Below are 141,164 nucleotides of genomic sequence, written 5' to 3'. Positions count from 1 at the left end.
TTTTGCTCTGTGATAAGACTAGTGCAGAGATTGTTGTTCTGAAAAATTGTACAAAAAATGAAACAGAATAATCCTGGATCATCAGTTTAACTGTGAACCAGGACTTAAAATTTTGCTGAGGGTGTGAATGAGTAAAAAACCTAGAAAGTTATCATTATCTTAGCTTCTTTTGATCTCAGCTGAAAGGTGTTTAGCATTTTACCAAAAATCCTTCCCGAGTGCATTGTCAGCTCGGAAATCTTCTGACATAACAGAGTCAGGAAGTGGTAAAGGAGGTGTTAAAATATAAAAACGAAAGAGAGATGCACAAGCAACACCAAACTCTTGTCTAGGATACCAACATTTTACTAAACCAAACCTGAGAAAGCTGCTCAACGTCCACCCAGAGGATTTGCATTATTGAGTTGCAACAACATCCGTGACATTATGTAAACATGAATTCGAAGCTCAGCCCAAACAATATTTAATCTGCAACTTATATTTGCTTCATATTACATTTGAAAGCTTAGCGTCTTTTATTAATTTCTCCAACACATCTCCAGTTTCTGCTGACTCTGCTACTTCCTGAACTGGTTCAGAACAACAAAAACAGCTGTTTTTAAACTGCCTAACATCCCGAGGCCTCCTCCGCCAAGTAAACAATGCAGTAAACCGCCGCTCTACAGGCTCAGCAGTCTGGAGGTACAGTCGCCACAGTCTCCTTTCAGACCACAGCTCTGATTAAAAGACCTGTTTTACTGCTAATCACCACGACAACAGTCATTTATCCTCAACGCTATAAAAGCACTCACAATAAATTGCCTGTTTACTTGTTCCAAACAACCAGATCTATTTGCTGCAGAGTAAATCAGCCAATGAACTTGATGATTTGTTTCTGATGCAGAGTTAAAGCGTTTCTAAAAAGCTGAATATAATATACATTACTCAGTACATCCAAGCCACTAGTTATATTACTCAAAGGGAACTGATAATGACCCAAATCCCTTTTTAAACAATGTTGTTTAAATCAGCAAGTATTTTGCTGCAGGAACTTTCAGAAAGTAATTGTTTGAGTGTAACTCCAAAAGATAGGACCCAGTTGATAATGAAAAGATGGCGGTTTAAGGTCAAGAAAAAGTTACTCACATTAGTGACCACAGGTACCCAGGAATTACACCAACTCAAATTTAGACATAGATCTGAAAATCCCTATAACAAAAGCTACAAGAAACATCTTTTTAATGTAATAAAATACTTGCAGCTGTAGGACATATGGGTGGCACACTATCTAACGCCATCTGTATTATAGCACATACTGTACTTCAAGAGGCAACACTTGAACTGTAATGAGAACTCTGTTAAGGCTGCCATGTTGTGTTCAGGGTAGAAAAGGGCTAAATCAACTGGCCTCTAAACACAGAGGCAATGAGGCTCATCAATCAAAACATTGAGAAACTGCAGAACAATTTAAAGTTAATTGCCCATGGTTTAACAACAATCATTTTACAGTTAAAATAATCACAGCCATATGCTGCTCTCAAGTGGATTTACTGATATAAATCCTGATAACAAGCAGGAACCTGAAACCAAGGGTGGCAGATTCATCACTGAAACCTTCCATAAGCGAGGTCAGGTCAATGCCGTTACTCAAAACTGCTAACCACTTTTTTATTCATGCTATAAATAACTGTGACAAAAACACTTTATCATGAATGTATCCTGCATTATAGGATACTAGTATATAATATATTAATAAATGATAGAAGCAGATCTCCTTTAAGCTTGTTTGGTAACAGGAGCCGACATATTACACACTTTTGTGATCATTTTAGCTTTTAAGACAAACTGCACTTAGTGAAATCTTCTTTAATTCATAGTAGAGCCACAGTGGTCGACACAATGTGTCATCACTGCAACAGATATTTGTTACCTGATGATAAAATAGCTTGGTGCCCTTTCTGTTTGAAGGTATTAAAATTACTTTAGTCTAAGAGTATATTGTGTAGTGTAGACCAGGAACTGAAAGTACAACAGACATTGATGCAAGAGTAAGTGGTGCCCTCTGGTGGATAAGAAAGAGAGTTTTACCTGAGATAATAATAGTAAATCCTGTAATGTGGATGGACTCAATATCATAAATAGACTGTCTTTCTAATAAACTTTATATTTTTGATAACATTTTTTGTAGAGTAAATTATATTTTGTTCACTTGTTACTGTTTTTAGGGGAAAACCTTAAGTATTCATAGTAACGTGAATAATTAGCACAAAGATTTGAAAATATAATATCTTTTAATAAAACAACACTGTCCATTGAACCTTAGTGTAAAATGCTCTTCTTCCTATTGTTGATGGTCTCACAGCAGAATACTAGTAAGCACTTAAACGACCAAACTCTGCCTCTTTGTAACACTGGTTTTCAACAAAATATGTTTAAGTAAGTTAATGCATCCTCTACTACGAACAGGGGAGAAAAACTGAGCACATCTTTTAGATAGAGTAATGGTGTCCAGCTTTTCCAGCGCAGCATCAGTGAGCCTTGGTGAGGGCGGCGAGTCTCTGCCTGATAAGCTTGTTCTCCTCCATCATCCTGGCGGTGGTTTTAAGAACTGCCAGCGTGGCCTATCCAGGAAAGGAGTCACATCCCCAGCAGGAGAGAGAGAGGAAGGAATAAAATATATAGTTTAGTTCCTGGGTCCAGTGAACACATTGTACATGAGTTGTTGTGTGGTTTTGAGAAGTAGATCACGCTGGTTCTGGTATTAAAGACCAAATTCAATGAATATTTGCTGATACATTCTCTGCACAAAAATTGTGAGATTAACAAGCAACAAGTAAGCAAACAGTTGGCTTTAGATAATATTTTACTGTTGCTCGACGTGGAAGTGATTGTGGCCCGTTAGTAACTGTTTACATCCAAGATGCTACAAGATAACTAAAAGCCAAACAGGGAGTGGCCACAGTCACAATCATGTTTTTTCCTGAGGAGTGTGACTCACAGCCCACCCTTCTGCTTTTTGTTACCAATGCAGTTACTATTTTCACTGCCATAGAGGATTGGGGGGAAACTAGTCGTATTCAAATGTTATGAAAATGTCAATCATGCATACAGATATGTACATTTCTGGATATGTTTGTGTTCAGTGGTTTCTGCCTACCTCTTTCTTTGCATTTGTGGCTTTGTTAGTGGATCTTTTGGAGAAGAAAATCCCTCCAATGTCAGAGTCAGCATCTGTGATTAAAATAAATGTGAATATTAGGTTTCCTCTGCTAACAGTGCAGTCTACCTTTACAGAGAGCAAGTTTAGCGCTCATTCATGCTTAGTTTTGCCATCTTTCTATAAAGCAGATCCATGTTTGTGGACACCATCGCAATCTTGTCCACAAAAACAAAAACAACATGAAGAGCCTCTCAGGTTAATCAAAATGTATTTTTTTAAAATAGTTGAATATTTGTATGATAATAAACTGTAGTTAGCTGCAACAACAATGTATAGGATTTCTTTATGACAGTGGTTCACAGCATTTTTGCGTGTGACCCCACACAACCTTTTAATAACATAAAAAATCACATAAAAATAAAGTTTGATATTTACTTATTTTTAGGGGCAGTGACAGTGAATGAAAGATTACCATATTTTAAATTTAACATTAAAAACTTTTTTCTGCCCCCCCCCCCACGATAAACAGTCTCAAACTATAGACTGTTATTCTTCTTTTCGAAAACAGGAGCTAAACAACTAGCACCAGCTAGCATTACAAGCTAGCGTCTTAGAAAACAATAGCAGCTTAGAAGGTAGCTAGCAACAGCTTAGGGACTAGCTACTTTCTTAGCTAACATTAGCAGCTAAGGAGCTAGCTAGCAACAGCTAACGAGAATAGCTACTTTCTTAGCTAACATTAGCAGCTAATAAGCTAGCTAGCAACAGCTAACGGGACTAGCTACCTTCTTGGTTAACAACTTCATTACCCTGGCTCCCTCTTGTGGTCACAGAGGTCCTGTTCTCGGCGGGCTTCGACGTCCATCCTTCAGGTGTTTGGTCCTCCTGTGTCACCTTCTTCCTGGCTAACCTGTAACTGCTGAATTCTGGTAATTTGACTATTAAAAGAAACCGAGGTTTTCCATCTCTCTCCCTCTTGTTCCGGCACTTGACCACTTTCTGGCAGGACTTGGGCGGGCCCATGGTAGTGTCAAGCTTTGGTTCTTCTGTTTGACTGGAGCCCAGCTGAGAACCAAACCTGGGGACATACACATCCTCAGCTTGAGACATCTCGCCCTCTACAACTCTAAACTCTGGAGGTTCCATCCTAGAAATGTTGAATGTGTGCGGAGTGCTCTCTGCCGGGTCCAGAGACTGTTTCAGTTTGAGAAAGAGAGACACACACACACACACACTGGCTGGTTTAAGAGACAGAATGAGATACTGAGCAGGAAATCTTTCACCTTTGCAACTGTCTAAGACGGCAAAGATTCCTTTGATCTATGCCAACTGACAAAGTCACTTGTTCCTTTGATGATGGCTCCCATTGACGAAAGTCTTAGAAAAGTCAGATCGCACCATTCCCGACCGAGCCGCACGTTCTGAGGTATTTTTAGTGCATGTGTAGTATATGTGCATGCATTGCATTACTGCACACATCATTATTGTGTACAGCATATAATACAGTAATAATACAGTTACAAAGTATTCTAAAAAATAATAATAAATGAACAGAAATTAAAGCCTAGATAAAATCAAAGAGACTTCCTGGTCTGTGTAAAAATAATAATAGTACATTTTGAGGCATTTCTATCAGTTCCTGGGTGGATAAAATAATTTTTAAAAAGCTAACCATTCAGAGAAAATCAAAAGAGGGTTTTACTGTAGAAGTGTGTTTTAAGAGTTGATTTAAAACATGGTACTACTGCAGCCAGCATCTCTAGACCTTCGAATGGTGTTTATGTTTGGCAGCATTTGTGAGGAGATCAATTCAAGATTGGACAAGCTGTGTGACATGTTGCTCAGGAAAAACAATCTCTATCAAACAGAACTTTAAGCTTCAGTTAGTGTGACAGACAAGCAGTGTGTGGCAGTATTTTTGTAGCGATATGCAGAGGTCCAATAATAAGATTTCAGTTTTATAATCATTCATATATTTCACACATTCAGCTTTTTAAAATCAGACAGGCAGTCGTGTAATGAATCCAGCATGATAAGATCAGTGGACTTAAGAGGAATGTCCAACTGCGTGTCATCTGCATGACAGTGAAAGGAGATACCAGGTCTACTGAGGACCTCACCAGTTTTCTGTACAATATGATCGAATGAGCTTGCATTTCAGAGTTTCTGTTATACAGTAAATAAAATGTTTTTAAGTGTAATCTATAGCCCATCTAATGATCCTTGGGTAAATGTATGCCCTGACAAAACATTATGATACATTCATATTCAAGGAGCATCTTGGAGATCATTATAGTTGTAGGACAATGAGACAAGTTAAATCAGTTGTATGTTGTGGTTTATGTCAAATCTTAATTTGTTGCAACTAGATACATATACTATCTGTAGATTAAGTTGAAATGTTTCTCTCTGCAATTAATCAGTACAAGGTGGAAACATTGCAGTATAGCTTCCAAAATGTAGTTAAGTAAAATGTTTCCTGAGTAGATATACATTCCATCAATGTTAAAAACTAATTCAAATCACGACTGGACAAAAATAAATGCAAAATAACCTCATTCACAACATTTTGCAGCATGCATACATTCATTTCACTTGATACAGGCTTTTATTAGACAAGGAAAGGGTTTGCTGAGACACAGGACAGCAGGTTTAGGTGAGCTAAACAGCACCCACTAAGGCCTGAAATAAGCCTCAGCCTATAAATACCTCTGACCTGATTTAACTTAGCTCACCAGATGTGCATAAAGTGTGCTCTCACACAACAATGGCATCCCATGCAACGCTGTTTTACGCAAAAACCTTTAGGGGGTAAATAGATCAACATAAGGGTTAGGGTTAGGGTTAACTGCAGTGAATCCACATTGAGCAAAGAACTCTTCCTCACAGCTGTTTTATTCATTCAACATCTCACATTACAAATACTTCAAATGTATGCATACAGTTACAAACAGTTGGCAGCAAATTAATATATGACATTAGATCTTTGTTTTACTTCAATACTACAAACCAACTATAAAAACTGACGTCTGTATTGTAGCGTAAATTAATCAGGAAGAAAATATAAAAATTGGAACTTACGTATAAATGTCAAATGACTGAATAAAAATCCAAATATCAGGTAAAAAAAAAAAGTTAATAAATATAACCTTCCCAGCATACAATTAAAAACTTGAAATTTTGCAATCAAGTAATACTAACAGACATAATATTCTTTTCATCTGAAAATGTGGAGCACAATACAGCAATTAGAAAAACTAGACACACAAGTTTTAACACATCACCCCAAAAAATATAACAAAAATCTGATCAAAATGATAGTTAAACATTTCAATTGAAAATATAGCAAATACTAAATACATTATCGACCTAGTATATACAATGTTTTCAATCACAGTAGCATGGTTGTAGCAAAATAAGTAAATAAGCACAAAACTAATGTTTAAAAATAAATTCATGTATAAATTACTTTTTTTTTTATCTTGCAGACATCAGCATGAACAATAGGAAACAAATGATGTGTAAATGACTGCATGGTCTATATGGATTAAATGACTTGCACTGCAGAGACTTGTTTCTGGAAAGAATAAGTATTGCACATAATGGCTCAAAGTTAACTTGCAACATTAAATCACATTCAGGTTATGTCCCAAAGCATGCCACATCACAAGGGGGGGAGGGGGGGCGGCAAGTGATCAACTCTCCTCACCTATGTCCTACTGAGTGTCCTCTACATTACAAAACGCATCCAAAGTGTTGTCACTGTGTAGATTGCATAAACATCACGTCTGTGTAAGGAAGGCAGACTCCACCATGTAAAGAGAGGCTACAAGAGAGGTGATCTCAAAGAGAGAAGGAAAAGAAAGTCAAAAAGAGATCTAGTGCATTACATTAGGTCCTGCATTGACACTAGCCATTGTATTTCTGTATTACATTATGCATGCCAAGAATAAGTAGAACTTACAGGCAGTTCCAGAAAGAGGATCTAAATATTCAAACAGCTGATATCCACTCCGGTGATAGAAGGAAAGAGATCACGTTGACCAAAGCCAAAACATTTACCCTAATGATAATCTTACTGAGTGCACCTAGGAGCGAAATATCAGAATATATTTTCAAGACTATCAAAATCCGTTTAGAAAGGTCTTGTCATGCCTTAGGATCCTGTTATGTTTATTTAGGACAGAGGAGAATCCATATATGAATAGCTAATGAAAGTCTTGTTTTTTTTCTTTTTTATCTACAGAATCACACCAATGCACCAGACAATTTTCAGATTTACCAGCACTTAAATATATAAAAGCTAATTGAAAATTATATTAATATCATTCATTTTCTTTTTAAATTAAGTTTACCATAAATGCAGATCTCTTAGTAACAAAGGTACAAAATTATTTTTCACCAAGTGAAAAAAATGAGGTATTGCAAAAGGAGTTCTCCCATCTGTGAAAAATGTGCCTAAAATGACTATTGAAAAAAATATTTAGAAAAGTAGTGCATAATAAATGTTTATATGTTCATGACAAAATAATCAGCTATAAAACACTGTACAAAAATCAGCAGGCCATGTATAAAATAATATCTTTATCTCTGTGACAGCAAATTCTAGCTACTACCATATCCAACCACAACACTTGTGATAGAAGCTCCAGTCATGGTAGAGCGTGCAGTGGTACACCATGAGGACAGCTCAGGGAGACTGGACTGTGCATTCCCATTAGTTAGTACTACATTAGCATGTTAGCTTCCAGTGCTAATATCCCTGACAATATAAAGTGAGCAAATACTACTGCCAATACCTGAGCCCTGAGGGCTGTGTCTTTATTCGCTGAAACCCAGAAACCAAAACTCCACACAACTCCAGCCTCTCCCCTGTCACTCGACGAGAGGACACAACATTATCCTGAAAACCCTCAGATCAATGTTTGCTTTCGATGATGTGTTTTAGGCCAATCTTTGGTTTGCCCTTTCTGGTTACAAAGCGTCAACTTTTAAACCAAGACCTAAAAACCCATGCCAGCAATCTAAAGAGATTTTCTTATTTATTTTTTTTCCGAAGTGGCCAGATGCTATACGATGAGCTGCTTGAAAAACTCAAGTCGTCCAACCGTTTGAAACGGTGTCATTCCTCGGTTCAACCCAACGTTTTGCATTCAACCTTTGGTAAATGGTACAGTTGTTTTCTAATCCTGTAAGCGCAAAGTAAGAAAATGCACCCTTCTTCAACTCAACTTCCAGTTAGTATACTGATTTAGGTATGATGAACCTCACTTAAATTTTATGTTACTCTTGACAACAAATGTAAGCAGCTTTGCCAGCTAACACGAAAAGAAAGTACAGTCAAGTCAGAAAACGTCTAAATCCAAATCTAATGCATCCATATGCTCATGCACACGTTAAGTCAAAACATAAATGGGATTTCACTCTCTTCTTAGCATTTACTTCTGTTAGAGGGCCCAATTAAAAAAAATAAAAAAAATAAATTATGTTTTGTTTTTTTTAACTTAAAAGAAAAGTGCATTTATTTTTCATATCATAGCCCGTACCCCTTACCCAACTTCCCCGTTCTCAGTCCCTCCCCGAACCTCTGCTTTCGGCCTCCCTTGCCCTCTCGCCTCAGTTCCAGCGGAAAGAGATGTGTCGTGGCCGATCCCCTCCCTCCTTCACCAGCGGCTTGTGGAACTCGCGGCCGGCCCGGGAGTGGATGGCTGCCCAGCAGTACTCACAGTAGTACTGCAGACAGGTCACGTTGGCGCAGAAGAAAGGAGCAAACTTCCCCCCACAGCGGGTGCCCTGGCACTCGTCACACAGCTGGTCGTCCAGGACATATGGCTTCACTTCCACCTGAGAGGCAGAGGGTGGATTAAAGGAAAACTGTTAAAATGGAGGTTGACAGCAGCATGTTAGATTGATGGAAATATTTGATCAACATTGACTTTTCATTTACACCTGAAAGGAAGCTGCTAACCTCATACGGACTTACCCGTTTATCAATCTCCCCGTGCTGCAGTTGAACAAATCGGGCACTAATGGCTGCAATGTAGCTTTGCTGATTGGAGAAGGCCACTCTTCCCGCCCCTTTTGGATACTTGAGTTCAGGGTCTGTGTCGATCCCAGCGTAACACACTCCCCCATACAGACGGTCCATAATCATGGCAAGCTCCACTGAAACAGCAACACAGAATGCAAGTTAATGAAATCCAAATCAGTAAAAGGGAATGAAATACATTTACGGGTCTTCACACATGTACCTGCACGAAGGGGACGAGGGACACCTCCTACAAAGATGGTCTTCCTCGGGTCCAATGGCTGAGAGCCATCCATTACAAAATCACTGTCATTTAGGTTCCAGGGTCGGATCTGGACCTGCAACAATCAATATGACAACAATTTATTTCTTCTAGTCCAGCTCAGCTCCTTTATGAACAAGATAAATTATATATTATTATATAAATGCCCTGATGCCATTTACTGATATTGCAAAATGTTGGTGGTGGTGGTGGCTGTGGCCTTTAACATCAAACTCTTGAGATCACATTCAAATAGTTTAGATGCACTAATTGTCATCAACTCTGCCAAAAAGGTCACGTTTTTGCCAATGTCTGTTTGATTGTTCAAAAGAAAACACAGAAACTACTGGGACATGGGCCAAGAAAGAACTCATTATACTTTGGTGCAGATCCAGGAGTTTTTCACTTTTAGTTTGAGATGGGGTGGTTTACTTGACCGATTTCTCAGGGAATAATTAATAGATCTTTAAATGATCACTTTGGTATCACTGCAAAGCCCTAATTGAACTCAAAGCACAGCTGTACTGAACTTTGCAGTGTTTTGGCATACGAGGATCAGACAATAAAGCAACGGCAATTTGTCTTATGTAAACATTTAATTTTGTTTTGTACTTGTTGGACAAGATTGAGCATTTTAAGATACTCACAGGCTTGTCTTTGATGGTGGGGCTAGAGACACACAGGTACAGTTTACTATCCTCCTGAATGCAGGCATCAATCAGAGCCTGAACAGAGCTCTCGTCTTGGAACAGCAAAAATGCATATCCTGCAAAAGTTTGACAAAACAGAGCAATGAGCGCACAGACACACACAAAATGAGAAAATACTCATGATTGCAATGCTGTTAACTCAAACCAATATACTGTTTAACAGATTTGACTCACCTTTGGGTGGGAAATAGGACTTGCTCTCTGCCTTGTGAGGCCAGTCTACAAACAAATGACCAAACCGACGGAAACTTGCAGTGATCTCATCTAAAAAACAAGAAAGTAAAAAAGGAAATCAGCAATAATATTATCACCATCAAAACCTACTTAAGTAACACTTATTAAATGCAATAAAATCTACACATATACAATACATATTTTTTTTACCGTACTTACATTATGGCCACTAAAGTGAATTAATCAATATTGCCTAAGATCTACTGCAATGTAAATGATAAAAAAACTGAGCTTAGTGACAAACCCATTATGGCCGTAACAAAACTTTACCTTCATCTATGTCTGGGGGCAGACCTCCTACAAACACCTTGCGAGAATATCGTTCCACACGTTCACCATTGAGGTGAGGGAAACAGTGAGCTGAGCCAAGGCCAGGAAGCCCCTGGTCACCTGACTCGTCCTCTCCAAAAGAGCGCTCATCCTCCATGGGGAACAGAGAGGAATGACCTAGTGGAGAGAATGACCTGGATTACACATACGGCCTCCGCTCTGGTTAAGCTGAACCAATGTTCAAATGTAATATTGCAATGAGCAGAGAGTTTGGTTGGTGGTAAACACATGGAATTATTTTAGGAAATACATACAAAAGCAGCCATGATTACCATTTTGTAAAGACAAAGTAAAAGCATGAGCATTATCACTATAAGTCTTGCGTGGGGAAACCTGTACGAATTTGACTCCCAACAGAAAAAAGGGGCTTTGACACTGACAACAATCAAGGCAAAATAATCAATAACAACAACAAGATCAAGCAGACAAAACACAGAAGCAACACAAAAAAACTCAGGGATCATTACAGCTTGACAATGAACAAATTAAGACAAATTCACAAACTTTACCTCGTCTTCTGCCATAACTTCTTGCTGCATGTAAAACAACACAAAACACCATTTGAAATGGCTTTTTTGGAAAAAGGCCCATCATAAAAAGATGTAAAACAGATTGACTGGAAATGACTTTGTTGATCACCAGACAAAATGGCTGCCGTAACAGCCATTCTGAGTTACCATTGGCCAAAATGCTCTTCATAAAAATTCCAGGTTATCCATTTAAAGGCTGAGACAGATATAACCCTGGTATACATTTTGACAGTATAAACTAGACAAATGTAATTCACCAATGGAAAATTGAAATACACCAATTGGTGAGGGGATTTTTAATAACGCTACACATAAATTGAATTCAAGTCTTTGCTTATCATCTTATTTTTGCTCTTTACTATCTCTGTGCAACATAATTTTTCTACTTGAACTCCCTTTAGTCAGCTAATTCCTATGCCTACCACAGCAGCTCAAATAGCAATAAAACAAATCATGTGACAAATAATTTTATGTTTTTACAACTTGTTATCCAGCACATCACAGCGTGATTATGATATACATAAGTTAAACATTTTATTTTATGAGCTTACCAAAAGAAAATCCCTATGACCTACTTTTAAAGAGATAAACTTAGAATTGACTTGCAATAAAATGGCCAGCATTACTTTTGACATACATTGATTTCAAGCGCTGGCCTCTGCTACAGCACTGCATATTTGCATGCATGTCATTTACGTACCATTCATAGGTAGAGGCCCGTCTCCACCCTGGTGAGAGAAGTTGTAACGTCCTAAGTGACAAAAACAGAAGAGACCACAGAATACTGTCATGAAAAGTGAATTATATAAATTTCTTTCTTTTTCATATAAATAGCTTCTGAAACAAAGGATTATGTTGACACACATTTCAGGACAGTATGAAGTTTAGTAGACAGGACAAATCGCAAATATAGTTCAGGTTATTCTCCCATGTTAGAGTGATATCACATTTAATGAGATTACTGAAATAAGTTCAAGGACTATAATAATATAAACCATCACTAGATTATTGAGGAAGCACTCAAAGAAAAAAAAGTGTATGAATGATCAAAGAGAAGTTTCGGAGTATCATCTGGCGAAAATGAGCGTCAGTAGCGTTCGCTGCCGTGATGGGAAAAGACTTCTTTTACATTAGACTGCAACAAAACTGAAGTGCAATGATTTATTCATGAGAGCATTAGCTGACATCATAGAGTCTACATTGCAAAAATGCTGCAGGTGATAGTTGTCATGAGGATGAGACTGAGACGTCATGTAATACTGAGCTCCTGGGATCCTCTGAATTTCTCCGGAGTAGGGTGAATGTGTGAATCCCCCACTGCATGTTCAGCCTAAACTGCTTCTTTCACCACTATCAGTTGCCAGCATTTTGGAATAAAAACCACAATTCTCCTCGCTTTCAAATACATTGCTGCATTGATCTGCAGCGAGCGGTCAGGGAAACGATTCCTTCCTCATCATTGTTGTTTAGTTTGGGAACCAACCTTTCAAGGAATCCTGCTCAGCCCTCATAATGTCAATCAGCGAATTCTCCAGAGAGTGCATACTGAAACCATCAAAAGACCGTGTTCTCTCCTGCTGAAAGAGAGGAAGACAACAATTAGCCAACTCACCTCCCCAATCACATCTAAAGCAGCACAATATGTAACAGCCCCGGCATAGTTTGCTACATTACTCATTGCTAATAAAAAATAAACTGCAGAGAATATCCCAGTCTTGGCCTTCAGAGGAAACAGAAAATGGAACCCAGAGCGTGTCCAAAAACTGATCACCTGCTTATTTATGCTATGAAAATCATATATTATGTTATCATATATTATGATAATATAAGGAATACAGCCTAAGGTGAAAAGATAAATTGGCATTTTAAACGAATCCGGGAACAAAAGAGCCATGATGAGTCATTCATAACGCATTGTATCTAAATGGGCTTGGAGCATGCAAAGCTGCAGTCGAGCACAAGACTTCTCAAATCAGGACAGGAGGAAGGCCATGTGATCCGAGCAGATGATAAGAGAGCTCTCCTTCACCCATATGACCTAGATAAGTGCTCGTACACAAGCACACACAATAAGTTTCTATTCATCCATTTGGTCATGTTTTTCTCAATGGCTCATTTGTTGGAATTTGATACAGATGAGCATGTTTAACGGGTTAATATCATTCGACTGTGCTGGGCAGATAAATATATTTACATACTGTGGCCATGTAAGAACACAGTCCAAGTCCACTTTTGTGTGATATACTCACTTGGAAAGGGTAGATGTTGTCATTGCGGCCCATGCTGTCCTCCACCCAGCCCTTGTGATTGAAGCCAGAACTATTTCTGGGGAACTTCTGAGAGGGAACCTGTGTGGACAGATAGATGAGTTTACTACAAGTTACCAAACCAAATGTATTGCATGGGATCATATACTGTACTAAATCAGTTTTTAAGATGAGTTGTGACAGTCTCATCTACCTGGTTGTTAGGGAAGGACTTCTTCAGCGGGGAGATGGAGTTAAGGCCCGACATACCTCCACCGACCCCCCGCCGATACTCTCGCACCCCCTGTGTGCCTCCCCAGCCACTATACCCACCCGGGCTCCAGGAGGTGGATGTGGGAGTGGAGGGACTCTGGTAGCTTCCCCAAGGAGAGGGGGGTTTATTCTGGGCAGTAGTGAGGTGGGGAAGCTGGGTGAATGGTCCGGTGCGGTGGGGGTGTGGAGGGAAAGACTGCTGGGGTGGATGCGGGCTAGCTGGGGAGCGCCTGTGCTGCTGTGGGACCCCCTGGCCGTGGGGGTGGTAGTGTTGGGGGTGAGGTGTGGGTGCGTGGTGCTGAGAGACCGGCCCGATCTGCGGGGAGAAACTCCCCCCCGCACCGAAGCCGGGACCTGCGTGGTGGGAGAAGTTCTGGAACAGCATGGGAGGTCCGTTGGCGTTGGAGCCAGCCGGGCCAAAGAACCCTCCGACATCTTCTCCCACCACTGGAGACTGGGTGGATGGGACCGCGGGGGACCAGTTGTTGAAGCTGGTCAGCGAAGATGAGGAGGTGGACTGTGCGATGCTCGTACCCATCCCCAGGCTGTCCTGGTAGTCAAACCCACTTAGCACGGGGGACTCCATCCTCAGCTTCTCTTTGCCACTGCTGCTCTCCAGAGAACCCTTCTCCAGCGAGCCGTCGTCAGGCAGCGCCCCCTCGAGCTCTCCTAGGCCTCCCCCGACCTCCTGCTGGCCAGGAGACAAGGCCTGGGGCTGGGACAGGACCTGGGACTTCTCCTGCAGGTCCTGGAGGTCCAAGGCCTTGGACTTGTCTGACTCCAGAATCTCATCTTGCATGTTACTGTGCGGGGCTACGGCGGGGAACAGCCAAGCGCTGCCGCCATTGGTGGAGCAGGTGTTGTTTACGAAGGAAGGGGGGCTGGGGGGGTTGGAGGGGTGGTGTGGGTGCTGGGGTTGGAGGTGAGGAGGGATCCGCAAGGGGAAGGCAGATTTGTTACCACTGCTGTTCTTCACCAGAACTCCAAACCCGTAGTCCCCCATTTAGGACACCCAGTGATCTTCAGTTGACTTTTTGGCTTTCACCGTCTTTTTTTTTTATCCTAAAATGTAGATGAAGGGAGGACAAGAAAGGAATGGGGGGAAGGACACAAAAAAAGCATGAGACAGTTAATCATTAAGTTGATAAGCTCTCTTTAAAAAATAAAAGACAAGCCTGACCAAACGCAGTGAACGTGCTCGGGGCTGCACCCTGCCTTGTCTTGTGATGCAATCAATGAGATTAAGTCATTGACTCTCCTAGCCATTGAGGGCCTACATGAAATATAACACTCGGGTATAGCCCGGGCAGCCTGGAAACCAGCGCAGGCAGCTAACAGGCTTGACGTCTCCAAAGGTCGTTCGGGCAGCTAGCAGCCGAGCTAACAGCTGCTCCGCCACCTTCCATGTGCCCTATTAATCATGCAGGTCGCAGCAGTCATTTTTAAAGCTCGTCTTTGCATCGCAGTGCAGCCGCCGAGGCTCGGCCGCCGCGGAGGGATCCCACCTACCGAGTGATCGTCGTTCGTTTCCAGCGATGACCTCCTCGTACGCGACCATTTAAATACAGGGAAATGTTGATGACGTCTGCTCTGGCTCTGGGGCAGCTCCCCTGCACCGAGCCGGCTAGGCTAAGATAATAGCTTGATCACCGCAGCAGCGACCGTGTAGCATATGTCTCGCTTCGTGCCGGGGGGTGAAAATCAAACGCACCCAGCTGCTACAATGTCCCCCGAAATGTGGCGAACGTTCACGGCCGCGACAACTCACGACAGCACGACGGATCGGATTCCCGGGACGTGACAAGCTGCTCACGGTGCGTGGCTCTTTAAACGACCTCGTCTGTTTCGTGTCCTGTGTGTTCAATGTCACCCAGCCTACCGATCCCTGTCATCGGTTTTCAGGCAGAATGCTGCAGCGCGGCCTCCGTCCAGCGATCGGCGTGCGTGTTTAGTGACACGTCGGGCATAGCTACCTTCAGTTCGGCGACATGACCTAATCGTTACGATGATGCCATATTTTAGCGTTTTTCCTTTTTCAGCATTTCGTATGCGGCCGGTGTAAATGGTCTCCTCTCTTCTGGATGACAGCTGGGCCAGTCCGGAGACACTTCCGTCTACAAGCCCCGCCCCCGCCCTCCGCCAGCAGCCATTGGGCGTCAGGATTTCCCTCAGGAGCCCCGCCTTCGGTAGCTAAAATCGAACAGCTGATTGGATGGTTGAGACGAGGTCACGCCCAGAGCACGCCTCCTCAATGAATGGCACATGCACGCGAGACGTTCTCCTCCCAAATAAGGATGCCTTCAAATCAGGGGTGGAGCTAGTGCAGGGAGAAGAAAATACAATGATCCATGGAAATTTAATCAAAACCTTCTGCCTGTACATATAGTGTACATATATATATATAGGATATATATATCCTATATCAGTGAAAAAGGGCTGAATCTAAGGTGCAGCACTGGCAGCCATTTCCTTCAAATGCAAATAAGTACATTTGTTTAAACAAATGTGTTTTCCCCTCACCTCAGAATTGCGGTGACAGAGAGCTCAACACACTTAAGAAATTAAGAAAACACATACAAAATTCCATCACCACTGACAGGTAGCAGACTTCACTACTTCACAAAGTGTTGACCTACAGCCAGGAACTACATTTCCAGGGTCGTTTGCTCTATTTTCAATGCATTTCTATATTTGAATGCGTTGTGAGCCAATGTTGAGCCTTATCACCTGCTGTCACCACAATCAGTTGCCACCATTATGAAATAATAACCAAACTTTTGCAGCGCATGTGTTGTCAAATTAATGGAAAGAAGATAGATAGATAGATAGATAGATAGATAGATAGATAGATAGATAGATAGATAGATAGATAGATAGATAGATAGATAGATAGATAGATAGATAGATAGATAGATAGATGGACGGACGGACGGACGGACGGACGGACGGACGGACGGACGGACGGACGGACGGACGGACGGACGGACGGACGGACGGACGGACGGACGGACGGACGGACAGACAGACAGACAGACAGACAGACAGACAGACAGATAGATAGATAGATAGATAGATAGATAGATAGATAGATAGATAGATAGATAGATAGATAGATAGATAGATAGATAGATAGATAGATAGATAGATAGATAGATAGATAGATAGATGCAACACACACCCTCAAAAACAAGACCCTCATAGTGATCTCATTAAAATAAGCTGCTGCTATTTTAGGCGCTCAATCGACCCGGAGAGCTTGATTTAATTTCACTTTAGTCAGATCTGTGCTGTGCAATAATAACACCATTATATCACATCTTCACTGAATAGACTACAGATAGTAATATTCCAATGGTAATGTGGTCTCCCTCATCAGATGGCTATAGTTGCAGGCCAGAGCCTCACGTAGGTGTGCATTTCTCTTAACTGAAGCTGACTCATTAAAACTGTAATGATCATTCAGCAAGAGGGGAAAGAGTATCCTGTTCAGATGAAGTACTCCTGCTGGGCCGGCAGTATACATTTACAGAAGTGGGAGTAAGAATACTTGTGCTGAAGCAGCTCAAGCAAAAGTAACATATAAACGATTCTAGCAACAATCCCTCTGTTTGTGGTCACTATATAAGGGCGTGTTAGGTAATCTGACTAGTTCTGTATTGATATCAATACTCCAACAACTAGAATGTCACTCAGAACAAATACCTCTGCCAAGGCTTAAAAGTCCCCTTATAAAACCCTATTTAAATCCAGAGGTTTGTGTAATCTTGCTTACAAACAAACAAACCAACCTGTAAACAATAGGACACGGGTGAAAATAACCTCCCTGTCAGAGGTAACACATTCCTGTGCAGCTCTGCAATGCTGATGTGACCATTAGGTAATCAAGTCTAAGAAAAGGTAAACTAAAATGGAATACATTATTTTATGGTTTTATTTGGTTCTATAAGTAAGTAGAGTCCAACACTCAAATTAACTTGACTGTACTGGTTTAAGAATATACTACAAAAAGCAAAAGTATCTGAGAAGTTAATTTTGTGACTTTCTCTTTCAGTCTTTTTCAAGTATCCCTTATGGCCTGCTTGTTGAGTTGATCTTGTTATACGGTTCCACTTCCCCAAGGCAGACCGAACCTTTGTTTGTCTCCTGTAGTAGTAGCTGCACATACATAACCCCACCCGCTCCCATGTGCTGCAGGGCCTGTTGGGGTGGTTTAACAGCACAGCACTGTTTGGCTTGAGCTTCTGGTTTCTTTTTAGAGACAGAAGAACACTGCTGGTCCAGGTGTTAATGGTTTGAATTGTCAAGTCAGTATTCATCATCTGAGTGAGGCAACTTTGGCACGGGCGTGTTTGAACCCCCGTCTCGTGTATGCTTCTGTCTACTACAGGCCTTTTGAGGCTGGCAGTCATTCAAGCACAGTGAGTTGTGTCAGCATTTTCCTGCCTGAGTGCAACATGCTCTGTATTCCCCAGTGAAACTGAGCTGTGCTGCAGAGGTTCCACTCATTTCTATTTTATTTTTATTCAGGGCAGCGTGAATTAAATAGTTTATCTACCAACTTAAGCCTCATCCATCACCCTGAGACCAACAGGAGACAGAAGTGGGGTGCACCCATCAACCCCTGCTTAAATGATTCATCCATGGAACTCAGGCACCCAGTCATTAATTCATTAGTTCACACTGGATCACAGGACACGTTCACAAAGCACCCAGGGCCGACAGTCTCAGGTTTCTGTGCTTGCAAGCATAGTGTCTCTCTGCTGCTCAGCTTCCTCTCAGATGTGAGCTCTGCTGCCTCGGTATTGATAGAGCTGTGTTGCCATGCCAACCGCACAAGCTGGGAGATTTCTGGTTTGGCCAGTGGCCCTATTGTTTGTCCAGGAGGTCAGCCATTCTCAGGCTCCATGTTCAGGATGAGTGTGACGCAGCATAATTTCCCCCAACACTATGTCGTCTCAGAGAATGCATAACCCCAGGCTCTGTGGCCTTGCTCCTGACTGTAGCGTGACACCAACAGTGTGGAGGTCACAGTGTTCGCATGTGTTTAGTTATTACATGTAGCTCACACTGCCCTTTTTAACTGTGCATGGAGAAAATATAACCAATATATTCATTTGGAAATATTTGCTGACTGTACAATGCAAAGGCTGATTTATTACAGTAATTTGAATGAGTCTCATCTGTCTAAACAAGCAAGTTTTTAGACAGTTTATTAGGGAATCAAGTGACCCTCCAGCAATTTAGAACTGCATTTTAGTAACTAGAAGGATACCTTCGCCCAAGGCCTAACAGTCCCATTGAATTAAATCAAGCTGTCAGTCAACTCAAATAAATATCCCTCATTTTTTTTTTTTTATTAAGAACATGAGTTATTTCATGGGATATTAATGAAAAAAGGAGAAAAATGCTATCATAGTAAACTAAGTCAAATCAATTTTGGATCCTGCCAAAACTGTAATGAGTTTCCGTGGCCCACATCCTTCCCCCAAGTTTAAATAAAATCGGTTGAGTTGTTTTTGCATAATCCATCTAACAAACAGACAGCAGTGAAAACATAATTATCTTGGAGGAGGTACATATAAAGCAGTCCCAAAAGACACAAAACCTTCAAAACTGAAGAAGCAAAGTATGAGATGTCCTAATGAACTGTAAAGGAACTCCCATTATGCAGCGTGACAGCGCCTTTCTTGACAGCACACACCCAGTTTGCAGCACTGACTCGAGTCTCAAACCCAAACTGAGATAACTGATCACACCATGAGGGTATTTTACTCCCCCCCACAACCTCATGTCCCTTTGTAAGCCTGTAAAGCCCTATAAGAAAAGCATCTGTAGATACCTCTGCAAACAAAGTTTCGCTTTCTGTCAGTTTGAATATTGGTTCATTTCTTTGTCAGTGAGTAAGATTGAACATAAACTACTGGATGGCTTACCATGAAACTTACTCAATGGCTTAAGGAAGAACTCATCAGATGTTTGTGCTGATAGGATCTTTTATTATTTACATTGTTAATGATTTACCAGGAAGTAATCCATGGATCGTGATGAAACAAATCAGGAACATTAAGTGGACTAATTTCTATGATTGTAGGTAATTTGGTGCAGCTTGATTGAATTGAAGGAGACTATTTGGCCTTGGTGGAGGTATCCCCTCAACTGAATGCCGTTCTAATTCCTAATCAGCTTGTTCAGAGATGCACTGTTCTTGCATGATTGCTGTAATCAATGAGTAGCGAAGCATACAATAGGAAGTTAATACACTTTAGATTGTCATGTCAAATGAAAATAGAGACGAATGATGATGTACCTAACTCTTAATTATGAAGCTTAATTTAGTAACAGAAACTATCTCTCTTTAACTATCACTTTCTCCTGGGTTTTCAGTGTCCTTAAATTGTTTTTATCCATATAATAGAATATCATTAAATTGTATTCATTTTATAAAATGTTATGCTTATCTGTCATTTTATTATTTTCTTGTATTTCACAATGTGTCTTAATGACACAACTGTATTACTTGCTTTCAAATATGTTTTATAAATAAACTTGATTTGACTTAATACTTGACTTCAATTTTGTCATTCAACCATAGACTGGACTTGAAATGATCACTTTTAAAAACCGATGGGATGTCCCCATCTAGTGGTCACTTAGCATCACTACACACTCTGAGATTATTTGCTCACAGATGATTTGTGGGGCAATGTGCAGAGTTGTGTGTGTGTGTGTGTGTGTGTGTGTGTGTGTGTGTGTGTGTGTGTGTGTGTGTGTATTTGTGTGTGTGTGTGTGTGTGTGTGTGTGTGTGTGTGTGTGTGTGTGATATCTCTCACCCCTGTTGCATCCATCAGTAGTTTTCCATCTTCCCTAACAGAATGCCATGTGCAGCGCCTACTAATGTGCATCAGTCCACTAAACGTGGCTCTATAACTTAAAGCACCAACAAAACAACACCCCAGACATAGCCTATACGATCCAGAGGCTCTGACGTAAACGTTTAGGCTTTTAAATAGGGAGGATATATCCAGTCTTTTAAACTTTAAACATGGCCCGGATTTCACTGTCAAAAAGGAGGTGGCGAGTCAAACGAGAATAGGGTGTCAGTTAACCTGTGGGAACCTGAGACACTTCTCTGCATGAATGTTTCACATCGGAAACTTTTGTCTGTACCATAAGACTATGTATACGTTCAGGATTTAGATAAAGAACACATTGAAAGAAACAAGATGTACAAAATACAGACAAAAATAGTTTAATGATAACAAGATACAGCTGATTTCATGAGTCCAAAGATATTTATCGGATCATATGCCCGTTGTGTTACAGGTGAGTTACAAACTTCTAGACCATGTTCTGTATATTCAACAGTGAAAGCAGAGTCCCTGTGCTTGACTGAAGGAAACACGTGATGTGGCGACTGAGCTCTAACAATACAGGAAACGTAGTTAGTTTTATTTTCCTGTGAACACATGAAGAACAGCCATTCAAGCTACTACATAAAAAAGCGAGCTAAACAGATTGTCACTTTACACACATACAGTACATTCTCAATAGGATTAGCTTATGTCTCGTGCTGGGATGTCACAGGAATCCCAACTTCCACAACAGAAAAAAATAAAAGCCTGAAAGTCTCACTGATGATTCAAATCCTCTGATCTTAAAGGATTGATGGTAAACACATTACCTTACTGTACCTACATCGGGGTACGGGGGGGGGGGGGGTGACCTAACTGAGCCACAAAATCTCTTTTACTGTTTTGTTTGCACCAAGCACTCCCCAGGATGTGGTGTCATGTGCTCACAAACGACACTTCCACAGCTACAGCACTTGACTGGCCTGAAATGGTGAAGTTTTAGTTAAGATGGTGTCACCTCTCGCATAAAAAAAAAAAGTATGTCTCTGTCCTTCTCGCTCCACTCCTCTCTGCCTCGCTGTGTTGCTGGCTCTTGGCTCTGGCCCAGAGGAATTCTCTGGTGGCCTTGGTAAATATAACATTTAGAATAACAGCACCAGAGCCTCCTCGTGTGGACTTAACCCAGTTCCTGGGTCCTCACAGCGTTGCCTGCAGCTCTAACGGGTAGAATAACAGGCCTTCACATCTCTCCTGACCTAGGTAACGGACCAGAGAGGAACAAGGGATAATTTAGAGGAGCCGGAGAGCCGGAGATCCGGAGGATTTTTGTCAAGCCTCTTTCCTGGCCACGGCGACAAAGTGGAAGCATGGCTCTTTTGAAGAATGAGGCTCAATCTGAACCTAAGGAGCATGTGGGGATACAGGGCTCGGTGCTGTAAGTTGATGAGAAAGACCAGGATTGCTCAAGCGCAACTGCCCTGGTCTCATTTGTCAACCTGCAGGAGTCCAACACACACCGACAATCATCCAAAGTGCAATTTCCAAGACTTTTGTGGCTCAAAATCATTGTAAAATATAGCTCCATTCACGTATCACTTATCACTTATCATCCATTCACTTAAATCACAGAGAAGCGGTCACTGTGGACAATAACAAGTTTAGGCACCTTGATGAGTGTGATTTCTACATTTAAAATGTGATCTGACATCCTCTCTTTGCTGCGGTTGATAGCTGAACAGAAAACCAAAGAGAATGTAGAACGTGAGAACAGTTCAGTTGTTATTCGTGAACAGGAACAACGATGTCCTGAAGCTACACTAGTCTGTAACGTCACCGAGTTACCATTTCTGAAACTCCATCAACAGTGAATGGGACACTTTTCGCACTTTCTGCAGCAATACTGAAACAGGGGGTCTCCCATTCATTGCCGCCCAGACAGCCATGCACGAAGTCATCAGAGATCAGTCCTGGCTCTCATTGACTCTATAGCTTTATGATCAATAAGTACAAAGGGTGAAATAACTGTCCATATTCATAGTATTACACTTACATCCTCTTTAGAGTGGATTTTCACTTTAAGAATGCACACGTTTGTTGGCTTCGTGGCCATCATGCACTACAATTCATATGTGCCAGAACTGGACTTTGAAACCTGTACAATTTGTATTTAATCATCAAGTATCTATAATTATAATACACATTCCCACTTTGAAACAAATAAATGGTGTATGTTACATATCTACAGACCAACGTGTGATGGGTGCAATACTGTGGAGAGGACAACAGACAGCACACCATATACTATGTCATCTATAGTAGATCAGTATTGCATATTGTAACTATATTTATACATGTTTATATAAATATAGATAAGTATATTTCTATGTACATTTTGATATTCCAACATTGCATAAAGAATAAAATAAATAATACAAATATATTCAAATCTTACCGGCAGTAGGATTTGAGAAAATGCTATATTAGAGCCAAAATAGACCTAACAGTTGAAACCATCACGATAATAACAATTATTATTCAAATTAGAAATAAAAAACAAATTGTGGCCTACAGTCTGGCATAACATTACAAGCTTCACCACAATTACCCTGCAAGTTTAACACGTGGGACTGCTGGAATGACTGGAGAGAGCGGAATAAGGACAGGGAAGGTCGGGGCTTATTTCCCTTTGCTCAGTCTGTCTGGGAATTTGTATGTGTGCATGTGTGTGTGTGTGGAAGAAAGAGAAAGAGAGTGAGGGAGAGAGAGCGAGAGAGAGACAGAGAGAGAGAGAGAGAGAGAGAGAGAGAGAGAGAGAGAGAGAGAGAGAGAGAGAGAGAGAGAGAGAGAGAGAGAGAGAGAGAGAGTGAGAGAGAGAGAGAGACTTTCTGTGTGTGTGTGTGAGAAAGAGACAGAGGGTGTGTGTGTGGGTGCATAAGTCTGCAAGTATGTGTTTTTAAATGGTCTAGGGGGTCAAAGTCGGGACAGTCCCCCTGCACTTTCACCTCCGGATGTCAGTGGCCTCGGGGTCTTGCTGGTCAGCCATCACTCCAGCTTCCGGACTCTGGCGGCGTGGTCCCTGACTGCGATTGCGTGGGTGAGCGTTGAAGCCCACCTTGCCGGCTTTGTCTTTGTCCCCTTGCCGCGGGGGCCGAGGGTGCTCTGGCTCGGGGTGGGAGGGCAGAGGGCGGCGGTGGTGGTGCTCCACCACGGGGGAGCCAGCGGGAGACGGTGCGAGGGAGGAGCACAGGCTCAGGCTGTCGCACAGAGCCCCCCAGTTCTGCTCGCACTGTAGCCGGACGCTCCGTGTCAGCGCCTCCTTCACCTCCTCGCCGCAGCTCAGGAGGATATTCACCAGCTCCACATATGGACTGGGCAGAGAGAGGCAGATTACTCACATGACGGCTGTGATTTAACGTTTGGTTGCACGGTCCATCATGGTCTAGCAAATGACAGGAATAAATAGGGTTGTACTCTTACTATATATGGAAGAAAAGAAGAGTTCGGGGGAGGTACACAAACCGAGATGAAGCTTGAGAGAAAATCTAGTCCACCATGCAGCCCAATTCCGACCCGGCCACTCACCCTTTAGGGAAGAGATCTTGGAAGTGGATCATCTCCACCATGACGGCCACATTCTCCTTGGCGGCAGAGCACAGGTTGTGTTTGATGTAGCATTCTCTCTGGAGCTGGAACACCATCTCCTTAATGGACACACACTTCCTGCTGATACAGCTGAACTTGTGCCGTAGACCGTGGGCCATACACTTCAGAGCATCCTTGATGAAGGACTTCCCCTGCTCACACACACACACACACACACACACACACACACACACACACACACACACACACACACACACACACACACACACACACACACACACACACACACACACACACACACACACACACACAGACACACACCTGTTGATTGAAGGCTCAAGACAAAGACCCTCGCCGATGCTGTTCAATCTCAAGTTCTACATTAGAGCTTTGGTAGGTGTCGTGCACCTGCTTCAACAGTGTTGGAGTGTATGTGTGGCCATGATGGAGGAAACTTTCTATGATTGTGCAGCTATAGAATCCACACTTTGAATGCAGGGATGAACTCTGCATGAATGACAATAAAAATATCTCTTTCACTGCTGAGATATCCTGGTATTTTCTGCCAAAGATGTAAGTTCCTATTCAGTGACCGTATAGACACATTAAGACCCCAGTCAGGCTTGGCAGGGCTTCAGCCTCTGCTATGTATGAAAAGGGAGCTAACTGGGCAAGTAGCCAGCTGGCTCGTGACCCATGGTTCTAACTGTACATGCATCAGTCCACTGAGAGTGAAGTGAGCCTTCGAAGAGATTATACACTCCTTGAAATACTGACATGTTGAGAGGTAAAGGTGTGTTGAAAAAAAAAATGCTGTTCTGTTCAAATCTGTTCATGGATGAAGAGAGTGAAGCAGTGAACCAGTGAGAAGGCAAAAAGGAATGTTGCCTCAGGTTATACAATTTTTTTTTTTTTTTTGCAGACACACAGAGAGACTGGTTTAGTACCTGAGAGTCAAATTTGCCAGCGTTGTGCAGGAACGTCATGCAGATTTCCTGTAGCCCTCGTATCTCGCAGGAGTTATTCTCAAAGCACTCAAACACACCACAGCCGACATCCCCCGCACTCACCAGGCAGTGCTGGATCTCAGCTGGAAAGAAGAGAACAGGTTAGCGGGAGGGACCTTATCATCCGTTCACAGCGGACACAGTGGCAGATTGTTGCAGGTGCGCTGGCAATGAAAACCATATGGCTCGAATGAAGGCACAACTCCACTCTGAGTGCCGAACCAATCACAAAGCTGATGGGGCGTGTAACCATTTCCGTGGCCAAGAGTCTGTTTCGGATACACTTTGCCTCAGAGGGATGCAGGGCAGGGGCAGTGGGGGAGGGAAGTCTGTCCCACAGCTGAGGGTCTTCCTGCAGAGGGACACTTGGTGACAGAGATATTACTGTGTCATTCTGCACCAGCATCCGTCTGCACTGCTCATGGCATTGAGATGGGATGGTGCATTGCAGATACAGCCTGCCTGCTTGCGGAGGAAACAGAACCGTAGTGATTTCTATTTGGGTGTTGACCAAATGTGCATCAACAAGTCTCTCATGAATGCCTCCATGGATAGATTAAGATTAGAGGTTGCATCACTTGCCACCAAGAGGGGGCACAACAACGGCAATACAGGGAATTTTTTTTTACATATATGGATGTACATGTAATAACAGCTCCTACACAGTGGTGACTGACCCTCAAATGCTGTTTCTCCTCACTATAGTCATTAAAGACAGGAGTAAAACAGATGATTGAGGGAAAGAAAGTTATGTTATCTTATTTTAACCCTGAGAGTGCCTGCATTGTGACATGATGTTTTACCACCAGCAGGGAATATTTCACACAAACTACCACTCAACTCAATGTGACATTATCTGGAGTGTTTTACGTTTGTCAATTTGCAGAATATCTGTCTGCATGCACGGAGCTAAAACAGTTCACTCGGGTCATGAAACCACCTACACTGGTGAGTAAAAACACAATTACACGCATGGCTTATCTTGGAGCTGATATAGGGGCGTGAGAAATTATGTCTTCGGTTGCGCCTTTTGCTTTTGCGCACTGCCTGAGCGCACAAGAAAGGCGCACAAGAAAGGCGCAGCAAATAGAAAGGGTTTAAAGTCAACTTTTTTTTATTAGAAATCAACGCTTGACAACAAAAGAGCCTCTGTTATTTGGGGGGTGGGGGGGGTAGTAGGCACTGAGTTGAACTTTAGTGCGCTTGCAGGAAAAGTGAGCCACTGTCAGCAGCAGCTTGTTTTGGCATCACGGGAATGTGCTTGGATCGACGAGCTTCGGCCGCAGCGTGCATTGAATTACACAGTGGTGTTAGCAGGGTCTCTCCCTGTGTGTGTGTGTGTGTGTGTGTGTGTGTGTGTGTGTGTGTGTGTGTGTGTGTTGTGTAGGGGGGGACCCTTTGTCGGGAGTTGTTAACCACAAAAAATGATACCGTGGCAGCAAGAGAACAGTTACGCACCAATATTCGGCCACTTACGCGTGGTGCGTAAAGTCGGTACATGGTACAAAAGGTGAACTAATAGAGAATGGCACGTTTTATGGTGTAAGTACTTCATATTAATACACAATCAAATTAGATATTTATGTTCTTAACTAAATTTTGTGCTATTTAAATCCCCATTGGATTGGTTTGATAAATTCTGCACTCAACAACAATCATCACTGCTCCACTAACCTGCTTGACCTCATCTCTACAGTGAGTCGAACACCACACATTCCAAAAAAAAGCCTGATTTTATTTCCCCTCAATAGAAAACAGTTACCTATGACGCGCGCACACACGCAGGCAACACCAGCGCGCACGCACGTACACCTAGATGCGCCGCCGTATACATTACCTATTACCTTGTGGCTTCTATTAATAGTTTACTAACATATTGGGTTTCTGTCTGAGCGTATTTACAGGATCTCGTCTTTCTGCGTAATCCCAAAAAGGGTCAATCGTGCAGCAGAGCGCAGGGATTTAAGTTATAATAATAATCATAATGATCATAATAATCATAATATTCATAATAAACAGGAGTTTGATTTATGCAGCCGATTGCGTCACCTGCGTGGTTAAATCTGCAGCCACGGGAAACACGTGTCCGGACAAACCCCGCACGTAGGATGAGTGGAGCAGTTGCGCCAAACCGAGAAATCACACACATTCTTTATTTCCCCACGCTGGCACCTCTTTTCCTTACCTGTGTTCTGCAGGGAGAGTCGTCCTTTCTGGCTCACAGGCTTCTCCGGGAGACTGTCGTGTATATCAGTATTATCCGATCCCACCACTTGCTCCAACACTGACAGAACCAGCAGAGCCACGGCCAGTTTCACCAACATCGCGTCTCCCGGCGGTGCGCTTCGATTCCCCCAGCAGCAACGATCCGGCAGCTTGTGTGAGTGTGTGTGTGTGTGTGTGTGTGTGTGTGTGTGTGTGTGTGTGTGTGTGTGTGTGTGTGCGTGTGTCTGTGTGTGTGTGTCTGCGTATGAGTGTGAGGGCTTCACCTTGGATCAGCTCGGCGCAGCAGCGAGTCGGTGCGTTATGGGGCAGCCTGTGGGAACTGAATGCATGGAAGGGATGCTGCTGCCTATATTTCTCAGAGCCCCGGGTGTCAATTTGGATGAAGGAGTTAAGCAGGTGTTGTCGGTCGGGGCTCCACGACCAATCAGAGGCGCAGACATCAACGTCCAAGGTTTTAGGGGAGTGTCCTGTGAAAGTCCCCTTTTTTGCCATAAAACTGGCGCTGGAAAGCAAATATTCACGAGTGAGTCGTCACATCACCTACAATGTGTCCACAACTCATATCTGCAAAAACAAATCATTTCATATCCAATACAACACACTTGAGCATTATCATAATAACTCTCCAATAGGTCAGAATTTTAGATATGCATGTTGTTGCACTTGCATCAGAGACAAATCAACAGATACGTGTGTGTTTGTGTGTGTGTGTGTGTGTGTGTGTGTGTGTGTGTGTGTGTGTGTGTGTGTGCGTATGTGTGTGTGTGTTGCCATAAAAAAGTGGAGCACTTATTTAGGCTGCGAGGCAATAATGTATGAGGGCAGTGGGAGGAACGAGGAACACCAGGTGCTGCCAACAGGCTGGAGAAAATTGAGGCATATGATGTCCAAGTACTCTACATAAAATAGGCTTAGCTTGTGGGTCTGCAACCTAAGTCATTAATGCAGGGTAGTAATTAAATTAACTGCAGCTTCCAAGATGTCTGCGCGCCTTTCTCTCACAGAAAGTAGGTGAAAAGTGAAAGATACAGTCAATGAAAACTATAATGAGTGTTTTACTAGAGATGATGCAAGAAACATGCAGAATAAGAGCTTCATTGTTTTTTAATTGATCTTCTTGTGCCATAATAAGTGGGCTACAATTGAGATTTCCTATAAATAGCATTGCATTTAAACTTCTATGGGGGAGTGAGCATGAAGAGGTTTGTTACACAATGCCCAGTTTAGTCTGTGACAATGAGGTTTGCTAACCACTACTACAGGGAGTGCCCTAAGAACACAGGGCCCGCGTTGGCAGGGCAGCTGCTGGGAGGAATATTTTTCAAAGAGCAAAAACTTGAGGATGCCATGTGGAATAACTGCAAGCAGACATGCGCTGGCATGGAAGAACATAAAGTCAAAATGTTTCCAGTGACCTAATGCCGTTGCCACGCTCAGGTGCAGGTCTCTATAGGAGCTGCACGTCGCCCATGCCAGTCTTCACATGGAGAGGGGCTGCAGGTGGAGAGGAGATGGTGTAGTCAAGGCAGGAAATGACTCTCAAGATGCAGGCTGGGCGACTGCACTTGTTTCCCAAGCCTCTAGGGGGCCCACTGATACTAATTGTTTCTTCATTTTCTTAATTGCAACCACAGCAACAGAGCAACCTCATCACAATAAAGCAAGAATTACAAGCGTCTCAACCTCCAGACAGTCGTAGACCTAACACACACACACACGGACGAATACGCTCACATTCTACAACTACAGGCATTTTTAATTTACCTCTTCACTTAACCTACGTGCCTGAGGATTGTGGGAGCACCTGGAGGAAACCCAGCGTGGAACAGAGATGACAGGCCAAACTGCCCCTGAACCACAACCAGCAGCTTTCTGTCTTATCGCCGGCGGTTTGCTGTTAAAATCCTCAGGTTGGGTGGCAGATTAATGAGGAACAAGGAGGTGGTCCAGTGTCTGCGTGTGATCAGGCGAGGGGGTAAAAGGGCCCAGCGAAAAACCCAGAGCCTGAGACAAATACATTACGCCACTGCTCAGGCGCCCCATAAACGAACATGGGGAAACGATTGGGGGTTGTGTGTGTGTTTCTGTGTGTGTGAAAGACAGACAGAGGAAGAGACAGACAAACGGGCATCTGATTGTGGCCGGCTGCATTTTCACAGAGCTGTGACTTTGAAATCTTTTCACAAAATCCTTTTTTTCACGAGACGCTCTGGCTCTTTCTGGTGGAAAAAAAAAACTTTACTTTAAAACCCAGGCTATATTTAGACCATCAGTGAAATTAGCCCAGAGCAGAAATTGGAATCCGGCTCTAACCTAACCAAAATGACAATCACTTACAGCTCTAAATATAGATAATTATTATCTTCAGACTGCAGTATCTATCGTTTTAATTGAGGTTTACAGGCAGTGGAATGAATTTTGGAGAAGTCACCACAGCTGAGAAATGGGAGGTATTTTGGCCAGGAGATGGTGCAGCGTAGAAAACCTCAGTATTCCAATATTCCCATTATATTCTCATGGTGGATGTAGTGGACTTTTCTTCTGCCATGGATTTATGATGATCCTATCCTACTTTTGTCTTTTGTGCCTATCTCATGACTCTAATGCAACATTTATATTCAATATTAGTCTGGTATGATCTAAATTTAACAAGCCATCACTACAGACCTTGTTCTCCTCATTTATATAAAACTTCTTCCAGTCAGTGGGCCACAAATTGGCTCAGGAGCACAGAGCGGAAACTGCTATGCAGCAGTATTCTCAAAGTGCTCTGGAAGGCATGTCTAGCTGCGTGCACGCTGTGGCACGCTCCTGGAGCCGTGCTCACTGTGTTTCCAGTTGTACCTATACCACAAACTGGAATCTCCTGCTCAATTCATGTCTGTTTAGAACTACCCATGCTGTGAACACACCCTCGATTTGGCCCAATCAGTGTGCGGCAGTGGTCCGCAGGCTTGTAATAGTATGTGTGTCACTGCTGTCGACTGGTGCTGCATTCAAAGTCATATGGGAAAAATCTGCAGTGAGCCTTCATACCAAGACCAGAAAAATTGAGAAGATTTCAAATACTGTGGTAATTTTGAGTATGTGAACACACTCATCATATATTAAGCAGTTGTAGTATACAGGTTTATGTTATTTAGAACTCAGAAATGGATGCAGACTCGGTATACAACTCGTTATTCAGTATTTTGACCAAAAAGGCTTTATTTATAATTTTTCTGCAGCTTATAACCGCATTTCTTCCAAGCGAAGCCTCATTAACATATCTCAGCCGAACATGTCTATTTACATGACAATGAAGCAATCTCCAACCACCAAAGAAGACCTATATCCAGTGCGACGACCTTGAGATAAAGGGACCAAAAATAAAATTTCACTCATTATCTACTCACCACTATGCAGATGGAGGGGGTGGGGGAAGTGTTTGAGTCCACAAAACACTTTTGGAGTTTCAGGGGTAAACAGTGTTGCAGCCAAATCCAATACAATTGAAGTAAATGGGGACCGATTTGTCCGTTTTGTGGACTCAAACACATCACCCATCCCTCCATCGGCAAAGTGGTGAGCAGATAATGAGGACATTTTCATTTTTGGGTGAACCATCCCTTTAATGTCTTCTTTTTGTCAAAGAACTGTCTCTGTGATCAAGAATGACCAGTCCTGCTCTACAATCAGTGTATTTCACTTTTGTTTACAACATTTGAAATTCAGCCAAGGTCTGGGGAAGAGTGGCTGCAATCCCAAACTATAAACCACCTATTAGGTTTTAGGAGCAGGTGAATGGTGCTTTTAAACCCATTTACCAAGAAGAGAGATATAAATTACCGAAAGGTGAAGAATAGTTTTCAAAGTGCTGCGAGTATTAACTACTTCACTTGAACGCCACACAAAATACCAAGAATTGGCACTTACAACAAGAACATTCAGCGGTTTGACTGACGGTCAAACTGTTTGACCAAGTGAATAAAAATCACAATTCAAACCTTCATTTATGAGGTTAGAATAATCTATGAATTTACGATTTCCAGAGAAGCTTTTGACGGAGGAGCAGGGAGCAGCCAATTACTGCATATTTTAAAACATACGACATATATTTTAAATTTGACCTAACTTTGATCTAAACCTCCATTTAGAGGCTATTCTTGAGCTTTTGATCATATCCCATGAGTGCAGATGTTCACATTTCCATTTCTCATTGTCTGAACGAGTCAGGAAACTCTCAAAGAATCTCATCCAACAGTTGTGTTTGAATAGTGTGTTTTGTATAGACGTGACAGGGATGTTGCCTCCACACACTTGTCATTCACCACTTGTCTGTGTCTGTTTACAGTCATTTGATTGCTTGACAACGGTGCAGAGTGGTCACTGCCTGCTATGCCAAACACGTTGTATCTCAAGTGGGAGGATTGTTGCAGTTAGGCTGCTGCAGTCAGGCTGCCGCAGTTTGCCGCGTTATATCTTTTATGTTTACATATATATCATTTGTAGCGTTTCAACGGGATTTAAGAATCTATTTCAGCTCTGCGTTGTGTAACAGCATTGTCTCCTTTTGGTGACACTGTCCAGAAAATAGACAAGGACGCTTTGACAGCAATAACATTCATTCACTTTGACTGCTGTACTATAAACATACAGAAAGCAGACATGTGTTCTGAGTTGGGACCCCTGGGGCCCTGGCAAGTGATCGACCAATGAAACCATAACAGGGAGGCCCGGCTTGGGTGTGAGTGTGTGTGTCTGTGTGTGTGTGTGTGTGTGTGTAAATGTGGGGGGTGGGGGTTGCTTTGCTGGGAGGGAGGCTTCTGTAACAGCAATTAATGTTCAGTTTACAGACTTCTTATAGTAATTCACTTGAAGCATGTGGGTGTAATTCAGCTATAAATTGAGACTGTGGTGGACAGCATTCCATTTTTTTTATCAATGCATCCTCTCCATATAGCCCTGGTCCTTTTCCTTTTATATGTCACTGAAATCCCCAAAATGTGGTCTGTGCCACTTTATAATCTGTAATCCAATACATATTTCAACATGACCAGAGTCTGCATAGTCATGTGAACATTCCTGCAGGGAGCGAAATTCCAATTTCTACCCAATCAATGAAAGAAATTGAGTCTGAAGGGAATAGTTTGACATTTTTGAGAAACTGGCTGCTTTAGCTTCATATTTATCGTAGAGAAATGACTGTTTAATCAACTTGAATCTAATGAACACAAAACTGTCAAGCTCGGTTTTACCTTGAGCCAAGACTGTGTTCTTTTGCTATAAACATATCTACAAGCAACTGGAGCTGTGTGTTGACACATGGTCTCCAACCTGTCAGGAGTTTATCTTTTACAGCAGTAGTGTTATTTGAGTTAAAAGATCCGTTCGGAATTGGTTTTGGATCTGGCAGCAAAAATATAATGTCAACGGTCTATCTGCAAAAGAAAAAATCGGAGCAGTAAATCAGAGCCGAGTACGAAGTCTTGCAGTGCAAACATTACTTACACAACCCCACGGAGGAGTAGGGAGCAGGAAGAGGGAGCAGCATTTGGCTGTAAGAAGAAGAGGCCATAGAATATCGAATACCAAAAGTCCTCGAGGAACTTGAAGATGATATCCCAGTTACTAAATTTGTCTCAGTTTATGTGTATGCATTTCTGCGTGTGTGATGGTGTCAGGCGATGAGCTTGTATGACAAATTCCATGTCAGTAAGGAGGACTAGTGCAGTGACATGTCTGTTTGCTTGACCTCTGTTGATGCTGGTTGCAGCTTTCCTTCTTACTGTAAAATTAACCTGCAGTAGTGGAGCTGTGCCAAGTGAAAAGTGACAGCAGGACTCAGTCCTTAGAACCCTAAAGCTGTGGGCCCGATGCTTCCCAAAGAGCTGTTCACCTGTTTATTCTGTGACATTTGACTCCGTGCCATTGTGGTGAATGCGCCTTTTGTCATAAACACCCATTGTTGTAAACACGCTGTTGACGTGACCCACAACGTCACTTACGTTAATGAGTCCCAGCCGCCGCCACACAGCACTGGTCGTCTGTTTATTGAAATGTTCTTATTATTCAATGTATCTCGTGTCCAAAAGCCTCCACATTCGACACTGCACTTCCTTGGGCCCTTAACAATGCTTGAGGACAATAAGATGAACGGTTCTCGATATGTGAGACACACACACAGTCACAGTCAGTCAGAGGTTTCTGGCATTCGTAGATAGATGTAAGCTTCACAGTGGGCGTGGATACAAAAAAAGAAAAAACAAACCATTTCTTTTGAAAGTAAGCTGCAAAGCAATTCTCTGTCTTCCCCATTTCAGCACTCTTTGGTGTGTTAACTCACCTGACTCGTGAAAAGAGAGGTTTTACTGGCCCAGCGCAGCAGGCCAGCTCTGGGCTCTGATTCCAACCAGTGTGAGAGCACCACATTTCAAACCCTCATTTTAACTCCCCTCAAACAATGTGCTATTATAGAGTTTTCTCTGTATGGTTTATATTTCTACAGCGCTGGCAGATGACAAAGTGCTCCGTCTCATTACTGTCCATATAAGCCCACAGGCCTCGCAGCACAAAGGCGTGATTGAGTGATAAGGGGAAAAGAGATGGGCCCTAGCTGCCTATGAGAGCCCTCCTCACCTTGGCTGCTACAGCCCCGATGAGGGCAGAGGTGATGTCATCATGGCTAGAGACACAGGGGTCGACCCCTCTGATAGGTGGGCATGCTCGTACAAAAGAGAGCAGCTGGGACACAAAGGCCCCATTTAATGAGGGTGAGACATGAGGCCAGCACAGACTCCGTGGGTGGCACATGGTGTCATAGCTGCTGAAAAGACCGGTGAGCAATTAATCATCCGCTTCAAGCACTGGGCAAAGGGCTTATTATGTAAGGTCAGTTTGGACACCATCATTGAGGCAAATGGAGCCTTTCTGGGCTACACTGATCTCCCAAATTTGCCCCAATCCCATATTATTGGATCATGGGATGCTATATTTATCCTGATGGACAGGTCCAACATTTGCGCAACATAATATGAAACACTTACCCCTCATTAGAGATGAAGGGTCCTTTGTGGCAGCCTGACAATCATTAAAACTTCTCCCCTGGCTTGGCTTGTTTACTCTCTGGTAATTACCAGGTGATTGTGTGGCCTGTGACCCACATTCAGAGTCATGTCAGCCAAGACATAGGGGATAATTGACAACATTCAGAGAAGTGCACGTAGAGAGAGAGTGTTAAGAGTGGATGGTCATTTGTTCCTGCCTCATTAGACTCTGTTAGAAGAGGAGCTGGCTCACAGTATTCGTGCTGCAGAACAATACCTTTTTTCATTGTATGACGAAATGTTAGCCATGGCATGTAAATTTGTTTGAGAATGCATAAGGAAGCCTCATCTGTCGGTTTTCGCTTTTATTTATTCATTTTATCGCTGGAAGTATTATACAAAATTATAAGAAATACGTCAACAAGGTGAGCTCATTGCAACCGAGTGTAGTTTGCAAAGCATTGTTGGACCCGTTAGCTCCTCAATTCCACTTGTTTCACCCATTCACCTGTTGAAGTGAGTACACCACTGCTCCTGGCAGTGCTCCTCCCATGAAACCAGTGACTCACGGCGTCTCACACACACACAAACACGCAACCTTCACCATACATTACAGTTGGCAAGTGACGTCATCTTCCAAAAGATACCCCACATTTCCCAGGGAGTGGCTTCCCTTTAATGAGTTTATGAATATGGTCTTGATTATGCAATTCAGTGTATTTATTATGTGATTACCTCCAAAGAGCAACACTGGCCTAAATGTAGCGAATAAAAGCCAACGTGTGAAAGCGTAATGGGTTGCATGCCTCCAGCATCACTAAGGTTGGCACACCAAAATGAAGTTGGCAGTTCTGTGAAACTTCTGTCGCCCACTTCACTGTGAGGTCTACACTACTGGGTGTTAATCCTAGTCTGTTTGTTTAAAGGCGTCCACACAGGAGGAAGGTAGAACTTGTGAGGTAGGAACAGACAAAACTCTTTATTCCAACAACAGGATGGAGCTTAAAGCTCTAGGCACGAAGGACATGTCATAAAATGCTACACTTTTGGACACATTTTGACCAATTGCAGGTGAGGGCCTGCAGTGGTGAGACACGTTTGAGGGATCACAGCCAAATGTAACTCATGTTAATGTTGCAGGACTAAACTTTGTCCACCTCAGAGCTTTCTTCAATTTTGAGATAATGCCCTACTAGCATATCACAGTTGGAGATTTTCTAATTCATTCATCCATTATCTATACTATATTATTTATTACCTATACATTCAGCTGACGCTAGAAACTGTACCATTACAGGTGCTTATATAGGTTAGGAGTAATAATGTTTACACAAAGAAACACATTTTTATTCGGTTTCCGACCGTTGCACAAACTCCAAATTTCAAAAATGTATGTTTGATGGACTGTGTCAGATCAGAATGAAGGAAGAAATTGAGTTCAACTTGTGTTAACCACACACATAATTTCCGGCTTTTAAACAAAACCCCATTTTAATTTGCAGGGCAGACGCTAAAAATGGCAAAAAAAAAAAGCTGACTCGTGGGTGGGGTTTAGTGCCAATACTAAAGTGACAATATTTAATTATCATTTCACCAACTTGTCAACTTGGTTTCATTTGGCTGTTAAGAGTTATATTATATAAGCAGTCAGATTGTGTAGGAGAAAAGTCAACAATTTTGTTTTGTTAGTGTCTGTATTTCTAGCCAGGGCTCCTTGGACCCTGCAGGTCTATGCATTGGTGAGCAACAATACCTCTGTTGGGTTGCTCATTAGAAAAGTGTTGTTTGACATGGCTGGATTGGAGAGCATTGTTTCTATACTGGCGCCTGTGATTACAGAAAACAGCATTGATCTTTTATGGTAATAACAGAAGAGCTTTATATAAGACGACCTGTATTGTTGAAGAGCGCCACATGCATTTAACATTTTCTTGTTTGGAAGAAATGCCAAGAAATGCCAAGGAAGGAATGATTTTAGGTTAATTTAGCTCATGAATTAGTGGCCGGATCAAGATCAAACCAACATGTCACAGATGCTTGTGAACCTCAGTCCAATGAGGTTAGAATTATAGGATGTTTTGGGATATTTGTTGTTAACGATGTGTGTTGTACAGTTAGCGGTAATTGATTGCTGTGATGGTGTGTGTTGGAACATGTTGTATTTTTCCATAAGGCTGCGCCGCTGCAGCAGATGAAAAGCCCTCTAGGATCGTCCAACCTTCCCTGGAATTCTCAGAATTCCAACTCCTAATTATGACATCTGCGGAGCAGAGGCCCAACATAGCCCCCCCCCCCCCCCGCCCCCATCACCCCAACACCCATTACAAACACACACTTGCGTAAACACAAGCATGCACACGACACACGCACACATTCCAATTACCGCTCTACCAGCATCATCCCAGACCAGAGACTCAAAATGATGGAGAAATGGAGGGAGATCATGCAGAGCCTCAGAGTGGAGAGAGGGACATGAGGGTTATGGGTAAGAAGAAGATATAGGTGGTCATCTGTGTGCCCGAGAAATAGTTAAAGGTCGTAGTTCAGTCATTGTTATTTGCCTTTTTGTCTTTGCAGGCAATTTGAACGTATGGTGAGCTAGGCCATGTCCCCGGAGGTCTTGAGGATCAAGTAACAGGTCTTATTTAAAGTAAGGCAATAGAAAATCTTTGAACGTGTTAGTTTTGCAGCTTCTGCCTTATGATACACATATTTTGGAAATGATATAAGGGTTGGGAGTGTTTTAAAAGGACATAATCTGGTGTTTGAAACCGAAAATAAAATATACAAACACTGATCTGATTGTATGTACTCCCTACCCGAGTAAAGCTACTAACTGTTCTAAATTGAGCTAAACTGGCTTTTCTTACATCGGTAAAACCTGCTACATTTCAGTTTTTTGACCAAAGAATCAAGCTCCGAAAACAACACTGAAATTTCATATCTTCTTTACTTGGTCTATTAACCAAACAGTTGCCTTTATTGAGTGCTACTCTTGCTAAGTATTTCTATCTGAACCCGACTCTTGTCTGAGAGTGTAGTAACGGAGCCTGACCCCTTGCAGTCAGTCTGTATTCATGTCCCAATCCAGCTCAAGCCCTTCACAGTTAATGTAAGCTGTTCGCAAAGAGTTTCCGTTAGCCTATCGTACAGTCGTAACCATGGCCACAGCTTGCTCATTTACCCTGATAACTTATGGTCAATAGGCATCTTTTTATATAAGCTATTGTTAGATTGTTTAAACACAGATTGTGCAGTGTCATCTTCAGTTCGTCACACATCTGTAGGCTAACCAAACATCATAAACTATGAAGTCAGATTTTAAAAAAAATGTAAAAACTAAATACTGGAGAAATTGCTGGAACACTAGACACAAGGTAGGAAAGGGAACACACACAGCAATTGGAGGAAAAATATTACATATACTTCTTTTCCAACTATCAAGCCTCTTGCTTCCACATTTCCCATCCAGATCAAACCGTTTAAAGCTGGTTAACTCTGTTGTCAGTCTGGCTTTATGTACAGCCTATTCATTTAATGTCCTATAAATGTTTTGGGACAAACATTCCGTTGTGAGAGTCGTGGGAGGGATGGACTGAGCATGGATGTTTCTGTTTGCTCTTTGTTCCCTGGGGGAAATCGTACTGATTAAGTGCTACTATTTTGACGATATGTCAACTTACAGGGAGTGAAGATTAATTTATGTGCATGGCGGTTCTGTAAACAGCATTGCTGACCAACATGTTCCCAACCTCATCCCAGTGCTGTCTGAAAAATATTTAACGTAAAGGGGTCAAAAGTCTGCCCATTTTAGTGTCGCTGTCAGCCTGTAAAACTGTTATGAATGATTTTAATCAAAACCCAATAAGTAAACCCTTTTTTTTTTCTTTTAAATTCATCTTTTGAATAAATCTTTGGTCCAGCATCTGCCAGTGTGTATGATTTTTCTGAGGCCAAAATATACAAATACTTAATATGCATATGTGTTTTTATTTTTATGATCGAACCCCTTGCCAGACCACTCTATGGGAATACAAGAGTGCTTTATTAGACATGGCATACGGCAGACCTTCATCAGTCACTTAATAACGTCTGACGTAAGCATTTGTGAGTGTAGCTACCAGTGCTTGTGGTTTCGATCACTAACGCTGCATGGCTGATAGAGACCAGTCTTATGGGGTTGGAAGGCTCACTCTTATTCACTTATTCTCCCTCTCCACTGCCCTCTATCCAAGAGAAAGAACAAGGGAGAAAGAAACAGACAGGAGGAAGGGGTAAGGCAAAATCTAGTGATGCTGGACCAAATATACACAGACGCAGTTGCACAAACACTGAACTTATGAAAGCTCAGAGGGAGTGTTGGCAAAACAAGAAGCTGCTATTGCTAGCCAATATTATATTAGACTGAATCAGAGGTGTTGACCGACTTTATGACTTTTACATAAAACAACTCGCAGATAATTCACATTGGTCGGACGGTCCTCTATCCTTTTTGATAGGATGGAATCAGTCAGCTCTTGTGACCATTGCAAAAATCAATCGTATATCATGATTGTTCTGACCTGACACCTCTATTGTCAAGATTGCAATAGGCTATTGTATTTTGCCTAAATGCCTGCTGTGTTTCACTCGTAAACGCGGCTCCAGAGGAGGAAATCGACGGACATTTAGGCAAACAACTTGGTGTAAATTATTTCGTTTTGAGTCAAATTTGAATGTAGGGGCCGTGTCTTTACTTCCTCCCACTATCCAGAAATGAAACAAAAATACCCGGGATAAAAACACTGCCATCTTGCACATTTGGAGCCAGGCTCCCTGCAGGAGGGATCTAGGATGGAGTGCTGGTAGCGAAGTCCTGTCAATAAACAGGCACAACCGATCACAAGTAAGGAATAATTAACACTTAAACAAACATCAGTCAAAGCACTTAGAAGTCTAAAGTGACAGGAAACATCTTTGAGTAAATTTGAATCGACATATACTTTGACTTTTTAAAGTATACATGCATTAACATAGAGGAGGCAGGATTCGTGACCTGTACTGCAGCCAGCCACCAGGTGGCGATCGAGACACTTTGGCTTCACTTTGGGGGAACAGTCATGACATCCATTATTATACAAAGTCTATGTGGAAAACCAGACATTTTGAAACTAACTGAAACATTGACATAAATGTCTGGAGATCACTTGAGTCACTAAGATTCATTCGATGGGAATCATGAATGAATGAACCAAATTTTGCTCCAGGCCCTCAAATATTTGTAGAGATAAATTATCCTAAACATGACTGACTAAAGGGCTGACATTTCTATCGTTACAGCCCGGCCACTAACATGGCATAATAATGGAGGTTAAAGTAAAAGAAAATGTGGTTTGCATTTAAAAACACAACTGGGGTTAATTTGAGGGGGAGATTATGGCCACGTTTAAATAGAACAAAGTTCACAGCTGTGAATAAATAGGATACAAACAGCCGGCGCTGGTATCAGTGTTACACAAACATCCACTGAGACCAAATTCCCTTGGATGTTTTACAGTACTTTAACAACATCACACTGCTTCCACCTTTGCTTCTGACAAACAACAGTTATAATTCACACAGCCACACGAGATCCTTCTCTATAAACTCCATCATAGGTCATTTAAGGCATTTGAACAAAAAAAGCAGTGCTGTGACTTTTCTGGCAAGCACCCGACTCCAAATTTAGCCAATGTTTTCCAGGTCAGGAATGTTAGATAACCTGCTACCAGTTTTCAGGGCCATGCCTAAGTGTTTGTGTTTGTAACCGTATGTGTGAACATTCCTTGCATGACCAAGCATCGGAGCTGAGTGCACAGAGGGCAGTCAGCGGAGGGCTTTGAGATCAACTCAGTGAACTCTGGTAGGCCGCTTCATCCTTCATTACCTTGTGCTGAAAGATTGCAGTAAGAAAGATGGAGCAGACAACCTTCGGCCGTTTGTGCACACACAGAACACGCTTTTATCCAGCGCACAATCCCTTATCTATACCTCAAACCCTCACTTATCCATTGCCTCTGAGCACCTTTTATTGACTGATGTAATAAATCTGTTCTTTGTTCGGGTGGTTGGATTCCAAGACAAGTTGTTTCTCAACCTCTCTGACCTGGTTTTCAGCTCCTCAAATTGTGTATGTTATGTCTGTTTTCAAGAGCTTAAAATAAATCACATCGCCATTTTGATGGATTTAATGTTGCTTTTTTCATCTGAATATATCCAACGTTCATGTATCAGTTTTACAAATCTCCTATGACCCTGTTTGTGGTGGTATTAAGCAACCACAAATAGCATCTCAACCCCAAGGTTGAAAACTCCGGAGTAAACATTTGAAGCTCCTCTTGTGCAACCAGTTGAAATAAACTGAACCTGGAAGTACTTGATGCAATGTTGATGTCTTCCTCCAGTGGGAACGTCTTGCTTGCTCTGAACTCTCCATCGGGGGGGGACAGCGTATGGCAGAGCGAGACAGTTTCATGGTCCGAGGGGCTCCAGCACAGCGAGGTGCAGCTTAGTTTTCATGACATTGCTATGGTGGGCGCCACTCATCTTCATGGCTGCAGATTCCAACCCCCAATCTGATGATTACGCTGTCTCGGCCATTCCAGCATGCGTGGTCATACCTGTGGGTTGGATGGGAGCTGCAGACAGCTAGTGAATTGAAGTTGAGTGTTTATGGTGTGAGAAGCAGCCCCGGGGTCTGAACGTTGGTCTTAGTGGAGTCGGTCACGGTATGTTTGGTGAGGGAGGCAGACAATGGCTCCTCCGGTGCCTCTGTGGTTTCAGGCTTCTGTGGTAGGAACTGATCCCAGCTGCGGTATCACATGATTTGAGTTAGCTTAAACCTATATGTCTGTGGGTTAATGCTTATGGTTAACAGCTAGACAGTTTGTGTATGTGTGTGTGTGTGTGTGTGTGTGTGTGTGTGTGTGTGTGTGTGTGTGTGTGTGTGTGTGTGCGTGCGTGTGCGTGTACGTGTGTGTGTGCGTGTGAGATTTAGCTGCTAATCCAAAACCAGGCTTGTGAGACCTAAGCTGTGTGGGCTCTTCACTGGTTGAATGTGCGCCGTTGGTTTGGGTTAGAGGGAGTTGGCCTGAGTAGCTGAGGATGTAGCAGACATGCACAGTGGTGGGAAGTATGTGGTAATTATTGTGTTCAAGACTGCCATCTGTCAACTCTCCCCTTCTAGATATTTACTGGACCCGCATTCCTCCTTGGTTACTGGATGAGATGCACTTTGTGCTGTGTATGTGTATGTCTATGTGTATATGTGTGTGTGAGTGTGTGTGTTAGGTAACTGCATGCATACACAAAGTGTTGCATATGGTGTGTACACCAAATTCAATGCCCTGGGCCATCTTCCATAAAAATAGCTTATTCTGTCTCACTCTCTCTTGCTATTGCTGTTTTATTTTCTCATGGATTATATCCACTCAACAAATTCAGTTTGTCTTTCTGTGTTATTTACATTTTTCAGAGACGCAGTTATTCATTGAATATACAAATATAACTCAGTCTGTTTATGTGCTGTGTGTATGTTAGATTCCAAACATTCCCCCTGTAATACTGTGCAAAGCAGTGGGTGCATTAGCTAATCTTGTCTGCGGACAGAGGGGGGGTGAATACTTTTTTATTTGAAAAACTAAATCCTTTATGGTTTACATAGTTAAATGCAGTCGAGCCAAGAAAAGCAAACAATAATTCTGTTGGGTTGGGTTTGTACTCACATTGTTTTTTGTGTACCTGCAATGAACTGGCTTCACCACCACATATACCGTATGACCAGAGCTCTTTGCTTTGCTAATGATTTCTATCAAGAGATTATACAGTGCTCGTGGAATTGAGTTTTGCTGGTTGTGCTTAGTGGCAGGAAGAAATCCATTAAAAGTTTGTGTTTGAACTGATTTGACTATGTAGGGAGTGATGAATTAATGAATGCAGATAAATAAAGACATGTGCTCTGCCTTTCCCACTGAATGAACAGCAGTCCTGATCTCAGGAGGGAGTAGCTTTAGTGGCATCGCCTGATGAGCCAGAGCTGATTTGGGGGATTATTATAATCCAGTCAGTTAACAAAGATATTCCTTTTATCAAAGAAGTCTGTAACAATGTTGCAATAGCAAAGAAATTAATACACGAGAGACACGAGGGACAGAAAGAAAGACAAACAGGGACAGACTGACACAAAAATCAGGCAAGTTTCAAAGAACATCTCTCTCTGGATTTTCTACAACTCTAGAAACTAAAGATGCTGGTGCATGTGGAGCAGCTCTGGTCTGATGAGGGTCTCTTATAGCTTCACATGGCTCTACTGACAGACACACAGACAGACAGGAACGTGTGGTGATGTCAGACGAACAACTTAGGCTTGAGCGCTGCTCTTGGCAAACGGCCACACAGGTTGGTCAGTAAACATGGCACAGGTCTCCTGTAGCGTGTTTGATGTTTGAAGTATGTGCAGCAGGCAGGGCCCGAGGAATAGTCTTGGCTGTCATAGTGGGACCCTCGAAAGAGTCTGTGTTGTTATAGGAAGGGTCCCAAGCCACGGCATCAGCTCTTATTCCCCACAGCCACTCATGACAAACCAGCAGGCCTCAGATGTGGCTTTTCCACACACACAAGAGCCGAGTGGTTCAGACTAATATTTTATAGACCTGTAAAAACAGCACCATAAACAGAGGCTTCACTGAGTAGCACGTGGGGGTCTTGTCCTGTAAACCGACAACTCAATGAGGCAATGATTTTTGTATGTGTGTGCATGTGTGCAGAGACATTATGAAGCTGAGTTGTTTTATATTCCCATCTGTAAAGATAGGTGTGGGATTCTATGTTTGTGAACCCAGCAGTTTATAAGACCTGCAGTAGGTGCTGCACATACATAGCATTCTGTGTGGCCACAGTCTCTTTAGCACCGTTTCAGCCGTGAGTTTACTGACATCTCAGAGTTGCCCCGACGGTCTGTTTCTCATGGCCATAAACTTTATTTGTTGGCTGGATCTCCCACTGGTTTGACTTGTAAAATCACACTTTCCTAAATCATAAACGAAGTGAAATTAATTTTGTCTGAAATGCTGTATGGTGGATTTTTCCCAGAATGCGTTGTTCCTAGAAAACTGGGTGCTAAATTTTAGGAATGCAATTCGACCCCAAAACGTGGGCCAAATGGTTTCTAGGAAAGCCAAACTTGGAAACAGAGTCACCATGACTTTTTTGGCCTATCAATAGACAGCATTATGGTGGGACATGGGACTGAGTGATGCACCAGTGGAGGAGGAGTGGGGTATCTTTTAAAGATCACACCGCTCATAATTTGGAGTCGTAAAATGACTTATTCACTGAGCGAGCAGTCTTCCTGTGCAGCCTGAATGAACTAGATGGTGGGCACTGAAGGCTGCATACTTTTCTGAGTCACACACATGCATGCACACAAACACACTGCAGCACAAGGCCAAGCATGAGTGCCACCACATATGAATGGAGATAAATGCAGTGAGTGTCTGAGGTTTCCAACGTAGCTCTGTTATATGAGTAAATGATTAATCTGCATACTTGGACCCTGTCTCCTGTCCGCAGCAGCATACTCCAAGGCCACACAGCTGGTACCAATTTGCGTGCCCCCGCCACATCGTGATCCAACTGCATGTGTAGGAGTCATGGCTTATCGCAGCAGTAATTCACTCCTTCCTCTCATGCCGAGGCTATTCTTGGCTTTTTTGCCCCTTTATTTTTAGTCACGGCTGCTTGTCTGGGTCATTGATGTGCTTTTGATGTGGTGTGTCAGCTCAAAGCAAAGGACCGTGCCTGGGTACTAAACTGTCATGAATCACCTTCGGGATGCATGCTTTACTCACAAACACAACCTCTCCAACCAGCACAACACAACTGCTTTGCGTTTGTTTGTTCCCCTTAAAAGCTGCAGATGTTACCAGTCACCTGGATGTGGTGGAGGCAAAAATGCCTCTGTGTTTTTTTGACTGTTAATGTGTCAGTGTACGTTTACACGTAAGAGTATGTTCGTGCTTGACTCTGCCCCTCGGTGCATCAGGTTTAAATGGTATCTTGCACAAAATAATCTGGCCCCCATTAAGGCCTTGGCAAATGAAAACACAAATAATAATAGAGCGGACAGTCTCTGATAATCTTCATGTGAGCGTGTCTTCTTTAAAGACATCAAAGTGGCCACTCACAGGACATGTGTTGCATTTCCAGACTGCGACAGACACTGAGTTGACCTCACAGGAGAACGGAAGGTCCCCGGGCTCCTCATGTGATGTCCTCATTCGCTGGTCGGCGGGAAATGAACTCGTCTCCCCGTCCTCTGTGTCTTGGCTCATCTCCGGGTTCAGGGGTAGACTGAAAGCCACAGGGAACATGGAGTACATCCCAGATTAACATAATGGAGTTAATTGATCAACTAAAGTTCAGTTGGGGGACAGTCCTTGAGTACACTCACTACTTTTCAGTGTGTTACTCACTGAGTTCCAAGATTACCTCACTCCATTTGTTGCGTCATATCTGAATCTGAGCTCTCAGGCCACATTGATAGTAATGACAGCTCCCTTTGTCTCTTTCTGTTGGCTTTTCTTTGTTCAGCTCTCTTATTTCTGTTGGGCTCAATCTGGACACAGGGAGCAGATGGACCGTTGGCTCCAGTTCTGGAGATGGAACTTTTCCATGGATAATGAGAGAAAATAGGTTGTATACTTTGAGCCATACTCTTAATTTGCTTTTGTGCTGAAAGTTAGAGAAGAAGATTTATGCTGCTTTCAAGCTACAATCAGCAGACAGTTAGCAATGACTGTATATAAAGACGTGTCTACACTTCATCCCACTGAACAAAACTGAAGCCAAAATACCCAGACCATGGGTACTTGCGCTAATGACATAAGTTGGAAACAAAGTAGGTGCACTGGTGATCGCATGGCAGACTTGTGTTGTTGAATTCCTGGCCATATACCCTTCTGACCAATCATAAACCAATCTCAAAGGGGGTGGGATTCATGGCCTATACTGCAGCCAGCCACCAGAGGGGCATTGAGTTTTGGTTTAATTTTGGGAAGCTCTCATGTTGCCCAACTTAATACGTAGTTGTTGAGGGTTAAGGCCGAATTATAGTCGTTTTTTACGCACGCACGCACGCACGCAGCTTCTACGGACTCGTTTTGGTATATAGTTCCCTCACGGTTGCGGGTGTTGCAACGCAATTCACCGCCAGACCACTAGGCGGAGTAATGTTTTTTGTTGAAGTCGGCTCTTCTTCGTGTGTGGCACCTGTTAAATTACATCGCCACGGCGGCTCCTCAGAGCCTTTTTCTGGCGAACAAATCCGCCGGTTAGTGACGGGTTATACTAGTGTTCATAGTTTCGGATCTTTTCTGCCAAGTGCTCTTCTATTTGGTCCATATTCGTTCTTCTAAATCTTCCGTGGTTTCCGCAGTTTCCGGGATTGAAACCGGAAACTAGACTCCGGACGGGATGTAGTGAGCAGACCAATCACAAGCCTTGCGGGCTGCGTGAGGCTCGCGTCGCTTTGTTGTATAGTCAGAAAAATTGGCTGACGCACGCAAGCCGCAACACGCCCCCCGCAAGTACGCGAGGGGCGTGTTGCGTCTCTCGCGTGCGTGCGTGCGTCCGTAAAAAGCCTAGTATAAATCGGCCTTTAGCCTTGCTAAAGCCACCTTAATGTTAGTAGTTTTACATTTACATCATGTTTTTTGTACTATTAAACAAGTTTTTATTTATGGGAAGTTAACGCGCACCTCTGTGGGCGTAGCCAATGCCACAATATTACAAATCTTGACTAGTTCCGTATCTCCTCTCAGCAAGTATCTCTCCCAACTTACTCTTGCAACTCGAGGGATATTTGGGCTTCATTTCTGGAGAGTGGGAGAAAGTGGAGATGTGTCGTACATCCTTATATATGATCTATGTATAGCTATGATATATGTTTAGTTGGATTATAGTAACTGTAATTTTTATTCTTCTCTGTGGAACTATCCTGAGGCAGGGCTGGACTGGGAGAACAAAACGGCCCGGGCATTTTTTGGCTCAGACCGGCCCACATAATTAGCCGAGCACATCTGCCATTAAATTGACGTAACTTATGTCTTCTAAATGTCTTAAAGTAGCTCATATTAAAAGTACTTAAGTATCAAAAGTATCTGGTGTTGAAATGTACTTAAGTATCAAAAGTACAAGAACTAAAATTAAAAATGCAAAGTGCTTTTTATAGTAGGTCTATACAGACACAAAACAACCCAAAATGTTTCTCCTCAAGATTTATCTCAACTGACTGAAAAATTACAACAACAATATGCATATAATGTATAATTTTACCAATTTTGAACCCTAGATGCTGAGGTTCAAATAGTAATGGACCAGTGCATCTGAACTTCTATTTAACTATAAACAAGTGCCTCTTGTGTCTGCCCAAGAACATTAATAAACCACAGTATAACCACTATACTATAGGCACACAAAATAAGACACTATCTCTTATCCTATTCTAGAGGAAGTAAAAGTCGTAACAAGATTTCTGAAGGTGAACCTGCGGAGGGATAGACCAACCTCTCGCGCTGCCCCCCCCCGACTGCAAACACGCCACCGGGACCTGCACATCTCAGGAGGGAGGGGGCAGCGAGTGAGAGAGAGAGAGAGAGGTGCGCCGTCGGTAGAGGCGTGCGACGCCAACCTCCGCTGCTCAAGTAACGAGCCAGTTTGGAGAATGTATTGAAAATTGAAAATGCGCGCTCACATGTCTGCCTCCACTCGCTCATCATTGTCGAGTCCTCCTCGCTCGTCTCCCGGCGCACCTGCTGCTGCTGGGCTGGTGAACCCGGCACCACATAGGTCCGTCAGTTTGGCACATTTAGCAGCCTCCACCTCCAGAGACTTCTGCTTTTTTTCCCCGATGCGTTTTTTACTCTTATTATCCATTTTAAGTTTCTGTTTCAGCAGCAGCCCGTCCCGCGACTCCCACCGCCAATGCCATGAGGTCCCGCCCCACCCTGGTTTGTGTTGTGATTGACAGCACTGTCGGGGCTCTCTGAGCCTGTCAGCCCATGATTGATTGACAATGACAAACAATAGACCAATAATATGTGTCGATGCTGGCAACACACTGCTAGCCCTCTGTAGCCAATTGGCCGGCCCAATTGGAGGGAATTTAGAGAGGAAGAAGAGAAAAAAACAACAACAACAACATAGCGGACCAGACCGGCCCACATTGGGTCAACGGCCCACCGGGATTATGCCCGGTATGCCAGATGGCCAGTCCACCCCTGTCCTGAGGTGTACTCTATTTTAACATCTTCTAACTCAAAACTATTTCACCGCAGCATTACAGGAGCACTGTATAAAACGTAAGGCGCAGTCAAAAGCTTTCTGTGTTCGAGCTTGGAATGGATTCTGTTCATCCTTGGAGCTGACATCGTGTTTAAAAACCTCAAGTGACAACAGACAGTCAGAGAAACCAAAGTCTTGCTGATTCTTCATGTCTGCTGTCAGAACACTTTTGTTTGAATGGTATTTATGGAGGTGGTGCCAAGATGGTGCAAGATCTCCCCTCTGCGCACACACACACACACACACACACAAATGGATATATGCATATTCACACACACAGACACACATGTTCCACCATTAAACAATATATCATACATCACTACAAATGTACCAGGGGAGTGAATCGCTTCAAAGAGACTGTGACTGTGATGCTGCTGTAAAGTTGGTGGTGAAAATGATGTTACACTCTGGCCAGTCACAAACCATTAGCAGTAAGACTGATGTTGATGCTTGAGCTGACTCCAGAACTGTCATTGGGCTAGTTTTATATGGTCTGACGAAGTGCCCACAGGGGGGATTTAGCCAGCTGCCTCTCACGTGGATGAGCCAAGATGCTGTTCAACCTTCAGTTTGTCTTTCTTCATCATCGAAGCCGCTCTGACAGATGAAAGGTGGAACACAGGTTGAGGAAAGTGATGAAAAGTGAGGGGAATGGATGGCGAACCAACAGCCAAAATCATGACTATAGTTTTGACAGTGCAGCCAAAATGCTTTGACAAAGATTGAGGGAGAGAAAGAGAGTTACACGGTAGAAAAAGTGTATGGGATGAACTGAGGTAATGTCTAATGCCCTCCTGCTTACTGGCTTATGTAGATCAGTGTTCCCTCATTAAAAATCTCCACAGGATGGACCTCATCCTCAGCTGGGGGGAGCAGCGACAATCTCTTTAAAGGCTTGATATTGGCTTCAAATTAGCCAAATAATGTGTGTGCATGCATGCACGAGTGTGTGGTAGTGCAGCTGCGGGATATATGTTGTGAAAATGTGCCCGTGCTAGAGCGAGACAAACTGAGAGAGGGTTATCTGAGGCAGCTCCTGTTGTGGCAGATAAGCTGCCACCGGCTATTCAGGATTTGCCAAGATGCCAATTTTATTATCACAGTTACTGTTAATTGCTCCTGAGGAGAAAAATATTGGAATGTTGGATTAGGAAGGTTGATGCAGGTGACATGCTGACAGACATTTTATGAATGTGCAACCACTTATGAAGGGATATATTTATAGTTATAAATAGGGTTGCAAAATTCCGGGAATATTCAAAGTTGGAAACTTTCCATGGGAATTAACGGGAATATACGGGAATTAATGGGAATTAACTGGAAATGTTGTGGGTAATTTATACTAACTGTATTTACATTGTCATATACAGACATAAATATAAACATTTTGTTGTGTCAAAGGCTGATTTGAGCCCTGATGCATGTGAAACTTTGGGCACTTGACTATATGCTTCTGCATCGTTGTGTCATTCTTAACATAGGTCTTTGCACAGTATTTGCAATTGTACACAGCCTTTCCTTCTACATTGGATGGGGTGAAATGTCTCCACACATGAGATAGAGCACTTGGCATTGTTCTGTAGAATAAGATGAGAAAAAAGTTTGTAAAAAAACGCTAATGCAAAGCCAAAGATATAAATAGTTAGCTAAACAATTGGAATAGTCTGTAAAAATATTTTACAATTGATGGATAAATTAATTGGAAATAGGCTAGATGAACAGAGGAACAATCCTCAATCAGCATGATAATATATTTTCCCCAGTAATATCATCGAAACTTACCTGACTAGTCCTGAACACTACAGCAGGCCTCAATAGCCCTGCTGTAGTGTGCAGGATGCTGGGAGTTATCTGTGCATGTGATGGAAGAATGCACAGTGGAGGGTTGAAAATCAACCTGCAGTATGTGCTGCATTCCATACATCTTTAAAATAGTGTTTTGAATGATGTTTTTATTGCTCAGCGTTTAATTTTCATAGTTTTTGTTTTTTTTCAAAATTCCCAAAATTCCCTAGCTTAATATTCCCGTGGAAAGTTTTCGGAAAGTTTCTGGAAATTTTCCGGAAACTTTCCGCCCCTTTGCAACCCTAGTTATAAATAATGGCTCTGAAAATTATAAATAATATCTGACTATAGATCAGTAATAAGCCATCAGTAAAAATCAATTTTGACAGATCCACCTTCAACATGGTACGGACTAAACTGAATAAGACTATATCAACTATTTTTTATTCAGCAATAACAAACTTTAAGCATTGATACTTTCAGACAGTTTATGATTGTGATGGACTTTATTAGTAACTTATTACCAGCAGACTTTGATAAGTGTCGATGTTCACAGGTCATGTCTTAAAACGACTATAGTTGTGAATTATACTAACTGTGAGCTTTGGAGGTTTGGACCGACAGACAGGATTTCACATTTTTGATAGAACCATGCTAACAGTTTCCCGTCTCCCAACAGTCTTAACGCTAAACTGAGCTAACAGCCTCCTGGCTCAAGGTCCACAGATAGTGTAGAGCTAGTATTACTTAAAACAGTGGTATCGATCTTCTCATGTAATTCCAAGCAGTGATTAAAAGAGAATGATTTTCTTTTTTAATGCCGTACTATTCTTTTAATATATCTAGAACCATGTTGTGACAACATAGCAATTTTTTACTAAGTACGCCTTATTAGAAAGCAAAACCATGGAGGCTTTAAGTGTATGAATCTGTGTGTGTCTGTGTGAGTGTTTTTGAACCAGCCTGGATCCTGGGTGACCGCATCAGTCAGCAAATCATCCTTAAACAAGCTCAAACTGACAGAAGCCAAATTCAAACCTAATTTTGATCTTAAATCATTGTACCTGAGGCTGACAGATTTGGGGCCCCTTAGGGCATTGTGAGTGCAAGTGTGTGTGTATGTGTGTGTGTGCGCGCATGTCTGTGAGTGTGTGTTTGAAGGTTGATGCCAACACCTCAGTTCTTCTAATGTCAGGCCAAGTACAACACTGGCATGATAGCAAAATGGCTGGGGCACCCACTGGGAGAAAGCCAAGCTGAGGCAGCAAGAATCAAGTCTATGCAGAAAAAGGTCACACCCTCACCTCTGCCCTACAATCCAGGCTGCCACGACACAGGCTTAACTGACGGATTGGCAACTCAGCGTATGTAGCCATTAACAAACCTCGATAGCAACTACTCATATCTGAAGGCACCGCAGTTCATGCCCATATTATCCAATATAGTCTCATTCTTCACAAGGAAGCATATGCAGTGGTGGGAGCATCTGTTAAAGGCCCTTGAAATATAAATCAGGAGAAGCAGAGGTATCAGACTGCTGGCTTTGACCTCTTGCTGAGCTCTGGCACAGATATCGAATGATATTGCAGGCTTTTAACATTATTCATACAGAAGCACTCAAGTCCTTCCTGTATGTTATAGTGACATTTATACATTTCTTCGGGTTACGATTTAACTGTTTTCTGGGAAAGAGCACTGATAGATATTATTTGTCAAATCCAGTTTTTCCACCATTCATCACAGGGGTAGGGGTAATGGCGAACGGTACAGCATATGGAACATTCGCCAGAGGCAGCAGCCACTGGGGCGGATGGATTCAGCATCTCTCCAGTACCGGGCCGGACTGGACCATCGAACTGTCCTCCATTAAGGCATGTGTTCTGATGAGGGATTCAGTGTGTCTATATTGGGCAGGAACTCGAAACAGTGACATGAAAACGCTGTTGGCAGCAGCATCACAAATCCCACATCAGGCCCAGCGAAACCATAATCACCACTTTCATTTTTCAGCCTTGTTTATTTCAGAGGCTGGGGTTACAATTAAGACCATTTTCCTTGCAATTACTGTGTTAAAAATAATAAAACAATTTCAGCCTACCTAAAATACCTGCATTCTGTGTAATGATTCAGGGCGTGCAAATTGAAATTGCAATGTTTGGACATTGTCAAGGAGCTGTACAAAGCTGCCTGAGTGATAGAACTATGTTTGTCTGGATGTTTGTCTGCTGCTGGATCGCTAGCACTTTGTCTGAGCGCAGCCAAACCCTGGTCACATTTCTGCCTGACCTTCACAGGATAATTTTAGCTGTGTGGATATATAATGTCATGATTTACTGCAAGGATTAGTTTTTCAACAGCCACAACGTAACTGAGGAACGTCTCCCGAGGGCCAGTAAGTAAATTCTCCTGTCAGTGACCCCTCCCCCTCCGCCCACATACTCCCCACCACAACACTTACCCTAATTTTCCCAATAAAGCCACGCAGCTCAGTCAATCTCTGCCCTCAGGCCGGCATCAAGCCAGCAACGTACACAAACACTCAGAGCGGCAGCGGCACGGTTCAAAAACGGACCCAAAAAAGGACCCAAACACACACACTTCCTCATTGTGCCGTCACCATTCCTCATCCTGCACATTGCTCACTGTTATATGAATATTGTCTATAAAATCATAGACTTCTCGCAAAGTCCGACACGCTGTCACTTTTTTGCAGTTCACATAATCGGGTTGATATTCATACACAATGGGGTTTAGCGGATGTCCCATGAATAGAGGCTGGAGTCCTCCTGCAGCAGCACTCTGCTGCATGTCTTCCATCGCTAATGTTTTCTCCTTCACAACTAAGATTCTGTCCAAAACTATCTAAAAAATATTAAACACAGTTTTTAGAGCTATTTAAAGGATCCAATCTAAGTAATGTGCAATAAGGCAGTCGTAAGGAGGAGGACTGATGTCAACCATAGATTGTATATAAAGATGAATGTCGTGACTGCTCCTTAAAAGAGAAGCCAAAATTTGTCGTTTACCACCTGGTGACTGGCTGCAGTAACGGTCCTGTCTCCTCCATGTTAACATATTGGACATGAGGCAAAGTAAAAAGTCAAAGTACACCTTGATAATTCTCATCAAACGACCTGTGTGTCCAGGTGATAATTTGTCTTGGTAAATAATTCATTAATAATTATTTGATGTTATAATTTCGGGATGACACATCATGATTGACAGCTGCAACCGACTTGTTTGAGCGCATGTATCAGCAGAACATCTCCACCATGGCTTGATCCCTCAAGCAGTACGTGGCAGACTCTGGCTCCCAGATATCAAGATGGCAGCACTTGAATTCAGGATATTTTGTCTTAATTTCTGAATAGTAGGAGGAAGTGGAGAAACGTCGTCCATCTTTACGTACAGTCTTTCATGTCAGCAGACAAGGTCCCTCAACATTTTTCGAAATCTGCTTCGCAAATGCTTCTTTTTAAGTAAAATTAATGATCATGAATATTTTTTTATAGTATTGAGTTTGTTTAGAGACAGACAGACATCATCTGGAGTTTGAGTTTGTGTCCACCTGATGAACATAGGTCTAAGACTCATTCTCCTTTTAACTCTGTTTTGGTCCTCATCTCATTTAGCTGTTCAAAACATCACTGTGTTCTTCAACAAGTTGCTAACGTGGCATAACTTTGGTTTGGTTCTGGCCAGGTAACCACTTTATCAGAGGTTTAGTGCTGGAAACATCTGCCTGCTGCTGCTTCTCACGACATCACGACAGTGGTGTGCGAGTGAACCAAAACTTTAAAGTCTTGAATCATAAAACAAAAATGTATAACAACAATATTACAACAGAGAACTGCAAGATGCTAAACAGACGGGTCATAGTTTCCGGGACCTTTGGCCATATGAGCAGTGCATCCAATTTCCCAGCTCACAGTCATGTTATCCATTACTGATGTGGAAATATTGATTTGTGCAACTTAAAAGATTCTCTTATAGTGCTTAAGAGCAAACTGGTCAAATAACTGTAGTTTAATTAAAATCACCTAAACTTCTGATAAAACCATCTTTATCATGGAAAACTACATCTTGTTTTCTCTAACCCAAAGAAAGACATCTATCACATTTGTTCTCATTAAAGACCTTTTGTAATGTCCCTTCTGCAAGCTCATCATTTTATCACCACACATGCCCTTGAACATTACCCTCAGGCCTCTTGTCATGTTGCGTGATATGAACTTTCCTCTGCATATTTCCTCCCCTCCAGCCCTGTGTTATCTCTTAATGCTTAAATCCAAACCCTCTTGTAGGAGTTGTGAGACATTTGGCACTGGTGAGCACCACGCCGTGTGTGCGGGGGCGATATGGATGTCTGTGTTTCCGATGTTTTTCGATCCAGTTGTTGTGGAATCTTATTCAGACTGTGACACATGTGCTGCTAAGATGAGAAGTTGCAAGAACATAAAAGTTGTGCGTCACATCCCACGCAATGAAAAGCCGTATACGCATTCAGGTCTGGCTGTGCCGTGCCGGGGACAGCTCACTATGCACGAAAAGCTCATGTCTTACACCAAGCTCTGCGCTGCAGGCCCATGTACACTAATTAGACCTGATATACAGTCTGATGTGTGCTGATTGAAAGCAGGCTCATGTAACTCAGGACAGGGTCCTGTTGCACTGATGTGGGACGCCGGAGGGTGTCATTTTGTTTCCAGGCACTGGCCTAAGGTCAGTTTCATGGTCTCCAAACAAACACCTTTGATCGTGATTTAGAGAGGGTAAACTGATGCAGATCTATGGGCATTACGCATAGACTCATTGACGGTGTGAAAGGATGTGGTGGTTTGCACCCCCACAGGCCTCTGGAGCTCGCGAACCAGCTGTCTATGTGGCGACAGCCTCAGCTTCACACAGAAATGAGTGGCATTCACCAGGAAGCACAAACCACGGCACCGTGCCAACCATGCCAGGCACTCCCTCTGTGCCTCATGCAGCATGTGCCCTGGGTTAGATGACTTTAGTGCCTGGTCTGAGAAGGGATAACAGAGAAACAATGAGCGTTCAAATCCTGTTTTCCATCTTCTTCTTTTCGTCTCATTCCCGAATTTGTCTGTTTGGGTCGGATCTGAACGAGACATTCTTTGACGAAGACAGACCAATTTACCTGATTCTTTTTCCAGGCAACACTCTTCTCCTCTCCGCCTCCCTCTTGTGAAATGTATCACTGGGGGGGTAATGAGATGGCAGGACGATTAGTGTTCTCAAGAGTTGTTTTCACTGGAACTGCAATCAAGCATCTGGAACACTCTGACATCCATAATCAGGCTTTTAGCTTAAGCTTTACTATTTTCTATTAGGACAGTTTATGCATTCATTGTTCATTGTTTAGATGTGGACTGCAATGGGAATGTTGGATGCAAAGCCTTTTTCTTCGAAGTCTCGTATTTTCTTAGCAGAAATTCTTATCTAATGGATTTGCAAAGAGAAGGCTCTGAGTGGGTTTAACTTCAGTTTTATTTATAAGAAGAGACCACTGGGACAGTTTTGCAGCTCTAACCAATAGCATGTAAAGAACAGCTTGTGATTTGACAGCTGGTTTGCAATTGCAGAGTAATTGTAGTTTAAGAAAACACAACTTGTGTCAATGAAATAATGGCAGCCCATTGACAAACATGGCTTTATTAGCTGGTGAAAGACCAATTGTTTAAAAACACTTTTCCAACATTTGTGTTAGTAGTTAACTAGACTCTCTCTTTGGGACAGGGACGTGCCATTTGTACGAAGCTTAGTAAAAATATCACATTACATAATCGTCCATAAGGACTGTTTGTACAATCACAGAGTGTCCAGCAGAGCTGTTGACTTGATTAATGGTGGTCACAGCTGAATGACTGTGGTTTTAGTTTCTGCTAACGCTGGCACAACTGATTCTCCAACACCACTTTATTAAAACCGTGTTTACAGGTGGGATGGACGATTGCCATTACAAGGACAGACCTGAGAGCAATTGTTTATCTTTTCTGGAAATGCACTTCTTGTTCTTGATGAGAGTTAGATAAATACATCAATACCAGCATCATGCATATTTACGATTTAAATGTAGCTAGAGTAAGCAGCTAGTTATCTTAGCTTAGCATAAAGACTGGACACGGAGGCATCAGGTACCAGGTACATTTATCACAACTTCCTTCACGTCACCTGTTATCTTACGCTCTTGACTCTGCACTGCCCTCTAGTGGATGCAGTGCTAAACAAATATTGCCAATGTAAAAAGACGCATGGAAGTTATGTTCAACCTGATGTTTCCCTTTTTGTATGTGAAGGCAGCATGCATGAGTCTTAATGCTCACTGGTTATTAAATTATATCTTTATAAATTTAAAACAGTAGGCTCTGGAAACTTTTTGAACAGAACTATTTCTTGACTTGCCGCAGTGTACTCACCTGTGGTTTAGTAGTTGTATGTTTTGTGTGGATTGATGACATTCAAAGTTTCAGTGTGAAGGCGAATCTATCAGCAGAAATGGAATACGACATGATATTTTCATTAGTGTATAATGACCTGGAAATACCTGGCTATATTGTTACATTAGATTGAGCTGTAAAGGCCATGATAAGTTATCCAACAATGTTTGAAAGAGGGAGGTAAAGCAAGGGGTCCTCAGTTGGCTGCAATTTTCAAACTCACCGCTAGAGGCCACTAGAGTAAGGATGGCAAGAAACTATGAAGAAAAAAAAACCTTAAAGGTTCAGTGTGTGGAATTTTGTAACATCAGGTGGTGGAGTTGCATGTTGCAGCTGAATACTCCTCACCTCATCTCACCTTCCAAACATGAAATAACCTGTGGAAGCCTTCAGTTGTCATTCAAACTCAAAAGGTGTTTGGTTTGTCCAGTTTGGGCTACTGTAAAAAACATGGCTGCCTCCTTAGAGAGGACCCGCTCCTCATGTAAATGTTAACTCATATAATATAAAAGGCTAATTCTAAGGTCAAGAAAACACAATAGTAAAAACATCACAAGGAGATGTTTTTACTATTGTGTTTTCTTGACCTTAGAATTAGCACTTCCACTAGATCCCTTTCACCTAAATCTTACAAACTAAATCTTTGAAGGGTTACAGAGCATCAAAGATGCTGGTGGGCAGCTTTTATCACTGCTAGTCACAGCCAGGCTAGCTGTTTTCTACCTTTATGCTAAGCAAAGCTAATTGGCTGCCAGCTGTAGATTCATTTTTAATATACAGGCATGCGAGTCAGGTCTTTTTAGCCAACTCTTAACAAAGAAGTGACTTCACCAAATGTTGTACTAACTACCAAGTCCAGTCTTTTTAACTAAACGTGAACTATGCAATTGAGGTGAGTGTGCACTGTGTGTGTGGTTGGTGGTTAGTATACAAAGAATTTGGAAAGATAGTTGGAAAAATATGTCTGGAATGATTTTTTATTTGAAGGATTTTCTGAGTCGTGGTTTCAGCTTTGCATTGCATTGTGGGACTGTCTATCCACGCTGAGTGTAACGACTTCATGGAGACTGATAGCATGAACGACCCCACCACAAATTCACTTTTCATGTCATTATCGCTGCCATTCAAATTGAAAAGCTCTTTCTCTTTTCAAATACCAGACATCTTACAGAATGACATGCCAGGGAACTTAGAGACACAAGTCTGGCGTGAGAATATGCTGATTCAGCTCTAAGACTTTTACCGTTTTTGAAAAAGAGCAGGCTCTGTCACTGACGGGGGATGAATGCAGGAGAGATGCATGATGGGAGACACTGGCTTGTCTTGTGATTCTAGCTCCCAGTTGGAACGTCTCACAGTGCCACTGATCCACTTATACAAGTCATTTATGTAGCACCGGCTGAGGGCAACAATAATGATGACTTGCAGCGTGCCAACCACATGGCGGACACCGACTCGCCAGCAGCCTCCTCAGACTGTCTGAGCAGAGCTTCACCTTGCTGTTTGAGGGGTTGGCAAGAGAAGAGCGGGCCAGAAAATAGAGGGAAAAGTACCCAGTCGTTTTCATCCCCTAATCCTTGCATGGATATTGTCCATATGGCATATAGGAAGAGATGTGTTCAGACATGTGAAGTGTTACAATTTGTGTCAGGTGATACAGTTTAAAAACGTGTTAGTCAATTCTGTTTGTGTTGTTTTACTTTTTCTCAGTTCTCCCCATCCAAATCTCTTCTTCCCCCTCCTCCACCTCCTCCGCCTCCATCGCTCCTCTGTCTTCCACTTGAAGCTGCTTCTCCTCTCTGTTGACAGCTTTGCTCAGCTGAAAAAAAAGAAGCAGAATTACTGAGTAAAAGGGAAAAAGAGAGCAAATAACAGCTCTTAGAATGTTTGGATTTTGAAACCAGAACATTAGTACAAACCATAATAGCTGGCCCGGAGAGCCCAGCGCCTCTCCAGAACTTCACTCTCACAGGCAATGATGTAACCCCAGCCATTTCACATGAAGCATTCGCTTGTTGCACTCCTTAAAGTCTATTTATACCTTCTTGGTCCACTCAAAATAAAGCGGCCTATGTTCGACTGATGCCCTTTAAATAGCTTGAGATAGTTTGTTCAAGCTGAGGGAATTCAAACACAACTTCACGTTTGGTGCTTAGAATAATTAAGGAAAAGTTTGAATTGCCTAAGGCCTGCAGAGTAGAGAGAGACGTGATCTTTCTCACAGAAACGTGTTCCAAAGAAGAACTTTTTAAAGTCAGTAAATGTTGCCTGTTTGTGATGATGTCCTGCTCTCAGATATCCATAAATGACTCAATTAATGGACATAAAACTCAAGTGACTCATTCAACTGGCAGGTACAACCTGCAGCGCTGTCCAGGATAGATACTTTTACTACTACAAAGCAGAGTGTGTGTGTGTAGATGTGGGTGGTGGTGGTAGAGGGGGGGGACACACGTGTGTTTGTGGTGCCAACCAGGCCTCAGTGTATACTACGCAGCATAATAAACAAGTCTGCCTGTGTTCGCAGTCTGTAATTAAAGCCGTATAAAAGTGCACACGCATGCAGTAACAGCACACGTCATGGCCCTGAATGGCTCCGTTTCCCTCAGCCCTCAGCATGGGCTTGACAACAGCTGACCTAAGCCACCTATGGCTAGCTTCTCTGCACAGACCCATATGAAACCTAAAAACGTAGCATTAAAAAAGAGCTGCACAGGCGTAGGCGTTGTCTCGCTGCAGCGTACAGTAAATGCCGCGTAATGACATGTGGTCGTTCGCACAACCGCCCTTTCGCCAGCCTTGCTCCGTCAGACCTGGACGCACGGAGCAGCTCCCTGCGCCGGCCATCACAGGGAGCCTCGGTTGCGTTGACTTGTTGCGAAGGGTAATCTCACCTCCCAACGGCTCCATCGCCACCACCACCACCACCTCAGCCATAAAAATAACCAAGACATGAGAAACAGCCGCATCATGCTGAAACCTGCCAGAGTTTTTGGCTCGAACCAAAACACACTCCAGCGGCTCGTAATTAAGCATAAGGAGTCAGCGTGAAGACCTCACAGCTAACAGAGGGCAGCTACCTGTGGGTGACACTAAAATGAATTCAGGGGCCAGTTCCTCACTGTTTAGCTGATATTTGATGAAACTCAGATAAGGCTTTAAGGGCCCATCATTGCACTTCAGTTGAGGGAGGTACTCTGCTCAGTCAGCCTGCAATACACCCCGATCTATACGCTCTGCAGAATGTGAAATATAAACTGTTCACGCTGTGAGCTGTGTATACCATATGTTACCACGGGTGAAAGAATTCGAACGCTAACATAGTGGGGCCTGTGTGTGCCAAATAGTGGGGTGCAGGCACATGACTGTGTGTGTTTGTGTGTATGTGTGTACATGCACGTGAGCTTGAGAGGCCCTCCATTATAGTTTCTGACCAGATTTTGCCCTCTGCTGGTGCAATTTAGGCAGCGCTGGTTTTTGCATCACCTCCTCAACAAGTGAAAAGCATCACAGAGAGAATGCGGATGACAATCGACTCATAGGGGGGGTTCCGCTGCAAAAAATTAAGAGATGCACTACAAATTGAAAACCTTGATTTGAGCTCAAGTTTGCAGATTTCACATAAACATTTAGCAGAAATGGTGGGTAGCTCAGATGGTGTGATGCAGCCATGGGGCAAAGCCAAAGGGAATGAATGGCTGTGTGTGCCCGTGCATATGTGTACGTCTGTTCGTGCGTGTCAGTCACCAAACAGATCCCCTTGGAGCCGTGATGGTCCAGAGGTCCCACGCATTTCCCATGCTCACTCACACCAAGCAGCGAGCTCCACCACACTCCTCTCTCCTCTCCCTCTAATTTTCACCCTGCCATGTCCTCTCCTCCTCTCGCCCTCTCGCTCTCTCGCTCTCGTCGTCACCGCTGCCATTATCATCCCACTTTGTTTTCAACTGATTTTCAGCCTGACCTCATCTCTGGAGGAGGATAATTACTAAATGAGGACACTGTGTTTTAACAGTGATTTCGAGGTCAACAGCTCACTCACGTTTGCCGGTCTTTTCTGTTCTCAGCTGTGAAACTTGCCAATGCCCCCCCCCCTCACAACCCTCCAATCATCACCCCCTTTTCCTGACCCCCCGTGCATACATCAGTCCATAGTGAGATTGCTTTAGGAGTAATCACTGTAATCTCTCACTGTCGGAGGAGTTGGCAGGGCACCCCTCCGCGCATTGCGTCTTGGAACATTGTGTCCGCGCAGTGCTAGATGTTAAAGAGTGGTGATTGTGGAGAATGTGGCATGGTTTTGCAGAATGCCAGCCTATTAAGTTCGGCCATGCCAAAGCTATATTTGTGTTCCAAATGCTCTGCTGCATCGCAAAGTGGAACGTACTGTACATTTCCTAAATGTGAAAACACAAGAAAACTCTTTGACTTTCACAGAAAAAGAGTTTATTTAAAAAAAAACAGGCTATATTTGCCCTCATAATCGAGTGCGTTTTTATTAAGTGGCCGCATGCAGGTTTCATTAGTGTGACCTGGTTATGGGACGGCGTTGGAGCAGGTGGTCAGTGGTAGATAGGGCAGAGAAACAGGGACCCTGAGCAAGATGAGCATGGGGCCGTCAGGAGCTGCGCTGGCATTCCACTCACCTTCAGCATGTAAAACACTATCCCTGTGGAAGCAGCATGAGGCTGGGGGAAGGGGTCGAGCTTTGCCTCTCCGCCTTGACACGGATCAGCATGGGACTGAGCTGGCCTCAGCTGCGGAGGAAACCTGCGAGAAACATTCAGATCAGTGTCAACTGGATGATGCAAGGGACTGAAACAAAGTAGAAGTCACTGGACAAGTTCTGTGGCCTGACAGAATTTGCCAAATCAGAATGATCCTCGCAGCTACCGTCCCATTTAAATTAAATCAGACCCATGCCTTAATCCACACCCGTCACTAGACTATTCATTCCCACGCAGCATCCATCACTGCCCCTTCGTGTCAGTTTTGAAGGAGCAGCATTCAGGGAATGTAACTCATGTTGTACGTGCCTCGAGGTTGCCACAGAAATTAAGCACATAGGTGTAAAGAAATGCCAGTCAGCCTCTCCATGGCTCCTTCAGTGCAGCTTCTGGCAGGGCACTGGCGAGGCCCGGGGCCCAGGAATGCTGTGCCCATCTGTCAACACAGAGCTGCCTTCCCTGGCAGATGCCACAGAGAGGATTTTTGTAACCTGGCCCTGGTTGGATTTCATAACCTGGCCTGGTAGTATAGCACACGGCCTGAGGGCTGTAGGAAGAGTATGTGCTGGGATAAGATGGAGCTGCATACCTGTGTGTGTGTGTGGGTGTGTGTATGTGCATGTGTGTGCGCTGAACAAAAGTGGGTTGATCAAGACACTAAAACGTCCTGTGGAATTTAATAAGATGTCACCTTACAAATATCTAACATGTACCTGTGCTGCACTCCTCCACCTTCGCTCTCCGCTCATCTCTCTGTCCTTCCCCCTCCTCGTCCTTCACCTCCTCCTCCCTCTGGAGTATCTCTTCCCACCGCTAGCACTCCACTCCTGTAGCTCTGATATTTATAATGAATGGTGTTCTCTATGTGGGGCCTGAATTTGTGTGGTGGAGCCAAGGGAACACCACCTGAGTGATGATTCTGTCTGCCCAAGTCTCTGCACTCTCTCACTTACACGCACACACATGCACGCGCACAGACACACACAGACACACACACGCCTGACCTGCTGGGAACACAGGGTCTTGCTGTATCAGGCCTCTGTGGCAGGGGCAATTAGAAAGGTCCAGACAGAGCACAAGCTCTCTTCTCATACCGTCCCCATTAGAGAGGGAGAGACAGGCCGTGAGGGAAGACAGGAAGAGGGCACACATTAACATACTGTCTCCCTCTCTCTCTCTCTCTCTCACACACACACACACACACACACACACACACACACACACACACACTCACACACTCACACACTCACACACTCACACACTCACACACTCACACACACACACACACACACACACACACACACACACACACACACACACACACACACACACACACACTTTTTAACCTAAACCTAACCCTTACCCTTCCTTTTAAACTAAACCTAAAGTTAACCTGACCTTGACCTACACCTAACCCTTTGCCTAACTTTAACTTCAACCTAACCCTTAACCTACCATTGAACTAAACCCTAACTTAAACTTACACTTAAACTTAAACGTGAACTTAAACTTAACCTTAACCAAAATTTAACCTAAACCTAACTCAATGGTTTACATGACGGGGACTTGATGTTTGTCCCCAGAGGAAAGACAAGTCCCCATAATGTGACTATGGAAACAGATCACCACAACATGAGTTATACCTGGACCACACACACTGGCCATGCAGTGTACCGTATGCAGCCTTGTGTATGTCTCAGTGATTTGGGGGCTCAGGTTATCACAGAGAGAAGCACTAACAGAGCAGCGTCATAATCAAACTATCAGCTATGTTTTCACCTCCTCAACGGGCTTGGGTGTCCGAGACGTGTGTCAAGCCATCATGATGATGTCCTCAAATCCATTGTCCAGCTAATGGCCTGGAGTTGGATGCAGCAGTGTCCGATCTGCCCAGCCAGGATCTCTATGCCAAGATGAAGACAGAATGATTGATGCTCTAAATGCTGCACAACTCACCACACAATGACAGTTACTGAAAATGGATTTGGAGTAACTGAATTAAGAGTTTGTGTGTTGTCTGTGTGTGTGTGTGTGTGTGTACCAACAGAGTATGTGCACACAAACCACTCATAATGATGCCAAGGGTGTGGTGGGCTCCCTGGCAATATGCATATGTGTACATCACAGCTGACAGTATGAGTGTGTGTGTGTGTGTGTGTGTGTGTGTGTGTGTGTGTGTGTGTGTGTGTGTGTGTGTGTGTGTGTGTGTGTGTGTGTGTGTGTGTGTGTGTGTGTGTTTGTGTGTGTGTGTGTGTGTGTGGCTGTCTGTCCGTCTGTCTGTGTGTGTCTGTTTGCGTGTGTGAGGTCCAGGTATTAATCATGTTGTGGGGACCTATATCTATTTACATTATAGAGACTTGTCTCCAGGACAAAGAAATATTTCCCATTAATGTAAATCATAAAATTTTAAGGTGAGGGAGACAATATAAGGATTAGGTTAAGGTGAGCTTTAAGTTAAGGTTAGTTTTGGTTGAAGTTTTGGTTAAATTTTGGTTTAGGTTATGTTAGGATTAGGTTTAAATTGGTTTAGATTAAGGTTAAGTTAACGTTAGAGTAAAGTTCAAGGTAAGACAGGTAGTAACCAAGGATATGGCTAAAGTAAGTCTAAAGGAAATGCAATGTCCTCTGAAGTGATGGAGACACAACTGTATGTGTGTGTCTGTGTGTGAGGGAGAGAAGGAGGGAGAGAGAGAGAGAACCTGATGGGTGGCAGAGGGCTCATCCTCGAGCGGAGACGTGCAGAGACCAGCGCTCTTTCCACGTCACCTTTGTCTCCACATGAATTATCCATCGGGCCAACTGTGGTAATCAAGCTGCTCCGGCTTTGCCTTATTACAATGTTGGTCATTTAGCCTATTAGCAATGCTCTTACCTCATTTCTTGGTCAACTCCAATTGCATGGAAAACAGAGCAGTCAGCATGTTAAATGGGCTCGGGGAATGGCTGGCTGAATTAAGGGCCATAAAGCGACGGCAGCTGATACAGCACAAGCAGGCTCGCGGAGAGACGCTGCAAACCTCAGGGCACATAGTCGGTGCTCGGTCACTGAAGCACTCTGGTATGATGAGCTCATGATCATGAAAACCGGTATTTAAAGAGGGGACAAAGGAGGACACAGAGTAAGACTACATATTTACAAATAGGCTGAGCATTAGAGAAATTATATATCTCTCAGTGCACCAGTCAAGTATAATTTAGAGCTGAAGAGTTTAAATGAACAGATCAGATAAACACACTTTGAGCCGTTTGGAGATGAGTAGGTTGGTCTCATGTGTTCATGGTGTTCAAGACAACAAGGGTTGAAAGAGAAACAGCAAAAACAATAAAAGCATATCTACAATTTAAATAGGATTTCATGGTTTGACAAAAATATAAAATTATGCTTTATACTTGTACTTTTATCCAAACACATGATTACTTTGGAGGGACAGCTGGTAAAGTATTGTGTGACGCTGCCCCCCTGTGGCTGATTGTAGCTACACCCCAATTGTACAACATACAGAAGTGTACAACAATCAGAACGTTGCAATAAAACCGCAGAAAAGACATCACTGTGTTGTGTTGTACAGTTCTGACTGTTGTACAGTTGTGTTGTAAGGTTGTGTTGTTTTGAACAATGAACATCAGTAAAATGAAACCTGATAAGAGAGGAGCCTTGTGCATGCTGTGCAAACTACTCTTACTACTTCTTGTCCAAACAAATGGTCTCAAAAGACACGGGACTGGTTCATGCAATTGAAAGGGGCATTCCACAGATTTTTCAGATAAAGTTTAGTTACTTATCATGGTTCTTACATCCAGGGGCCCCAGACAAAAGGGACCTAGGGGGTCCTTCACTGAACCACACCAAATACAATCAGCCATTCTCGGCTCAAGTCAATGCCCTGCCCAGGAGCTGTGTCAAAGAGCTCTGCTGGCAAAAGACAATATCTAATGAGGACCTGTACAAGAAGACAGGCTGTAAGAAGTTGACCTTTAGAGATCAAGATGAGAAGGCTCATGTGGCTCAGTCGTGTCTTGAGGATGTCAAGTGATAGGAGAGAAAGAGAGGGGAAGGCAAAGACAACCTGGTGGAGAACGTGATGGCTGAACAAGAGGAGATGGGTCTTTCATGGGGCAACACATCATCATCTTCATCTTCATCATACAAGGCACAAGACCATGACTGAGGTGTGGAAGAAGCTTATTGCAGCCTTTTCTCATCCTTGCTTACACTGCTGCAACGCCTCATAGTACATCACATGTTAGCTGTAAACCAATGTATTTGTATTGTAATGTCTGCGTATTAACCCATGATTTCAACAGTATGTAGAGTTTTCAGTTTGTTTGGTATTTCATGATTCTGTTATTTTACAGTATTAAACAGGAAGGATTCCAGAGCTGACTCTAAGTGCCTGCTAAGACCCCCTGTGGTCACTAGAGGGCGACAAACAGCACTTAACATGTCCAACAAGAACTTCTAAGATAAATTATGTATATATATAATATTTAATAAATTGTGTTTTATTTTAGTTTAATAAACACATATTCATTAAATCTAAAAAGCATACATTAAACGCCAAAACATGTGTGGGAAACCAGTAATGGCTTATATTAAAACCACACCAAAATTTAACAAAAAGATAAAATACAAAAAATACACAAAATTCTCCATAAAGGTTATATATTAGTATAAAAGAGAAAATTTAAAATATATTACTAAAAGAGAAAATGTGAGGGAAGAATATATGCTATAAATAAAGTATGAATGACAGAAATCGAGCTGATTTTCACTGTCAATCAAATTTTTTAAATAGTGGAATCCAATAAGTGTACATTTTCACTCCACAAGAAAACACCACGATATTTGATATAAAACATGATGCTATCGGGCCAGTTAACTAACACAATAATGTATCTATTCCCACTGCCTTTCCCGGAACCAACATGGATGCAATTCTGGGTGTGTTTAGATTTATAACAATCAAATGTATCAGCAGCGCAAAGTCGGTTGGGGCCATTAAATAAAATTGGTCTTAAGGCCCTAAAAAGGGTTAGGGTTGTGAATCAATTCCATCTGCTTTGGTGCAACTGAAGCAGACAACAGGTGCAACGAAGAGGTATAAGCAAGACAACACCCAACCCAAAAATAGGTGGTTTTACATGTGGTGGACACAGACAGTTGCTCTCTCTCCTTATCCTTCATGACTGATTCTTCTCTAGTCTTGTGTTCTGCTATTGTCCTTGTCACTGCTGGAAGCATGAGGGCAGTACCTGCAGCCCAATCAGGTTGCACAGGTAGTCCAGCTCCTTCAGGATGGCACATCTATACGTGCAGTCACAAGAAGCTTTGCTGTGTCTCCCAGCACAATCTCAAGAGCGTGGAGGAGATACGGAGAGACCAGCCGTTACACGAGGAGAACTGGACAGCGCCGTAGAAGGGCATCAAACCGGCAGCAGGACCGGAATCTGCTCCTTTGTTACATTACATTACATTACATTTCATAGCTGATGCTTTTATCCAAAGTGACTTACAATAAGTGCATTCAACCCCGAGGGTACAAACCAAGAACAACAAGAATCAAGAAAGTACAATTTCTTCAAAAATAAAGCAAAACTACAAAGTGCTATAAGTAAGTGCCATTTAAGTGCTACTAAATTGTTAGTTTCAACAATTGAAACTTGTTGAACCTTTGTGCGATGAAAAACAGGTGGAGCACTGCCAGAGCCCTACAAAATGAGCTCCAGCAGACTACTGGCATAGGTGTTTCTGACCAAACTGACAGAGTTCTCCATCTTGGTGGCCTGAGATATGAATCCTTTAGTCTCTCTGTGTTGGATTTGGCTACAGGGAATACAAAGTACAGTAATTAACAGAAGTAGCGCATTGCTTTCTGGGGTGGTTCATAATCTGGCTGTGGATCCTTAATGCAGGATTTCTTACAAACACAGGGTTTGTAAAGGGATGTTTGAAAGATGAAGCGCTTTACAGATGGATTAAGTCTAATAAAATATGCTGCTGAATTGCATTATAGGAACTGTAGGATCCACCCTTTTTGGACCTCATCACTTTAACCCAGACTTAGATTTGTGCGATTAAATTTTTAAATGTGGATTTTCCCATTTTTAATCTGTTTTTTCTTGCACATCCAGTCTGCATATGTCAACATAGCACAACCTGTCTCTTGAAATCCATTCATCAGCTCATGGGCCACAATACAGCAGGATCCTACCACTGAGTTCATACATCAGCTGCAGCGGGCTGTAGACAAAACTTAATCAGGAGCAGAGTAGGATCCCTCCTCTTCTGTCCCCTGGGGGCCCTAGCACCACCTTGAACTCAGCGGAGGACTGTGTGAAGCCTTGCCAAGCCTATGAACATGACCTGGGCAGTGTGTGTGAGGGCGGAGAGAGGCAGGAGGGAGGAAGGGGAGGACAGTCCCTCCATCTCAGACAAGACAAATGATGCACGGACAGATGGCACTCGACATCGCTGCCATATTCATGTTAGTTTTCCAGTTGGACTGAATCTGACTCCGGATCAGTGGGTGCGTGTGGCCGCAGTCATGTCAAGCAATGAGTTATACTGACATGTGTGCTGACCAGTGAATGATCTCTGCATCAACAGAAACCCCACTATTATAATTTTCCCAATGAAAATATTGTTATTGAGAAAGTTATTGGACAAAGTTGAAGTTGGGGTGCGTCCCTGCTGCAACAACATGGTGGTGGTGTAACTCAAAGGGGAGAGGAAGAGGAGTGAATGGGGGAGAGGGGACCTAACTCATCTGTCAGTGAACCACATCAATCACAGTCCAGTTACTAATATTATATGAAACATCCAGAGATGGAGACACAGTTGCCAAGACCTGACCTTGGACCAGCAGCAAATTTGACTGTGTCGCCCATTAACTGATACACGTGAGGGACAAGGACGTACAGTGAGAAATAAAACACATAACAAACTCTTGACAAGAAAGGTGGAAAAACAGGTGGTGATATGAATTTCCACTGTATCAGGCTACAGATCTGCTGGGTCACATGAGAGCTGCTGTTTTAATGTGACCATGATGGGAGTCAGCTCAAGGTTTAGCTGTAAATAAAAGGTAAATAAGATTAAAATGAACTTAAATTCAGATAGAGGGTTTATTCAAAGTAGCAAACTGCTCTGTTTTAATAAGTTACATTTTTATTACTTTGAAATTAATTATGAAAAACTTTGATTTTCACCAAATTCTTCATAGAAATACAGAATCAAAACTTTAAAAACAGTCAGACAATGTTTTATGATCCACAAATGTATTTTAAAGTTGAAGTATTACGATATTTTCTTTCGTGTGAATGCAGTAGTTCACCACAGCTGCATAGCTGCAGCTTATTTGGACCGTAGGAGATGTAGAAAATGTTTGGTCTGAAGAATTGTATTGGTCCAGAGTGTTTAAATTAATCGTAAATTGCCGGGTTGTCCTGTATGTTTTCTGTAGGATTTGTATACGTCAGTTTAACTTTTGTGGGATAAGATTTCTTCTGTTTGTCTTGTTTTAATATAATTGTAAAAAAGACACACCATCTGATCAAAACTGTTAATTTCAAAAAATATTATGCACACTTCCAAAAAATTAACTAGGCTACAATTTTTTTGGCTGCCAGTCTGCGCTGTATTTTTTTACTTTCTAGATTCACCTTAGATAGAAAAAAAACAGTGGCATTTTGTCTCATCATCTAGATTATTTTTTCTTTGTTTTGAAACCCCCCCAAACTCATCAGAGGGCCGCAGTCTACTGTTATTGCATATTTTATTATAACAAACCCTAACCCTAAGTCTGTATGTAGCAGTGGGTGTTTTACATTCACTGTGTGTGTGTGTGTGTGTGTGTGTGTGTGTGTGTGTGTGTTTCTCTTTATTAATTTGTCAAATAAATAGAACAAAATTATACATTCTTAAATTGAGTTTCAGTTCATTCTATTGTCTTTTTTTCAGATGTACTGTATGTGTATATTGTATGTGCATGTATATATAAATGTACATTTTTAGATGTATGTGTACATTGGATTTTACATAATTTACAAATGTTTATGTGCAACAGTTAAATAACTCATTACACACACAGAATCACGCACGCACGCACACACATACACACACACATCTACATTTCCAAGTGAATGTTTACCCTAATTTTACTTAAAATCTCACAGAGGTTATTCTCCAATTTAGAATTAAATATTATATATAAATGTATGTATATATATATTAAAATCTTCCCCGGGCGATTTATATAATATTGAATAGTTAAGTTTAAAGAATCCCATAGTTACAACTATGGATCTACAGCACACAGACTTTTTTGAACAGGACGAGTGAGTCTAACCTGTGGAGAAAGTGCTAAATGTTTGCTGTGTCATTCTTAACAGGATTATCCGATCATATCTTATGAGCCTGTTCAGTCGCAATTGGTCCAATTATCAGACGGTTAATGGATGTAAATCACCCAAAGGGCTCCAGGGCAGAGACAGAGAATAACACCGGTTTAATGTGGCGTCCAGCTGGAGTTTAGACAAGACACAAAAAATTCTATGTTGGCCTCTCTCTCCACACACGAGCACACGCACACACACACGCACAGAGAGAGGTTCCTAACTCCGACACGCTAACCCTCAAAATACCCACACGTTCGTGCGGCGGAAGTTTTTAAGCAGTCTTATCTGGGGCTTTATCTGAGTGTGAGATGTGCTGCAGAAAGACAGGTCAAAGGGGAGTGCTGCTGCAGGACCCAGCATTAGGGATATGAAACACATGCCAGACGTGTCATGTTCAATTTACAGTTGACAGAGCTGTTAACTATCCCGTGGAGGTGGAGATGGGTTTGATTCGGTGGATAATTTATGAAGTAACGGTTTGAATTTGGAATTACTTTTCTCCCCCAACCCACCTAAACCTTACAGTCAAACTTCGCTTGGCCAGTGGGAATGAATCATGATGATAACATCCCCCCATGTCTTGTGTTTCTCTCCCCAGTCAGTTTACTTTATTTCGCCAATTATTACAGCGAGAGTCGGGCTCGTGTTTGACTCTCAGCGCGCCCGGGGAAGATTTTACGGCCATTCATCAGCTGGCGACGCGCACAAATAGTCTTTAAAACTATAAACACCCTCGCTGGGTCGGAGACAAGGGGACCCATTTACCCCGTGGCTGCGCTAAACGCTGGAGATAAAACAAACGATAATACTGTCTGTCTCCTGTGACCGTCTCCACAGGCATTAATAGCAGGTTGAGTGCCAACCGCGCCGGGGGGAAACGCGCATACTCGTCATTGCGCACGGTTGTCTCCGCTTTACTGCCGCGCGGTGCAATGATTTGTACGTTGTTATTGTAATCTATAAACTGTGTGCTGATCTTATGCTTTGTTGACATCATCTCATTAGGCTATATGCTAAGGCTGTGGTTCTCAAACTGGGGTCAATGGACCTCCAGGGGCCGTGGCACACTGCCAGAGGGGAAAGTTTCCAGATTCGCCTGTTAGAAAGATCATGATATGATTCTGTGTTGGCTTGAGACAAAACATCTGATTTACTCTGTGTCTTAGAAGTATCACAAAACAGGCCAAGTCAAATTACTCTGAGGGACATATCCTTACATGAGGGTGCCCCTAGAATATGTTCTGTCTTGGAGGGGGTCATCGGCTGAGGAAAGTCGTGAGGACCTCTGTGATAGTGGAGACTGTGGAGCCCATTGCTGGTTGCTCGTCCTGGATTAGATGGTAAAATTAAAATGTGTAAAAGCAATCGGACTTTAAATGGTTAAAACTGGGGTGCCTTATATGACACTTTATGCGGGACAACCTGCAGTGTGGGTGGGAGTGTGTGTGTGTGTGTGTGTGTGTGTGTGTGTGTGTGTGTGTGTGTGTGTGTGTGTGTGTGTGTGTGTGTGTGTGTGTATGTTTGTGTGTGTGTGTGTGTGTGTGTGTGTGTGTGTGTGTGTGTATGTTTGTGTGTGTGTGTGTGTGTGTGTGTGTGTGTGTGTGTGTGTGTGTGTGTGTGTGTGGTGCAGGTTTGTTGTCGTCTGTTATCACGTCCTGATAAGGCAGACAGTGGCTCCAGAACCTCGGAGGCAGACAGCAGAGTGTGTCGCTCTTTGGTTTCAGATTCTATGTGTTCACGGTTCCATCCTGTTGTCTGCTCAGCTTCCCCTCCGGTGCAGGGGGCACGCAGACACCCCAAACACACGCACACTCACACGCACGGTCAGGCTCATCAGTTAATACCAGCTTAATAATGCAAGTCGAGCTCCTCAGGTGCATTGACACAGCGTGTATAAGATGCATTAAATCAGATAAATCATTCTCCTCGAAAGGGGAGGACGTGCGTAAAAAATATTCACTCTGCTGGATTAACTGAAAGTGCGCCAAGACAAAGTACAAAGCTGAAAAAGTACCCAACCAACAGGGTATTTATGAAAGAAATAATCAAATAATGGTTAAACCAATGTGGGAAAAATGCTGACTTATGATAAATATATATAATAATTCCATTTTCTCCAGTAAGATGTCATGTTTTTGCAGTGGATGAACACATATGGACCTTGAAGTACCACCAGGCCTTACATGCACACATTATTTCACGTCATGAACTGGGAGTGAGTACCAGTGGCTCCGAGGGTCCCACTGCCTCCCACCCACCCACCACCCACCTCTCTGCGTCATCGGTAGGAGAGGGGGGCCACGAAAAAAAGTTTGGAGACAAGAGTTGACATTCAAAATGCACACTTCACTCAAGAACCGTGTAGTGAACCAAACGAATACTTAAATCCAGTAAATATTACCAGCAGGGAGAGGAAGTTTGTTGACCTGTTGCGTCCACATGACAGGTTAATAGTTCTCTTCTTCTTACCTTTTTTTTTTACACTTCTTGGCAATGTTTTCCTGTCCAAGCACGTCCACTCCCTTCTCTGTAAAGGATATATTAAACCTGGAGCAGAGTCATGGCGTTATGGCGTCTCCTCTGGACGTCTCCTCCCGTATGGACTGCTGCAGCCTGCCGACCTCCTCCTCCTCTTGCTCCTCTTCCTCCTGCATGCTGGCCCGCATGAAGCAGGAGCCTCTCCGGGACATGCCGTCTCCCGCCGCCGCCGCCTCGCTGTTTGGAGAGGACCTCCACGAGGCCCGGGCAGCCAGAGGCAGCAGCGCACTCAGCTTCGCCTCCAGCTTTTACGGGAAATCCCTCTTAGATGTGGACATAGTCAAGGATGAAAAATCAGCCGGGTTGGAGGGAAAACGCAGAAAAGGTGAGTTGATGCAGTTTCGTGGGCCTGTGATTAGGCCTACACACATGTTGTGTGTCATAGTACAACTACTACGTAAATAACACCTCCGCAAAACCAAAGGTCTTGGAGTAGAAAAAAAGATTTAGATTCTGTCTTTTAAATTGTATTTTAGAATACAAACACAAATAAAAGTTGATTAACATTTTCTCAGGCCTGATGGACAATTTAATATTGAAAATGAATCATTATCAGTAGTTGAAAGCTTGCATTGACATATTTATCATTGATCACATTAAATTATTTGTTTATAATATGCAACATGTGTGTTTTTCCAAAGCTTAGACTGACTACATTATGGGTGGCTATGGGAATTGAATCAGCAAACTTAGAAGCAATGGCACCACAGCCTCATTATGACCATGCAATGTCATACAATATAATAACTAGGCCTATATTATGTGGTGCCGTTATCATTATGTTTTTTGTTATTAGTATTGCTGTTTGTCTAATGGAATAAAATAGCCCTATTACATCTATAAGAAACCTCTAATAAGTCAAACTTGTGGATTGTGCTAATGATTTTGTTTCTCTGCCTTGCTCCCTCAGAGGAGTTCAGTCCTCCTCTGGACCCCGTGGAGGACCTGAAACCCGAGCATCCGGACCGAGCCAAGCCCCGGCGACGCAGGAAGCCGCGGGTGCTCTTCTCCCAGGCGCAGGTGTACGAGCTGGAGCGGCGCTTTAAGCAGCAGCGCTACCTGTCCGCCCCGGAGAGGGACCACCTGGCCGGGGTGCTCAAGCTGACCCCGACCCAGGTGAAGATCTGGTTCCAGAACAGGAGGTACAAGTGCAAGCGGCAGCGGCAGGACCAGAGCCTGGAGATGGTGTCCCTGCCGCCGCCCAGGAGGGTGTCGGTGCCGGTGCTGGTGCGGGACGGGAAGCCCTGCATGGCGGCGGACACGGCCACATACAACCCCTCCTACAGCATGGGTCCCATCAACCACTTCACCTACAACAACTACCCAGCCTTCAGTAACTACACGGGGCCCGGCTGCAACACAAACTATGCGTGTAGTTATCCTGCTGCCACGATGCAAACTGTGCAAAGTTCCTCCGGCAGCGGGGGTTACATGAACTTTGGCGCAGGAGACTTGAATAATGTGCAGAACGGCTTCTCCTCCAGCACCGGGGTGTCCTCATTACATGGCATCAGGACGTGGTGAACACTCTCGTTATACTGACCACAGTTTAACAGGATGATTGTCCGACTGCATGCATCTGTAAATGTGTCTAGATTTTGCGGAGTTCATTTAACTTCTTATATTTAATGACTTATATTTGGTAGTTTTTGTCTGAATAGCGACATTTTCATGTATTTTCGTGGCACTAGCGCACAGATCGGTAGCTTAAGAGAGTAAAAACATGCATCTAAAATTAGTTAAATGTTTTTGTAAAAAGTTTCAATTTGTACCACCATTTAAAAGATGTTTTAATTCAATAAAACTCAGATGCAGTTGCTTAAGTGGCGGTCCTATAAAATACTACCGAATTGTAGCAATTTACACTAAGGAAAATTATTAATTCAATATAGACTATATAATTATTATTTCTACAATCCCAAAAGAATATTACTTTTTAGAAATGGGCTCTTAATCAATAAAACATTAAAGACAACAATAGCCTATTTGAGAGCCATTAAGCCAACTTTAAATTCATATAACTGTGAATATGACAGTAATAATAAATTATAATTTTGACAATATAAACACAATACCTGCATGTGGTTCTTCTAATGGATGAGTTGGTTATAGATCCACATAACGGAGCCTACACCCCTCATATGGTTTGTGTCCGGTGCTCAAGTGGTTGTTAGAAAGCTTCCTTCAATGTGCTCCAGAGGTTAAAAGGTTGTTAAAAGTTTACACTTTTTTACAACCCGCTGTCAGACACATGTACACGCTACATGTGTTTAAAAGTCGCTGCAGGGACAGAGAGGGCTATGAGCCATGACCTTGACTTGTAATAATGTGGGAAATCAGGATCTACTATATATATAGTGTTCTTCCTTACAAATTATATAGTAATTATTATTAACATGAATTCATCTTTGTAGGAGGAATTTATGCACAAATGTAATTGTCAAAAAGAGTCAACAAGGGCAATCGAGATGTGACCTGATCCAAGATATTTATCTACTTTTGGACAAAATGGATTATTAAAAGTTACCTTTTGGCAAAGTTGCTGAGTCAGTATTGTGTTTCATTTGAGAAGTCTGAATAGTTTAGCTGGACTCGCGCTCAGCTGTAAAAACACAAAGATAAAAGTTAAATAGTAACTGAACAAAGCTGTATAATTAGCTCAATGTAAAAATGTGGTCTGTAGTCGCTTCCTGGTCGATGTTTGCTTCCCGTCTTTGCTCCGTCCGTTTGGTGCCTTGTCCGCTCCCCTGAGATCCTCACCCACTTGTCCAGATACAAACCCACACACTTGACTGACACTATCACGGTGCTAAATGCAAGAATAGTCCAATTTGCTTGACAGAGAGCCAGAGGCCTCATCTAAGTGTGCAGCTATATGAACAGGCAAAGAAGCGGCTCTGCCCAACAGCCGCCACTTTACACGAGTAAGAGATGCTTGGGCGTCTCTCAGGACTCTCCACAATCACTCTGTAGTCTTCTGTCTCATTTTGAACAATATTGGCCCCAAAACACACGCGACACACATTCAGATCACAAGCCAGAAGACTTTGCGTTTATTGATCATCAACACTGAAGAGCATTTACATATAATTAACAAATGAGCAATGCAAGGAGATTTCACAAAGGGTGGCAAGGTCATGTAGCTCCTCTGGCCACCCTCTCCTCCGAGGTGTTGAAAAGGCAATGTCAGATAACAGCACCACACAACCCTAAAAATATCCCCCACCTCAACCTCCACCCACACTGGAAAGGGAGAGGGGAAACGGGTCGGAATAATCTGCTTTTCCGGGTCTTATCTGAAGAAAGGCAGGGCCGCATGCTGCTCTATCTCTGCCTGCGTGATGACTGCCACTGCCTCTCTGGACCTTTCTGCTGAGCTGCAGAACAGAGACACGTGGGCAGGGAAGCCGGACAGTGTTCGGACTCTTCCACCGAATAAAAAGGCTTCCTTTTTGGTTTGCATGCCAACCAAATAAATATAGGCACAGTTTGAATTGAAGGGCACATGCAAGGTACCATTCTGATAACTGGGGATTGTAAAACACATACAGGGAGTGAGTGTATAGGATTGTGTGGAAACGAAGTTGAAAAGCATTTAAATATGTCTAGCTCATTACAGTGTAATAATAAATTAAACCTTAAAGTGGTTATACAGTTTATAAATATAAATAAAAATTACACAAAAAGTTAAAACATGACTACATTAATGATATTAAATTAAAAAAAAAGTAAAAACTGTAATGGTTTGGTTAAAGCACATGTTACTGAGGAACATTAACGTGTGGAACATTTTTTGTTACGCAAACATTTACCTAATTCTATTCAAGCATTTTTACAATAGTGTCTCGCCTGTAGTAGGTTGAGCTGATATGAACAGTGGCAATAGTTTTTTTGATAATCAGATTTTACTGAAAAGTTGTGGAACCCTTTAAAAGAAAATATTGGTTCCCCCATCCCTCCATGTCTGACTTACAGTAAGTAAAAGCAATGCACAGCATTACTGTGCCACTAATTAAAGACAAACCTCTGACACATTTTGGGTCACCACATATACATCTGCCGTCACAAGTGATTCCCTTCGTTTGATGAAACAAAGTAGACCAAACTATTTTTTACAAATAAAACACTGTTTAGAGATATGAGTGCAGAGGTTTATCTTCCACTTTGTGGACAATATTTCACCCTCAGCAGCGTCACAGCTCAGCCGAGTGAGCAGACAGCATTCCAGCGAGGGGACACTAGTGAATAATGTGTGTAATACTAAACAAAGCCTTCAGAATTATTGAAATAGTTTGCTGCGACTGTGGAACGTAGTGTGTGTGGTTACGGGAGAGTGTCCTCGGAGTTACCTTGGTCTACAGGAAGGGGAATAGTCTCTTCTTGAGAATGTAGAGAACGGTGGCGAAGAAGAGAGCCAACGCTAGGAAGATCAGTAGTTTGTCAGTGAGCTCCCTTCGGTTGTATTTTGTGATGAGTTTTCTCCCGAGCTGGATGCTCCCCGTCATGGTCTTAAATTCCTCGTTGGTCTCTTGGATTGTCCTGGAGGAGGTCCCTTCAAGAGGAGGAAAAAAGTGTCTTCATCCCCAAGCATTCTCATTCAAAAAGGGTGGGATTATACACATAATTAAATAAATGGATGTGCATTTAATTAGGTTACCATCAAAAATACATGCATTGGTTTAAGATTAAGTTAAAAAATACTAAGGGAAGAATCATATTTTAAGAAACTGGATAATTGCCTACATCATGAGGGTTATGTTGTTGCTGCTCTCTGTGGGTTTGTTTGTTTGTAAACAGGATTACACAAAAACTGCAAAAAGGATTTCTATGGGATTAGTGGAGGTATTTGTATCACGAAAAGACACATAATGGCGTTAATCTGGACCATGGGCGGATCCAGGAATTATTTTTCACTTTCTTTAACATAACAAATAGGAGGTAATTTTGCTATATTTTCACCAATATACCAGGAAATCATTCATGGATCTAGATTTTTTTTAAATCTGTCACATTTAGGGGTCTGATATCTATGAGTGTGTGTAATTTGGTTAAGCTTGATGAAATGTATTGGGACCGACAGAGGTGTACACTCTACTGAGTGCCCTTCTAGATAAGAATTGGTGCCTTCACTAACCTAGTGAGGTCATGGTCTCCTCGCTCTGCTGAACCTGCTGCGCCATCATCCGACTGATGCTCATTAGGTTTGCTGTTATGTCGCTGGTTGTGTGGGCCAGACCATCTTTGGTCATCTTCCTGTCAAATGAGAGACAAAAATAGATGTTGTTTCTATACACACTACATGTCCTAATGCTACAAAGCCAGAAGTAACTCAGATGTGATGTATTCTTCAAAAAAAACGGAAGAATTAAGTATGTTTCTCACCTCTGTCTCACAGCGCTATCTGATCTATTCAGAAGTGCCTGCTTTTCCATATTGTCTATGGACAGTTTGCTGGCGAGGTTAGCTTTCCTCCAAGCTGTCTGGTTGCTGCAAAATACACAAACGTGAAAAAACACATTCTGTTAAAAACACAAGTTTTAGAAGGGATATTTTACATGTTTATCCGACACCAGATATAAAACAGACATTTCAAAAATAATCACAACTCAAGAAATGAAAAATGAGTAGTTACTGCCAGATATTACCTCAGCATCTGTTTTCTGTGTCCCTCTACCTGACTGATCAACGTTTGCTTGCCTGACTCTTTGTCTTGCTCCATCGCCATCTGTTCTAAATCCTGTCAAAGGAACAAAACACACAAACTATCTAAATCTATCATCTATTACAAATGACAAAAAAGTGACTAATTTAAATAATGTAATATAATAGCATTGAAACATGTTACTGATTACTATGCGTCTGCCACAGCATTAAGTCTGAGAGTGATTCAGTAAGTTAAGTATGGCACATATAATGATATGAAAGTGTGATGGTTCTGCCCTGAACCAGAATGAGCTACAACATTGGTTGAAAACTATGTTAGAACACCAAATATATCTCACTGGTAAAGAGAGACAGTTGAAATTGGGTTTAAGAGGGAGTTACAGTCACATGCTTTTTGCTGCATCATTGTCATACACGTGTCATGTTTGCTGAGGTTCTCACAAACTTCTTACCTGAATCTTCAATCTGAGGTTGTGGAAACTCTTCTTCATGTCTGCGTTCAGTTCTGTCAGCTGGTTCTGAGGCCCTGAGCACTCATTAACATCCTGGTGACATGTTCAAACAACAATGGCAGATGTACATGAATGAGATGTATACACGACTCCCGCATCATAGTGAAATTAAGTTACTGTTTTCAACATCTTGCACAACTCATGTTGCTCTCACAGGATGGAGAATGACTGGAATAAGTGCTGTAAAGGTATTTTAAATGTGTTCAAGTTTAAAGTACATTTTAAGTTATTTTCAGATTGTAATTAGCACCCATGTCTGTGATTTAACCTGAATATTAACTGATAAAGTGCAATTAAATAGAAGTATGATCATAGATCTGGCTAAAGAAATGTACTTCTAAAACAGCTACTTATTTAGAGAGTTGCTTCATGTGACGATTAGCTTTATGATTCACAGTTTAGCTTTAACATTTGAGAGTAAAAAATATAAACATCTATGTTTTGCTCTTAAAATTTGTGGTTTGGAACAAAAGTCAAAACCACAAAGACGTTAAATTGCCAAAGATATATATATATATAACACATGTACTTTGGGACCGTATGTACAGCACTAGAACCGTTGAGCAAACAGACCTATGTATTCTTATCAAAGGATAAACATACATGGATAAATATTAAAAAGCAGAAAACTTGTTTCGGTTTCTCTCCTATAGAATGAACAGGCATCGCTGTCTTTTTGGCCCGCTCACTACACTGGTACCGTGTTCACCACTTCATGAACCTGCTGTTAATAGTCACTAACATGTCGGACACGTAGTTTCTCCCGGAGGAGAGGATGAGAGCACCGGAGCACCGGGGGATCCTGCTCCCTCACTGCGGCTCACAGCGGCGGTGCAGCGGCTACCTGCAGCAGCTAGCCCCGGGATGCTAGCAGGCTGAGCCCCGGCTCTGCGCACTGACAGGCGGACACACTCACATGTCGCAACGCAGCACCGAGCCGTCTCACCAAATACACATTCGCACCTGGATGAGAGCTTTGATCTCCAAGTCATATTTCAGTATTTCTTGTTCACACATTCGGACGTGGACATCTGGTGACGCCATGTTGCCAACGTAGCCGGCTCGAGCTACGGAAAGCAGCAAGTCGGTTTTGATCCGCAAACATTTCACTGATCAACCGTAATTCAATTATACACCATTAAAATATGCGAATAACAAAGCATCAATAAAGAAAAATGCTTACATTGACATTTATACAGGTCAACATAAGAGACTGAGAAAAGTGGTCCATTGCATAAACGACACTCATAAATGAGGCTAAACACAAAGTTATGCACCAATACAGTTGGTTATTACTTTATTAATTTACAACAATCACATGTATTACAGCGATCAGCAATATGAACAGACACAGATCACAGCAGACACTGCACATACGCTATTTTAAGTTAATATCATTTATATCAACAATCACACCGACACAATATACATCACACATAACCAAACAACAGCAAGTGAAGGCCACTTTTATTCCATTTAAAGTAAAGCACATTCAGTGAGATCTCTAAGGAGTTCTTTGGGCATTATTTTTGTACAAGGCACTAGTGGAGGCACCACTAGATAATCACACAGGGATCTAAGTTTAAGGCGATTCAGAAGGGATCGAGCCTGCACAGAGTGAGCAGCATTCAGGTCATCCCCTGAGGAGAAACATTACAATAAACTGTTTTAGAAAAAACAAAACACAAGCAATAAAATTAATAAATTGCACGATAGAAGTAGATACAGTATCTGGAAGCTGCATAGAAGAGGTTTACCTGCATGGTCAGGAGTCTGTGTGATTTAAGGCCAGTGATACTTCAGGTACCAGATGGCGTCTGTGGACAGAGAAGGTCCAAGCAGTGGGTTCAGCTGAGCCAGGATTGCTATTAACCAGCTTTTGGACAGAAAGGAGAGTAAGACCACACATGTCATTACAAAAGAGAGCACTTCAAACACATCCCTGACAGTTTAGGGATGTGGGTAATTGGCTATTCTCCTACAAAAAATATAAATATGTATTTAGGGCTATATTGTTAATGCTGATCACCAGGTTGTTATGATTACTCTACAGAGCCTCACACTAAGGGACTCTTCACTTCACTTGGCTGCAAGTCTTTGTGTCTGCTGCCCCCTGTTGTCCAACTCACATGTCACATGACACCCTGAGCACGCTGGCACCTAACCCATCATGAATATTTTATCACAGAAAACAGAAAAACTACACACACACAACAGTACCAACTCAAATAACAAGGTTTGTTTCATTAACACTGCAATGCACAGTAGATAAAATAGAGTGACAGAATTAATAAAGTCAGTTAATATAGACAGAATCAATGACCGACTGTAGAAATGCAGGGGATTTTTATGACTTACTTGGGCTGCAACAAAGAGTTAACAATAAATAATAAAATGAGGGGAAATGTTAGAAACCCCAGTGAAAAAAATAAGCAAATCATCAAAACCCAGGACCCCATCATTGATGAATCATGAGTGTCGTTACCTGTGACTTCTAACTTTACCATGGCCAAAAACAGCGATACTGAACAAATGTTCAAATTGTAAAAAAACAAAGTTCATAATGTACACATCTTTTTCTAGCAAAAAATTCTGATTCTGACATCTTACAAGTTGGAACAAAATAAAGTTAGATACTTTTGCTTGAAATTCTACTTAAATGATTAGTAGATTATTAAAATAGATGTTAATTAACTTTTATTTAGTAAAATATGAGAAGTAGATGAACATATATATTATATTCAAAAACACAGACTTGGAACCAGGATGAAAACTTACAACAGGTAGCAGCAGACGGAAGTTAACACCAGCATTGTGACGATGACTCTGTGGGAATAAGAGAAGATAATAATAATTATTCAAAATGTAATACTTCACAGATAATATGGTTTTCACATTCAACACAGGCCATGTTGATCTCGTGATAGTGACTAACAGGCAAAATAAGGAAGTTACAGTATGAACAACTCCGTGTATTAACTCTTGAAATTATTAACTTCACTCGGTGGAGGGTGAAGAATAGATTTGTTGTGAGGACATGTCAGATTTCCTGGAATATAAATGTAACAGCAACATGGAGGAAGCAGAAGGAGGAACTGTCACATTAGCTAACGTTAGCTAACCCAAACTTGTATCTACTAGCAAGTAACACTAGCTTACCAGGTTTAGATGTTGAAGTTGTTTATATTACGTTGGGAAACTTATATTAAAACCACCACTACTTTATGCACAGTGGGTGTATGAAATAAGAGTTACGATACAAACTACTATACAAAGTAAAGACTGAGTTAGCTGAACGCTAACGTGAAGCTAACTAACTTACCCTCGGTTTGGTCCTTTGGGGATGAACAGTGGCACTATTCCTCCAATAAGGGCCCAAAACAGAGTCACCACGGACATGGTGATCACGAATCTTAGGTCCGCCATGGTGCTGTTTGGGTTGAGGGATATAATGCGTCAAACAAACTTCTAACTTGTGCTAACTTCTCTGTGATCCAACTGCAGCCGAAGAGGAGAGGCAGCACGCGTCACATGACCGTCCACAGAGGAGGAGGAGGCACCACCCTGCACCCAACACTCCTGTGTGAAGAAAGAGGATTTTATTTCTGTATTGAATATCTACTTTACTTGATTTATTTATTTACATTGTTTAATGTAAACTTTATTTAATTTCTTTATTTACAATGTTTAATATCCAATGTATTTGATATCTACCTTATTTACAGTATTGAAAAGCTACTTTATTTCATGTCTTTATTTACTATGTTAAATATCTACTTTTCGTAATTTCTTTATTTACAATCTTAAATATCTACATTATTTACAGTAGTGAATATCTACTTAATTTAATTTCTTTATTTACAATATTAAACTTTATTTTATTTCTTGACTTACTATGTTAAATTTCTACTTTATTTACAGTGTTGAATATATACTTTGTTTTATTTCTTTATTTACAATATTGAATATCTTCTTTATTTTATTTCTTTTTTACAATCTTAAATATTTACTTGATTTAATTTCTTTATTTAAAATATCTACTTGATACAATGTATTTATTTACTACGTTAAATATTTACTTTAATGTATTTATTTATTTACAATGTTAAATGTCTACTTATCTATTTATTTATTTAATATCTAGTTTAAATCCTCAACTTGCAACAAAGACCAATCTGGCCTTTAAACTATTCATCAGTAAACTTAGTTCTATACATTACATTTAAGTTAGAGTTTAATGGGTCAAATTAAATGCTGTGAAAAATCTGTTGTCCTGTTCATAGTAGCAAACGCAGCATTACTCAGACAGGTTCTTCTGAAAAATGTCCTGCTTCCTTAATTTTCTCACTTCGTACCATAGACTACATGTCCTACATATGGTTTCAGTTCAGTTTGGGGGTAAACAGTGACACCTACTGTTCATTCGGTAAAGGCACACATTCGTTAGTATTATAAAAGCAAGGCTTGTGTTTGATGACGTCTGAGGTGACGCTTAAAGCCTCGCGAGCCGGCTGTACCACGTGACTGAATCAGGAAATGGTTCGCCGATTTGGCGTGCGATTCGAATTATAAGGGGCAGCAAAACGCAATTGACCCCCCCCCCCCCCCTCACATTTTGTGGACTTTAGACTTGATTGCGCGTTTGTTTGCAAAAAAAAGAAACCGCCTGAAACACAGGACTGTGGAAAAGTTGGAAATTTTAAATTTAAATGAAAAGACCCTAATAATACAAGCTCATTCACCACGCTCAGCCCAATTTGTTTCCACTTTCCCTTTTGACCCCGCCATTGTATCATGAAGACAGACACCATATTAATAAGTTAATAATTGCTGTATTGGCATCACAAACATTCATTCAATTCAAAGCTTCACACACCAAAGCCATGGTTTCACTGAAACCTACTGTTCATTAAGTAAAGTTACACATTCGTTAGGATTATAAAAGCAACACCAGGCCATTGCTGTTGGCAACATGTTGAATAACTGTTTAGATTCCATCTGAAAAATCAATAGTGGAACTAAGAGCAAAAGTTTCCGTGTCATTTATTAGCTTTAGTTGATCATTTGAGGGTAGCTGTGGTCTAGAGCCTATCACATCCAATATTGAGCAGGAGGTAGCACAAGGTGATCAGTATCCAGAATACATTCCTCTAATCCAGCACTGTGCTCTTGTGTTGTGGGCCTTTTAAATTATAAATATATAAAATATAAAGTCCTTTAAGTATATGACACAAAAAAGCCTCCACAATAAAAACATTAGACAGACAGAGCGGGGTCAATTTTTTACAGTTTATTGATAGCAAAAGATCATTTTTACTCCTGCATTTTCTCAATGGTTTCCTCCTTGTATTTGCCCTTCTCCTTTCCATCAGCGCGAGACTTGGCCTTGCGCTCCAGGATCTTCTTGCGGTCCTTGTCCAGCTTTAACCTGGTGATGACCACCTGCAAACAGAACAACACTGGATTAATTAACAGGTCACAACATATCCTGTTGCCAGGGGGACCAATAACAAAGAGATCGTATGGAAATTATCAATCTACTCTGCATTAGTTACATATTACAAAAAAATAGGACATGTCCAAAACATTTCTAATGACCAATGGACATTTAATGACTTCATACTTAACATAAGGAAGTGATCCCTTAATCTACAGGAGCATTACATATCCTAGTCATGTGCCAACAGTCCAGAGAAATTAACTGGAAAAAAATTTAATATGAAAGGTATTTAATGCCCAAATTATTAGTAAAACGTTCCACCACAGCATGACAGTTTATGCAGTCAATGGCTAACTAAACTCTAAAACTGTAGATATCAATATGGCACAGTTGGAAAGTACAGGTATGATTATCTAAAACCATTAAGTATATCATATCCAGGCCCCCAGGTGTTAGTGCATGCTGTTTGAAAAGTAATGTAATATTGTTAGGTCGCCACCTAATTATGGAGTACTTCACATATACCTGTGCGAGCAAAGCAATACGGTGCTGCCCTAGTTTTCAATCACAACTCATTGGCTGTCATTACAAGACACTCGTAGCCTGGTCTGAAGTACCAGGTACATACTGTCCTACTGCTATATGCCTGTCATCATTCACTATGGGAAACAACCACCTCTGTGATAGTGACCTGCACACTGACAACCAACTATTGACTAAGACTTGAATCCTCGTTAAGTTAGTCTCAGAAGCCTCTTGTCTTACGTTCCTTTTAATCAATTTTAATGAAAATCATTTAAGTGGCCACATGAAAAACCAATAAATTCCTTAAAAACACCATCTTGCAGTAGCACAGTCGCTGTATGCTGGGCTTTATTAGCTGGCCACCAAAGACAATTGAGATTAGTGCCAAGATATTCAAACAAGCAGACCCAGTAATAGAAGGACAATCGAAACAAGCAGGCCGTTCTACACGACTATATAGAATTACTCACAGCCCAATATTCAATACAAGAAAATGTTACACCGCCGGACTTGAAAAAAGCACCTTGGAGGAAAGCCATGCCAAATCTAGGACAGTCAGGCTTGCAGCAGTCAGTTGAACAATAAGTATGTCACAGGGGAATATTTCACTCAACAGGCCCTTTTCACAGCAGACTTACTATAGTAAGAAAATGCACTGGTGTTACAAGCAACCTGCTCTACTCAGGTTCTTACTAAGTAGTGGTACGAATTCCAGGTGGTGTAAACCTACTTGGCAATAAATACATTCTGATTCAGTGTGACTAAGGTCTGTGTACCAGACTCAAAAAAAGCAGCAGCTAAATGGTATTCAGCCATTGTTTTATATATTTTAAGTCCGTGCTCTTTTCTGTGAATAGTTTGCCATGAACAGCTTTGATTTAATATGCATCTTTTAAATGTGGAAAAGTGAAACATCTCCATAGCTTGTTACAGCACTATCAGTGCCAACTAGTTTAATATAGCCTTCATGGCAAAAAATGTATTCAGTGTAAAGACAAAAAATTAACAGGAGGGCTTGAGTCTGGATTATTTGAGGATCTGATTATGATTCTAAGTGTAGCAATGCAGTTCTATCTGATGGTCATGAAACCCAGGAGAAATGTGCCCTCCTAAATCTACCTAAGTGAGGTGGACACAATATTAAAACCACTTCAATATAATGCAGTTTAATAAACCTGCACCACTAACTACAGCCCAAGGAGTTGAAGCCACACCACTAACTGACTGTTAATACAAACTTAGCAATGCTGCACACTATTCTAATGGTCTCAAATCTGGAAGCCCCCTCAGTTAAAACAATGAAATCAAGAAAGGCCACAGTTTCATTATAATGATTAACACACCAATTAAAATGCAGCTCTCCTGCTTGCACATTCAATATTATTAGGTGCTTCCAGGTGCAGAGCAAAAGGAAAACATGCAAAACTAGGAAAAAGTGTTACATTGCCACGTACACCCAACAGCATTGTCACATGATGTCAGTAACATGCAAGCACATCTCTCTGATGTGAATCTTGATGGATTAACCAACATTCAGCTTCATCACACGTCCACTGAAGCAGACCCAACTCTGTCTCACCTTGCTGGGGTGGATGCCGACATGGACTGTGGTTCCATTGGCCTTTTCTCTCTGCACGCGCTCGATGTAGATGACGTACTTCTTCCTGTAGACCTGCACCACTTTGCCAATCTGCTGGCCTTTGTAGTGTCCGCGGACCACCTGTTGGAAAACACCACAACACAATCAGAACCAGGTACATCTCACACCTACAAAACAAACTCCCAACATTCAGCCATCATGAGCACAGTACCTGGACTTCGTCATCCTTGCGGATGGGCATGGACCTCACGTTGTACTTCTGGCGGAGCTCCTTGGAGAGGGGAGAAGACATGATCTTCCTCCTGATGTGTGAGGGGGCATTGAAGTGCCTTTTGCGGTTCTTGCGGCGAGAGGAGGTGACAAACGGATTGAGCTTCATGATGCTGAGGAAACAAGGAGCACAAGTTATTACCCAAGCGACATGAGGCCAGGAGAGCTGCATGTCTGACACATCTTCTCTCTCCGAGCTGCTGAAAACGTGACAAACTGATGCAAGGGAAACGTGGTTTGAAATGTGAACGCTACGAGCAAAAGGTTAAAGTCAACACTGTGAGCAGTTGTATCAGTTTTAGCCTTTTTCCTTAAACACGTCTGCTTCTCTGGCGTTTTTAAGTGAAGCTAGCTTCTTAGCTGGATGTTAAGCTAACAGATAGTGGCTAGCGTGTTAGCATAATACAGCAAAGGGACTGGAGGGAGTTTTCCAATGTCAACATTAACTGAGTAATATCAAGAACAATAAAAACTGCACAGCGACCGTCGGTGAGTGAATGAAGCCGAGTATTACGCTCTAACACGGGGAACCGAGCAGCTTCAGAGCCCGTAGCCGACATGCGGATCCAGCCGGAGCGGACAGGGGCACCGAGACACGGAGGGCTTTTTATTTAGTCATCTATCGGCTACATGGCGTCAATACTGGCCGTACTGTGACCGTGACAATGTTCACATAGTGTTCAGGGTTTCACAGGAGCGCTCAGCGACATTCTAAGGAGGATGGATGATGATAACTTTAGTGAAGTGGTCTGATAGGAATCCTTACCCTGCCTTAGCTCCTCTATGGCCGGCGGAAAAGAGACTCGAGAACTACTTCCGCTGGCATTAGTTCACACGCAAGTCTCGCGGGATGTGCCAAGTAACGTGGTGAAAACAGGACTGCATGAAAAATATGAAAAATGAACCACCACGTTTAATCAGATTTTCCACACAATAGCGTTTAGGTATAACAGTTAAATAATACTAATGAGGTAATTAGAAAGTAGTGAATTTGCCTTTGTAATGTCCGTGTATTGGTAAACAAAGTTTTAATATTATAATCTACTTCCTATGTGTGTTTATGAACTGATTTCAAAATATTTAAGAAACTGCCTGGTCTGGCACTGAGCTTCTGGGCTGAGCTCCTCCATTAGTATTAGACCTGTTAGATATTCCTATGTCAAGACTGATGACCAAAGGTCCAAAACCCTTTGGAATAGTTTACTATGAGCTACATAAATAACTCACACTGGAAACTGCATTTTTTTTCAATCATCTCTTCAAACTGACGTTCGCTTAATGGCTTTTCCTATCTTTTGCCATTACTTTGAGGTGATGTTGTATAATACAATTTGCTGTAATTGAACTTTGATTTACATAATTTGCTGTATTAAATTCTAAATAGCATTGGATTCATTTTTCTGGTTGTAATAGATGTTTTTAGGACCCGAGCAATTGGAGGTACTGACAGACAGTGAAATTGAAATTGTGAGGATTATTATTATTAGGATTATTCAGGCAAATTAATTGGCATGTTGAAGGCTTTAACATGCTCAAATTCTTACCAAAATTTGAAGAAAATTTGAAAGTGGTGAAAATGTATGTACTCTGGAGTAATTTTCAATGGGCGTGGCAAAATGGCTCAAGGGTGTCCCCCGAGACCCCTGGAACATGTTCACAAAAATCGATACACAAAATGCATGTGTTCGGGCCGCTCAGTGCTGCCTTGCAGTCCTAGAAATTTTAGTTTTTAGTTTTTTATTTATAATTTTAGTTTTTAATTTAATTTTTAATTTTTAAAGTAGTAGTACACTGCGCAGGAGGTGCGCAGAAGTGGACTTCACATCTCCTGCGCAGAAGTAGACTGCGCATGATTGATTCATTGAATTTAATTAATTTATTAATTAATTTTTGTTTTTAATTTTCTAGTGTTTTCTCAGTTTATCGGTTTAGCCTTTTTGCAATCTTTTCTAGTTTCCTGTATTTTGCACGTTTGTTTTGTAGGAACCTTAGCCTTGATTTAAGGACTCTTTTGTTTTACTACTGAACTTTGTTTTGCTTCCGTAACTTGTATTTGATACTTTCTTTTACCTTTCCTCTTTGTGAAGCACTTTTTGAAAACCCTGTTCTGAAAGGTGCTATTTTAATAAAGTTATTATTTGTTATGTAATTAATTTTATTAACAGATCTCCACTACAATTTTCAGCCCCTGTGTTTTTCTTTTTGCGTAATTTAAATGTGTTGTCTGATAAATATATATTTATATATAGTACCAAAAGATGGCGCAAAAAGATGGCGCAAAATCCAATCAATCAATAGCCCTAGTAAGTTATGTTTGTGATGTATTAAGTGTTGGCCTGTGTTCATCAAACACTATGTTCGGTGAAGATAACCACTGGAATATACGTAGAATCAGTAGGAAAACAATGTTAAACAAGTACACATTAGTTGTGTTATTTTTAATGACATCATTAGGCCACTGATCAGCTGTAATGTATGTGCTCATTTCAGACCCAGGGGAGGGGTGGGTGGGTGTTTACACGTGTGTTGACCTCCCATAGGTGCAGAGGAGACCCCCTGTCCTGCTCTCACTCACAACTCCATCCCCTGGGTGATTCACCGCCTCACACGACGCTCTTCCACCGGAGCCTGCCTCCCCTGCCTGCGCTATCTGTCTGTCTGCCTCGCCTGCCTGCGAGAAAAAAGTGATGCTGTCATAGCCCTCTGCGCCGCGGACAGAGAGGAGCCTCTTTCCCCTCCCGCACCAACCCCACCACCACCCTCCCTCCGGTTCTCCTCTGGCCGGCTTGTCGCGGCGGCAGTGCGGATGTTGAGCCCGCAACGCAGCGCTCTTCACCCGTCGGCAAGCACCGGAGAAGAAGATGAAATGTTTTTCCCGTTACCTCCCGTACCTCTTCCGCCCGCCGAGCACCATCCTGTCCTCCACATGCCACACCGAAGGTAAGGGTGGGTGGGACGCCGAGGGATGCTGTCCGGGGGGGGGGGGGGGGGGCGAGTTGCTGTGTACTTTGAGCCAGAGACATGGATGTTGACAGGCTGCAGTTAGTGGACATGTGTGCAGAAGTTACACCTGCAGTTGTAGGGCCACACTGCAGATTTGTGCGTGAAGTTGGAGCCATTCTCACATCTAGATATGGGGCTGATGTAAAGATCCCTGATGCAGATGACTTAAAGTGATGTATATGTGTGTGATAGTGTGCCTGAGTGTGCCCGTGTCAACACACAGGCACACATGCATTCCAGGACACACTCAGTTTGTGGAGTTGCATGACAAGTATGCCCCTTGCTCTTGGTCCTCTGGTTCTTTTCACCCCTTTCATACTTTGCCTCCTTATCTTAGACCAAACTCGGGGTTGGAGGGTCGCATGATGATTTTGAGAAATAAAATGAAACTGACAAACAATCCTCAACATCCAAAAGCTTAAAAAATACTCGCTAAATCCGATTGCAAACCACATAAGTGACGGCATAATTTAAAGTTGGTTGATTTACAGCACAGCCGGAAACACTGCGACATGTGCATGTGGGTGAATTTGTTGTGAACTTGCACAAATCAATGTCGTAATGGACAATGGGGTTGTCAAGTCATTGGTTATTTTGGGGGGGGTTGTCGGCTGATAGTTTGGGAACTGCCTGAGACAACATAGGAACAGGCCTGGGACAACATCAGGCTGCAATCCAGTTAATACAGGATGAATATTACTGAGCAGACATAAACCTTTCCGACCTTTACTCTGTAGATGCCACAAGGAGAGCATGTTGAATTGACTGAACTGACCCTGGTCGCGATAGCAATAAATTAGTTTATAAGAGCGGGTCAATTCATCCTGCAGATTGCACTGTCAGACAGAGCAGCCCAGCAGGGTTCTGTGTGTTTGTATAACCAGCCATTTACTGGGTCATAATGTGGAGACTGAGCCTCTGCATTATTTAGCTTTGCATGGTCGCCCTCCTTCCTTTTTCGCGCTCTGCCCCCCAGTCCTCAGCCCTGTGGCACATGCAGGAAGGAAGACAGTGCTCTGTGCGGTTCAGTATGAGCTGGTCAAAGCCAGGGCCCTTCAGTCTATAGAGCTGACCTATATATACTGCTCAGTCAGGAGGAGGAAGACATGACACTAACTCACTCACTCACGATTTATATTGGAGTTTGCTTAAAATCTTTAAAAACTAAATTAGACACTCCCTTGATACAAAAAGTCTATTATCTAGGATGGTGTCAAGCTATAAAACATAAAAACATTAATACATACCAGAAAAGACACAGGTAGACATGAACTAATTAGCTATTTGAAGTATAATTGAATTACTCTTGTTGGATAATTATAGATTACAATTTTTCACAGTGAAAGTGTATTTAATGACTAAATATTGCACAAAAATAATAAAAAGAGCCTCACATTACACAAAACAGACATTACAACAAACAGAAAAACTAAAACAGAAAAATAAGAATGTTTGACAGTCATTTTTTTCATGTAGTACTATTAATAGAAACAAAATTAACAAAAGGAATAGAGAAAAACTCTTATTATAGGTTTATATGTATCAATTCCAGAGGCATACTGTTGCCTGACGCAAGAAGGTTCCTGGTTTGAATCCCAGGTTGGCCGGGGTCTTTCTGTGTGAAGCTTGCATGTTCTACCCCTGTCTTTGTGGGTTTTCTCCAGGTTTCACCTCCCACAGTCCCAACACATGCAGATTGGTATAATACACATTGTTGTGATACACTGGTGTGATTGGCTCCAACTTCACCGGCTTATCGAAAAGATAGGCGGTGTAGGTTGTGATGGATGGAGTTTAAAGGATGCAAGAAAATAAGCAGAAAACTCCTCATGGATTTAAAACTTTAAATGAAAAAACAAGATTGGTTTCTCAAAATATATTACTATCAGAATTACTTGGAGTGTAACGTATCTGACGTATGTGAAATCATGGTAGTATAACAAAAGCAAAGACTTATCTTAAAGTAATCAAAGTATGATCTCCATGAAAACTGAACAAACTATAACCACTGAAGAAGACAACAGTGTGTGGTTGAGAGCTCTGGAAAAAGCAAAGTGGGGCTCGAGTTATGTTAAATTCCTCTTTGAGAGGCTCAAACAAAAACTATCACATTCAAACATTCTCGCACACTTGGACATCCCTGATATAGAAAGTGCTTTTTCATTTTAACAGCTGCTTATTGTTTAGAAGTAATATTGATGTGAGCAGTTGGGTCTCTCCCTCTCTTTCTGAAGCCTGTCAATCACAAACCGGTAAACACGAGCTCCCAGATGTTGGGAGGTAAGGTCAAAAAACACTATCCTCCTCTCCTCCGCTCTATCCCAGCCTCTTAACTCCCTCTCTGCCTCAGACAAGGGAGTGGTGGATAATAGAGGAAATGATGGATCAGTAAACATGGGAGTTGCAGTGCCCATCAGCCACAGCAAATATGATACATGATCCCGCACCGCTGCTCTCTCACTCTGTGTGTGTGTGTGTGTGTGGTGAAATATGAAATAGTTGTTTACGCAGAGAGCAGGAGATGTTGAACCCTGTGTGGCGGAGGCCAGCAAGGTGTGATGACACAGCAGATGACCTTGGAAATATGATGTGTAGAAAAATGAAATTGGGAATCTCCTCTGCCTGCCACCTACCCTGTAAACAGTGAGCTCTGTGTGTGTGTAAGATGCAGGAGGGCGTGCACAAACCGCTGCATGCGAGTGAGCTTGTGCTGCACGTAACTTATTGCCTCTGTGGTTGTTTCCGCCGGTGTTTGCACTTCCTGTTGTGACCTTGTTACCACGATCTTCCAGTAGACCTGCTGGTCTGGAGGAGGCTGCACAGCTCTCTTCCTCCCTGCTCCTCTCAAAGACCCCTCTACATCCCCCCTCTGCAACATCTCCCAGCATTCAAGTCTGCTCCAGCTGAGTGGAGTTCCCTCCAGGGAAGATGAGTGTGCAGTTCCCATGTTAGTGGGAAATATATTATATAAGTGCTGTACTGGACCATAACGTGTTCCCTTTGTTTATCTGGGCCACTGTGGAGAGCATCCCTTGGATTCACCTGGGTTCAGTCTCTGAGGGACACAGCCAGCTTTTGACTGCCAGTGTGTGTATGTGCTCCTCTGTTTGTCTTCTTTTCGTCTTTTATATATATATATATATATATATATATATATATATATATGCACATATTGTTTTTGTTCTTTTCTCCCACTTCCCATCAGCCTGTCAGTTCTGCTGTGATGGATTAAGTCTTAAAGGTTTCTGATGGCTGTGGCTTTGCATGAGCGTCTCCCCCTCTGATGTCTTTTGTTTGAGTCAGGGAAAAATGTGTGTCCCCAAACGACACCTCGCCACATCTCAAGCTGCTATCAATCAACAGAGCCTGTCCTGCCTAAGCCTTCTTGTCTTCCTCCTTCTTGTTGTTGTAAAGTGTCTGAGGGGAAACTCTGTGATTCCTTCTTTTGTTTGAGTGGGAAAAGCTCAAAAAGCGGTGAATATTTCAGATCAGATCTCTGACTTTGTAATCTTTGTAATTTGATGACTATGGCTGACATTTGTGTGTGAATTTGTGTATGTGTGTCTGAGTGTTTTATTTATAAGAAGAGCTGTGAGCCTCTCATGGCAGCGCCTGCGGGGGGACTTCTGTCGGCATTTTGACAAAGCGTGACACAGAGTTTGAGTTTTGCGGGAGAGGAACCCGGCCTGGGCTGGTGTCTGTGTGTGTGTTTGTGTGTGTGTGTGTGTGTTGCGTTATCATACGTCCCACAGTGTTGTTGATACCCTGACAGACACCCACTTCACAGCTCAGAACACACTCCTGGTAGTCCTCCCGTCCTTGCATACTGCTCGAGACAAACACCCCTACATGCACACTTGCATAAGCCATCAGCACACTCATACACGTGACTGCTCAGTCTGGTTTGGTCAGCTTTCCTGTGCAGAAGGTGGAGAGACTGGGCAAAAAAGGAGTGCTGAAAAGGAAATTACCCAACTGACCATCATGATGTCACCCTTCGGTTTTTGAAACCTTGAGTTAAGCATTTTGTCCAGCGACATCTTGGTATTTTGAAGAACTCCCCATATTTGGAGGAGAGGGGGTGTAGCCTGACTGAAAGCTTGAGGACCTGCGACCTGCACCCATTGCCCATTACCAGCTTTCACCATGGCCCAATGCACACTATCCTATTTTGGTTTAAATAGTTACATTAGTTAAGTTAATCTAATTTTAGTTAAGCTTTATTTCAGAAGTTGCTTTCCCCAAACATGTGGCTTGTTATTCTGAATGTATCATTATCTACCATCTGAAGCTTTTTCCGTTTTGCATAACCATAGCTGCACCTTTGTCTTTAAAAAATGTTAACGACATCTGTGCACATAGAGAATTTGCTGGCCAACATGTTGGCTTATTCATACAGTTGACAGCACTGACACTGGGGATAGTTATCATCGCACAAATGATGTGACTCTAAACGGGACCAACATTTTCAAGAAGAGCATCATGCTGTGTTGGAGACTTGACAGTTGACTTCTACGGAAACTGACTTCTGTTTACAACCAGTGGAGTTGCCCTCTGCTGGTCATTGGAGAGAATACACGTTTAAGGCGTTAGGATTTTTATATTCATTTTATTTTCATTACATTATATCACAACAGAAAAAAAAGTGGGATGAGCGATAGTCCCACTTTGTATATTTTGAAGTGTTTTAGGTTGTCATTGTAGCCTACAGGCTGTTCCTCTCTGCTCATGAGCATATGTGTCATCACTCTGCAGGATAACATGAGGAGCAGTAGTCAACTTCAGCAACTGAATGTAATATTCCAATTGAAATATCTCAACTTTCAGTCTCCAGTATCAAACACTGGATCCTGATCGGTTTTCACAGGCTGGGTAGTATATTTTGCCCATGGCGACAAAACTGTACTTGATATGTAAAATCAGTGGAGTTCCCCTTTAAAGTGGGAAAACAGGCACAAGCTCCTCTGACAACAAACAACATGCTCTGCTGAAGTGCCTGAGAGCAAAGCACATCTCTGCCTGCTCTAGCTTCAGGTGTTATAGATCAACTTGTGGTGGAGTTGCAAGAAAAGAAAAGATTCGGATTTCAGACAAAGAGTTGTCTGTTTTTAGAAAGGAGTGATTTGTGTTGTTGTGATATTTATTGATTCGTGAATTTTCTTCTCTTCTTTCTAAAATCAATTTCTTTTTATAGGAGAAAAACAATAGCAATGTCAAGGAGTTGAGGAAACTATACTGGTCATTCTGCATTATTGTAGCTGTTATGTGAATTAAACCATATTGACCTTGTAATGTAGTGACATAAGATAGATAATATTTTTCTTTAGTAGCCCCACAATGTGGAGGTTTGCCCTATTGAAGCAGCAAAGAGATGATAAAATAGAAGCATTTGTAAAAAGTAATGGATAAGTAAACGTGCATTATTAAGTATAAAAGTAACAGCAAAAATGCAAATATACAATGTTAAAAATCTGGGAATCTGAAGTGGGGAAAAACAAACAAAATGTCATGTTTAGCATCATGGATTAGAATGTAAATGTGCAATTATTAGTAAAGGTCCCAGCATTTTGTCCCTTCATTCATTTGACAAACTAGGAAAGGTGACAAAATATGTATGTTGATGAAGTTTGTCCCCATAGACTTTACATTAGTTTTCATACTAAAATTACACAAAGGGAATGGGTGCCTGTGAGAAGGGAAATGCAGACAAAGGTTGATGGCATGCTTTGAAAAACGGTGAGCAGTGAGAATTTATAACATTTAAGTGATGTGCGGTGGGTTTCTGAATCCCACTGATGTCAGGAGCCTGTGGGAACTGAAAAAAACATGACTCCCTCAGTGAGAACACCAGAACATATCAGTGTCTCTCTCACACAGCGCTCATCGGCAGTCTCGCTTCAGCACAAACACTTCCTGCCAGGTCTCGACATGAAAACAAGTATCACTGAGACGCCCTTCACTCTAACAGCCTCACAAAAGGCAGCGTATCATTACAGCAAACACGAAAACACTCCGTCTTTCTTTTATTTATGAACCAGTGTAAACGTTTCACCTTTGGCCTGTAACGCAACGGTGAGCCTCAGTGTTTTGAACCAACCCCCTGTGTTGAACAGCATTGACTAAACCCCTGTTGGGAGCTATAGAGCCAGACAAAGGGGCTCCTTATCGAGCTGGACCGCCGGGCCTTTGCTCTGGCTGGCGGGCTGCGGCACAGAAACACGGCTACTATTGGAAATGTGGTATATATAGAACACCAGGATGGGCTTCTTCTTTCTCTCTGGCTCCCTCTCCACCCATCTGTCTCTTGGGTTGTATAAAAGGTCCTGATAGGTTGAGAGACAGGTTGCTGGCTAAAATTAATTCACAACGCTGCAATAAAATGAAGTAATTTAACTCTGAAGTGTTGTAATGCATCTTGTATTATCTGTTATTAAAATTGTGTGAAATCTGTGTGTGGGGACAAATATATTATTGAAATAAACAATAACTGAGAAACATTATTCCAATGGGATACAGTAGCCGGAGATGTGGATATGAGTCAAGGAAAACCCGATACATTTTGACGCGGATCTGGATGAGAATAGATACAGTAAATGCCTTTTCTGACATTTTCACCAAAGCTACTTTCAGACATGCATTAACCTCCGTATTTCCTCTGGAGGAGATGCATATGTCCACGCAAATGACAGAATGAGAGAACTTTTCTTCTATAGCACCTATCTAAACAAAGTTGCACAGGGCTTTACAAAACACATGGGAAATAAAAAATAACAGATCAAAACACAGACGAAAAATAGGAAAGATAACAACTAAAAAATTCTATTACAACCTGTTAAAAGTCCAGCATTAAAATGCCTCGCTATAAAGATATTGTTGTAAGGGCAGAGAAAAGCCTACCTGCACTAATCCCCTAGGGGGAGGTAACGTTGGGGTGAAGGTATAAGACACGGGGTTAGAGAGACAATACCAGAGAAGAAGTGCATAGCTATGCTATGTCAGTGTGCAGTGGATAATAAACAAACGTAAACAAACCATCGTGTGGTCGTGAGGATATTACAGATATATTTTAAGCACTGATTTGTGCTGGCAAGTCTTATTTCCTTAGGCTAGGAGTTCCAGAGCCTCAGGGCCCTGGTGGCGAAAGCCTGGTCATCTTTAGGATGTAAAGGAAGGAAGAAGACCGAGAGGTGCATTGACAAAGTCGTCCCACCACAGTTGCTACTTATGTGGGTGTAAAAGTGAAGGAGTAACACTTGTCTCCATGAGTGAGAACTATGGTTGTATTTGGATGGTCCCCGAGGGAGAATTTTTAAAATTTCTCAATATCATGCAGCAGGATTCTGAAAGAGAACACACACTCTGTTGACTTCCTGGATAGATAAATGTTAGCAAGAAACTAAAACTTATGATTGAAAGGCACAAGCACGGATACCGGGATGTTGGTTCGTCCTCTGATTTCTCAGAGCTCTCCTGATCTGGCTGATGTTGATGTTCCTAGCAGATTACCCAGTAGTGCTGAGACAGAGCAAAGGCCCAAATTATCCTGACTTATCCTGATAAGCCCTGTAGAGGGAACAGATAATGGGGTATGAATTTAATTTCCTCTGTTGGTTTCACAGCCATTACAGCTTTGTAGGATAGTGAAAGGACGATTCATAGACATGCACAAACAGTAATAATTACAAACATACTACCAGGATGCTCCACAAAGTCAAGGGATGCGACTCGAAGTGGGAGATCGCAGTGCCATCTGTTCTCAGTATAGTGACAGACAGTTTTACAGTTACTGAGTCACCGCTGGAGTTTTTTTCCCCAGCTGCCCTGAGAAACCCAACCATGCCCACATGCAGAAACAATGGCTGTGATCCAAGCAGATCTTTCTTTAGATGCCCCTTTATAGTTTTCCCAGCATCGTTTTGCAATATCCCTCTGAAAATAGCCATCGGTTTGTTGCAGAGTCATCACAGTCCTGTTTGTACAGAATAACCTGAGAAATGCGGTCGATACGAAGCAGGGATCCAAACCAAAACTTTGTCTGAAGCAAGGATGGATGTGGAAAGCTGCCTGTTTTCTTGTCTGTCAGGACCACGGACAGAGTGGTGTGTGTTCGTGTGTGTTCGTGTGAGGGAGAGAGACCCACAGACAGACAGTTACCTCACTCACCCTCATGCCATACTGTAGTGAAGGCTTTTACTGTTCTGTCTGAATGGTACCCTACACTCAAGACATGGCACTGGATAAATAATGTAGCCTTATGCTTCTGTCTGAGGCAGCAGACAGCAGCAGTACATGAAGTACCAGCTCGTCTCTCCTTCCTGTCTCTTTTTCCCTCGCTCTCCCACCCCACAGCATCCACCCCTGAATGGATGGATGGCACACGATGTCTCACCATGAGTCATACATCAGCGAATCATTTCTCTATCCTTCTGTCTTTTTTTACATATTTTTTGTGTGTTTAGGCTTCTGATATTTTGTGATAAGCAGTAGCTTTATGTAGACTCACACAGCAGGACACAACTTATTTATAAATGTTCTTGTTATGCTGGAAATGATTATGGTGGAGTACCCCTGTGTGAATCATCATCTATCAAAGCCAGTAGTGTACTCTTTAAACTACTTGTTGTAACAGGGAGTAGTACCTAGACAAAAAACATAGTCTTTAAACACACTGGTGTACCATGACATATTGCACAAATTGTAGAACAGCTTTTAATTATTTCATTCATTCATTCGCTTTTTTCTGTTCATGCACGTTGTTGTAGTCTGCAGAACAGATGAAACAGAACCATTTCACATCTGTGGCAAAATTTAGTAACATTGGAAATTCATTTAAAAATGTATAATTTGTTAGTTCTCTGGTTTAAGATCATTAAATGCTCCACCAGACTTAAGGAGTATCTCAATGAGAGGATATATTGCGATGCGTTAGGGTACAGACAATGATGTCGCCCATGTTTGTATTAACGCGATGATCCATTTACTTTTCTTTTTATCTCAGTCATGTCAGAATTTCAATGGTCAATACTTAGTTAGTACTAAATTGCAAATGTTTCTGTGCAAACTTATTAAACCAAAAAGAAAATGCTTAACATGGGTATTGGTAATGCTAGCATCTAGCTCAAAGCACGACTGAATATTGCCTTATCTTGTCTTGTCACATAAAATAATATAAATTAGAAAGTGCTGCCCATATATGCACTGTATGAAAGTGTGTCATCAAGACAAGAAAAGCTCTATATAAAAAAAAGACCATTTACCGTCTATGTTGTTGTTTTATCTGTTTGAGTGAGTTTAGCTGTAAATGCTTTCTCTGATATAGAATTAGATCTATTTGCAAATAGTTGTCGAACAGTTTTGTTTTATTAGAACCAAAACTGATTTAAAACCTTGTTACAATATTGTACTTTCACTTGTCCCTCTCCTCCAGTGGGATTATGCAGACGTGACTGAATCAGACTCAGTGGGATCAGCACTTGTCATCTCATTTGCTCGACATATTTGTTTGAAGCCTAAAGAGAGGAAGGATCACACAATGACTTCGGTCAGAGGACAAGGATGCCAACATGAACAAAGCCTACTGTCAGAGCTGGTGGTGTGGATCCAGTTAAGAGGTCTTTCATTTTGACAGGTTTTACAGCTGAAGGTTACACAGTCCACACTCCATATCAGTGAAGACAAAATGAATCATGATTGACAGAACACCACTGACTTGATTGCTTTTTATACATTTTTAAAATGTACTTCTGCTCATTTAATGTAAGCTGTACAAAGAGGAAAACAGTTTATCTGAATTATTATTTAAATTATTCATGAATGTTGATATAAAATGTATGTCAATATAAAGGATGAACAATATTAAAAGCTGACAAAAAGTGGTTGCTCTGTACAATAAACAATATTTTTTTCAGTTTCTATCCTGACAACAATAACTTTCAGACATTCAAGTCTGAATATTTTCCTTAGAAATTCTGACGGGGCTGTCTGTGAGAGAACAAATGTCAGAGTCAATGCGACAGACACAAAACTGAACAAATATAAAGAATAAATAAGGTAAACATTTTCCAGACATTTTCCAGAGCTCACGTCTGAAAACTGTGTGGATTTTACTGGCTTAACTGTGTTGACAGGCAGAGAAGGTTTGTCCCCACTCTTGTTATATATGAGCTTTGTTCAGTCCTCAACCTTGGCCTTCAGTGATTAGCTCTCATTGATCTGACCAAATTGCTCTGTGACCCACCTACAATGAAATGTGTTTGGAGGCCTGCTGTGGAACAAAGTGCAATACTGAGCCTTAATGAAGTTTCCCACCAGCATCCAATTTACGCTTGGAAATGATTTGCAGTAAATGTTTGTGAGGGCCAAGACCCGGAACGACTAGATCGTTCTATCCTGAGAGGGCGTTAACTTTTATTTTCTTTGGGATTTAATCACCTACGTCTCATAATAGACCTGCTTGATGTGACATCCTGCTAAGCCAGTTTTGTAGTAGCCACTTTGGCAAAACTGTGCTTGGGACTAAAGCAGCTCAGGAGAGCGGTTACATCAGGGTGATTTAGAGTGTCGCGTACAGCTGGTTGTATTTCATTGAACCCATCTGGCCTGTTTGAAAGTGTTGCTGAGTCTTGAGAGAGGCGGTCAGGTGGTGGAATACAGCGAGTGATGGATGAGGTGATGGATGCAGGGGGAGGGGAGAAGATGAGAGTGCAGATTTGGGGGGAAAAAGGAGCTCTTTTGCAGCAGAGTCTCAGGCTTGGCTGCAGCACACTGCTCTGCCTGTTTTCATACCAAGCACTCAGCTCTGGGCTCCTCACCAGCTTCAACTCAACCCAGTGTCTCTGCACCCCCCTCCCACAGCCCACCCGCTCTCTCCCTTTCTCTTTCCTTCGCTGATATTTTGGCTCACCCCTCTTTTCTACCCCCCCCCCCCCTATCTTCATCTTACTGACTCTCACTCACTTCCTCCTTCCTTTGGCTCTCTCCTTTCGGTTTTTCTTACCTTCACTCTTGTCTTTCTCCTCCCCTGTCGGGCCTTTTTCTTTCCAGCCTTCCGGTGGTACACAGGGGTGTGGGCTATGGCCTCCAGGTTTCCATAGTGATACTTTGTGTCCTGATGTCATTAGTATTGACGGTGGGCAGCTAGGCCAAGCTGTCCTGGCACAGGGGCTGTTTACCGTTTACCCCAAACTTAAAACCAGTGTGTGTGCGCGTGTGTCTTTTTGTGTGTGTGTAATTGTTTTTGTCTAATTTTTAGGGCTCTATATGGACCAATGCCTGATGTCCTGATCATATACTGTGGTCCTGATGACACAAAATGTAAGGATTCCTGTCTGAGGTCCTTGTTAAGGTTAGGAGGAAGATGTGAATTGTGGTTTGGTTAGGGTTAGGCTTGAGGTAGTCATGGTTGAGTTTAGGGTAAGGTTTTTGTCTCCACAATGATTTGAAGTCAATGCAAATCCTAATATGCATAGCTGAGCAAATCTGTGTGTATGTGTTCATTACTCATGATGTGGGGACCCGAATCTGTTTTACACAGTCACATTATGGGGACTTAAGGGAACAAAAGCAATTCCCCATAACTTAAAACATTGAACCTTAAAGTGACGACATGTTTTAGGGTAAGGTTTAGGGTAGGAAAAGGTTAGCTTTGGGTTAAGATGCTAAATGCGTGCTAGGAGGTGCACTGGCACAGTGGGATTGAGTGTGTTAAAAACACCTTAAATGTTCCTTGTTGAAACAATAATCGATTAATTAAAATTCCTACTGAAAATAAAACGGAGTCAAAAAAGGTTTGAAGGAACCAACAACACAGGGAGAGCAGGAGTCAGTGCTTATTTAAAATTCTCCAGGCCTCCATGGTCTCTTCCCAAGTTACGAAGTCAAATCAGATCAAATAGATGAATGTTAATATGAACATTTATAAGTAATACCCATTAAAAACAAATAAAAATGATAAGTCATTGAAAGAATATATATTTGAGAAAGTGCCAGTAGACTTAACTGGTGTGGCATGTTCTAATGTATACATATAAACAACTTTAAAGGTTAGTAGAAGTGCTTAGAAAAAGGGTAAAGTTTATGGAATAGGCATGTTGTCATGGTCAAGGTTAGAGTAACTGTTATGCATATAGTACATGGATGTGTGTGTGTGTGTGTGTGTGTGTGTGTGTGTGTGTGTGTGTGTGTGTGTGTGTGTGTGTGTGTGTGTGTGTGTGTGTGTGTGTGTGTGTGTGCCTTCTGCAGACAAAAGCTGTGAACCAAATTAGAAAAAAAGCTGATTTGGTTTTTTTGGGGTCAGTGGTTAAGTTTAGGGTTATATTCATGGCGTTTATGGTAGTCGTGCGTGTGTGTGTGTGTGTGTGTGTGTGTGTGTGTGTGCATCTGTGACTGTATCAATGTCCATGTGACATCACTATTCAGACTGTCTGATTGTTACTACTTTACACTAAGATAGCGATAACAATGAATGAAGTGTTAAATTTGTCATTGTCTGATGACAAAGCTTGTAGTGTGGAGCAGCATGGTCTGAATCCAGGAGCTGGATCTGCACCAGGGGGCGGCTTGGCACGGGGGGGGGTTAGAAACCAACTCCCAGCTCGACTCCCCTCCTCCCGAACCCTAACCCCTTGGTTGACCTCATACATTTATGCTGAATACTTGAGTCACAGGGCTGCTCCCGTGTCCCCCCCCCCTTGCAGATTTTTCATCTCAGAGCCCTGAGGAGGCAGGTTGCGGTGTCCGTGTTGGCAGAGTAATTAGTTAAGCTCTGTGTCATAAGCCAAGGGTTGACAAAATATGGATCCAATATTGATGCTGTCACATCAAATGCAAGGGGAGCATGTCCACCGTGCAGCTGCCGACACATGCACAACCACGAGTTTGTTCCAAAAACATCCGCTTATGATCCTTAGGTTTAGAAAATAGTGATTGAAGATGGTCCAAGGATCCAGAAAGAGACTTCCTGTGTTGATTGAAATGTGAACTGAGCGTGAGTCCACAAACACACACACACACACACACACACACACACACACACACACACACACACACACACACACACACACACACACACACACACACACACACACTCACACACGTTATTTTGAGAGACATTCCATCAATGTCCAACTAACAGCATATTGATCTTATATAATAGCTGATATTTATTAATCTCAGATTGCCTGGTGGATATGTAAAAAGACACTGACGTGGGTAAGTGTTTTCAAGTCTGCATTTGTGTTTATATATATATATATATATATATATATATATGGCCCTCCGATCTATTTGTTTGGTGGGATTTTAATTTGTTTATTGGTGACTCAACAGTAGAGTGGACAGGAAATGAGGGGAGAGAGAAATGGAAAGACACTCAATAAATGTTCCCAAGGGTTGTTGCTGTATTTCCATACTGACCGCAGGGAGATTCATTTCTGAAGCGATGTCTAAGTGAGGGGGTCAAATTCAAAACTAGCTCTCAAAGAGCCGGCATAGGTGACATCAGACAGCTTCGACAAATCCAGGGGTATCTTCCACAGTTTTTTATTGTGAAATTCACTCTTTGTGCTTCTGTGTTTACCTGCTGAGCCACTGTAGAGGGATAGAAACACAAAGGTGTAACTTTTGAAAGATAGATACTTGATTTGGATAACTCTGACTGCTGAAGCTTCATATACTCACCAGCTGTACAAGGACTGTAGATCAATTTACAAGAAGTTGAGAATATGATCACATCACACCTATTTTCACCTCATTGCACTTGATACATTCATAATTCTAATTCTAAAATCACTGGATGACCTTGCACCATGTTACTGAGCAGACCTTTTAAGATCCCAGACCCTGCATGTAATCTTCCTGTTAACCAGCTGATACTCTCTGTAACCAGGGTAAGACTTGAGGGGGTAGAGTGTTCATTGTTAGGCCTCCACAGCTGTGGAACAACCTCCCCCTGTCCACCTACCTCAGTATCCTCTTTTACAAATGCAATTTTATAAAATGGCTTTTAATTTTTGTTTATTTGATTGTTGTATTTCATTTTTTTGCATTATTATATAGGATTCCTTTGGGACAAACTTGAAAAAATATATTTGTCTTCTTTGGTAAAAGGGTTTATTGGTCAAAAAACCCAGCACCTGTTTAAACAGAATTTTTGACCCAACACTCTCACACAACAATACATGAGGGATCCTACATTTTATGTATATTAGGTATTGATCTCCACAGTATATTGACTTTATCTTGAGGGATTTACCCATGGAGCTTTACTCCATTTTATAATTGGATTGGGTGCCATATTTTCTTTTGCCAGATGATGGTGCTCTAACATTGGCTCTTGCTACTACATGCAGAAGTCACTAAAGCTTTATTTCACCTCTTTGTTCATATACATTGTAAAGTATATATACACATGTGATAGTTGGATAGACCGACAGACAGCCATGGATAGATATATAGATAAATTAATAAATAGATAATGTATATATAGTGATTTATAGTACTGTACCATTTGGTTTCGGCAGAAGAAAGTGTGTTGACAGACAGCCAGCATGATAAACAGACAGATGGACGGTCCACTTTTGCCAGCCAGTCCCTTCGTCACACTCTGCCATGTCAGAGATGGTGAGCCCCTGAGGCTGCTTTACATCATCACTGATCCCTCACGCCAGATCGATGGCTCGAGCAATAAAAATGGAGCCCTGCTGAAATGAGAAAGTGGCCGGGTGAGCCCATCGAAGTGTTGCTATTAAAACAAGTGGGGAATTTATTGTCGCAGTTGTAGAGGCCGAGCCCACCTTAAGCTTGTCTTCAAACGTGTGTGTGTGTCAGTGTTTGTGTCGCTGAAAGAAAAGTGTGGATGGACAGCTTGCCACCCTGTGGGTACCACGACTACAGTCTATCTGTGATCCACGCTGGCAGCTGCTCTACCAAATGGGATTTTCCTGGAGCTTACAGCCTCTAAGTGTGACACGCTCGCATGTGTTTGTCTTTGTTGTTGACGGAGTGCGAGTGCCGACTATTGTAATAAAGCTGTGTGGTGTTTTTTGTGTGTGCATAGAATTGTGTGCGTGTGTGTGTGTGTGTCTGGGGGTGGATGGGTGTGGGTGGGGGTGTTTTGAGCCAAGGTGCACAGAGAACATGTTCTGTTGTCACATGGGGCTGGTTGAGACATGACTGGATGGCTGCAGGGGACCCTCTCTGGCAAGCTGCACTCACAGGAAGGGAGGGGACTTGTTCGGATTTTGGGGTCAGGCTTTTCCACCCGGCTGCTGTTCTTATTAGCAACATTCAGTCCTGCTGCAAAGACTTTGGCTGCCTGGTACAATGGTTACTGCACCTATACATGGCTGTTATATGACAGGGGGTTTTAACTGTCTCTCTCTGGTTCATTTTAAAGGTTCATATCGATTGAAGACCCATATATTGTATAACTATTTGGGATCGATATGAATACCAAGGCAGTATATTATTATTTTCTGTCATTGATTATGAATACATCTTTTTGATTAATTCTCTAAAGCAAAAATGTCAAGGATTCCCTATAGTTCCAGCAGTAGAGAAGATTTTCTTTTGTCATAGTGAAAAAGATCATTTTTGCCACTTTGACGATTATCTGATAAATACATTTATCTTGACATTCTAACATTGGCATTCACTGTTTGTCAATCAAAAGATGAAATGATTATTTGAGTTATTGAGAAAATAATCAGCCATGATTAATCACAGTGATATCCTGAATGTCACCTCCGTCTTATTTCTTGAGAAAAATCCCAAAAATGTTAAAAAACACAATATCTCTAAATGTTAAAGAAAGTAAAAAAAAAAAGGGGAGCCAAATCCTTAATAAATCAGTTTATTTATTTAATAAAATACAAGAAATTAGTGGCTAATGCTTAATCACATTTGCCCGGAAGAGAAGCTGAATATCTTGTTTACACCCAAACAATTTCAAATTACTATCCCCCGAAAGTAAGAAAACCAGCAGCCATTCAGTGTGTTAATCAACCATTTATCTAAATTAGTTTTCAGTGGATGAATAAACTCATAAACTAATCATTTCAGCTGTAAGGATGAATACCTAGGAGGACATACTGACTCTATTCCTGAGGTAAAATGATACTTCAAGAGAAATACCTCACTAAGCTTCAAATGTGATTTCAGAATGTGACTTTTAGAGCAAATACATTGAAACTGATACTGGCACTTAATGACTGACCGACTCTTTCCTTATTAAAATGGCTTCTAAAATGAAAAATGTTCCTTTCATAGTGGATAATATGATCATATGCTGTACGTGCTGATATAATGTCCTCAAAGTTGTTTCATATTTTATACACTGTGCTGCTGCCCTAGGCGTGGTTTTTAAATCACATCATTACACTGAGCTGCATTTGCAATATAATAAACTGCCACATACAGTATGAATTCCAGTTTTTAAGGTGGATTTTCCCTTTAACCCATTTAAGAGTCATTTTTAGTTTGCCTCAGCGTCTGCTCCTCTGTCCACAGCCCCTGAACATATAAGCTGTGCATGGATCCCTGGTCATTTATAGGGAGGTAGCTTTATAGTCTCTCACTAACCTGCTTAACCTACTTTCCACATGCCGCTCTATCATCTGTCCACAGAGAGGAAAGTGCCGTCGGATAAATATAGTATATACTTAACAACAAGCACGCGGTCCGTCCAAGCTTCCTGAGCTGTACACAAATGGTTCCACGCGTTGTTGTAACCTTTTCTCTTGATGCATCACTGATCATTCCACTAATGAAATCCAGCTCCGCTCGGAACATGAACTCCTCATGTTCGGCCCATTAACCCAACTGGTAGGAAACGTGTTGGGCCGCGCTTCAATCTTTATTGAGATGAATATGACCAAAATAATGACATTTTAAGATCCTAATTGTCCAATTGTGCTGACAGCTGTTGTGCTGCATTGCGATGCCAGTGCAATTGCAGTTTCCTAGCAACCGGAGAGGCACAATGCAACGATTTTCTGTTAAGTGCCATCATTTTCTCTCAGCAATACGAGGCTGTATATTCACACAACAAATATGAATCCCACAACGTGCGCTTCCTTTCTTCACATTTAGGCTCATGTTCGCGTTAGCTTCACTGTTTTGAACAGTCCATCAGAAACGCTTGCACACATGTTTCTGGGTGTGTGTATTTGCATTTGTTTTGTGACAGGACGCCAGTGCAGGTTAACATCCATATGGGTCATGTGTGCCTCTCTATACTCTAGAGGTGTGGTGGAGCTTATGAAAGAGCCGTGCTGCTCCGCAAACAGAGTCATCTCAGTTGATTAATTTTCAACCAAAATGCTCCGTCTTGTGCTAATCATTGTACATGCATTCTTTTCAATTAATTCACTATCAGGGGAGGCAGAGAGTGGGGGGAGGTTAGGGGAGGGGGAGAGGAGAGGAGAGTCTGGGGGAAACAGAAAATCCAATCGTGCTGGTCTGAAGTCGCCGCGCAATGGAGCATTAGTCTCATCCTGATGTAATTGGAATGACACCAAGAGTAAAGCTTGCTGATTTAGGGACAGCCCCTAGGCTTGATTTAATGCCCTCTACCAAAACTATACATCCATCTTTTTATCTTCCTGGGCTCCCCTCTCCCGGGCCCTCCTTTCTCCTCCGTACATCCCTCCCCCACCCTGTGTTGCCGCACTCCTGCTTGTTCACCGGCTACAGCGCCATGCATCTCCATCTGTACTCAATTAAAAAAAGAAGAGTAGCCACATTTTGTAATTTCTTTTTTAAAGCCCGGAAGGTTTTAAACTCCCAGCCGAGTGTGTTTTCCCGGCATCGTACCTACTCCTAATGGCATTTACGCACTCGAATGGCTGTGTTTTACTCTCACAGAGGTTATGTTTTAATACCGAGTAAATATCTCCAGAGAAGAGTGCAAGGAAAGGGCAGACTGAGCAGGTGTATCCAGGCCAGGGTGCTGCATCCCCAGGGTTGTGTTGCTCACTCCCCTGACAGATGGACTGCCAGGGCAATCCTATTACCCCCATGTGTTGAGCTGCTCTTAATGCCAGGGTGGGCTGCATGGCTGATGGTAGGCAATGAATGTTTGGAGACAGAACCTCATGCTACTGAATGGGGATCATACTGATTTGTTTGATAACACTGCGAATATCTAAAAGCAGCGGACAGCCAGTGGAAATTACAACCATGAAGACTTTGTGGCCCAGCTGGTGAACTCAGATACGGCTCGTCTCACTGAGGGATGTCATGTTAATTCGGCTCAAGTGCTCATTAGGCTTTTCTCTGTATATTTCACACACTGGGTTTACACTTTTAAAAATTGTGTCTATATTTTTTAATACATCTTCTCATCACCTTTAACATTCTGAACTCAAGTTGCTTCAAATGCCTTTTTCATGAAAAGTATCTCAACACATGTATTGTACCATTCACATACCAAACTAGAATCAATAGAGCATATACCTCCATCAAGGCCCAATAGTCCCCTAATGAAATCCTGTTTAAATTCACTAGATATTTATTGAGATCTGCATCTACACTCATAAATATCAGCCCACAGACATGCAGATTTTTTGCATCAAGATCCATGAGCTAATCCCTCGGAAATTGGTGAAAATGCAACCAACCAACCCACTAACAACCCATTGACCAAACAACCATTTAAACAACTGGACAGAGGTGAAATCACAACCTCCTTGGTGGAGGGAATTTAGAGAATTTAGGAACTTTGACCTATCTCGAAAAAAGCTATGAAAGTCGTGCCTGAAACATTTGGTGACTTTCCAATAAACCTTAACACACAAAGTGATTGGCTTGTATATTAATTCAGGTTTTCCTACTACTGTAACTGAAACCACTATGTTCATTTAGTTTCAGATTTTAATCATCATTATTGTTCATCTGACAGAGTTTTGTCCTAATATTGTACCTATATTGTTTTTACCATCAATAAACCATTGTGGGCAATACTGTAAATCAGTAAATGCTTCATGACAGTATAAATCCATCCTTGCAGCATGGATCTATCGATCACTGTGTTGTTGAGTCGGTTCAACACTTTAGCTCAAACTGAAATATCCCCTTGTGAACCCTTATGACTTTGGTGGTTCCCTCAGTTATGAATGAAATACATCTACTACAGTCATGTTCCCCTTAGGATGAATTGCAATCACTTTGGTGCCGGTAAATTTTTTCACCTAAGACCATCATCAGGTCAAAATTTTAATGTGTCCAATACTTCTCAGCTTTTCCTTAGACTTTTTTCCATAGTGATAATTTGCAACTGTTAGCATGGTGACAAAACTATGGTGGTTCAAGATACTCACCCAACTTGAGCACTTTACATTATCACTGTGAGCATGTTAGCATGCTGACGTTGGGATTTAGACAACTAGCTGTAGACTTTAAATCATAATTTTGTCCAAAAGTACCCAGAACCTTTAATTCGATGCAATGCTTTTCCAGCCACTATAAGTCTTTTGGTTTGGTTTTTGTCTCAATGAAATGGTTTGATATTGTCCAGTATTTAAATCACCAGATTATGTGGACATTTTATCCACTGCACAGAAATTTATTTTTCTTCCAACAATACACATGGATTTTATCCAAATTTTATTTTATAATATTCTTCTACTTGTTATTGTAGTATACACCTTTACATCAGTGTGTGTGAAAATATATTGTTTTAATCTATTCTTTCAATATGAAGCAAATTGAGTTTCGTCAAATTAAGTAAAAAAAAATGTTATGCCATTACCATATTGCTCAACGTTTGCGGACATCTGAAAATATTTCTTTCGCATAAATACAGTGAATTGTCCATTTGTCTGGTTTGGTTTTCAATTAGTTATTTTTCTGTCTCTCACTTGGTCATGCACCCTTACTAGGGGGGGGGGGGGGTCTCGTTACAGTGGCTCTAAACACCGCAATCACTTCTGCACAGACTCTGCCTCCAAATTATGTCACAAACTCAAGATGGCGCCCCCTTTATATGAGATATTTTTGCTTTATTTCTGTAGAGTGGGAAATGAAGATGCATCATCCACCTTTATTTCAAATCTATGTTCTAGAAACTGTTTCAGGTTTCTGAGTGCACTGAAATACTTGAGTTTGATTAAGTTTATCAGTGTTTACAGAAAAAAAACATTATTTTCATTTTGCAAGACTTACCTTTGTGTTGCATATAATTGTGTTTCAACCTGATCACAATTTCATATACACTGTTTTGGCAAACAATTTTTTATTTATTTTCAGGGTATTAGGGTTAGATCAAATTTTTGTAAACAGCTTACAGTTGAATCATTACAAGTCAAATTACTATTAGTTCAATTATTTGTTTAAATATATTAAATAACAATACATAAGACGAAATTCTTGTATCCATTTTGGATTGATCTGCTGGAAAATCTGTTGGATCTGTTGGATTAACTGGAGGAAAATAATCAATATCTATCCTAATTAACCCAGACATTATCCAGTGGTCAATACTTAGTATTGATTGCAATCCATGAGATTCTGAGAAATGAGGGAATTCCAACGAAGGTGGGTAATTTATACTTTGTGTGTAAGCATGTGCGGTGTATGTTGTTTGGTATGCAGACAGCGTCTCTGCCGCCTGTGGTCCCTTCACCAGCATCTGCAGGTCAACCAATTACCACACATCAAGGAAAGCAATTGGGCATGACTAAAATATCATTGCCATGTGATTGTGTCCCTATGTTTGGTGCTGCTCGAGCCTAATTTAACCCACTTTGTCCATACGATCGAGGAGAATTGAGGACACGCTCTCCAATTCCGCTGCCTCCCCCGAGCATTTCCTGCAAGTCTGACACATCGCAGCTGGGTTGTATAGATGCCCTGTCACCGGTCTCCCGCCCCAGCGGAGTGGGAGACGGGGTGTAATGAACATGAGAAGTCGTGTACCAGAGGACAACAAGTACCAGTAGGTGTGGGGGAGGGAAGATTACATGAGCCATGGGTTGCAGAAAGTTCAAAGCTCTGAGAATGTAACCCTTTTCCACTGGTCAAAAAACCCACTACTACCTCTTTTACGACAATGTTGGAAGATGTATATCCATTTTCATAGCAAAACAACAAAACATTTCATAACACTGATAAAACCAGTGTATTGCAAGGTTATCTGGCCTGAGAGTGAATGTTGATGGCCAGATGTTAAGGCCCTCTTCCCCTGGTCAAAAAAACAACACGAAAACCCCCTGAAATCTGGAACACCCAAGTGAAAGCGCAAATGTTCTCTTCTTTATTTTGGCACTCTAGACGCTGACACTGCACTTATTCTGCACGACATTATGATGCACTTTGTATTGTACAAAATGCAACAATGGCAAAATAGTGAGACTCACTGGTGAAGTAAACAGAACGGCAAACTCTTCTACCGGAAATGGCCGAGAGTCAATCTTCTTTTACCACATTCGTTTCCGTATATTTGCTAATTTTGGTGTAAACTGACCCTGGGGTCAACTGTGTGGTCGTGTAATTATAAAAAGCACGACTGGTTTCCAATCAGTAGGTACATCATGAAGACTGACATGGTTGAGGGAGGGGGGAGTGAAAATGAAAGGGTTGAACGGGAAAGGAGATTGGCATATGTGCAGAGGGAGCGGGACAGAGGCAGACAGAGAGACAGTGAATGTCATTAGGGAGACAGCATTGATCCCAGGCCCTGGCTCCGAGAGGCAACCTCCACTTATTCCTTCATTATACAGTCAAATATGTCTGTACCTTTAACTGGAGCCTTCTGCCCTCCATCAGACTGCCTCGCTGCCTCATAATCCCCCTCCTCACCTCCCGACAGAATCTGACAAAACTCTGCCTCTCATCCATGTGGCTTCATTCCCCTTAAAATCCATTGTTTCCCTTTCGATTTCATTCAGTCTCACTGCTCAGCTGTAACTTAGCCGAAGTGTAAGTTACAGCCGAGCAGGGAGGGGTTGCCCTGCGTGTTTCCTTTTGTCCTCACAGACCCCTGTTTAAATATTGATAGAGATGGGAAACGCTGCTGACCGCTCAGTCAGATCTCAGAGGGTCAAGGATGGCAGAGCTTCTCTGCAGATTTCATTAGGGGAGCACAAGACTGTAAATATGGAATCATGCGAATCCCCTTGCCCTCGCCAACGCTCCATCAGGCTTCATTATCTCCCTGCATGGATAATGCTCCGTAATGTATTCCACTGGAGATGGAGGTGTGATGGGGTGTAAAATAGCATGTGTAGGAAGGCCTTGTTTCTTTTTTTTTTATTGTTTTTATGTACAAGCGGCCCGCCTCTCTCACAGTCAGATCCCCATTAGTGCAGAAGCAGAGGATTGGATGTGCAAATGGTCGCGTGGATTAGAGAGCTATAATGCATTTAGGAGAGGGGGCTCTGCAATCTCTTTATTGCTGCTGCTGCTGTGTGCTGAGGCTCGCACAGGGGAGATACCCAGGGTCCCTTTGTGGAACCAGAGAGATTTAGGGTAAAGTGAGTAGATAGGGGGAGGAGGGCTGCACTGCCAGCACGCACACACACACACACACACAAGCGCACACGCACACACACATCAAAGATTATAGTTTGAGGAGAAGACTCGTTGTGTGTGGTGTTATTAAACCCAGCATGGAAATGAGATCTTCCCAGAAAGAGGCGCAGACGGTGGCCCTGCTAATCTAATTAATCAGCGTCTGGTTTTTTTTCTTGGTCATCTCTCTGTTGCTCTCGCCTCTCCAGTTTTCTTCTTTACTCAGCTCATCCCTCCCTCACTCCTTTGTGCCCTCCTGATATCTATGTCTAAACTTCATGCTCACATAAGTGCATGGACACAGAAAGGTGCCCAGTCACGTGCCTCATGTAAAGCATCTCTTGTCTTCCCCCTGGCAAGAATAGCTGCGGCTGTGAGGGAACTGGATCTGGGAGCATGGAAAGTAGAAGCTTATCCGTGTCTCTGCATGCAGCAGGGTGCAGGATCTACCAGGCTTTAGAGGCAACCTGCTACCAGGCCGTGGGGCAGCTGTCGGCTTGAACACGTACAGACCTGGTTGATGGTGACCAGGGTGTGGGTGAAGAGACCCTGAACTCTTCTTTATCTGGTGGTGGTGGTGCTCCCACAGCCCTATGTTCCCACAGCCCTATGTTCCCACATTTCTAAGGATTTCTTTTTTCTCTGACAATTTTGAAAATAAGGCCCTATGTTCCCACAGCCCTATGTTCCCAGATTTATTTTGAAAAATTAGTCCCGATGTTCCCACAGCCCTATGTTCCCACATTTATAGATTTTTCTGAAAGTTAGGGTTAGGGTTAGCGGTGTTGAGCTCAAGAGAGGGTTAGGGTTAGGGTTAGCTGTGTTGAGCTCAAGAAAGGGTTAGGGTTAGGGTTAGGGTTAGAGTTAGCTGTGTTGAGGTCAAGAGAGGGTTAGGGTTAGGGTTAGCGGTGTTGAGCTCTAGAGAGGGTTAGGGTTAGGGCTAGCTGTGTTGAGCTCAAGAGAGGGTTAGGGTTAGGGTTAGCGGTGTTGAGCTCAAGAGAGGGTAAGGGTTAGCGGTGTTGAGCTCAAGAGAGGGTAAGGGTTAGGGTTAGGGTTAGCTGTGTTGAGCTCAAGAGAGGGTAAGGGTTAGGGTTAGGGTTAGCTGTGTTGAGCTCAAGAGAGGGTAAGGGTTAGGGTTAGGGTTAGCTGTGTTGAGCTCAAGAGAGTTTGGACGCTAGCTAGCTCCTTCAAATCACCAGCTACGGAATGGTGAACCCTTAACTACCAGGCAGGCGTAGAAATGTGGGAACTGTAGGAACATAGGTCCTAATTTTGTAATGAATATTAGAAATGTGGGAATATAGGGCTGTGGGAACATAGACACGCTCCCCTCTGATGGTGCTGGTGGTTCGACTGAGAATCACATTTGCTGCTTGTGGATCTTTTTTTTTTTAAAGAGCCAGCCACTAGGCAGCATGGGAGGGGCCGCCCACTGCTGAAGCGCAGCAGCAGCAGCACAGTGCGCTATCCATAGCAGTGAGTCAGCTGAGTGTCCACGGAGACAGGGAGAGAGAGAGGGAGAGAGAGGAGTCTTTGCAGAATCTGGAGACAGAAAGGCCGATGTGTAACTTTGGAGAGTCTGACATGGAAATACTGAAGTGATAGGAGCAAGCTTGTTGACGCATAATCCCGCCCGCCCCGCTGGCACTGGTGCAGGAACAGGGAGGGAGGGGGGGCAAATCCAGCCTCACACAAATCTCAAATCCTCTAGAAGAGACTCGCGGAGTGCGCTGCTGCTGCTGAGGCGGATTCATTCAACCACCTCCATGCAGGAAGACGCCACATTTTTTTGACGTTTCTTTTTGACGCCCCGCGGTGATGATGTGTGTCTTCTACGTGCAGATGAATGATCTGAAGCAGAGGACGTAATGCGCTTTAATAATTAGTGTCTAAATCCACTGCTGGGTCCGGGGTAGTCTCTGCGTAGCGGACGGTGCGCGCTGTTGGATGCGCCCTGAGGTGTGGACAAGACCTGCCTGTGCATCATCATCATCCTCCTCTTCATCATCCTCGGCAGCAGCATCGACATCACAGGCATTTATTTGATCGCGATTGTGTGTTTATTAACACGGGGAGATCTGGAGCCATGACAGCCCCCCCGCTGGTCGCAGCACTGCCCGCAACCTGCTGACGGTCCCGGGCAGGATGGTGAGCAGGTCTGCCGCGTTCAGGATCCCGAACCAGCCGATTTATCAATGGAGGAGGAGAGTGACACCCGGAAAATCAACAACAGCTTCCTGCGCGACCACAACTATGCAACCGAAGGTATTTAAAAAAGTGATGATGTTGAAGGGAGAGAGAGAGAGAGAGAAAAAAGACCCTATATCCTGAGCTGTTCCTCTGCAGATCACCTGAGGCTGTAGCTGGAGGGAGGCTGATATCACAGCGGATGCACCAGCCATTGCATGGGATCATTATAATAATTATTAGGCAAATAGCTCAGTGAATAAACATCTCTGTGCAGTTCTTTACATGGATGCCTTTTGGCTTGCATTAGGTCATTTAAAGGGAATTTAATCTCACTATAATCTTCTGTGGGGGTATTACAGAAGGCGTTGTTTCATGTTAATGTTCACAGTGGAGGTTAGTGGTGTCACTGGCAGGAAATGATGAGGTGGCTTCCCATCTTACATGCTATTTCAGGATCCTTTAATCTGCACGGACATGGAAGCTTCTGGAGTCTCATGTGATGCAGTTGGAATAACTGATCAAGAAATGTCTTTAGCTCATCCTGTGTTCACTTGTTGAGAGAATGAGATGGAGGAGACAGGGAAGGTGGTCTGATTTAAGGAAGCAGCATCTCCCTCACACACACACACACACACACACTTTTTCTTACAGTACATCTACATAACCACGCATTGAACAATAGCTGTGACTTGCAGAGTTTAAATCCTGCTCCCTGCTGCACGTAAGCGTGTGTCCCCCCTACACTGACCACACATCGGCCTATTAACCATTTGATGCTTAATAGTTCCCTTATGTTCCACCAATCAGCTCCATCTGTCCTCCACAAGCTGCTTAGATGGGTGATCAACATAAAAACACTGATTTACAGGTAGAGGTTATCCCTGATCTCATTACCACCTCCATCCTCATATATTAGATCATGCAGATTGGTTATGGACATTAACTTCAGTTATTAGTATGATCATAAAAAAGCAGCAGGGACTAAGAGCTTTTCATTTACACAGAGAAAACATTAACATAAGGTCAACTTCATCAGCTCGTGTTTACAAAGTCTTCTAGGGCGGCAGCTAATGATTGTGTTCATTATTGATTCATTTGCTGCATATTTATCAGCAAATTGCTTCGTCCATTAATTGTGGAAAAATGACCTAATTTAATTTCAACCGACAAAAGGAGATTGCATCCAAATTGCTTGTTTTATTCAACCAATAGTCTTAAAAGCAAAGAAATGTAGCTTACTGTCGTGTGTGTGAGAAATAAAAGCATCAAATCTTGACACATGTGAAGCTAAACCTGAAGAGCGGGAGGCCATTGTTGCTTGAAAACGACTAAAATGAGGAATTATTCAAATGATTTCACGCCGAATGACTAATTGATCAATGAACTATGTGTCGCTGCTTCATTACCTTGTTACTGTAATGTTTTCGTCTCTAAATTCCGTGCACCTTGTTTTATTTGCACATTTGTAATCGTTTCTGCAGCAGTGGGGGAAGCCTTCAATCCATATCTCACCATTTTTGCCTCCCACGTACCATGAGGTTTAAAATCAGACAATAAAGGAACAGATGTCAAATATGATGGAATATACCACAATCAAGCATCTATCCCGTGGTTGTAAGGAAAGAAAAGATGTGTAGAATAGAGGTTGTTGGAGGGTGCATGTGCCTGCAGGGTGGGTCAGAGCCACAATGGCTCCTTGGGTTTGCCAGTAGCTCAGGTTACTGATGCCAATGCAGGTTGGAGGAGACACAAAGTCACAGCTCAGGAGGAAGATGGTCTCATCCTCCTGATGCTATTTCTCTTTTTTTTTTTTTAATTTAAACACAAAAGAGCATCATGATTTGTTCTGCTCCCCGGCTCTTTCAGATGAATCCCTGTCATTGCTAAACACACAGTCACTGGTTCACAGCGAGCGGAAGTGAAGTGGGGGTGGGAGTGGTGTGATGGATATCTTTGTGTGATGTGTGTGCTGAGATGAAAAAAAAAAATGGGAGGGGAGCTTCTTCCAGCTTCTCCCCGTCTCTCTCTGTCTCCCTCCTTCACTCTGTCTCATCCCTTTGATGGAGAGAAAGTGTATTAGAGTTGTACAGGTTGTAAAACGCGTCTCCTTAAAGCAAAGCCCTGTCTAGTCTCGGGCCCATCTGTGCTTTTCAAACAATGAGACTCGAGTTTTTTTTTTTTTTTTTTATAGTGATAATTTATGGTGTATCGTCACACCTCATATATCATGAATGTGTGTGTGTGTGCGTGTGCAATCACTGTCTCTCCTTGTCTCTAAAAGGTATAGAGTCAGTCTACAGCCAAAGATCACACTCGCTGGTGTCTGGGTCCATCGCCCCTCAGTAATAAATTCACCAAAGTGCACATGTTCCATCAGGCCTGGTCCATTCAGACCACACACACACACACACACTTACACATGCACACACAGGTCTCTCAGTGGTGGCAAGCTGGTGAGGATTTCCCCCCAGGCCATACCAGAGCGGCAGGGCACTTTAATGATGTCACATTTTAATGATGTCACTCAGGCTGACCTTTGCCACGCACCAATCCCACGCCTCACTGGGCCCCTGGGCGGATACATTGCCGCGGTGTGTGTGTTCCCGCTGATGTGAGCAAAGCTGTGCTGGTCATTTATGGCCGGGTGTGAAAACCTCAACGTCCCCTGGACCATAAAAGCAAAGTTTCCAGAAGCTTCATTGTTGTCGAGCTGAGAGAAAATTACATTGCGGGCTCATTTGCATTCACCCGCCGCCGCCTGCAGATGACACGCAGCTAATGGTGAGAGGATGGATGGTGCTGGGCTGTGTGTCACCATAGTTGTGTATAAGTGTGTGCTAAGTCAATGGACTGTTACACTCCCACAACACGGCTCCTAGTTAATTCCACCTGATCGGTTAGAACACAACCCTGGATGTTTAAAAAAAACGCAGATTGCTTCCTCGCTGTGAGGCAGCACCTAACCTAACGTCTGCTTCGCTATTGATTTCTGGTCCTTTACAATTTAGCCACCGGAACAATGACCTGAAGATCTATTGGTAGGAGGTGTGTAATCCCTTCCTCCTTCTCTCCCCCCTCTCGTTCTCTCTCTCTCTCTTGCCTTCACCGCTTACTCTGTACGTCTGTCTGATGCAAGTACGAGCCTGTGAGTGTGATGTGACCCCTGTAGCCTCTGAATACTGATGCAGTTCTGTAACAGAGAGCTCAGAACCTTTATTGCTGCTGCAGATGAGAGCAAGGGGGGGGGGGGGCAAGCCTTGTTGTTTGTGCCAAGGCAAACGGCCTGGGGCCACACTTTAGGACCCCGGCATAAAAAAAAAGCTTAGCCCACCATACCCTCAGGTCCCATCCATTATTCACTATATGGAACACTCAAAACGCAGGAGCACTACCGCAGCACGTAGCGCAAGAGGGATAATGTCTATGTGTGTGTGTGTATGGGGGTGCATGGTGTGGGGGGGTGGCGGGGGCTTAATGGCAAGCTGTGAAGTTGGGGAGAGTCACACTCCTTATTCAGCAGCTGCTTTCATCCCCTGATTAGCTTCTTATTAAGTCTGCAGCTCCATGAAATTTTAATGAGAATTTATTAAAGAATACCCTTAGTGCTGCTACTGTAGGATGATTGCAGGAAAAATTCTAAAAAAATAATAATATCCTATAGTTCTCAACGGCAAACGAGCTTCCTGGTGAGTGGGTTTGAGGTGCTGCTGTGATGGATGTACTGAGTGCGAGTCCTTCGGAGGGCCGCTAGCCCCCAGGCTAAGCAGTGTTTGACCTTTCAGGGCTTTATAATGGAATAGATTTGTAAGTTTTGATAGCGAATTCCTGTGTCCTGCGTGTCGTCACTCCCCAAGCTTCGTGTTGTGGTGATAAGGTCATCGCGGAACGACGCAGGTTTTGTGCAGCGACGTTCTCGTCTTTGATTCATTCCTCCCTCAAACACAAGGGAGATGAAAGGGAATGCACCAAAGCAGCTCAGACAGACAGATAGAGAGGGAGGGCGTTTTTTTTGTTGTTTTGGTGGTGAATTATAATTCTGTGTGCCCCCGTTTCCCCACCATCCCCCCCCTACATCTTCAGTTTCTAAGAGAATACCAAATAACAAGCATTCTTAATGATTCCTTTTGGTATTCAGCTCGGTGCTGGCGGGGATCGATCGCTTATTTCACTCCTTTTCACCACCCCGTGTTTCGCCCTGTCCTGTATTGTGTCTGTGGCGTGATGTGTTCCAACGCCGATGTGTTAATGAAGTGTGAGGAGTGAAGCAGGAACACGTCTCGCCCATTTCACCCTCGACTCCCTGTGGGGGGGAGCGAGGGGACATAGAAAAGCAAACGCACACAAAAAATGCACACACACACTGTGTGTGTCAATCTCAAGGGGCTGATCCACCAGAAACCAGGTTAATTAGCTTGTTCACTCCACATCTTACAAAGAGTCATGCTCCTCAGATGAAGAGAGCTGTGTTGTCCTCTGTTGCTTTGTGTGCAGCTAATAAAGCCTAATAAACCCTTAATCATATGGCTGGCTACCAGACCAGTCGGTAACAAGGCGTATTCAAACATTTTGTTTGATCTCCATTGTTGCTAGTGTGAAATGAAGCTGTGATCAGCTGCTAATTCAAAACAGAAATGGGCTTTTTCATGTGCAGAATTTGTACTAGTTTGGCGTCCATGTTGCAGGAAGAAAAAATGTGCTGACCGATACATAATGTTGATTATCACAGAAGGAACATTGAGCGGCGGGTGAAAGAGAGTGCGAGAATGGACCTGAACTCCCCCCCCCAGCCTGATCCTTTGACGCAGGCAGCTCAGCACAAGTGCTGTAATCCTCCCCTCACCACGTCTGACGCTAACAAAGCATTTACACTACACAATGTTGCTCACGTCCCTCCCTCTACGTGGAATTATTGCGCGCCACTTACACAACTGTATTTCCATGTATGAACTCAACCCGTTTTGGCTCTGTGTGTCTTACACAACCCTCCCAATGCCAGCGGATCAAGACCCAGTTGGTTTTCTGGGGTTTATTTCACCCCTGACAGGATTATGTGCTGTCTGGAGGTTAGCTAGGGTGCTCCTATTTTGGTCTTTGCTTGCGTCTGTGCCGCTGAGACTCACTGTACGATCTTTTTGTTGACCCACTTAGAGAAAACAAACCTCTGTCCCCAGACTCCCCCCTCACTCACAATCATTTATTTTAGTGGCCCCTTCTGTTATGTGATGTAGATGTTGCGAGCTCAGGCATCTATAAATACATTCAATATCCTCACTCGCCCGCCCTGTGCTTGTGGCTCCTCGTGCACAGTTTTCATTCCAGAATCAATGCATATCTATGTTTCCACCCAATTGATCTGACGTCCAATTCTATATTGCATGCTGAAGGGTGTTATTGCAGTTCAGGTTGGTGAGTAGAAACAGATAAGAGCGGTGCCTTGCACGTTTTATTTCACTGGTACAGACACGCATCACAGCAGCAGGCTCACAGGCTTGTCTGCGTTATTACTGGTGATGGATGTGTGTTATCTCGAGCATCACTCTGATGCATCAAGAAGCACTGACCTGTCCGTGTCAGACCTGGCTGGCCATGGGATTTATGGGCTTCATCTGGTTATGGTCCGCTGATGAGGCTGTGCGTGTGTGTATATGTGTGTTTGTGTGTGTGTGTGTGTGTGTGTGTGTGTGTGTGTGTGTGTGTGTGAGAGAGAGAGAGAGAGAGAGAGAGACAGAATGTGTAAGAACACATTTGATCAGTTGAATCACCGGCCAGCTGCTAATCCTACTCCACCTTGAAGATGAGACTCACGTTATAAAATTCTGATCTGATGTAAGCGGGAAATATTCAGGGGACACGCCCACCTGCAGCTCTGCTGTTAATCAATTTGTTCCCTGGAGTGAAATTTCATCTGAAAAAAACCCAGCACGCTGCCATTCAAACACAATTCCATCAGTGGCCGAGGTTGTCTGGAGAGAATACATTTGCATGAGGAAAAACTCATTTAGGGAAGCGTTCCATCACGTTGTGAGTCTCAGCTCACTGGCTCTTGCCGATTCTCCATTTACTGAAATGATTGAAGGATGTATGCGTGTGTAAACTCGTTAAACGGCATCCATCAATTACTGTTTCTCTTCAGTGACTTAATGTGTTGATGATGAGGGATGGAGAGAGGGAGTGGGCGAAATTGGGAAAAAGACGAGTATGAAGGACAAAAAGGGAGAAAGAGAGACAAGCTTGGATTCAAGAATGCTGACTGTTAAGCCGATTCCATTCGATTCACATCAGTGGCTTTGGCTTGATGGTTGCTGGGAGAAGACACTATTGTGTGTGCCTCTGTGTGTGTATGTGTGTGTGTGTGAGTGTGTGCTGCACATGCAAGTCTCTGTGCACCCAGGGGTTCAATATAGTTTTTGCGTGCGCGTGTGTACCACTCTATAGTGTGTCAGTGGGGTTCTCCTAGGTTGTAATTAGGTCAGAGTGTGTCTTCTCTGTGAAAAAAGTCATTAGTTTCCAATATGATTAGGATTGCCCACCTACTTGGCCACAATAATCCCTCTGGTCTAACCTTTGAATGTGGCTTCCTTTTCAACAATTAAATCAAACAAGGGGAAGAGGCACACGAACACCACACACACGCACACCACACACGATAACGCTTTTGCATTTCCACCATGCACAGTAGCTTTATGTGAAGAGATGAGCCAGTCTGCAGGGACTCTATTGTCTGAAGTTGTGCACCGCATTGAACTGCACACACTCCCCCAGATGCAGTACCAGGTTTCCACTCTATTGCAGCACTCGCTCTGTCTAATTACAGCAAGCATCAGCAACTAAGTCTGAGAGCTATTGGCACACACACTCACAGACACAGATTCACCCCTCCGACTGCTGCTAGAGATGGAAACAGTCTCCATAGCAACATTCCCCTCTCCTGTTCAGCACTCTGCCAGTAGCAGGTCCACAGAGGGCGTGGGGGGTACAAAACAACAAGCTCACTCTCTCTTTCTCTCTTTTTATCGGTCTAATATTATTGTCACTGTTAAGCAAAGGGCTAGCCTCCACTGTATGTATATATCTCTGTACGTGTGTGTGTGTGTTTGTGTGTGTGTGAGACAGACATTATGCTATGTCCTTTTAGCCAAGGGCTGTATAATAATTACAGTCACCATTAGCCTCTCCTAAATACAAGCAGATGTATGTCTTTGAGGAGGAGAGGAGAAGCTACCTTAAGGGTAGGTGTCTGTTATTTACTTTTTGGTAGAATTTTACTGGAGCTATGCAGAGACACGGAGAAATGTTGGGGGTGTAGACAAAAGAAGGCAATTATATCTTATAAGCGTTATATTTCTTTTGTCCAGATAGTGCACTGCACAGATTGGAAGTTAAAAAGTAGGCGTAATATATGTCATTCGCAATGGAGAACCCCATTTTAAAGGTTTATGATATTTTTTAACGAAGGAGCAGTAGAGTCTTGGAGCAGCACAGGGTCTTGCAGCCAACAGGAGACTGAAGAATGGCATTATTATAGTGGTGGAAGAGCACTATAAAAAGCAGAAGTGCAATTAAATGACAACGATTGGCTCACTTCAATGAGACATGGTGCTGAATTAGTTGATATCATGCAGTGACTCATCCTGTGCTTTGTCCTAACCCATATTTCTACAAAAGTAGGGTAACAGTGCGAGAGAGTCCTCTATGGGTTTGTCACGAGATTCCCCTCCCCTTCCCCTCCTGTGTTTTCTAGAAATCCCTGCACCACATCTGACTTGAAAGCTCTTTCTTTTTGTCTGAATTCTACCTTGACAGCTTTTGTCCACACTGACATTTTCTCCCCCTCCTCTCCCTTTCTGCTTCCTGTGTTGCAGCTGACATTATCTCAACGGTGGAGTTTAACCCATCGGGAGAGCTGTTGGCCACCGGGGATAAAGGAGGCAGAGTTGTCGTCTTCCAGAGGGAGCAGGAGGTAGGAAATGCCAACAATGCTACGCTAATTACGCTGCCCTTCTGCTGAGAGGATTTTTCACAGCCTTGAAACATTTAAGTTGCTTTTAAATAACAAGGGAAGGTGTATTTTGAAAAGGACTGCTGGTTGGAAATCTAAAAGTCACCACAAATGATAAAAACCCCTTTAACCACAATGAGGCTATGATCATAACGTCATGTTTCATGCAGAAGCATAGTTTTTAACCGATTCTGAATTACAGTTAAGATCCAGATGATCCCAGCATTTAAACCACATGGATTTGAATTTTTTATTTAATACGAGGTAGACTTTTAATTCAATGTTCATTCAGTATAATTCTTATATATTTTTTAAGTTATACTGCACAGATTTGTTTTTACCCAAAAATAAAGCATGGGTATCTTTTTCTCCCTATTTCAAATCTTTATGTGAAGCTATGGTAACCGGCCGCTGGAGATATTTCCTAAACGACTAAAGGAATGAATCTCTCCATAACACATTTGATGTAAACAGCCGACTTTAACGTCCATCTCTCTGGCATAATTCAAAAGTCTGTCTCTCGCCTCCGACTATTTCAGAACGCAGCATCTCGGCCTCTTACTAATTTAAATATAAAACATCACACCACGTAAAGGCTGGCTTCGCTCCATTGGCTCCCTTTTCGGTTTAGAATGGATTTTAAGGTTTTACTGATCACTTTTAAAGCTTGCCTTATTCTGGCCCAAAACAACACAGTAGAAATGTTGGCCCTATACGAGCCAGCTCACAGCCTTAGATCTTCAGCTGGGGCCCTTCTGGTCATTCCAAAGTTGAAGTCTACTAGTGCTTGAGGAGATAAGGCTTTAAGAGCCAGTGACTTCTTTTAAATTACTTCTTAAAACCCATTTTTACAGACTTGCCCCTATGTGATGTTTTCTTTTTATCTGTCTTTATGTTTCATTGCTTTTATTCTTTTTATTACTGCTTTTACATGATGCTGTCTTTTTTGTAAACCCTGTTTTTTAGGTTGCAATATAAGTAACGTTACTTACTTCTATTATTTATCATGTAATCTTTCTGTAACCTTTTCTCTGTCGCCTCCTCCTCCTTCAGAGTAAGAGCCAGCCCCAGCGCAGAGGGGAGTACAATGTTTACAGCACATTCCAGAGCCACGAGCCGGAGTTTGACTACCTGAAGAGTTTGGAGATCGAGGAGAAGATCAACAAGATCAAATGGCTTCCTCAGCAGAACGCCGCCTACTTCTTGCTCTCCACCAATGGTCAGTCACTTAGCTCAGCTTCTGCGGGAGCGACACAGGTGGCAAAATGGCCAAAGGAGCCATGAATGTGTCTTGTGTTTGCTGTAGGCGTGAATCATTCCTCAATCCACAGAAGAGTCAGAATTACAGCTGAGATAAAAGGAGACGTTATTAATATCAATTCAGAATGACTATCTCTGTGAGCATATTGGTGTTTCGCTTGAAGGAGCAGGTGCCACCAGCCGCGCTGTTTCAGATTGAGTACTTCATGCATGGCTGCCACAGCAGGGAACACACTCACACACGCACATATATCAAATCATGTGCCACCGCACCCCATACATGTACGCTAGCCTAAGCAGACACATACACATCAGCAGAGAGACATCTTGCAGATTGTGGTGCTTCATGCATGGCTGCTCCAGGAGTGCTGGCGGTGGCTGGGGCAGATGGTGCAGGTTCCTGTGGCGATGGCCTCGCGGCTCTGACACCAATACTCACTGTGGAAATTAAAAAGGGAAAAAAAGAAACAACCTGACTGCTGCTGACAACCACTTTCACTAGACCGAGACACCGGGATGTAACTGGTGTCTACGTGATGCAGAATTGAAAAGCCGGACAGATGGCTTTTTTCAGAGGGAGCGTATACTGGAGCAGGGCAATGCAGTCAACTTGTAGATTGATATCAGTTACATCAGTATCTACACAGGAGCCACCATTCATCATCTTTGTTGGCTCCTGCCCAGCTACATGCCAGATTGGCTGCCCAACCCCCGCATCCATCTTGTAACTGAGTTTTACCGTGGTGCGCCGTTTTCTGTGTGTGATTTTTTTGTGTGCGGTTTGTGTGATGTGTCCATCTCAGACAAGACGGTGAAGCTGTGGAAGATCAGTGAGAGAGACAAGCGTCCGGAGGGCTACAACCTGAAGGATGAAGACGGACGGATCCGAGACCCGTCGACCATCACCTCGCTACGGGTAAGGAGAGGTCACACAACACCATCAGGTCTAACACCACCCAAAATGTCATATGCACTCTAGTACACACCTCTGCTCTGTCTTGCTGGTGTGTTCAAATGTAACTGTTTGGCTCAGAGTAAAACCGCAGGTCACGATCTGACGACAGGAAAAACATCAATCTTCAAAAACAAATAATTTCAAGCTACAACATAAGCGAACTTATAGGCTTCTTTCAGAAGGAATGGAAACCCACAAGATCCATTAAGTTTTATCCATCCATCATCCATACTGTTTATCTCTTGAGGGTCACAGGAATAAATCCCAGCGGATATTTGGCGAGAGGCGGGATACACCCTACTGAAGTTGCCAGCGTATCAAGGCTGATTTAGAGCAGCAAACAACCATGAACAGTCATATTCACACCTATATTTGTATATAGTTAACCTATCTGCATGTGTTTGGACTGAATGTTTGGGAACCAGGAGAAAATCATGCACACACACATGCATAACTCAAAGGGTCCTCGGAGAGTGCATACCTCCGTTCCCTTATTTACCATATTTAAATTTATTAGATTTGTATTTGGATCTAAACCAAATTGTACTAACTCATTAATCAGGCCTCTTAAACCAAGTTTAGTGGTAATCCCTCCAGTAGTTTTGGCATTAGCAAGCTAATTATCAAACAGGGTTAGTGGACGTAAAAATAACCTCCTTGGCGGAGGTAAACATTGCTGACTGACCACTTTGTTATCGTGCAGCATCATGGAGTGTCAATATTATTTAAAGTTAATATATTTAAAGTGTTTGTTATTGAGCTTTGGAGTTGCTGATAGGTGAACTATGTTGACCTTAGTCAGATTAAGGCTAGCTGTTTCTCCTAGTGTCCATGCTAAGCTACGCTACTATCTATATACACACACACGAGAATGGTATAAGTAAATCATTCATCGTCACCTTACTCTTGGTCGGTAAGTGACTAAGTGTATTTCTCATAATGTACAACTATTCTTTTAAATTCATCAGTCTGGAAAAATGAAAAGTCAAAGTTTTGAATGGACCTGTCTTTCTAGAAAGACATGATATTATTTAATATTTTCAGGGCAGACACAATGGTAGGTGCACAATGCCAGGAGTCTGAAATATAATTTTTTATCATTTGCAAAAGAAAATTGACAAAAGGCTATCCTCAGTTTGCACATAGAACGGTTTGAAGTCTGAATAAGAACAGCACAGATAAGCTGATTAAATCGACATTTAGCATTCAGTCGTTATCGCCTTTAATCCTGCACGAACATCTTAGCAACACATGCTGTTGTGTATATGTATATGTATTTCATATCTCAAAGTCGACACAGTTTCTCTTTTAAATAGCAGCTGATGATCATATGGTGCGTTTCAGTGCTGATCAATGAGATAGACACCATCCAACATCCATGTTTGGGCAAATTTTAACTCAGACTGGCAGAAGAAAGTGAGAATGAGTGATCGATATGTGCAATGAGGGGAAAATTATTTTTTCTCTCGCTCTGAGTCTCATTCTTATCACTCTGCAAAACACTTTTCACACAAAGAAGGCGGGCACTGTGTGTGTGTGTGTGTGTGTCTGTGTGTGTGTCTGCCACAGTAGATTAGTGCTGTGTTCAGCGTGTCTGTCCCTCTTTGTCTGGCTGGCCAGGGGATCATAGCAACCTGGAGGACAGGCCGGGACTGTGGCAATCCTGTTTAGAGGCTGTGAAATCTGCTCAGGGCGAGAAAGAGCAGAGGGTGCAACTCGGAAATATTAATTCAAAAATGTAGCCAGATAATGAGGTCATCATTTAGTATCTCCCTCAAACACAAAATACGATCAAAATGTGTATATTTTCTCTTTTGTCTTGTGCTGCTTTAAGAGAAAACAATTTCTGTTGTAGATAGTGTAAAGTAAGTGTAAAAGAAGGAACATATAATAAATTATTCAGTTTTTTAAAATATTCTTTACATGATGTAAGGATGAGGATGCATTAGGTTGTTGTGAAGGTGCTGGGGCCAAGCGGAGCAGTGTAGCTGTCAGTGTTTGGGGGTTATGGGTTAATACAGTCCACGTCTCTGGACGGCCACTGAAAGACATGGAAATGAAGTGACACCCATGGAGATACAGCAGCCTGCTGGGCTGCCATGTCTCTCTGTCGGTGCCAGCGACGGTGGAGAGAAAGAGAGAAGAAGCAGCCGATTTGTTCGCCTCTCTCCCTCCCCTCCCTCCTCTCTTTGTCTGGGTTTATCTGGCCAACGGGGGGCTGCATGGAGACTGGTGCTGGGGGTCTTTGATATGGAGCAGCAGTGTGAAACTCGGTGTGTGTATATATATGTGTGTGTGTGAATATGTGTGAGTGTGTATGTGCAAGTGAGAGAGAGAGAGAAAGAAAGAGCTCGCCTTAATTCTGCAGAGTTCAGTTATCATTCCTCAGCAGGGCCTAGCGATGCCCTCGGGCCATCTCTCTTTCCACCTCCTCTACTTTCTCTTGTCTCTCCTTCTCGCTCACGCACACACACACACACAAACACACATTGATTCTCTCCATCTCTCTTTCTCTCAAAAACACACAAACAAGAGAACAGGACTTGAACATGAGACATATAGAGACAGAGAGAGAGAGACACACAGAGAGAGAGAGGGAGAGAGAGAAACTGAGGAGGAGAATGTGCGATGAGATCACTGAGTAACCGTGTAGCAAACAGATATTCACAGTCTGATTGAACCAGCTCATCAAACAGCCCTGCAGCTCCTCAGCCCCAGCGACTCTGTTACATTGAGATTTGTGGAGTAAATGTCATATGAATCCCTGGGGTTATGCTCACACACTCACACACACTCACACACACACACACACACACACAGATACACACAGACACGTGCTGAATATTCCAAACAAATAACCTTATATACATGCAAGAAGCCACATGTATGTACAGATAAACCTCTAAGAGTGCTTTTTAAAAAACAGCTTTTGAACAACACCAAATAACGGATCAGTAAATTTTTCACTATGGTCCCGTTTTCCTTTTCAGTTGTACTTCAACTTTCTTCTTCCCCCGTTTCTAACTGAACCGTCTCCTCCAATAGGTGCCTGTGCTGCAGCCCATGGACCTGATGGTTGAGGCTACAGCCAAGCGTGTGTTCAGCAATGCCCACACCTACCACATCAACTCCATCTCCGTCAACTCCGACTTCCAGACGTACATCTCTACTGACGACCTCAGGGTCAACCTGTGGAACCTGGAGATCACTGATCGCAGCTTCAGTATCCTTTTCATAGTGTAAATAACGTAGTGTTTATGTTTAGGAGCTACGTTGTCGAAGGGGCGGAAACTAACCCATGAGTTTGAGTTGTAAGTAACTCCACAAGTCGGACATTGTCCTTAGTGCCTGTCTCTCAGACATTGTAGACATCAAACCAGCCAACATGGAGGAGCTGACGGAGGTGATCACCTCAGCCGAGTTTCATCCCCAGCACTGTCACACCTTTGCCTACAGCAGCAGCAAGGGCTCAATACGCCTCTGTGACATGAGACAGGCTGCACTCTGCGACACGCACTGCAAATGTGAGTATCCATGCAGTGCATGATGGGACAAATTAAAAAGGAGCAAGCAAATAAGCCAAAAAAAGTTTGGTGTAGAACTTTTCTGAATATGTTGTCTTTCCTGTGATGCCTGTTAGTCCATTATGTGGAACTAATAACTCATATGTGTATATATCAAATACTGATCTGGATCTGCACCAAAACTCAATGGGTTCATTCCTGACACATACTGCATCCTTTCACCAAGTTTCGTGAAATCTTGCTCAGTGTTTTTTGTGTAATCTTATTTTAAAACACAGACAAACATACAAACCAACTAACAAACAAACTGACCGGGGTGAATACCTGTAGCTCCCAAGTAGTTCACACGAGGCCAGAGGTCTTTGTTAGAAAACGGGGTTTTATTTCCAGGTCGAACCAACCCGTGAGAACTGGGTTTAGAGAGAAAAATAAATGAAAATAAATACAAATTCACAATATGCAAATGTCCGTTTTTACAGCAGCACAACAGGTGTTACATTACACCAAAAAACACTTCACACACACCTCACATACAGCCCGCAGCTCAATATTAACTTGCACATTTACAAACTTAACTTACATAAACATATTCACAACTTTACATAGTATGCAAATCACTATCACGCACAACCATGCAATTGAAAGCAACACAATAAAATCGTTCACATTCTTCTTAGATATAAATAAATGATAAACATACCTCGTCCACTGCTTACTACTTGAGGGAATCTTATCTTATTGCTTGTCCTTTATAGTTTTTTCTTCTTCTTCTTATGTGCTTTTACTTTTAACTTTAATTTATAGCTTATTGATTGTGCTGCTTCTTTCACGCTGTTTGGCTAGGTACGTCGCTTAAAGGTGTGGTGTAAGAAACATATGACGGCGGCAATTAGTTCCGCCCCAGTGCCATTATAACCAGTAGGAACCAAAAACGGGAGGTTAACCAACTAAACAAACTGCCAATGTGCGGCAGTTACAATACCTAACCTCCTTGGTGGAGGTGAGGAGAAGTGATAGAACTGTAAAGACATAAAATCAGATAAACATGCAACATGGTAACACCAACATTGCAAATTCGCTCTCAGTTTTTCTGCTCCAGCTCCACCTTTGTGTGGCATGGCCATGCAGCCTCCCCCCATCATATCAACATACGAGGATTGATAACCCGTCAATAAATCTGTGTGTGTGTGCGTGTCTCAAACAATGAATGGCCTTCTTTAAAGCTTAACATCACATGCATACTCTTTGGTCGAATGAATAATGAATACATTGACATTTTCGCTGAAAAATCAATGGCTTAAAAGCAATCGCATTAGTCCCCCATGGACACACCTTGTTGTTCAATAATGTCAGTCATTTCCTCAGACATATTGACGTGTTCACTGAACCAGGCGCCAACATGGCCAGTTTAATTCCACCTGAGCGTTTTGAGAGACAAATAAGATATTGGGATGAAGGAAAGAGTAAATTTCAAGTTATGTTATTCAAAGATGGCCAAACACACACACAAACACATGCACGCACGCAGAGCACACACGCAGAGCAGACAGGTGCTCTCGTTAGCCTCAGGCAGGTCAGTTACACACCTACTGTTTCACTGCATGAACGTGTATGGCTCGGAGCAATGTGCAATGCCCTCCGTTCTTCCAACACACACACACACACACCTCGTACATAAACAACAATACTCATACTGTATCCCTTCCCTGTATATCTGGGAGGCTGTTACTATCAATCAGAATTAGAGCGAAAATGGATGGATAGATGAGGGATAGATGGAAGGAGGATAGGAGAGGATTGCTGCTGAGCTCCGGGACTGAGAGAGGGGGACCACAAAGCTCCCCTGCCCATTCCCCAGGGACCCTATTATACACCCCTGGAGTGAGAGGGCAGGAGAGGGCAGCTAGGGATGCACACACATGCATATATACATACAAACGCTGCACACACCCATTTATACACAACCACTCATTCACTGACACACACACAGAATCCAGCAGGTCTCAAGTGGGCCCAGGACTTTGACATTGATTTGTTTTTCTTATCCCTCCCTCATCCCCCTATTTTTTTCATCTCTCACCCCACATCCCTTGTTAGACTCCCCACTGACACATGGCAGAGCTATTCTCCCGGCCCTGGCTGAGGAGGAAGGAGGGGATGGAAGGAGGGTGGGGAGAATAGCGGGGGCATTTTTGTAGAGATGGAGAAGAGCAAGAGAGGGGGGGAGGAAATGAGGAGGAGGAACAATAACTTGACAGCTAACGATGGAATGCCTGGCTCTTATCCCCAGCGTGCTGGCCTGCACACAGATGAGCAGCTGCCAAAATCAATATGAATCATAACCAATATTTACCCAGCATGCTGACCCACGACTGGCTCCCTAAACACACACAGAAACAATCCTGTGAAGACATGCAGCTGCTGCAGAAAAAACTCTGCATCCAGGCATTCTTGTGTCTGTCATTGTTCGCTAATGAAGGCCCCCCCCACCACCCGAAAACAGAATCTGCTTTGTGCTCTCTCCCTGTGAATGATTAGAAGACGTGCAGGAGGGAGAACACCTCTTTAAAGTGGCGACCTCCTAATGTGTCAAAATGTGTTTCCCCTGTCAGAAGATAACTGCTTTTTGCTTTTTCTCTCCCAGACTTTGAGGAGCCGGAGGATCCTTCCACTCGCTCCTTTTTCTCGGAAATCATCTCGTCCATCTCGGATGTGAAGTTCAGCCACAACGGGCGCTATCTGATGACAAGGGACTACCTCACTGTCAAGGTGTGGGACCTTCAGATGGAGAACAAGCCACTGGAGACGTACCAGGTGAGGATTCATCATTATGCCTGCCGGACAGCTAGAAAGCCTCAGACGAAAAACTCTCAGCTAGTGAAGTTGGTAAATAACAGTGAGGCCGCGGATCATTTAAAACGTATTGATTTCAGACTAATCACTCAGCATAATCCTGTTGCAGTGTCCCAGTGTCAGCGATTACCCCAGGAGGGCTTATAAGAGGGGACCGCCCATAAGATAAGACAGATAGTATCGGTGCTGATGCAACCAGAAGGACAGAACCTCCCACTGAGCGGTCACCGGGGTCACATCCACGCTGTCTGATCAGGGGAAGCCATCTTAGGGCAGGTCATGATTGATAAGGCCTCCAGCTGAGCTCAGGGGATTCTCTTTTCAATTCCAGCTCCGCCTCCACCTGCCTTAGATCTTAGCGAAGGTCACCAGGTCCTGAAGGATTACTGAAAGTGGAGCATATGCTCGTGCAGCTTATGGCTTGAAGTGGAAATGCAAACTTAAGATGTCTAAAAACAATGATCATATCCCACCAATCGGTTTAATTTTCTTTTTTTTTTCAGGTTCACGACTATTTACGGGGCAAACTTTGTTCTCTGTATGAGAATGACTGCATCTTTGACAAGTTTGAGTGTGTCTGGAATGGAACAGACAGGTAAGACTCTCCATCCATCCTTCTATCCATCTTCCATCCATTCATTCATCCGTCCATCCTTCCAGCCATTTCAATAATCATCTACTCTCCTCTCTATCTCCACAGTGTCATAATGACGGGATCCTACAACAATTTCTTTAGAATGTTTGACCGGAACACCAAACGTGACGTCACACTGGAAGCGTCCAGAGAAAACAGCAAACCCAGAGCCATTCTCAAGCCTCGCAAGGTACAGCGATTCATATCTGATAAACAAATTAACTTATATCAAGTCAAAGACAAGGGAATGTACTGTTATAAAGCAAGATATCCAACCAGACAACTTGATCATTGTTTTTTTAAGTAATTATTTTTAAAGAAATATTGCCAAAATTATATGCTATTGGATGTGGCGCAGAACGAAGAGCGGTTAGTCCACTAACCAGAAAGGTCATTAGTTCGATTCCAGGTTTCTTCAGTCTGCATGGCGAATTGTCCTTGGGCGAGATACTGAACCTGAAATCGCCCCGGATGGTCGTTCCTTAAGTGTGTGGAGGATGTGTGATAGAATAACTCATGTATAGAGGTTTATGTATGAATGTGTATGTGTGTATTTCAAATTTGAATATGTGCTGATTTCCAATATTCAATAGTAAATATCAACATGGAAGGTCTCGCATTGTCATTCAATCAAAATGCACAAGGAGACATTTATCTTCTGATCAAGAAGCTGTAATTATCCCAATCTCTTCCAAGTCTATGTCAGTGGTTCAGTTTGTTACGCTACTGGCAACACTGGGATCGCATATTAAGAGAAAACAACTTTCTCTTAATCAGTTGATCCAGAACAGCTCAAGCAATTCTTTGGAATGCCTTTGACAGATGTAAAAAACACAAGTTGCTCCATCCTGGTGGTGCTCTTCTTCACAAGTTGTATAAATACAGCTTAAACTCACTGAAGACCTTTTTAATTTACCCTTTTCAATCTCATCTTAATGCCTCTGTTTCTCCACTGTCGTCCTCTAGGTGTGTGTGGGTGGGAAACGACGTAAGGATGAGATCAGCGTGGACAGCTTAGACTTCAGCAAGAAGATCCTTCACACCACGTGGCACCCTCACGAGAACATCATCGCTGTAGCCGCCACAAACAACCTCTACATCTTCCAAGACAAGGTGAACTAAAGGGCGACCTGCCCCTCTGACCCCTGGCCGCCGCACACGTGAGGAAGGGGGGCTGCAGGGAGAGGTTGGGCTGGAGAAGGAGACATGAACCCCTTCTCTACATCCTTCTCCTCCTCTCCCTATACGACTTGTTGCTGCTGGTCTTATAATTCTTGCGTCTCGGCTGAGGAAGTGCAGAATTGAGTATCCAGTGAGAAAGTGGACAGAATGGATTTTGGGAAGTGGAAAAAATTGATACGACCTGGATACAACAAGTGGAAAAAGATTCCTTGAAATCAAGGAATGGACTTTTCATTCCTCAAACTGACCTGTAATTTTATTTATTTAGCCATTCGGACACCCGGGGGAGTGGATCCTGTGTATTTATGCAACAAGAGGATGGCTGCATGAATAACAAGATGTAGCAGCCCTCTGGACCCTGGAGAAAGGGGTTGATGTGGGCACACTCAACGTAAAATAGAGCACATGGACAGAAACCAAGCTTACATGATGGTGGCTAACTCTCATGTAGCAACAGTGCCCCCTCTCTTTCGGTCTGCTCAAGCTGCAGTGCATGTGCAAGGTGTTGGACAGTGCAACCTGCTTCGGTTCCGACAGATGAGGAAGAGACTGAGTTTTTCTCTGCCTGTGACACAACACAGTCTTTCTAGCACCGATTCTGTGTCTCCCTGCTGAGACTGCTGTAGTCTGTAATGTGAATGAAGCCTTTCCAGGCCGTGTCAATCGTTTTATTTAATGCTGTTGTTTTATTTTCGAGTCCTTCTCTCGGTCAGTGAGTCTGTTTAGAAGCTGTGGTGCCTTCTTTTAGTATGTGGGGGTTCAATGTCGTGGGCGCGGGAGGGAGGGAGGGGAGGGAACTGAGTACAAGGCAGGAGTGTGAATGTTTCAAATGAAATGTTAACTTAGAAATGTTTCTTTTGTTTTTTCTTTTCTTTTTTCTCTCGTTCTATCTCTCTTTACGAACAAAAATGGAAAAAAAAGAAGCTCCACTGAGGTCCCAAAGTGAAAAAAAGTGCTTGATCGGCTTTGTGCTTGTAAGTTCATAGGTGGACGCTGTGATGTATAGAAAGTAATTGTTGCTCTCACCACACAGCCGTCAGTCAGATGTCCGTTATCAGTTTTCAAGAAACATGACATAAGTCACAATTCAACAGTTCTGGAAAATTCCTGCTTGAGAAAGAGAAAACAGTCGCTCATCCAGTTTGTCGATGGCGCATTAAATGATCTGTAGATGGTTAAACTGTAAACTTATCACGTTCAAATATTATTGAAGGTTAACTTGAGATTTCATGGCAGAACATAATCCTGTAGGCCAACTCTTGGTCTTGTTTTTGCATGTGTTACATCTGAATCCGATGACGCTGACCACCTGCGTTTAGATATTAGAACATCTACAGACCATCTGATGCACTATCAATATATCCCTCGCTTTCTCAAGCCAATTAAGTTTGTGGCCTTGCTTGTCCACGAGGACGTGTAACGTGAAACAGCAGCAGGTCGTGTTCCAGCACTCGGTCCTCACTTGTCTCCGATTTTGTGTTTACGAGCCAGATCCCATCGAAGCAAAGCAGTCAAAGGTCTAACTGAACTCTGTGAAATCAGGGAATTATTAAGTGTGATTCCTTTAAACAGTGATGTCTTCTAGACAACCTCCTTTGTGACACTTCTAATTGAAAACAAAAAAAAAACTTTTATAGCTCAGAATGTATTGAAATGCAATTAATTACCATGCAGTCTTTATGCTTACTGGACTTTCTTTGAATAAAAAAAGAATAAAGATGTGCAAGTTCAAATGCTGTGTTGTTGTACCTCCCTTGCTGTGTTGACGATGTGATTTGCTGCTTACGGTACAAGGGTGTCCTCCTGTGGACAAAGAGTGTAAAAGCAGTCTGGCGGTGGCAAAGACGGGTGTTGACTGCACACAGTAGGTGGATGATTTCAAATTAATAGAAACTGTCACGATTTTCTTAACTGCTTGATTATTCATGTAACACCCATGTATCACTTAAATAACAAAAAAAAACTGTTTTTAAATGAAGGCTGCTGACCCATTCAAATATCTCATACAATCTACAAATGACATAATTTATCTGAATTTCAGATTGAGACTACCAATGATTTTCTAGATTGTTTGTAACCCATTTTTAAAAAGCTGCAGCTGCAACATTACTGAATTTTACCACAGAATATTGAATCAATAGTTAATAACTCTATCTAATAACTCTATTAGGAAAACCCAGACTAAATCACAAACATTTAATCTAATAAGAAATCCAACACATTCATATGTCGTACTGTGCACATTATGCAGAGTTCTTCTAATTGGCCCCGCGAGGCAGCGGGTTAACGCACATTTTGTCAGCTGGGGACAGCAGCTGTCAATCACACGGCCTCTTTAAAACCAGTGGCAGAAGCTGCATCATTGTGTCTGACGGCAGACTCGGAGTCAGACAGGAGCTCGACTGTGACGACTGATAGACAATCGATACGTTGTCTGATACGATTATTTGAACAGGTTTAGACTGAGGAGACATTTTTAGATACTTATTTTGTAAAAGCAATCTTAAGACTTTATCTTCTCTTTGCTGCCTTTTTACATTTTGCATATTTTCCTCCTGTATCAGATCACCATCTCTCTGAAGAGGATGGATAAGTTGAGTGGGAACAATGCGACTGTTCTGAACAGCTCCATAGACAAGTGGTCTTTCACCGAACAGGGCTCATTCCGACACCTGAAACCCGGGGAGCTGAGGGTCCTGGTGCCGGCCATCCTGGGAGTCATCTGCGTCCTGGGTGCAGCTTGTAATCTCACTGCGATGGTCATCTTGTTCTCAAATGCACGTCGGGGGAAACTGTCTCTCATCAACTCCCTCATCTTCAACTTGATGTTAGCGGACGGGTTGGTGCTCGTGTTTGCGATGCCTTTCAGGGCTGCTTTCTACTCCAAGGCGAGCTGGGATCTGGGCTGGGTGGTGTGCAAGACGACTGACTGGTTCCTCCAGTCTTGCATGGCTGCAAAGAGCTTGACCGTGGCGGTCATGGCCAAAGCTTGCTACCACTACGTGTCTAACCCCACCAAGCAGATGAGCCTTCACCTAGGCTCCATCCTGGTGGTGCTCTTCTTCATCTGGCTGTCTGCTTGCTCTGTCACCATCCCGCACTGGCTGTTTGCTACACTGCATAGAGGAATCCGCAGAGTTGTGTGTGTGCTGATGGTTCCTCCTGAAGCCCAGGATTTCATGGCCGTATATATCAAAGCGTACCCCCTGGGGGTGTACTGTGCACCTCTCAGCTTTGCACTGATTTATTTCTGGAGGGCTTACAGCTATTGCCAGCGCCGCTCCAGTAAAAGTCAGAATCTGCGTACACAGATCAGGTCCAGAAAGCTCACCTTGATGTTATTCAGCCTGACTGTGGCTATGGCTATTCTCTGGCTTCCACAGTGGGTGGTGTGGGTCTGGGAGCGTCACATTGCAGAAAAAGAAATGGAAGGAGTTCAGCCACTCGTCCCCTCGCCCCCCCTTCTTCTAACCGTCTCCGCTCTGCTTCTCACCTTCTCTCTGTCGCTGGTGAACCCTCTCATTGTCCTCTCCCTCTCCGAGGAGTTCAGAGAGGGCTACAAGGGGCTGTGGAGGCGCCTCACCCTGCGCAAGCAACTTCCGTTCAAGCCTAAGCCCGGACCGCACAACCCTACCTCCCTCCAGTCACCTTGCCCCAGACCAGATACCTCAGTCCATCTGAGAGGAGAGAGGAGCTTTCAGTCAAGCTACAGCCAGGGCCCCAGCAGAGACGCTCAACCTCAGCCCGAACAAGGGGAAGAACGAGGAGGAGGCAGAGACACGGACAGGGTGAGCCTCAAAGATGGAATAGTGTTGCCTGATTTGGAGCACTTCTGGCACGAGAGGGAGACGGGGGCGCACACAGACGAAAATGATCCTGTGCCGTGGGAGCATGAGGGCAAATAGGGCAAAAAAGAACTACCACCTTTCAACTTGATCAACATTCACAACTATCCTGAGCAGCAGCTTCATTAACAGACCTCTGCACAGTAAATCAGTGGTATTCTGTCAACTTTGTGTATGATATTATACCACAGGTAAGAAGGCATCAGTAAGGAAACAAGTTTGGACTATGAATAGAGCAATTTCATCTGCATATAAGATAGACTTTGCAATCAGTCGTTGTTTAATGTGTAAGAACTAGACTATAATGTACTGGCTGTACTTTAAAGCTTTTGGTAAGGATTATGTAAATGCAATGCACATACACATCATATAATGTATTTACAATTGATGTATTTGTAGATATACTTCTAGTAAATAATATACTAAATGTACGTTGTATGATATTTTTTAGATTTGATCATTGAAAAAAAAGCATTTTAGTCGGATATTAAATGTATTAAATGATGCATAAAGTTTGCATGGAACCTTTCTCTGATATTGTGTACATGTTTGTAGTAGATTCTGAAGTTTTTATGTGAAAGTACTTTTGTCCTCTTTCCTTGACAGAGATTATTTTGTAACCATTGACCATTGAGAAAAAGTGTTCAGAAGACAAAAGAGAAAATCTAAATAAATAAATAGCTTGTGTGTTATAATAATGTCTTATGTTGTCAAACATTGTTCAGATGGGAGTTAAAATATAGAAAAGCAACTTAGTTGTTTGTGTGTAACAATCCCTGTTTAGGCTCATGATTGATTTAAATTGATTTAATCAATGACACACACACGTTACGTCTTAATGAGATGGATCAGACACCAGTTGAAGGTCTCACGCTGACATTGGGTCATTAAACACATTTTCAAAAGGGCATCTATTAGAATTTTAATTAGAGGTAAAGAGCTTAAGTCATAACTTTGAATCGTTTCAATGGACTCTGTGGGAGACTCATAAAGAATTCTCTCTTCATTGATCTGAATATATGCAATAGGTCAAAATCTCACTGTTTAAAAGGATAAACAACATGAGAGGAAACTGATCCAGGATCGATCCGTCTGTCTGCTGTAACAGGTATCCTGCTGTGCTGAACACTAAGGCTACATGTTAATATCCCTATATTTCAAATTGTACTGATGTCAACATGGGTGAGGTCTGTTTTATAAAACGTCTAAAGGAAGGAGAGCAGAGGAGAATTTAGGGTGTAGGAGTCACCCCCACGGTTACCTAACACCTCTTTTTACTGCCTCCCTTCCCTTATGACATTTGCCGATTGTTAATTATTTATGATGACCTTCTATTGCCAGAGGCGAGAACCTCAATCAGAGCAACACTTAACAATACAACCCACCGTCAGTCCCTGGAGAAGTGACCAGGCCAAAAACACCGGGGGCAAAGAAAGCTATTCACTCATTGTTGTGCTGAAATGTTAGCCATCACGGTATAAACAGAGAAATGATTAAAAGGTAAGAGTACAACAATGACAAATGTGAACACTGATGTCACATTTTTTTTAATGAACACCTCCTACATTCACCACTGTTTGACACCTCTGGCATTTACTCTGCTAAATGAGCCACTGGTTCAATCCAGGTCATCACACATCTGAGACAATATAATGCTTTTCAAAGCTCCTACCGATGTGGAAAATCAACTCAGATATTTTCACTTGTTCTGCCTAATTACACCAATTAATGTGTTGGAGCTTGACTGACATCTTCCTGATCAGTAGCCACCAACCCAGGTGTTTAGAGACCGTCTGTCACACTAGCAATCACTCAGCCGCTCAACAAATATTCATCAAATATTACAAGAATTCATTAAATACAGTCAACATAATGCATCCATCTATCTATCATATCTATTACATTATACAATTATAATTACAATTATTCTTACAAAGACCACTCTCCACAGTCCACATTTACAATTCCAGTCTCCAATTCCACATATAAAAGGGCTCCTGGCCAAAATATGTGTTTGAACCAAGACCTATCTTGCTGTGAGGTAATCGCTCTGTCCGCTGTACCACCGTCCCAACTCTCATTGTGTCACAACAAAGTGAGAAGTGACAACCGTCCGTCAGCCATTTACACAAAACCAGTAGTGTTGTATTATGAGAATAATTGAGACAATATTAAATACAAATATTTTAACCTTTGATTTAAGACACTTAAAGACAATAATGGAAGTAAACAAATGTAATGTCGAGTTTTATTAGCAGAGCTCTGCCTAAACAACTTGTGTCTAGTTAGCAGGTATTTGTTAAACATTGTGCGGCTTACTTGATGCAGACTATTTTAATATAAAACTGGGAAGCAAAAAAAAGAACTTAAGGTTGAGTGCATGTTGAGTTGTTGAGTAACATAAGAGACCGAACTACATACAAAAAAGGAGCAGAATCTGCAACATTAGGAAGAGAATGACTGAGGGAAATTTGAGGGTGCAGAGAAGAGATAATTGTCAGCCTCTGTGTTGCTTTGTGTAAGAAAGTACACAAATTTAAAGCTCATCAATTATTTATGAAGTTTGAGGACATGAAAAGATCCCCGCGGTGTCTTGATCACCCCCTGGTGGCTTCTGTTAGTCATTTGCAAGCATTCATTTTGGTTTTAATTTCTTATGTGATGCTATAAGAAAAAAAAACATAGTGAAACGAATTGATTGAAAGCTGATACTGACTCACAACCTATTGAGCGTGTGTATTGGTGGGACCTGGACACTACGGCTCCTCCACTCGATTGTTTCTGCACAGACTATGGCTCCAAATTATGTCATCGGCTCAAGATGGCAAAGTTCTGATCCTGGATGTTTGGGCTTTATGTCTGGAGAGTGAGAGGAAGTGGAGATGTGTCATCGATCCTTATTTACAGTCCATGTTAAAGCTGAATAGCTGCAGGCTGTTAGAAAGCTCAAGATATACTGCATCGCACAAGTTATGTGTCTAGGAGGCCTACCTCTCTTATTTAGGTCTCTGGCTCTGTGAGGCAATAATAATCTTATCATCTAAGAATCTTAACAATCTATTGTAATACATTGTTATTTACTGTCTTTCTCACCACTGCTGAATTTCACCCGACTTAAACTGTATCTACAGTTTAAACTGTGAGGAAACACTTCATCGCTAAATGTCCATCGGTGGAGCCAGCTCCAATTAGGGTTGCTATGGGGATAGCACCAGCTTCCGTCCTGATGCACCTCATTTAATCCTGCTGCTCAGTCAAAACCCACAAAACACTTCTATAACTCTGAGTGCTACATGACATTGCAGCACACATTTGTGTCGTGTTTTGTTCCTTTGGTCAATTTTTCCTTTTTCAGGCTGTCCAGTTATAAAGGTATTTCAAATTTCCATAAGAAATTTGGAACAATAAAGCAATAGGTACAAAAATATATATATTGACATATATGACATAAAGAAAAAACAACAAACGTACAAAAAGACAATATTTTCTATATTTAAAAAAAACTCATTTGTTTTGTATTTGTCAATCACCTGAGTTTGGGACGTTTTTGAAAGTGAGCTACTGGTTTTTAGTTCCTCAGACGCACATCTATCTCTTCTACATTTGTCCTCTGTATCAAATTCTGAATACAGTGTGGGAATAGCTTATGATATGCTTGGTACATTATTTGGTAGAGTATATAACAATGAAGAACAGGGTGATTCAATTAAAAGGGTGTGATGTGTTTGTGTCTACGAGGCAGCTAGATGGTTCTGCTGAGACTCGGAGGCTCAGGGAGCCAAAGTCTCTCTGTTGAGTTAGTTACATTGTGTGAAAGAGGAGAAATTTGCATTCGTTATGACCAAAAAAGAGGATGTAAAACATCTGGACTTTCAGGATCATAAAGTGGGTCTGCTTGCTCAGCTATCCCACCAATTACAAGTGGAAAAACAACCCAGGTTTAATTAGGTCATTATACAAGGCAGGGGAGTTTTCAGCAGGGGAGATTCTCCCTGCACCGCTCTCCTGGCTTTGCCCTCCCCCTGCTGAGAGGAGGACGCGGGGGTGTTACCCCTGCGTTTTATCCCTCAGCCAATCATCATCTCTAATAAATGATACTCCGCAGGAAGTGACACGCCAGCCAACACTAATTATGCTCAGCAGGAGAGGCTGGCTGCAATTATGCCACATGCTAAAACGTCTGCCTGCCACTGCTTCATCTCCCTCTGGTCCTGTGGTAGATCACCTGACTGGAGAGTGGAAAAATCTCCAAATCTATCCAGTAAAAATGTTTCCTATTCAGTATGTAGGTAGTCAGAGAGCTCCTGGACACCAGGATATCAGTCTCTCTCTGAACTTATTGAGCAAAGAATTTTTACAGTACTTTGAAGTATCCTGAAATGATCTTTTCCAAAGTGACAATCCTGAAATGATCTATTCCACAGTAAAATGTTGGACTTTACTTTGAAAAATCTCCAAATCCATTCAGTAAAAATGTTTGTATGTCAGTATGTAGGTAGTCAGAACACCGGCATATCAGAACACAGGCATATCAGTCTCTCTCTGAACTTATTGAGCAAAGTGTTTTAACAGTAGGTAGTCGGCTGATATGACCACAGAGACGCGAGTGTCGGCTGGCTTGACTGCAGTAGAAAAAATCACTGGACACAGTCTAGTTTTGGTGCCAAATTTCAAACCAAATAATAAAGACTGAATTGAACCGAGCTCCTGCATGAGCACCTGGATAATTCTAAAGGGAATACATGGAAACCATGAAATATGCTAATCTAGCCACCGTTTGCTCACACCTGCTCCACATCAACTGGTTGTTTACTAAATGTTTAACTGCCCCCAAGTGGTCAACGTGTGAATTGACTGATAATCAAAAGGTGTTCTCTCCAAACATCAAGAAAAAAATCTTTACAATTCTTATGTTTGTTTAGGGATGACTGTTTAACCCTTAGATGCATAAGTGGGTCAAAAATGACCCGTTGAGGTTGTTTTCTTGAAATATCTTCGTAATTAAATTTTTTTATCATTTCATATTCCAGGTATTCCTCAAAAAACATGTTTTTGATAAAATGCCATTTACATTTTTAACTTACTATTTATACATTTTAAGAAATTGTAGTTTTTGTATTACTACCCCGCAAGAGCTGATACGTGTAAGTATTATCTTCATATGGACGGAGAGTAGCAACGGAGAGTAGCAACAGCTGGAGGAAAAGAATGGAAAAATGTCACCAAAGATGAATACATGGCCTTCATTGGATTGACCCTGCTTGCAGGAAGTGAGAAGAACTGGGATGTATCAGTCCGTGAGCTGTTTGGGAGTCCTCTACATAATCCCACGTACAAGGCCACTATGGCTGTTGGAAGATTTGAAGACATTCGCTGTACCTTGCGCTTTGATGATAAGAGGACCAGAGCCTTCCGACTGGAAACAGACCATATGGCAGCTTTCCACTATGTATGGGACCTGTTCCTGGTCAAC

At 42.6% G+C, this 141,164-nt stretch overlaps 9 protein-coding genes across 12 annotated transcripts in view; 3 read left to right on the top strand and 6 right to left on the bottom strand.

Annotated features, from left to right (window-relative positions):
• LOC133012275 (homeobox protein MSH-D-like) overlaps window positions 1-4,249 on the bottom strand; it is a 10,361-nt gene extending 6,112 nt beyond the window's left edge. The window contains exon 1 of the mRNA XM_061080253.1: window positions 3,949-4,249. Within this exon, the coding sequence (XP_060936236.1) occupies window positions 3,949-4,249 (301 nt within the window). The remainder of the gene's footprint in view (window positions 1-3,948) is intronic.
• A 1,764-nt stretch (window positions 4,250-6,013) lies between these two features.
• LOC133011759 (cytoplasmic polyadenylation element-binding protein 4-like) lies at window positions 6,014-15,829 on the bottom strand. Of its 3 annotated transcripts, none has more exons than XM_061079646.1 (12): window positions 15,262-15,829; window positions 13,694-14,814; window positions 13,483-13,581; window positions 12,717-12,810; window positions 11,934-11,984; window positions 11,213-11,236; window positions 10,644-10,820; window positions 10,314-10,403; window positions 10,077-10,195; window positions 9,391-9,505; window positions 9,123-9,304; window positions 6,014-8,983 (listed from the first exon to the last, which is right to left on the bottom strand). In XM_061079646.1, the coding sequence occupies exons 2-12, from the start codon at window positions 14,753-14,755 to the stop codon at window positions 8,756-8,758; spliced, it is 2,241 nt and encodes a 746-aa protein (XP_060935629.1). In that variant the 5' UTR covers window positions 14,756-14,814; window positions 15,262-15,829; the 3' UTR covers window positions 6,014-8,755. The 3 variants fall into 3 exon arrangements, with proteins under 3 accessions (XP_060935629.1, XP_060935631.1, XP_060935630.1); XM_061079648.1 differs by having other exon boundaries at window positions 12,717-12,807; XM_061079647.1 differs by having other exon boundaries at window positions 15,726-15,829.
• A 7,621-nt stretch (window positions 15,830-23,450) lies between these two features.
• On the bottom strand, window positions 23,451-27,625 carry stc2a (stanniocalcin 2a). The gene is made up of 4 exons (XM_061079947.1): window positions 27,400-27,625; window positions 25,155-25,297; window positions 24,187-24,398; window positions 23,451-23,972 (listed from the first exon to the last, which is right to left on the bottom strand). The coding sequence occupies exons 1-4, from the start codon at window positions 27,536-27,538 to the stop codon at window positions 23,603-23,605; spliced, it is 864 nt and encodes a 287-aa protein (XP_060935930.1). The 5' UTR covers window positions 27,539-27,625; the 3' UTR covers window positions 23,451-23,602.
• A 44,059-nt stretch (window positions 27,626-71,684) lies between these two features.
• nkx2.5 (NK2 homeobox 5) lies at window positions 71,685-73,253 on the top strand. Its single transcript, XM_061080217.1, has 2 exons — window positions 71,685-72,054; window positions 72,640-73,253. The coding sequence occupies exons 1-2, from the start codon at window positions 71,685-71,687 to the stop codon at window positions 73,251-73,253; spliced, it is 984 nt and encodes a 327-aa protein (XP_060936200.1).
• Window positions 73,254-75,478: 2,225 nt separating this feature from the next.
• On the bottom strand, window positions 75,479-78,955 carry bnip1a (BCL2 interacting protein 1a). Its single transcript, XM_061080030.1, has 6 exons — window positions 78,869-78,955; window positions 77,846-77,938; window positions 77,375-77,466; window positions 77,112-77,216; window positions 76,864-76,982; window positions 75,479-76,281 (listed from the first exon to the last, which is right to left on the bottom strand). Exons 1-6 carry the CDS (start codon window positions 78,947-78,949, stop codon window positions 76,085-76,087), a joined length of 687 nt encoding a protein of 228 aa, XP_060936013.1. The 5' UTR covers window positions 78,950-78,955; the 3' UTR covers window positions 75,479-76,084.
• A 219-nt stretch (window positions 78,956-79,174) lies between these two features.
• On the bottom strand, window positions 79,175-81,436 carry atp6v0e1 (ATPase H+ transporting V0 subunit e1). The gene is made up of 4 exons (XM_061079548.1): window positions 81,228-81,436; window positions 80,684-80,731; window positions 79,663-79,781; window positions 79,175-79,545 (listed from the first exon to the last, which is right to left on the bottom strand). The coding sequence occupies exons 1-3, from the start codon at window positions 81,329-81,331 to the stop codon at window positions 79,688-79,690; spliced, it is 246 nt and encodes an 81-aa protein (XP_060935531.1). The 5' UTR covers window positions 81,332-81,436; the 3' UTR covers window positions 79,175-79,545; window positions 79,663-79,687.
• A 1,744-nt stretch (window positions 81,437-83,180) lies between these two features.
• Window positions 83,181-86,570, bottom strand: rpl26 (ribosomal protein L26). The gene is made up of 4 exons (XM_061079908.1): window positions 86,507-86,570; window positions 85,682-85,853; window positions 85,450-85,590; window positions 83,181-83,347 (listed from the first exon to the last, which is right to left on the bottom strand). The coding sequence occupies exons 2-4, from the start codon at window positions 85,847-85,849 to the stop codon at window positions 83,219-83,221; spliced, it is 438 nt and encodes a 145-aa protein (XP_060935891.1). The 5' UTR covers window positions 85,850-85,853; window positions 86,507-86,570; the 3' UTR covers window positions 83,181-83,218.
• Window positions 86,571-88,601: 2,031 nt separating this feature from the next.
• Window positions 88,602-131,786, top strand: LOC133011890 (serine/threonine-protein phosphatase 2A 55 kDa regulatory subunit B beta isoform). Of its 2 annotated transcripts, none has more exons than XM_061079817.1 (10): window positions 88,602-88,680; window positions 121,302-121,399; window positions 122,492-122,657; window positions 123,502-123,614; window positions 126,699-126,876; window positions 127,013-127,177; window positions 129,822-129,991; window positions 130,534-130,625; window positions 130,731-130,854; window positions 131,631-131,786. In XM_061079817.1, the coding sequence occupies exons 1-10, from the start codon at window positions 88,602-88,604 to the stop codon at window positions 131,784-131,786; spliced, it is 1,341 nt and encodes a 446-aa protein (XP_060935800.1). The 2 variants fall into 2 exon arrangements, with proteins under 2 accessions (XP_060935800.1, XP_060935801.1); XM_061079818.1 differs by lacking the exon at window positions 88,602-88,680 and adding an exon at window positions 113,445-113,514.
• A 2,645-nt stretch (window positions 131,787-134,431) lies between these two features.
• On the top strand, window positions 134,432-135,751 carry gpr151 (G protein-coupled receptor 151). Its single transcript, XM_061078959.1, has one exon. It carries the CDS (start codon window positions 134,432-134,434, stop codon window positions 135,749-135,751), a length of 1,320 nt encoding a protein of 439 aa, XP_060934942.1.
• Window positions 135,752-141,164: the final 5,413 nt, after the last annotated feature.

This window comes from Limanda limanda, chromosome 10 (assembly GCF_963576545.1).
Source record: "Limanda limanda chromosome 10, fLimLim1.1, whole genome shotgun sequence".
Taxonomy (NCBI): domain Eukaryota; kingdom Metazoa; phylum Chordata; class Actinopteri; order Pleuronectiformes; family Pleuronectidae; genus Limanda; species Limanda limanda.
This window is presented reverse-complemented; position numbering and strand designations above follow the sequence as displayed.

Bases quoted from the DNA above. Each gene is read 5' to 3' on its own strand.
- LOC133011759 (XM_061079646.1), bottom strand. From the start codon at position 14,755: ATGGGGGACTACGGGTTTGGAGTTCTGGTGAAGAACAGCAGTGGTAAC. The intron at 10,196-10,313 runs GTGAGTCAAATC...AAACTTTTGCAG, and splicing joins GTCCTATTTCCCACCCAAAG to GATATGCATTTTTGCTGTTC. The intron at 8,984-9,122 runs GTAAGTCCGTAT...TCTGCCTCTCAG, and splicing joins ACGGGGAGATTGATAAACGG to GTGGAAGTGAAGCCATATGT.
- stc2a (XM_061079947.1), bottom strand. From the start codon at position 27,538: ATGTTGGTGAAACTGGCCGTGGCTCTGCTGGTTCTGTCAGTGTTGGAG. The intron at 25,298-27,399 runs GTAAGGAAAAGA...TCTTCTTTCCAG, and splicing joins ACTCTCCCTGCAGAACACAG to CTGAGATCCAGCACTGCCTG. The intron at 24,399-25,154 runs GTACTAAACCAG...GTGTGTGAGCAG, and splicing joins CTGGCAAATTTGACTCTCAG to GGGAAGTCCTTCATCAAGGA.
- nkx2.5 (XM_061080217.1), top strand. From the start codon at position 71,685: ATGTTTTCCTGTCCAAGCACGTCCACTCCCTTCTCTGTAAAGGATATA. The intron at 72,055-72,639 runs GTGAGTTGATGC...TTGCTCCCTCAG, and splicing joins GGAGGGAAAACGCAGAAAAG to AGGAGTTCAGTCCTCCTCTG.
- bnip1a (XM_061080030.1), bottom strand. From the start codon at position 78,949: ATGGCGTCACCAGATGTCCACGTCCGAATGTGTGAACAAGAAATACTG. The intron at 77,939-78,868 runs GTGCGAATGTGT...ACATGTCACCAG, and splicing joins AGATCAAAGCTCTCATCCAG to GATGTTAATGAGTGCTCAGG. The intron at 76,282-76,863 runs GTTAGTGAAGGC...CTCCTCTTGAAG, and splicing joins GGAGACCATGACCTCACTAG to GGACCTCCTCCAGGACAATC.
- atp6v0e1 (XM_061079548.1), bottom strand. From the start codon at position 81,331: ATGGCGGACCTAAGATTCGTGATCACCATGTCCGTGGTGACTCTGTTT. The intron at 80,732-81,227 runs GTAAGTTAGTTA...TTATTCCCACAG, and splicing joins CCCAAAGGACCAAACCGAGG to AGTCATCGTCACAATGCTGG. The intron at 79,782-80,683 runs GTAAGTTTTCAT...TCTGTCCAAAAG, and splicing joins TCCGTCTGCTGCTACCTGTT to CTGGTTAATAGCAATCCTGG.
- rpl26 (XM_061079908.1), bottom strand. From the start codon at position 85,849: ATGAAGCTCAATCCGTTTGTCACCTCCTCTCGCCGCAAGAACCGCAAA. The intron at 85,591-85,681 runs GTACTGTGCTCA...GTTTTCCAACAG, and splicing joins GCAAGGATGACGAAGTCCAG to GTGGTCCGCGGACACTACAA. The intron at 83,348-85,449 runs GTGAGACAGAGT...TTCTGTTTGCAG, and splicing joins TCGGCATCCACCCCAGCAAG to GTGGTCATCACCAGGTTAAA.
- LOC133011890 (XM_061079817.1), top strand. From the start codon at position 88,602: ATGAAATGTTTTTCCCGTTACCTCCCGTACCTCTTCCGCCCGCCGAGC. The intron at 127,178-129,821 runs GTGAGTATCCAT...TTTCTCTCCCAG, and splicing joins CTGCGACACGCACTGCAAAT to ACTTTGAGGAGCCGGAGGAT. The intron at 129,992-130,533 runs GTGAGGATTCAT...TTTTTTTTTCAG, and splicing joins AGCCACTGGAGACGTACCAG to GTTCACGACTATTTACGGGG.
- gpr151 (XM_061078959.1), top strand. From the start codon at position 134,432: ATGGATAAGTTGAGTGGGAACAATGCGACTGTTCTGAACAGCTCCATA.